General features: G+C 49.8%; 5 protein-coding genes across 13 annotated transcripts; 2 read left to right on the top strand and 3 right to left on the bottom strand.

Annotated features, from left to right (window-relative positions):
* The first annotated feature begins 13,716 nt into the window (after positions 1-13,716).
* Positions 13,717-18,310, top strand: Hrh3 (histamine receptor H3). Of its 3 annotated transcripts, none has more exons than XM_036186253.1 (4): positions 13,717-14,312; positions 15,322-15,488; positions 16,791-17,194; positions 17,300-18,310. In XM_036186253.1, exons 1-4 carry the CDS (start codon positions 14,063-14,065, stop codon positions 17,709-17,711), a joined length of 1,233 nt encoding a protein of 410 aa, XP_036042146.1. In that variant the 5' UTR covers positions 13,717-14,062; the 3' UTR covers positions 17,712-18,310. The 3 variants fall into 3 exon arrangements, with proteins under 3 accessions (XP_036042146.1, XP_036042145.1, XP_036042144.1); XM_036186252.1 differs by having other exon boundaries at positions 17,291-18,310; XM_036186251.1 differs by having other exon boundaries at positions 16,791-18,310.
* A 9,299-nt stretch (positions 18,311-27,609) lies between these two features.
* Mtg2 (mitochondrial ribosome associated GTPase 2) lies at positions 27,610-43,103 on the bottom strand. Of its 3 annotated transcripts, none has more exons than XM_036185645.1 (7): positions 43,073-43,103; positions 35,548-35,752; positions 32,825-32,972; positions 31,917-32,032; positions 31,084-31,302; positions 30,725-30,863; positions 27,610-29,914 (listed from the first exon to the last, which is right to left on the bottom strand). In XM_036185645.1, exons 2-7 carry the CDS (start codon positions 35,746-35,748, stop codon positions 29,520-29,522), a joined length of 1,218 nt encoding a protein of 405 aa, XP_036041538.1. In that variant the 5' UTR covers positions 35,749-35,752; positions 43,073-43,103; the 3' UTR covers positions 27,610-29,519. The 3 variants fall into 3 exon arrangements, with proteins under 3 accessions (XP_036041538.1, XP_036041539.1, XP_036041540.1); XM_036185646.1 differs by having other exon boundaries at positions 32,873-32,972; XM_036185647.1 differs by lacking the exon at positions 31,084-31,302.
* Positions 43,104-46,378: 3,275 nt separating this feature from the next.
* On the bottom strand, positions 46,379-70,374 carry Ss18l1 (SS18L1 subunit of BAF chromatin remodeling complex). 3 transcript variants are annotated; one of them, XM_036184195.1, is made up of 12 exons: positions 67,448-69,983; positions 67,206-67,334; positions 59,810-59,886; positions 58,928-59,012; positions 57,187-57,331; positions 56,409-56,606; positions 54,519-54,683; positions 54,111-54,212; positions 53,056-53,148; positions 50,284-50,403; positions 49,173-49,300; positions 46,379-47,776 (listed from the first exon to the last, which is right to left on the bottom strand). In XM_036184195.1, the coding sequence occupies exons 3-12, from the start codon at positions 59,884-59,886 to the stop codon at positions 47,750-47,752; spliced, it is 1,140 nt and encodes a 379-aa protein (XP_036040088.1). In that variant the 5' UTR covers positions 67,206-67,334; positions 67,448-69,983; the 3' UTR covers positions 46,379-47,749. The 3 variants fall into 3 exon arrangements, with proteins under 3 accessions (XP_036040088.1, XP_036040087.1, XP_036040089.1); XM_036184194.1 differs by lacking the exons at positions 67,206-67,334; positions 67,448-69,983 and adding an exon at positions 70,025-70,374; XM_036184196.1 differs by lacking the exons at positions 58,928-59,012; positions 59,810-59,886; positions 67,206-67,334; positions 67,448-69,983 and adding an exon at positions 58,872-58,925.
* Positions 70,375-70,420: 46 nt separating this feature from the next.
* Positions 70,421-77,301, top strand: Psma7 (proteasome 20S subunit alpha 7). The gene is made up of 7 exons (XM_036184197.1): positions 70,421-70,617; positions 74,116-74,242; positions 74,804-74,928; positions 75,698-75,820; positions 76,127-76,246; positions 76,667-76,729; positions 77,115-77,301. The coding sequence occupies exons 1-7, from the start codon at positions 70,522-70,524 to the stop codon at positions 77,205-77,207; spliced, it is 747 nt and encodes a 248-aa protein (XP_036040090.1). The 5' UTR covers positions 70,421-70,521; the 3' UTR covers positions 77,208-77,301.
* A 1,233-nt stretch (positions 77,302-78,534) lies between these two features.
* Lsm14b (LSM family member 14B) lies at positions 78,535-88,701 on the bottom strand. 3 transcript variants are annotated; one of them, XM_036185283.1, is made up of 10 exons: positions 88,339-88,698; positions 86,850-87,013; positions 85,653-85,788; positions 84,654-84,770; positions 82,436-82,603; positions 82,137-82,214; positions 81,784-81,945; positions 81,311-81,461; positions 79,917-80,101; positions 78,535-79,659 (listed from the first exon to the last, which is right to left on the bottom strand). In XM_036185283.1, the coding sequence occupies exons 1-9, from the start codon at positions 88,691-88,693 to the stop codon at positions 79,930-79,932; spliced, it is 1,503 nt and encodes a 500-aa protein (XP_036041176.1). In that variant the 5' UTR covers positions 88,694-88,698; the 3' UTR covers positions 78,535-79,659; positions 79,917-79,929. The 3 variants fall into 3 exon arrangements, with proteins under 3 accessions (XP_036041176.1, XP_036041177.1, XP_036041178.1); XM_036185284.1 differs by lacking the exon at positions 82,137-82,214 and having other exon boundaries at positions 88,339-88,701; XM_036185285.1 differs by lacking the exon at positions 84,654-84,770 and having other exon boundaries at positions 88,339-88,699.
* Positions 88,702-107,414: the final 18,713 nt, after the last annotated feature.

The raw sequence follows: 107,414 nt of genomic DNA, 5'->3' as shown, positions 1-107,414 counted from the left end.
GGGCCTCTGTAGCAGAGCAGACCCCGTCTGTCTCTCTGGCTCCCACCCCAGGGACAGCCTGGCTTTCTGGTGGCCCTTGTCAAGGGCGCTGGGGAGACGTGCTAGGACTGGAAAAGAGCCCCCTGCATACTCTGCTCCTAAAGAGAGAGACAGAGGAAGGCGGGCCAGGCCTCCGAAACAAAGGCGTTGCCATGGTTACCTCGGAAGAAAGCAACTCCAGCCCGCTGAGGGCTGATGGAAGGGTGCGGCAGCTGGCCCCCTAGCCAGGACAAGGACGGCTAGCTGGTTGCCACGGAGATAGTCAGGCTGACCAGGTTCTGCAGTTTTACTGGGGGGCTGGCCAAGACCAGCTCAGAGTCCCTCAAGCCCATCATCAGCCACACCCTCACCTAAACCTCCAAGACCAGTCCCCATTCAAAGGACAAAGCCTTGGGGCGCAGCTTACCACCTGCTTTTTGACTTTGAGCTTCAGGGCCCTGCCATTTGGGCTGGGCTAACTCTACTCAAGTGATGGTAGGCTGAATCAGGTGGTCCCTGGGACTTGAGCAGCATTCTAACCTCCTATCTTCAAGCTCATGTGGCCAGGATAGTCTTGAATTCCTCGCCTTCTTGCTGTTACCTCTCAAGTGCTGAGATGACAGGTGATTGGGTACCACCAGTCTGTCTCTCTGCCCCTTTTAACAGCTGTGAGACAAGGGGCTGCTCCTGCCTTTTGGCAGTCTCAGGTGCAGGGCTGGGTGAGTCAGCACCCGTAAGTCAGTGAGGGGGCTCTTTGGGACAAACTTGGAGGTGCCCTCACCATCTTCACAAAGCATCCAGTTCCTTAGCAATGTTCTCTAGAAATGTATTAATAGGGTGTAGGACGGGACAGGGGTGACTCTGGGTCCTGCCATGACTGTGAAGATGATAATGATGGCTGAAATGACCCCCAAGTGTCCCATGATGGACATGTCCCATCTGGTTCCCCCGTTTCAGCAGCCAACCAAGGAGATGTGTGTCATCACTCCCACTGGACAGATGTCAGACTGAGTCTAAACCTAGTTACATGTCTCCTGTTGCCGAGGCCCAGAGAGGTCTCATGGGCCAGCAGTCTGGTCAGGCCAAGACTCCAGACCAGGATCTACCCTGGACACAATGCCCAGAGTTTCCTGAGGGGCTATGGCTGAGGGCCACATGTTCTATGGTACTCAGGTTCCATGGTTCTCAGGTTCCATGTCACGAGGCCCTGAGTAGCTGCAACTTTGAGTGCTCTCTGAGAAGCATCTGAGAAGTGCGGTCCAAGGGACTGTCTGGGCAATGTGTTCCTTCCTGAACTGTTCCTGGGACCTAGGTGAGAGCATACCACACAATGGATGCTCTAAGGAGCGCTACCCTGCCCCCAACATGGTATGAATAAAGGATACCTTCCCGTCCCAAGTGCTGAATGGAGGTGGGGCACGACAGGATAGATCCTGGAGTCCAGGAAGACTCCGGGGTCTTAGAATGGAGGGCAGAGGCTCCCTGACTGAATTCCCAGATCACCCCTATGTCTTCTTGACCAGGGAGGGGACTGGGACCCATGGGCAGGCCATCTGTCTGTGGATCTCATGACCCCCACACAGGCCTCCCGTGACCAGAGCTGGTGCTGTGGGTGGTCACAGCCGGAAAGGAACATACACTGCATCATGCTGTTTCTTGCCTTCACTCCTGAAGGAAGTAGGACAGAGGGAGATTCGTGTTCCCCATTCTAGAAGGAACACTAGACGCGGGAGCAGCAGCTTGCCCAGAGCCAGGCTGCCCACCACCCCTGTCCTTTACCCACTTCACTCTTACCTCTCTGCCAGAGTGCAAGCTCCTCACCTCAGCCTGTTCGTAGGCCAGCTGGGCCAGGGTGTGGCAACCAGGAACTGGGTGCCTTGGTATTGCGGCCCCACCTGGCCCCTGCTGCTGATGCCAGCTTGAGGCCATCTCCACCCCACATTCCCAGGCCTCTGGCAGAGCACACTTCCAGCTCTCTTCTCAGGCATGCCATGGACTCTTCTGTGGGACACGAAGCAGGCTGCCAGTGGGCAGCCTGGCCACAGAGGCCTGGCCCAGCTCACGTGGCTTGGCTGATTCTTCCCAGCCAACTTTCAAGTCTCCTCTGCAACGTGACGACGCTGGCTTCCCTGTCGGGGAGGGAGGGTATTTTTAGGTTGAACCCGCCTCGTGAAGAGACAAGTTATCAATAGCAGCAGCAAAGGGCTTTTTCTTATTCCTTTTTCCCCCTATAGCTTTGGGACGTGAACAAGCTGCAACCATTAAACTCTGCCAAAAGAAAGCAGGAAAAATAGTGTTCCCCTGATAACTTTCACCTCACAGCTCCCTCCACGCTGCAGCAAGTCCAAGTTACCCCAAGTTGACCCCATTGGTCCCACTTCTTCTGGGAAGCTATCCTACCAACCTACCCAGTGACAGGTGACAGGATTTGCAGAGGTCAAGGAGTAGGGAACCAGAGGAGATGGGGAGGGAGGCCCCACAGACCCACTTCTGAGGAAGCTACTTGACCATTTCTGAGTGCTGTGTAAGCAGCAGTAGGCTGAGTGCCCTAGAGTGCACTGTATCAGCTAAATGCCCAACAACTCAAGACAAATGATCAAAGAGGCCCCTGGAGTCTGCCTACCTGAGGTCCAGAGGCCTCACTTGCCAGTGTCTAGTATTTCTTGAGGTCACAGGTGTGGGGAAAACAAAAAAAAAATTCAAAGCCAACCCATGTCTTCCTTCCCTACAAGGCTGACCACAGCCTTCCCCACCAGAGTGTGAAGAAGGGCCTACAAGCAAAGAGCCCAGTACAGACTCAGCATTCATGACGACTGAGGTTTTCTTACAGGACACTTGCTGAAGGGAAAATTTGAGCCAACTTGGCTGACTGCCCTTCAGGATTGGTTAGCAAGCACTCCATTTCTGAGGAAGCCCAGAATAACAAAGCCTTTAACAAAGTAAGAGTGTGCTTGTCTCCCATGTGACAGGAGCCCAAGCTGCCCTGTCTGGCTCCTGGCTTGCTGTAGCACTCAACTAGGGCTAGCTTCCCGTCCCGTGTCCCTCCATGGCCCCAAACTGTGGCTGGTGCTCTGGCCACCACATACATCTCTACACAGAAAGGAGGGTGAAAAGAGGAAGGACCGCAGTGAGCCCCACCAGAAGAACCACCCTGCTTGAATATCTGCGCTTAGAGATGAGGAATGCTGGGCCAGTGAGCCCATGGTTCCCTCTTCCCCACTACACTTTTGGTGGAAAGTGAGTTTCTATCTTTCTTCTCAGCACCTAGTTTTCTGCTCACGTCTCACTGGCCAGAACACCATCCTTTGCTACTTCAACAAGTCAGCAGCATTTTAGCTGAGGGTGTCACCAGCCTAAATAAAACAGGTTCAAAAGAGAAGGTTATAGTAGTCGCCATCAGATAGGCCTACCTGCTGGCCTCACCTAGAGAAGTGTCTGAGACTGGCCCCCATAGGGCCCAGTGGCTGGGACTGCACCCTACACACACTCCAGCCCATAACAATGGAACTTTCTGGAAGCAACCTTGAGTGTCCTGCACCAATCAAGCAAAGGCTCATGATACTGCCAAGGGGTTAAGGGCAGTGTGGGCAGGATGCCAGGGTGGCTCCATCTTGTAGTTTTTAGTGCCACTCCATGGCCAGCATGGTGCTGGCCCAGTGTGGTTCCTCCTTCCTAGCTGTACCGAGGCCAATGAAAGACGGTCCCCTGTCTCTTCTCCCAGTATCTCCTGAGCAACATGAGTGGAGCGCAGGTGCAGAGAACGTCTGAGTAAAGAGACCCTGGCCCCTCTCCACCAGCCCCAGGGGCCCATGCTGGGTGGCAAGAATATATGCACATCCTCGTGCAGCGGACATGCAGGGCTGGAGGGAGCTGGAGGAGCGACAGCTGGGCTGGGTTAGATTTAGCTTGCTGAGAGCCAAATGCGTTGGCCGGAGCCGCTGGCTGGGCCTCAGTGCCAGCAAAGCTGCACACCGCATGGGAGGGGCAGGTTAAACATGCCTGGGAGCCTAGATGGAGAGCAGAGATGGGGTCCAGGGCAAAATATGGAGGTTTCTTCTTTCTGGCAGTAGCCCAAGCCAGTGAGGAAGGGTAGTCAAAGCCACCCTCCCTTCCTGGCACAGCATGCTTGCTCCATCAGGTGGAACTAGGGACATGGGTAAGAGGCAGCCAGATAACTGGGGTCCCTCTAGGGAGGGTATGCACCCCTGCCCCATCCTGGTAGGGAAGACACAGCCAAAGACTGCCTGTGTGCTGGACTGGGTTACCACAGAGGGCAAGTGCCCTACCCTGGATCCTGACTTGTGATGGAGAAGTGAGATGGCCCCTTACAGTGTTGTATTCTAGCCAGGAGTCTCACTGGGAACAAACCTGTACCAGTATGCAGGACCCAAGCTGGATTTACTGCACTGATACTGCTGTCTTGAAATTCTTAGACCACATTTTCATTTCATAGCAGCCACGCTATAAAATGAGTGTGGGCTGGGCACATGGCTAATGCCTCAACAAGCTCAGTGACTTATCCCCTCCAGGTATGGGGACAGACTTGGCTATCTGGTTGGGGTTGTTTTGGGAAGATGCCGGAGCTGATAAAGGGCCTCATGCTTGGCACTTTGCCTGGGCTGGGAAAAGTCAGGAAACACAAGACCTCCTTAGCCCTGGCTCCAAAGGGCCTCAAGGCTAGGCCTCCCCAGGACACTCCTGGGAGACAGAGCTAACTCAGGGCTTCCCCAGCACCCTGGCCTCAAAAGCAGCCTGGCCTTCTGAGCCCTTGGCCCAGCTGCACACAGTAAAAGATCAAGAAATAGTCCCACTGACAGGAGGAGATGGTAGAAGATCAACACGGACAACCCAGGTAGGAAGAGCCCATGGGGTCTTCCCTCTGCTGTTGCTCAGTGTGCTTGGGAAGGTGTGTGAAAACCCTTCAGAGAGCACCTACCTGGCTATCTACAGGCATCTAGGAACTACCTTGACTCCTCAGGTGCACGGGACAGTCATATGCAGGGCTGAGGAAAGGCCTTTTACCTACCCCTGGACTGTGAGTTGGGATCTGAGCCTGAAGGTACCACACTGAGGGGAGAGGCTCTCCAGGAGAGCAGGACCAAGGGGACATAGGAAGCGCTGAGGCTCCCAAAGCTGACCATGCCTGCAGGGTGGATGAAATGACCAACTGTCTCCACTGGGCACCCTAGGTTGGGATCCCCCTTCAAAATGCCACACAAGTCAGTAGTGGTCACGCACACCTTTAGTTCCAGCACTTGGGGAGGCATAGGCGGGTGGTTCTCTGTGAATTAAAGGCCAGCCTGGTCTACATATAGAGACTGAGATCTTGTCTCTATACAAAACAAAAACCAGAGTCCCACACAGGTGATCCACTCAAGATTGACTTGACTCTAAGGGCTCTGGGTATATAGAGTGTATTTGTGTCAGGTGTGTGAGTGTGTGTGTGTGTGTGTGTGTGTGTGTGAGTGTGTGAGTGTGTGTGTGTGTGTGTGTGAGTGTGTGTGAGAGAGAGCTCATAAATTAGGGCCAATAAAGCCAAGAGAGCCTCCTGGTTCTGAAAATGAGCCAGGCACATCCAAAAGGAAAGCTGGTTGCGTTGTGATAAAGGAAGTGTACCCAGGCCAAGATCTGGATGGGGGAGTGGGGGGGGATTCAGGAACCAGAGGGAATGGCAGTCTGGAATCTAGGTGGGGACAGTAGGTCGATAGGCACCCAGGGCACAGACACAATCCCCGGAGACTCAGGGACCTACGTGGTCTGTACTAGACAGGCTTTGGTCTGAGAGCTGAGGCTAGTCTTGTGTCGGCTCTCAGTCCTAGCCCTGCCACTTTCTACATGACTGCTGTTGTCCCAGCTGGAACAGGTAAGCACTAGCGCCACCAGGCGGATTTCTGTAGAACTACAGCCTCATCAGTAAGTACTCTGTGTAAGCACCATATAGGTGTCAGTCCCCACTACAAAGCCCAGACTGCCACCAGCGCCTCAGCCCTGCTGTCCTTGATAAGTCTGGGGGCCCTTTGAGGACAGCCTATTCTCTGATTTCCTGTTACGTTCAGACTCTGTGTGTTGTGAGCACATCAGGTAAATGAATATGAGGGATGCCGGTGTCAATAAGGGTCTCAGATACCCACCCAGCCATCCTAGGCCTTTATGAATATAGGACGTTTCTGGTACTGATTTGTCTCTATGGGGTGGATCAGCTTCTTCCTGGTGGCCCAATCTCATTCTGTTGTCATCTTTCACACCCAAACACACACTCACAGGCACACATACAAATACACACATTCACAGGTTCATAAACACACACACACACACACACACACACACACACACACACACACACACACACAAAACTTCACTCCTTATTCTGCTCCTTGGGAGCCTCCCCAGGCCCCATCCTTCCTCCCTCAAGGATCCAGGGACTTACCTTCATTAATTTCACTCACAGCCCTGCCCTGAACACAGTTTGGCTCATCCTTATTTTCCTGACAGGTGCCTGTTCCCTAAGGAGCAGCCTGGACTCCCAGGGGACATCGGGAGTAAAGAGAGCCCCTTCACGAAGGGGGGGGGGAGTGAGGGGGGGTGGGCAGGGTCTTCCAAGCAGCTCTAAGCCAGCCAACATGCACTCACCTTCCTTTTCCGTCTGTGTTTCTGAGAACTGCAGGGAGGTCAGTACTCTAAGAGGGGTCAAGGAGTCCACATAATTCTGTAGGGACCGGGCATATTCACAAATGTGCAGGCACCACCTTGATCATAGGTCTCAGGCTTAAGAGAACACCACAGCATAGTGGGGAACCCTACCCTGAGGGCACCCTCTCGGGTGCAGGTGGGCTGAGCCTGAAGGTATCTGACTGAGAGGGGGTTTCTGATGGGGCATGGAAAGATATAGGCACCTAGGACCCATGCTCCCTTTGGGTGGAGTGCCCTTCTACCCAGCAGTGAGACGCCACAACAACCCCAGTGAACCAGTTCAGCAGCTATCTCCACCCAGAACAAGGGGAGACTAGACAGAGGAATGCCTAGTCCTCCCCATGCCCTGAGGTGCTGAGCATGAGGCAGTGGTTGGCCGCATGTTGTAGCCTAGTATGATTGGTCCCCTACTTGACCATCGAGCGACTGGGGTCTACATCAGAGGCAGGTCACCAGGGCTCGTCATGGTGTTGTCACCTGTAGTGACTGTAGTAGAGGTCCGGCAGGAACCCAGAGACACCAGGAGGAGCACCCAGGCTGGACAAGACCACAACGGCAATCAAATGTACAGAATATGGAGCCAGGATCTTTACAGAAAAGGTGGCATTTTTCCAGGGCAGACAGCAGGTGGCCAGCCACAGTCAGGCACAGGTCAAGAGTCCAGACAGAAGCTAGGCATGATGATGCACACCTTTAATCCCAGCACCGGGGAGGCAGAGGCAGATGGATCTCTGAGTTTGAGGCCAGCCTGGTCTACATAGTGAGTTCCAGGTAGTTATGGATACACAGAGAAACCCTACACCAACCCCTCCCCCTAAAAAAGAATCCAGATAGAGGACTACTCAGGCTTCCCTGGCAGGAATCGGGCATGGAGGGGCCCAATGTGGGTGCCAGTGAGGCTGCTGGGAGAGGACACTGTGAGGACAGGCTGGGCTGAACAGAGCATAAACGGCTGTGCCTCCTCTCTCTCCAGAGCAAGGCCCTCCATGATAGCACCTGGCCCCATCTCTGGGGACAGAGTAGTCAGGGAGTTGGCCCAGCAATACTCCATTGTGTGACATTCACCATTCACAGCTGCTTGGAACAGCTCTGGTCCAACGGTCCCAGAAGAGCACTGGCATAAGAAGGGGAGGGAACTAGGCTGAGTGGGCAGGCAGGCCCTCTGTTGTTATGTCACAGCCATGAGAGGCTCCACCAAGCACTCCAAGGGAAAGGGTAGAGGCTTCTGGCTGTGGGCTTGGCTCCATCATCAGAGAGCCTCACACCAACCCCCACCCGGCCTGGGGGCCTTGAATGGACTTTAGGAGAGAGCAGCTTCCTCTCTTCTCTCTGGCATACCTGTGCAGTCGTCTTGGACTTAGCACCTAGAGAACAAGACGCCTTCAGATGCCAGGGCTGAGTTAAACCAGCTGTAGGTGCTCATCACTCATCCAGATTCCACGGGTACCAGTGTGGACTGTGGCGGCACCTCAGGGAACAAGTGGCCTTCCAAGACACTGTCCTCTGTTATGCTACAACAGCCTCTCCAGCAGCCTCACTGACAGATATGACATCAGCAGACTGATGTCTCACTCTCTCTCACCCCATTGCTCACTCAGCCCTATGGGCAGAGTAGACACAGGTTCTCAGAGAGTTGGCCCAGCAGCCTTCACGCACCCTACTACAGTCCCTCTTCTGTCCAGGTCATGTCTCCACAGGACAGCGTGTGGGCTCCTTGGACACTACCAGCACAGGCTACTTGGTTGACTGGGGACCCCAGGGGCAGCTGCAAAGATGGTTGCAGCAATGCCTGGTAACACTCCCCTCCTCTGTTCTCTGTGGTCATTATGGAGTTCAAGTCATGTGGACCCACACTATTGCCAGAGCAGCAGCTGCCATGGTTGTCAGAGACAGACCACGTGGCAGACTCTAAGGTGGTTGCTGCAAGGGGAGATCTCAGGGACAAACTGGAAGGAAGCTGTTCTCTGAGCACCCTGATGCTACTGTTCCTGAATCTCACCTTCCTTGTACTTTTGAGCCCTAAGGAACAACAACCAGGTATTTCTTTAGAGATTCCTTGAGTTGGGTTTTGTCATATTTGGCTAAATAGCAACTCTAACTCCCATACCCTTTCTCCTTCCTGAAACCTGGTCCCAAAGTCAAAGAGACAAGGGGAGTCAGACCCTGCATTTGTTCTAAATCATGGCCTCAGACACCATTTTTATCACATTTGGGCCCTGAGCTCATCAGGATGCACCCAGAGCTGGCTCAGAATGTCACGGGATGGGGGGGTTGTGGGGGACATGGAACAAAAAAAGAAAAATCTGCATTCCCATATTCAAATGAGCTCCTGCAAGAGAGAGCAGACAGCGTTTCCACTGAGGAAGTAATGCAGTGAGGGACCAGACCCTGACAAGCTCCTTGGCCACTACAAGCTAGATGGCTGCCCTGCAACTAGCCCTTGGTGGCCCCTGTTCCCTCATTATTTCTCATTAGTGAGCCTTGTCCACGCACAGCAGGGACAGAGCTCTGCAGGCAGTGGCACCAGGCTTACCCTTAGTTCAAGGGAGAAAGGTCTTTTCTGGCAGTGAGAAAAAAGCTGGAGGCAGAAGGCCTCCTGGGACAGCACCAGAGGTTGGCACTAGCTAAGCTGAGGCTGTGACCTGCAATGGGCTTCTTCAGCCCAAAGATACTCTTCTCTTAGTCCCCAGTTAATGCATTGTGTCTATCCTCTTGAGTGTGACTGCAATTCAATCTTGGAACATTCAAAACCAACACCCAGCATCCTCACCCTGCCCTATGTCATGGCTGCAAACACTGCCCTGTGCAGTACTTGAGCCCTAAACTCTGGAGATAAGCTGGACTTCTCTTTCCCTTCACTCCCACAGCTTGTGCCAGCCTTGAAAGACATCCAGAGTCTTCAGGTCCCCCACTTGGACTTCATTACACAACTGCCTCCAGCTGGCTCTCGGCTTCCACCCTCCTCCTGCCCAGTTAACCCCACTGTGGCTGGGGACCTTTTAAGATGCCTCTCAAATCCTCTTCCCGACCCACCCTGAGGAAACATCAGCATCCTATCCACAGCATAAGAAGCCTCTCCACTCTCCTTCAAAAGTCCTACTAGCTGCCTTCTGTGTTGCAGCCTCACTGGCTTCCTGGCTGTGTTAGACCAGGCCACCCTTTTCTGCCACTATCCACCTTCCCAAACCTGTTTCCCCCTCTCTTTTCTTTGTCCCTGACCAAATGAACCCTTTAAAAATCAGAATCTGGCCCTAGTCAACATGGGGCTCACCAACTATGGTAGGGCTGATGGTGAAGAGAGGGACCTATGAAAGTGACTTGGGCAGAAGCAGGAGAGCAGGTCCCTCTCTGGGTCCCTTCCTCTCTCTGTTCCATGCTCCAGTCCCCATCCTCTGCAACTATTACATGTACAGGTCTTTGGAGCTTACCTTCATGTCTAAGGGGTCTGAATCCTGGCTATGCCACATTTTGCTGCTGGTCCCTGGTCCCCAGGAGCTTCAAGAAGAACAATATACTCCCTGGTGGATTATTTGGAAGTGATACTAGGGGTGGCTTTTTTTTTTCCCCCACCAACTCTAGCTCCTAGACACTTGTGCCTGTTCTCTGCAGATGAAGCACCACAAAAATGCCTCTGATTCATAGTATATGCCTGGCAGGACAGCAGCTATCTTTATAGACCATTGTCCCCAGCTTGTGTGCCTGCAGGAGGCTGTCCCTACAGCATAGGCTGCAGATGCTCCTTCAGGATGTGGGTACCTGGATTTGGATCTCTCTTGGCCTTTTTTACTGAGAACTGGTATCTTAACCAGATGCTGCATATGTGGGTACATGTGCCCATGAATGGAGACTCTGAAAGCTGTTGCATGGTGCCATAGGCTGAGTGGGTAAGCAAGGGAGAAGGAGGTTATCAGGTTAGCTCATTACCAGGCATGATCCTTGAACTATATTTCTTTGGAGTTTGTTTCTGGGATGGGTCCATGGCCAGGCATTCAAAAGTAGCAGTAACAAGGGTTCAGCATATGGGATTAGAGCTTTTGGGTTCACATGAGCCACCAATGTGGACACTACATTTAACCTGCCAGTCATAAGGTACACTCAGGTGGGTGTTTGCACATGATACACAAACTGTCATGTTCATATCACATGGCATCCACATGGTCTTGGATCAAGGCTCTCTGTCTCCATCAACAGGTTCTTGACTTACCAGGACACTGGGCATTGCCTCTGGTCTTGTGTTCCTTTATCTACACAAGGCTCTCCCTGAGAGAATCCACCAGGGGACGGTGCCACATAGTGACATTGCCTTGGTCCAGTCAGGGCCAGCCATCTATGTGTTGAAAAAAAAACTATGGCCCTTGAGAGAGTGAACTCTAGGTCTGTGTGGCCCTACACAGGTGACTCTACATAGGGCAGTGGCTCTCAACCTTTCTAACACTGTGACCCTTTAACACAACTCCTCTTGTGGTGGTGACCCCAACCATAAAATTATTTTGTTGCTACTTTATAACTGTAATTTTGCTACTGTTATGAATCACAACGTAAATATCTGACATGCAACATAGAGGGGTCACAACCCACAGGTTGAGAAACAGTGGCATAGGGTGTCTGGGGACTTATGAGGTCATGCATGCAAGCAGTGAGTCTGTCCTATAGGGGGCACACATCACCATCAGCCAGTGTCATTATCAAACCTCTGGGCTAACTCAACCTACCTGCTGTTTCTGGCCTCCATTTTTGGAGAAAGATTTCCATCCAGGCTTCAAGAGATGGGGTAGCTTCCCCCAAGATCACACTGATGATCCTTCAATGCTAGAGTCTGAAGTGACCCTGGCTAGGTGTCCTTATGGAGGTTGGCATCCTCAGAGTTCCTATGAGGGTGCAGGGAGCTGGCCTGTAGGACATGGGCATTCTACCTGCTCTCTATTTGTGTTGAACGTTCCATAACACTGGCACACCAGCACCATAGACAGCTGTGGGGCAATGGGGTTGTATTGTCTCCACCAAGCTGCTAGCCACCAGGGAAATGCCCTTTGTCCCAGGTGGTTCCCTGGGGGTGGGCAGCAATAGAAACATCTATGGAGGCCTGGACAAGAGCATCTTGTGAAGAGGGGGCCTCCATCTTATCCAGTCCTGAGTTCTTCAAAGGGTCCCAACCTCCACTTGTGATTGGTGGCCAGGTAACGACCGACCAATACCTAGAGTAGTTCAGAGTGGGGCTGGGATTGGCTAAGACTTTACAAGAATTTTTACAAACTTTTATTGACTATCTCCCTCAATCCTGTGTCAAGATAGGGACAATGAAGCTCCAGCCAGTAATGTCATCTAGGGGTACCTCTAAACTCCCTCTAACTCTATCTCCTAAGGACTCTGGGAATTCTGAACATGTCCAGTTTGACTCACTTTGTCAGAGGTAGTTGAGAGAGCAGAGCTTTGGGGAAGTGCTGGGTAGGACTGAAACTGAGCTCTGCCCAGCACTTCAGGCCACAGGAGGGCTTGAAGGGCATGCTTGATGGTGCCTACGAGGTCAGCTGGAGCTTGTCACCCATTTCCAGGACACATTCTACTTTGGCCACTAGTTAGGTGCCTGAACCCAGCACAGCTTCTGGAGAAGTCAGTGTGGTGGGGAGGGAACCTAGAGGCTCCTAAGAGCAGATCAGGGAGGGATTTCTGGAGAGAAATGTTGGAATTCACCCCTCCCCCACAGAAGCTTCTTGGGTGAGACTATGGGCCTGGGGTAGGGGCTCCTGGGGTTGGTAGCAGCCCTGAGGCCAGAACAAAAGATTGCCTGTCCCTACTGCCCAAAGTTTTTAGAGGACCACTTTGGTTGGGGGGAGGGGCAGGTCCCCACACGACCAGCAGCTGACTGTCAATGTGGGGTGCTTGGAGCAGTGCCTGGGGTCCCCCTCCCCCACACTCAGACTGCATTTCTGCCTGCTTTGAGGCATCCACTGATGTGTGCCGCTGGTGACAGAGGACAGTCGCTGCTTCCCTCTCCCTCGGGCACTGTTCCCTGTCTGCTGTCTGATGTCTGAATATTCGTGGGTCCCAGCCCGATGCTGGGTAGTTGTTTTCCTGGCTATAGATGTCTGTGTGTAAGAGCGTGGGTGTGTCTGTCTGTCTGCAGGGAGCCTGCTAACTCTGTCCTTGACCTCCAGTATCTGTGTCAGAGGAGGGGGCCGGTTCTCCTCCTCCCCCCTCCCATGGGCACTAACGCAGCTGCCACCACCCGGGCTGCACCTAGAACTCAGTGACCTCGCTTGTCCACTGCAGCAATGACCACCCTACTGAGCTATCTCAGAGGCACTGGTGGCCCGAACCACGCTGCTTTATGGGTCGCCCCTCCACCCAGAGCTGGGTGAACGTGCTCAGCTCTGGGCTGGGTCCGCTCAGGCTCGTTTTTTCCCCTTATGTAACTCCACATCTGTGTGCGCCTTGCAGGTCACCCTGGACCCTGTTCTGAGCTCTGTCTAACCACGTGGAGACTGAGACCCACAGTTCTGTGCATAAGAAGCTGGAGAGAACCCCTGTCCCGGGCGACTCTTTCAGAGACCCCTCCCCAATACTTCTTTAGACATTTATTACCCCAGAATCTTACTTGCTCAAAGCAATATGCGAGAAGGAATCCTGGGGCGTAAGTTCCCCAGAGCTGGGGTGCAGTCCTTTCCCCACCCCACCCGGGCCCTGTCCCGGAACCTCACAAGCTCAGGGGCTACGGACAAGGGTTGAGCAGGGATCACCAGTGCCGAGGGCACAAGGGCGGACGGATAGCCAAGGGACCAGCTTCTAGGTGCGACCTCAGACAGGGCCCCCAACCCTGTGGTTTGTTAGTGACCCAGCCGGGCTCTCTGCCAGCCGCGGTGAGCACCTGGGCAGGGGCTCTAGTCGGCCGGCGGGCACGCGGCGCTGTCCGTGGTGCTGCCCGCGCCGGGAGGGGCGGAGGCGGGACGGAGGCGGGGCGAGGGCGCCAGCCAATGGCGGGGGCTCTGCGCGGGGCGCGGGGGGCGGCGGGCCGGGCACGGGGCGCACTCCGCTGCGCGCTGAGCTCGGGGTGCACCGACGCGCCGCGGGCGGCTGGAGCTCGGCTTTGCTCTTGCTGCAGCAGCCGCGCCGCCCTCCCCACTCCGCTCAGATTCCGACCCCAGCCCCTTCTGCACCGACCTCCCCCCCCCCCCCCGGACTCCAACCCAGGCTCTCATACCCGGCCCCTCGGACCATGCTCCGGGCACCCTCCGGAAAACCGGGCTGGGTGAAGAGCAGGCAAAGACTAGGCTCCCGAGCAGGGGCCCCACCCGGCTGCCCTTCTTTCGGCCCGCATCCTGCCCTGTGTCCCTGAGCGGTGTGAGCCTGCTGGGCCATGGAGCGCGCGCCGCCCGACGGGCTGCTGAACGCGTCGGGCGCTCTGGCCGGTGAGGCGGCGGCCACAGGCGGGTCGCGCAGCTTCTCCGCTGCCTGGACCGCTGTCCTGGCTGCGCTCATGGCGCTGCTCATCGTGGCCACAGTGCTGGGCAACGCTCTGGTCATGCTCGCCTTCGTGGCGGATTCGAGCCTCCGCACCCAGAACAACTTCTTTCTGCTCAACCTCGCCATCTCCGACTTCCTCGTGGGTAAAGCCCCCAGACCCTGTCCGCTGCCAGAGTCCAGGGGCGCGGAGCCCGGGCTGGGCAATGGGGCTTGCCGCTCTGACCTGGGGTGGCTTCTTAGGGTCCGGGCCTGGGGAGGGAACCTCTAGAAACCTTAGGATGGTAGGCGCGGGCGAAGTTCCTCGCTTTCCGGGCCACAGGACAGGGCCTAGGTAGGAAGGTCCCCGGGGAGGCTGCTCCAGTCGGCGGGAGCTCAACAAGGCGCAAGGCGCAGCAACCGTGGGTGCAGCGCTGGCTCCTGCGCCGAACCAAACAAAGGCAGCGGCGCCGGACTCAGGATGCTGTGAGGACGCTGGGGGGAGGGGACATGGAAGGGGGATTTGGGGAGCTGTGCTAGGGAAGGGGACCGTGGGGAAGGCGGGGGTAAAATGAAGGAAATGCTCTGAGGAGCTCGTTCTCACGTGTCCAAGCTCTGCTCCCCGACTAGGAGGGGGGGCGGGGCACGCGGTGGGGGCCCGGAGCGCCAGACACCTGTTGGGGCTGCGAGCTGCTGCGTCTCCCAGACGCTGGAAGCCGGTTTGGGCGGCGAGAGCGGCTGGCGCGGCTGCAGCCAAGAACCTTTTAAGCCAAGAGAAAAGCTTTCTCGGTTTTTAAGCTGAGAAGGGAGGCGGTCCAACAGCCAGGATAGGGATGGATGATTGGCTCCAGTACCAGACAGCCAGGGAGGACATATACCCTCTTTTCCTCCTTTGGCGGTTGGTAGGGTTGGCAGAAGCCCAGCTTCTGGGTCCAGAAGTCCTTATGTGGAGGTCCTTCCTCCTGCCTCCAGGCCCAGGAGACATCGGTGGTCTGGAGATTTTGTAGAGGCTGGAGGCTGGTTGTTGCTCAGTTGTGGGGGAACAGGGTAAACAGGATTGTTGGTCCTAGAAAGGTGGCTACCCTATGAGGGCCAGGTTATGCCCTCTCTCCATGTGGTAGGTCGGTCTGATCCCAAGTCCTGAGCCATGGTCCCACCACAGCTGCTCTCTTCTAGGTGCCTTCTGCATCCCATTGTATGTACCCTATGTGCTGACGGGCCGCTGGACCTTTGGCCGGGGCCTCTGCAAGCTGTGGCTGGTGGTAGACTATCTGCTGTGTGCCTCCTCAGTCTTCAACATCGTGCTGATCAGCTATGACCGATTCCTGTCAGTCACTCGAGCTGTGAGTTCTGGGATGTGGGTATTAGAGTTTACTTGGTGTGTTGGGGGGCACTGGATAGGGAATGGCTGCAGGCAGATGCCTGGTGGGCTTGCTCCCTTTTGACACGTAAACCACTTTTCAGTGACCATTAACTGCCAATAGTTTGAGCACGGGACAGGAGGTTAGCTTGGAACCCCATACCTCTGTCCTGGGCAGGTCTAGAATCCCTGGAACTGAAAGAGGGTCTCCATCTTTCCCACTTTTCTGTACACGGAGGTGTACGCACATAGTCCCAGGAAGGCCGGCTACAGCTCCTAGCTGCACAGGCTCCGGTGGTGTGGAACGGGGCTGCAGCTCTTGCTTCACGTTCTCTCCTTGATGGCTCCCTCCCCTCAGGTTTTATCAGGGGCCATCCCGAGGATCGGCTTGCCAAGAGTACCAGCATGGAGCCCTTTTGAACCTCCCTAGATCCCTTCCATCCCTTGAACCACTGAGAGAGTGGTGCAATCACAGGGCTATTGTGATGGGTGCCCAGTATAGAGCTGGCATGTGGCAGGTGTGCCCTAGACCTGTGGTTAGCACAAGCTCTGATTGTTGCCCTTGTGCTTCCCAAGGTGGCTATCAAGGACACTTCTTCCAGCTTTCCCACTGAGGCTCTGTAGCAGGATTCTTGCCCCTCTTGCACCCTACCCCTTGTTTACTGGTTACACTTGGAGATTAGACATGCTGTGTCTTGGAAAAGACCAAATGGCCCCACGTTCTTACCTTTCCTAGGCATTCTCCTTCTAGAAGAGGAGACTTAATTCGTATGTGTGTGTGTGTGTGTGTGTGTGTGTGTGTGTGTGTGTGTCCGTCCGTCCGTGTCCAGCAGTGGGCCAGCAGTGGTTTACCTCTGTACTCCCAGCTCCAGTACTGGGAGAAAGGAAGTACTGGAGCAGAGACAGGGCAAAGCTCTCTCCCCTTCAGCACAGCTAGCCGCTGAAGATGGCTCTGGCCCTCGCAAGAAGCAAGAATCAGAAACTGTTGTGTGTGGCTCCTGGGTGTGGTAAATGCTATCTGAGTGCTAGTGATGCAGTAACCAAAGGCAGGACCCCATGGAGCTTGTAGCTGGTGGGGTGGTAAAGAGGCAAGATTCTGGTTGGTTGTGGGAGGCTCCGAGGCTCTGGAAGAGTGTCGGAGCATCAGCCAGGGGACACAGGCACAGGAGGGTTTATGGAGAGAAGGAACATGGCACCTTGACCATGGCAGACACAGAGGCCCAGAGTGTATTCTGAGCTTCCAGTCCAATGTTCCTGACCTCTTGATCTGTACATCCTCCCGCAGGTCTCCTACCGGGCCCAGCAGGGGGACACACGGCGGGCAGTGCAGAAGATGGCACTAGTGTGGGTGCTGGCCTTCCTGCTGTATGGACCTGCCATCCTGAGTTGGGAGTACCTGTCTGGTGGCAGCTCCATCCCCGAGGGCCACTGCTATGCTGAGTTCTTCTACAACTGGTACTTTCTCATCACGGCCTCCACTCTTGAGTTTTTCACACCTTTCCTCAGTGTTACCTTCTTCAATCTCAGCATCTACCTGAACATCCAGAGGCGCACCCGCCTCCGGCTTGACGGGGCCCGTGAGGCCGGTCCAGAACCCCCACCTGACACCCAGCCCTCACCACCTCCAGCTCCCCCCAGCTGCTGGGGCTGCTGGCCAAAAGGGCATGGGGAGGCCATGCCACTGCACAGGTATGGGGTGGGCGAGGCAGGCCCTGGTGTTGAGGCTGGGGAGGCTGCTCTTGGGGGTGGCAGTGGTGGGGGTGCTGCTGCCTCACCCACCTCTAGCTCTGGCAGCTCCTCGAGGGGTACCGAGAGGCCACGCTCACTCAAAAGGGGTTCCAAGCCATCAGCATCTTCAGCATCCCTGGAGAAGCGCATGAAGATGGTGTCCCAGAGCATCACCCAGCGCTTTCGGCTGTCACGGGACAAGAAGGTGGCCAAGTCTCTTGCCATCATTGTGAGCATCTTTGGGCTCTGCTGGGCCCCGTATACACTCCTAATGATCATCCGAGCTGCTTGCCATGGCCACTGCATCCCCGACTACTGGTATGAGACGTCCTTCTGGCTTCTGTGGGCCAACTCAGCTGTCAACCCTGTCCTCTACCCGCTGTGCCACTACAGCTTCCGCAGAGCCTTCACCAAGCTCCTCTGTCCCCAGAAGCTCAAGGTCCAGCCCCATGGCTCCCTGGAGCAGTGCTGGAAGTGAGCAGCTGCTTCACTCTTCTGTGGCTGTGCCCTGGTATTTGTTCCATGGGCAGCCCCAGGTGTGGGCCCTGCCTTGTCTGTGGCCACTCTAAACACCATGATAGCCTCTTAGATCATCAGCCCTGCAGTGGGGCAGCCTGGTAGGCTGGCTGGGGGGCTCTCACTGGTGGAACTGGAGCATGCTGGCTGGCTCTGCTGCCACATTCTCCTTCACCCCAGAAGAGACAATCCAGGAGTCCCAGGCATGCATTCCACCTCCACAGACAATACAGTGCCAGTGGGGTCCCCTTTTGCACACTTAGTGGTTGGTGTCCTCTCTAATGCAAACCTTGGTGTGTGCTCCAGGCTCCTACCCAGCAGTGTGCCCTGCATGTGCACACAACTGCCACACACCCACCACACACTGCAACTCTTCCCTCTCCCAGACAATCTGGGGATGATGCCCTTTGCTGCCTTTGTCTCTTGCTTAAGCACAGAGCCTAGTTCCTTTAACCTTATCCCTTCAACTCTTTGCCCCACAAAGTGTCAAGTGCCCCAGGAACCTTGAAGCCTTTCTCTGCTTTTCCATTCTGGATGTTTTCAAGGAAGATGGAAGAGAAGAAAACACGTCTGTGAACTTGATGTTCCTTGGATGTTTAATCAAGAGAGACAAAATTGCCGAGGAGCTTGGGGCTGGATTGGCAGGTGTGGGCTCCCACGCCCTCCTCCCTCAGTGTGGCAGCTTCCGGCTGAGCCGAGCCAGCTGCTTCTGCCCGCCCCGCCCCCAGGCTTGGGAAGATGGCCCTACTGGCAGCGATGCCTGTTCAGCTGGCCAAAGCCTGCCCTGCTTGCCCCATCTGTGCAATCAGAACTTGGGGGTGGGTGCATGGGTTGTTGGGCAGAGGGGTTCTTGACTGCCCTGGGGGTCCTGAAGCATATAGGGGAGTCAGCAGAAGAGCAAGCTGGGGATACCTGGGAGGACCGCTTTGCCTTGTCCTGTGTGCTCACCTCAGGCCTCTGCATGCTCTGCTGTCTTTGTACCCTGGTGTTGCTGCCTCTGCCAATGTGAAGACACAATAAAGTGTATTTTTTTATTGGTGCTGACTTTTGAGGACTTTGTGGGAGTAGCTATTGTTCAGGGTTCCAATCGGAGGCCCCATGGAGACATGAATGTGACCTTGGTATTCCAACTGGGGAACCAGGTGGGAGAAAAGCCAGGCTGTTGTCCCAGGGTTTGGTTCCCACAAAGGACTGTTCCCAGCAGTGCCCACCACAAAACTCAAGGGCCCATAGGGGCAGAGACCCAGCTTCTGCCCCTTTACCAGCAGGGTAGTATGATACTGGAATGGCTCACATGTGCCTTCAGAATCCATTAATGTAGCCAGTCTGTTCCAAGATAGTTGCTCAGCTTTCTTGCCAGAAATCATTCATTGTCATGGCTTTGACTGTACAGGCTGGTAGTCTGGCTGTGTGCTGGTAAGACACAGGCCCCAGGAAAAGCCTTGACCATGCCTCATGCTTCGAGAGAAGCTCAGGAAAGTGGTAGCGAAAGGGTTGGTGGGACCAGAGAGCACTTCTGGGGTTATGGGGACTGCAACTGGCCTTGTGGGCACTGAGAGATGCAGAGGCCCCACCCCAGGCAAAGATCTGGCAGTGGGCTGTGGTTGAAGGTTGGGGACAGTAGGATGGAAGGTGGGTGGGTGGGTGATACTACCTTCAGTGGACAGCCTTCTGACTAGCCTCTCCTGTTACCTCACCACTACCTTGATCTTCAGAGACTTCACCTTTCCTCCTCTGAGCAAAGAGGGAACTGGCCACCATAGCCTCACAGGCAGGCACCATGGGTCATCACTGTAGTGAGGGATGCCACACCCAAGCAAAGCTCCATGGTAGCTCAGTGCCGCACAGAGGAAGCAGCCATGAAGCTTTCTTCCTATATTCAGATGTGCCCTCCCTGCAGCTGCACCTGTACTTGCCTTTCCCAACTACTTGACAACTCCCAAAGGGCAGACCCTCCTCCTCGTCTGTCTTTCTCTCCAGATTTGAGAACGATCCTCTGGGCTCAAGCAGGACCTTATTCCTCAGTCAGATCGCTCAGGCTCCTCCTTTGTCCCTAGAGTACATAGTGAGCCTGGGGGTTCTAGACTTTCCTTTAGTCACGGTTTTCTGTGCCTTACTGGCCTACCTGGGCCCTATCCTGAGCGGTTGGGAGTGGTAAGAGCAGATGCCGCCTTCTTTGCTCAGCACTCCCCCATCTTGTCCCTGAGAGCCCAGAGGTTTTGTGGCTCCCCCAGCAGGCTGGCACTAGCTCCCTCACCCTTCGCTGGGCCTGGCCTCCCCAGCGGGTGTCTGTCCCCAAAGATGGGAGTGATCTGGGGAAGGACAAAGGACTGCTCTCTCCAGCGACAGGCACTTTCAGCACAGCCAGCGCCCAAGCTGCCCCTCCACCCGGCCCTACTAAATGGCTACAAATTGGAGGATAAAAGCACAGGCTTTCAAGCAATTTTGCCTTCAATCTCTGGGAACTGCCGCTCCCGGAGTTGCTGTGTGAGGACGGAGGAGGAGAGAAGAAAGACACGGAGTCTATTGGACCCAAGTCTGCAGCAAACAAACAGGCGGAGGGGGCCTTCTGCAATTCCAGTCGCTCTCACAGTCCTAGCCTGGAGGACACAGAGCTGTGCTGGAGCCCAACAGTGCAGCTGCTGTTTACTGAGCACCTACTGTGTCCTGGTGCCAGCAGAGCAGCACAGATGTGGGCCCTGAGCCAGAGGTAGAGGACCCTTGGGATAAGCAGTACAAGATCATAGTTGCCCTGGGTCTGGGAGGAAGACCAGCTATCCAACAGGGGGACAGACATCTACTTGGATTATAAATCAGGACCATGACCAGGCTGAGGGCCACCTGGAGGAGTGGGGCTCAGAGCCAGCAGGGTCCCCCTGGGTGCTGACACTGGCTGCACATGTCAGTCATCTTTTCACCCTTGACACTGACTCTGAAGATGCCCCATGAGGAAAGGTCTTGACACATACTACCTGGGGACCTTCCCAGACTAAACGAAGAGCCTAAGCTACTGGGCGCCCCATCAGGTAAACCTAGTCCCCTCCTTTACAAAAGGAGAAATGACCCAGAGCCAGGGCTGTGAGTGGGGATGGCTGAGGTCTCCTTGGCAATGCTTCCAGAGTCCTGTTATACAAAAGTCACCTTTCTGTCTTACCTCTCTGTTCTCAATCCTATCTCAGTGCTTTTGGATAGGTTTTAGGGTGTGTGGAACCTTTCACCAACAGTTAATGGTGCTCGTGCTGTGTGCTAGCCAAGGTAAGCACCTGTGTTCTCATAGAGACCCCTCAGTACTGTGCACATTCTCCATTCTGAAGACGCTCCCCATGTCACACATCAGCAGTTGGCAAGAAGCCAGCCTCCGAAGCCAAGCCTGATGTGGAACCCACACTCCTTCCACTCCATCACTTCCTCACTGAGCAGTTACTGTGCTTTAGATACCATGGGATGGCAGTGTCTGAGCTGGACCCTTCTGCAGGATTCTACCCTTCTGGAAGACAGCATCCAAGCTCCTATCATCTGAGTGCATGGTGGCTGGCAGGGGTTGTCCCAGGATGGGAAAGAAAGCAGGATGTTTGAGAAAGATTTTGTTGATCTTAACACAATTTGTTATTGAGATTTTGAGATGGGGTTTCATGTAGCTCAGGCTGGCTTCCAATTCATTGTATAGTCAAGGATGACCTTGAACTTCTGATCCTCCTGCCTCCACCTTCTGGTGATAGGATTCTAAGCATGAGCCACCACACCTGGCTTTATGTGGCACTGGGAATGGAGTCCAGAGCCTCAAGCATACCAAGCAAACACTCACTAGCTGAGTGATCACCCCCAGCCCACAAAACAACTTGATGAGTTGGGTGGTGTTGGTACACACCTTTAATTCCAACACTCAGGAGGCAGAGGCAGACGGATTTCTGAGTTTGAGGCCAGCCTGGTCTACAGAGGGAGTTCCAAGATGGCCAGGACTACACAGAGAAACCCTGTCTCAAACTCCACCCCCCCGAAACAAACAAAAACAAAAAAACAGCACTTGCTGGGCAACCACTGTATGCCCTCCATTGTGATGAGACAAGGAATCAGGAAAGCGGCCCCTGCCTTCCCTAAGCAGCAGATGAGTCGGTAGTGTTGGGAAGAAGAGAGAACAGTGGAGTCAAGGCTCAGTTGCCCAGGTGGCAGAGGAGTGTGTTTCAAAGGGACACCGGGACTTTGAGGCCAAGAGTTGCCCGTCTCCTTAGCAGGTCTGTGTTGAGTCTAAAAGTAAAACCTAGTCATCTTAGGGAATATCCAGTCCTCTGCCTGACCATGCCAGCATGGATGAACATCCAGGGCCGGTGGGTGTTGGGGGTCCTAGGCTCTACTCCTCTGCAGTTTGGGTGCAGCAGCTTGGTTTGGGGTAGCTAGGCACCAGCATCACTCAAATATGCATCCTGGCAGGGCTCTCCTACTGCCTCTTGCCCTTCCACCACCCGCCAGCAGGAAGTGGCTCTTGGGTTTCTGAAGGCCTCCTGTCATCACCACAATTGCTCGACTGTTGGCAGTACCTGTACCTGCTGCCAGTGGGTAGTGCCACCCTAACCTGGCATTGAGTGCTTGGGTCCCACCTCCTTGCAGGAAGGCAAACTTCAGGGGGTGAGGACTGGCTGGGGGGGGGCACTGTCTGTACCTGTACCTGAGGGGCCACCTTCCCACTGCTTCTCTGTCTCAACTCCACAGTGGGGAAAACACGGGGTCAGGAATGGTAGGATGGGGAGTCTAGTCCAGACTGGCTGTTTCCTAGCTGTGTGGCCCCAGTAGGTCCCTCAGCCCCAGGACCAAAGAGTCCTTTCTTTCCCTGGGGTACAATAAGGAAAGAGGGACATCTCAATTCTGATGTCCAAGCCTTACGGCACATTAACGACCACAACTGGGGTGGAGACACAAGGGACCCTAGAGGAGGCTTTGGCTGTGTAGAGGACAGGGAAACCTCCCTGTACCTGGAAGGGTCACCATGGTACCAACCCAAGGACTGTGACCAGACCATAATGGCGTCAAGGACACCTTTGGGTAGTTACACCATGCTCCAGACCCTACTCTGAGTTCTTTTCTTAGACTCTAATTCTAAGATATAGTGGCTTCTATTATTCTCATTTTACAGATGTGGAAGCTGAGGCACAGAGGGGTCAAGTGGCTTAATATCTCACAGCTGGTAAAAGACTGAGACACAGCTGGCCCCTTCTGTGATTACTTCTCCAGTTATTTAGCACCAAGGGCTACCTTCTTTATTTTAAAATTCACCCTCACATAAAGTCTCAGGGTATAGCAAAATGTAGGCAAATTCTTGGCCAGAATATATGTGAATGATGTCTTGTGCAGACCCTGTAGTCTCCATCTCTCCCTGAAATATCATCAGTATAATCTTTTCTACCCACTTCCTATCATCATTCTGCCCCTGGGAGCTCACACTAGAATGGTGTAGAAGATGAACTCACAGAGCTTGGCAGTGCTATAATCCACAGTCATGAGACAGAGGTGGGACGATCTAAGTTTGAAGCCAGCCTCATCTAAATAGTGAATTCCAAGTCATCTAAGGCTATATGGTGAGACTCTGCCTCCAATAAACAAACTGAGATTTACTGACCCAGTGGTTTACTCTTTTAATCCCAGCACTTGGGAGGAGGAGGCAGGAAGATTGTTGCAATATAAAGTCAGCCTGGGCCAGAGAGAGAGAGAGAGAGAGAGAGAGAGAGAGAGAGAGAGAGAGAGAGAGAGAGACCGACCCTGTTTCAACAAAAGGAAATAAGACAAGCCCACCTTATACCATTCTAGGGCTTCTCTAGCCCACATCTTCAAACTTCCAAATTCTTCCAATAGACCAGTTGCTCTGAGGGCTTACGGGCTGGGTGTGGTCACAGTAATGACCTCACTTCTCTGGGACCAGTTTCTTGTAGAGTTACATTGGTGTCACTCTGAGAAAACAGCTGATAAAAGCGACCAGAGGGAAAAACGACTGAACTGTTCCAAAGGTTTAGTGTGTGCTCGCTCCACCTTACAGCTGGGCAGACAGCATTAAGGAGTGTCATTTTCAGTAGTCAGGAAGCAGGCAGAAAGGATGGCTGCAACCATGTATAACTTCAAATGTTCCCCAGTGCTTTAAAGAGACATTTCACATCCAAATCATAAAAGGGAGACAAAATAATGAGGAGGATCCACAGACTTTCTCCAGTTCCATAACCTAGGCTCAACACCCTTTAACTGACCATGAGCTCCAACCACTCCGCTATGGCCCACGGCTTGCACAAACGAGGCCCTCACCCGGGAGTGCCATCACGAGGGCAGGTGTCTTAGTAGAGGATAGCAGCTGCTGGACCATCCCATCAGACACTGGGAAGGCAGTGGCTGCAAGCAGCTTTTATCCCTGTACTGCCTCCCAGGCTCACCCTCTTGGCAGTTTTGAGCACAGCTGGCTGAAGACCAGGTGACCACTGCAGCTGGGCCCTCTTCCAGAGCTGCTCACTAAACTCTTTTCCTCTTGAGGTTTCTGCAGATCCACATTCTGTGGTATGTATAAAGCTCCATATGCCTTGCTCCTGGTTCTCAGTAGAGCCTCAGGCAGGATGCCCAGTAGCTGCTGCAGGGACAACTAGGAGACTGACATCTGCCACAGCATTTACCCATCCCATTCCATGCAAGTGCAAGTGTGTGTTCAGTTGTGCTTGGCTAACTTTGCACTGTGGTGCAGTATCCCATTTGTTCATCCTCAAGAGCCTCAAGTGTACTCACATGATGCAGCCATAACTGTCCACCTCAGGAACATATTGTGTTTCTAGACAGGGCTGATGTGTAGTCTAGGATTAATCTTCTTCCCTCAACTTCTAATTGCTGGACTATAGGTATGTTTTTCTATTCCTGGATCTCAACAATGCTTTCATTTCCTCACTAGTGCCCCATACAGGCCAAACGTGAAGTTCTAAGTTGCTTTTCACACGTGTAGACTCTGAGGACCACTCTTGCTGCCTGCCCCTGACCATCTGGGCTGCTGCTCTAGTTCCAGTGGTCAGTTAGATCTTGAGGATATCTGCATTTAGAGCAGTATCCTTAAAAAGAGAACAAGTTGGGTGTGGTCTCCCACACCTGGAATACCAATGCTTGGGAGGCCGAGGCAAAAGGATTATCCATTTGTGGTTATCCTGAGCTACACAGTAAAACCCGGTCCACAAAGGGGGACAGGGAGGGAAGCAGGGTAGAGGGGAAGGGAGGCAGTGGCCCATCAAGATGGAAGTAGATATTAGAGTAATATAGGCACAAGTCAAGGTCATTGGGGCCAACTCTGGAAAGACCTTTCCCAGAGTCTTAAGAGGGAGCAAGGCTCTATGCCACCTGCCAACCCCGATTTCTGGTCTCATTTTATGTGTAGACAGCTCATCTTTGCCCCATACTACCTTTTGGGTCTCTGCTGGGCTTCTCCACCAGAGGAAGTGCAGGTTGGGCTACGTGATGGGCACTGTGGGGCCCAGATAGCAGAGTGAGCTACAAGGCCCTTGAAGGCCCAGTCAGTCTCTCTCTCCCTCTTTTTTTTTTTTCCTGAGACAAGGTTTCTCTGTGTAGCTTTTTGCCTTTTTCCTGGAACTCACTTGATAACCCAGGCTGGCCTCGAACTCACAGTGATCTGCCTGCCTCTGCCTCCCGAGTGCTGGGATTAAAGGCATGCGCCACCACTGCCCGGCTCAGTGTCTCCTTGTTAATCAGGGCAGATACAAGGTACCCAGACAGGAAGGGTGGGAACCAAGCAGTACTTATGAGCAGCAGCCAAGGTCCCATGCCATCTGCTATCCAGACAGTTGCTGCTCATGACTCAAATCACCATGGAGGGACACCTGATGAGGTTCTGATTGGCTGCGAAGCCTGTAGCACCCTTTAGTTTGCCTAGGCATTTTCTGTCCCTAGACACAGGATAACCGACTTTTTGTTTCTATTTCAACAAAAGCTGGGAATCTCTGTGTGTAGAGAAGGGAAAGTGGAAGAGGGATGTCTACTATGCTTTGACAGACCTGTAGTGGCTTTGAGGATAAGCTAACAAGCAAGGGCCCCTTCCTTGTGTGTTCTTGAAGCTCTGCAGGAGCTGGAGGCTAGGCTCCTGGAGCAAAGGTGTCAGGTCTGAGTGGGGAGCAGAGCCAAAAGCTGGGAAGGGGGACACTGTACCCCAAATCTTGGGCTCCATTCTCAGCCCTGCTTCCAGAAAGTCCTGGGAATAGCCAGGCTGCAGAAGATGCCCATAGGCAATCAGTGACAGATGACCATCAACAGGAGACAGAGTCCCAATAAGGGCAGGCTACACCCACAGGCAAATGTGCCAGAAGAGACACCCAGGAAGAGGGAAGCTGGCTTGCTGTGCTGTCTGGGAAATGTCACCAGTCAATAGGGACAGATGCTGGAAGACGGGAAGAATCCAGAAACAAGACTGAAAGACACCACAGGGCAGATGTGTGTTCCAGACAGCCTGCCATAGCACTGCAGCTCCTCCAGGCTCCCTATGTCCAGACTCTGGGCTGCTGAGGGGAGAGGCCAGCAATATCCCAAATGGTTATCAGAAGCCCAAACAACTCTTTGGAAATGGCCAGGAGAGAAGCATGGAGTTCAACTTAAGGCAGGATACTGTCTTTAAGGGGAACCCATTTAAGCCTGGGACTTGTCACTTCATTCATCCCACACCCATATGCACTCATTAGGTATCTGTTGGGGCCAGACCCCTGAAGTTTCTGGGGAACAGCCTGTAACCATTGGCCCTGGAGGCAATCACAGCCTTATGCTGCCTGTGACCCTTCCGTGATGCAAGGCAGCAGTAACCACCTCAGAAATGGCACAGTAGATGCTGCTGCACGGTCATACAGTGGTGGTGCACGCCTTTAATCCCAGCACTTGGAAGGCAGAAGCAGGCGGATCTCTGTGAGTTCCAGGCCAGCCTGGTCTACAGAGTGAGTTCCAGGAAAGGCGCAAAGCTACACAGAGAAACCTTGTCTCGAAAAACAAAACAAAAAGCTGCTGCACAACTGGGCGTGGTGGTCCATGCCCCTAGTCCTAGCACTCGGGAGTAGAGGCAGGTGATCTCTGAGTTTGAGGCCAGCAGGATCCACACAGCAAGTTCCAGGCCAGCCAGGGATACACAGAGAAACCCTGTCTCAAAAAACCTTACCCACCTTAAAAAAAAAAAAAGCATTAAAAAAATGCTTCTGCTGCTAGGTAACTGGCCATCTCTGGCTCCTACTTGTGGGGAATCCAGTGGAGGTAAGCAAGCCTGTGGAGACAGAAGGTGGACTGGAGTGTGAGCAACTAGAGAGCGGGGATTACCATCACAGATAGTTTCTTCTGGGAGTGGAATTGTGAAGAAAATAGGTAGTGGGGATGGCTGCACAACCCTGGAAGTCTTACACAATGTAGTGGCACAATTAACTATTTTATTTTTTGAAACAGGGTCTCATGTAGCTCAGGGAGGCTAGAACTGGAACTGAGGATGTGACCTTGAACTTCTGGCCCTCCTGCCTCCACCTTCCAAATATGACTACAGGCATGTGCCACCCTGGATCACTACTTCATGCACTACTGTGGATGGAGCCGAGAGCCTTGCATGTGCCAAGCAAGTGCTTTGCCATCATGCCACACCACAGCCTGAGATAGTACGACCTGTTTTTCTTTTAAGTATATGGATGTTTTGCCTGCATGTGTGGCTGTGTACCATATGCATGCAGTGTCCTTGGAAGCCAGAAGAGGGCACAGGATTCCCCCGAAACTCAATTGCAAACTGCTGTTAGTTACCAGGTGGGTGCTGGGAATTGAATTCAGGTCCCCTTGAAGGACATCCAGTATTCTTACCAGGTGACCTGCCAGCTGCCCCCCCCCCCCCCCAGTTATTTTGTGTGTGGGTGTTTCCCCTACACGTACATGTGCATGCAACAATAGCGTGACTTTAAATGAGCTTCTTTATGACCTGCAAACACTCATCCCTGAACCAATGACAGACCAGGTGCCTTTGTGCAGAGACTAAGTCAGTCTTCTCTCCAAGAACACCAGCTGGGGAGGAAACCAGCTTCAGAAACAACCCTCCTCTGGTGGTCCCAGGATGATGAGCAAACATGCTCTGGGGTATGGTCCTGGAGCTGGCTCTCTGGTGTCAGCAAGACTACCTCAGTAGCCTGTATGACTGAGTCTGGGCCAAGGACTGCTGGTGGTTCCAGGACACATGACAGCTCTGAGGGGTCAGCCCACCTCCAGGCCCTAGAGAGGCATTCTGAGGTCTCTAGAGCACAGCGGCCACAAAGATGAAAGCCAGTGGTGGATAATTAATGCTCTCAGCCCTGGCCTGACTACAAAACCCTTTTCGGTGGCCTGAAAGAGAAAGCCACAGACACGAGACCCGCCCTGGCCTCCAGAACGCCAGGGCCTTTGAAATTATAAGATATTAGAATAAAGCTTCACAGAAAAGGACCCTGTGTTCCAGCTGCAGATCAAAACAGAATTGCTCCTGAAAGCTGAGGGCGAGCTTGCTGTTGAAGCAGCCCCACCCCAACACACAGAGGGACACTAGTCCATGTGCCAGAAGCATGACTAACCTCACTCTAGGGCAGGTCTCCTCAAAAGATGGGGCTTCTTGTTTCCATCTGTCTCCTCATTGCACTTCTAAGGCCCTCAAGGCCACACTAAGGTACGAGCTTCCCTGGGGGAACATTCTGGGACATATGGTCCCTACCCTGTACCACCTGGGGTCACCCTCCAAAGTGCAGTGCTGGGAGGAGTAAAGTGGTCCTTCCTTGCTGGGGAAAAAGGTTGGTATTGACTCACAGGTCAGGTGAGTCTCGGTGAGCCTTTGGTTAGGGCAGGGCAGAGTGGTGGCAGTGCCTGTCACCAGGGATAGGTACCCTGCCATTCTTTCATATACCCTGCTGAGCTGAGGCCACCTATCAGAAATAATGCCAGAAATCAAGGTTCACATCCTCTTTGGTTGACAACTTGCTGGTGCATCCCTGATGCACAGCCAGAGGCTGCGTGCCTGGGTCGGATATTGGGTGCATTCAGTCGTGAAGCTCAAGGCTGCCTTGATGTTCAGCCCCCACAGAGCTCAGCACAGCGTTGTTCTGGGAACAACAGGGAAGGAGCTGGCCCTCGCTGTTTTCCTCAGTCAGCTGGCACTGGAGAACAAAGTATGGCCACTGCACCCTGCCGCCCTGACATGCTAGCACAGTAGATGGCACCAACAAGGCTCTGCGGGACTGTGGGCAGACCCAACCCCCACAAGAAACCAAGGGCTGCTCTGTCGCAAATATCACCATGCATGAGAAGCCCAGCCGAAGCTCTGCTGCTCTGTTGCGTTTGCCCAGGCCGCCTGGCAGCAGTGTTTGCTACCTTCAGCCAGCAGCACTGTCCTCCTACTAATGAGGTGTTAATTAGCACAAATGAGTCAACCTCAGCAAACCAGTCAGCAAGGGTGACAGGCGTACCAAGCACTGGGGAGCAGTTCAGGTACCAGGTGGTACAGAGTACCCCATCACCCTAGGCCAGGGGGTGGGGGCAGTTAGGTGGCACGGAGTACCCCATCTCCCTAGGCCGGGGTGGGGGTGGGGGGCAATTCAGAAGTGTGCTCCAAATTGGTGGGAAAACAAAAACACTCACATGCTCAAATGTTTCCAAGTACTTTCCCTCAGGTGTTCAAAGCTGCCCACACTTGATAATAAGTTTGTGTTTGCTTCCAGTGACTGCTGGCCACCCTTGCCCCATACAGGCCCGTGGACATGCAGCCCTGTGCCTACTACCACCTGAAGGGCTGGCGGCCCTGCTCCAGCTCAGCCTCCACGTGAGCATCGTGCAGCACCTTCAGGTGCAGAAGCAGCTGCTCCAGGTTCTCTCCAGTCAGAGCTGACAAGGCGACGACTTCCTGTCCTAAGCAGGCCTGGAGCTGGGGCAGGTGGGCTCTGGCCTGTGGGAGATCAATCTTATTTGCGATGATCACATGGGGCCTCTCAGACAGGCCTTCTTCATACTTCTCTAGTTCATATTTTAAATCATTAACCTGAGTCCACGGCTCAGGCAAGGAAAGATCTACCACAAACAGGAAGAAGCGACAGCGTTCAATATGCCTGAGGAAGCTGAGCCCCAGGCCCTTGTTCTGGTGTGCGCCTCGGATGATGCCTGGGATGTCTGCCACTGCAAGAGGTAAGAGCTTACAGTTAGGTCCAGGACCATGTTCGGCTTCCCAGCGCCACTCTCAACCTTGGGGCTAGGAGGCTCCCCTCAGGGAGAGCCCTTCTGGCATGGATCTCATGTTCTACAACCTCCCTTTCAAGGAACACTTGAAATTGAAGCCGTTTACCCTCCCCGGGTGACTGAGCAGGTCAAGTGATATGAAGGCACTTGAGCTCCCACTCAGGTCTGCACCATGCTCTCAAATATTTGGGTGATAGGCACGGTGGATCAATCTAATGAGGAAGATTTAACACATTCCTGTCTCCAGGCTTCAAACATGGTTCAGAAAAGGGAGATGGCTCCCCGCATTCTATGGCTAATTTGATTATGGATACAAATCACTATCGTGCACTTTGCAGATATAAAGTGCTGTACAAATAACCTTACCAGCAGGCTTGCTATTTTTAATGGGTACATTATCTTCTGGAAAAAAGTTTTCCTCTTAAAATGGTACAGGAAAGGCTTTTTAAACCACATGCTGTCTGCATGACTGATGCCGCCCAGTTCCACAGGAGAATAAGGAAGGCAAGAGGCAGGTCCTCTTCTCAGGCTCCCAACTCAAGATTACAGTTCCCAACTCAAGAGATCAGATTTCTTGGCTGAGAGGGGAGGGGCTGATTTTGACTAAGAACAGACTCATTAAAATTGTTTCAATCAGGGAAAACAATGTCTCATTTTAAGTGGGAAGCTAAACTCAGGGGTTACATAATTGCTCTCCTGAATCACTGGGGCATTTAAATCCATCCTCTGGCAGAGTTTTAGAGGCTCTACCTGCTACCTGTTGGTGGCCTTCATAGTGAACGATCCCCACGTGAGGGTTCAAGGTGGTGAATGGGTAGGAAGCTACAGCAGGTTTTGCATTTGAAATGGCTCGAAGGAGAGAAGATTTCCCAGCATTGGGGAAGCCAACCTAGGGGAAAAAAAAGTAAAAGTGCTATGTGACTTCATGGAGGGACAATATCAATGCCACCAGCAGTTGGCACAGATAGAGGACTGGGCTTGGGTAGGTGAGTATGCAGGCTTCTGCTTTGCAGCAGCATACACAGGGAAATCAATGAAAGCCCCACCATTAGAGCATACCCCACCAGCAGGGACCCACCACCACAGGATGTGGACAGTCAGGGACCTACCATCCCAGCATGGGCCACTGTCTTGAGCTCCAGGTAGAGGACCCGCTCCTGACCTGGTTGTCCAGGGGTGCAAGTTACAGGGGCACGGTTGTCATTGGCCAGGAAAAAGCGATTGCCTTTTCCTCCTGCACCCCCCAGTGCAGCAATGTACTGGTCTCCTGGGTGAGATAGGTCAGCCACAACTTCACCTCCCTCTTTCACCAAGGTACCCACAGGAACCTGAAAAGCACCACCACCACCACCACCACCATCATCATCATCACCACCATCATCATCATCAAGTTGTGTTCTATGACCAGCAGCAGGAAGAGGGGTAAGGCACTGCTAACCACTCTCCTCAGCTACCACCACAAAGAAAATGTCCCAGCCCTGGAGAGATTTTATGGGCCTAGTCCTATGTCCCATACTGCATAAGTAAGCAGTCATAGGGGCTGAGGCAGGAGGATTACAAGTTCAAGGACAGTCTGGGTCACACAGTGAGGCCTTGTCAAAACAGCAAACACCCACCTGCACAGGGCTCTTTTGAAGTGTTGCTATAGCATCAGAATCAGCCAAGCAGCAGGGAAACAGCCTGTGTGAGCATGCTGCCCTCACCTAGGCATGGGAAGGGTATGTTCTTGGATCCCTTTTTAGGGTCACTCCTTTAGACTCTCTTGGGTCAGAAGCAACATGGTGCCACACCAGTGCAAAGGAGTGTGTGCGGGGATTGGCTCCTAAGACAGCACATTGTCCACTTGCTGGTCACCTTCTGTTCCTAGCCAGGTGCCTTCAGTCATCCATGGACTCAGTGACTAGGACCCAGGGAGCAGGGCCGCTCCAGCCCCTCAGCTTACCTGGATGTAGAGGGCAGCAGCACTCCGCCCAAAGCAGTTTTTACTGCCGCCATCTTCTCCGTGGAGACCCTGATACCGGGACGAGACCGAGGACAAGGACTTCACCTGCTGGTCAACTACGGTGAGAACAGTCTCGTGTTCTTTGGTGTTGACATAACTGCTAAGCAGGGAGCAGGGCCTCACACTTGTCACCCTTGCACCCCCTGGCCTGGGTCATGGCTGCCCACACTCTCCATGATCCTAACCGAAATAAAATATGGCATTTTTTCTCTTTGAGACAGGATCCCTATGTACCCCTGTAGCCCTGGCCATATGAAGCAAATATGACTATCATCAATTAAGAAAACAAAAACAAAAAGTCACCTAAGGGGCTAAAGAGAAGGGCCAGTGATTAGAGCATTGGCTATTCTTCCAGAGGACTCAAGTTTGATTCCCAGCACCACAACTGTCATAATTTCAGTTCCAGAAGATCTGATGGCCTCTGCAGGGTACACACACAGACATACACTTAGGCATAGTACCCATACACATAAGAATAATAAAAGAAACCAGCTAATTTCATTATGCTCTGAAGATGCCTGCACCCAGCTCCCTGAGTATTCATGCCAAGCATGTGCTCAGTAGAACCTAGGCCCTCTGCTGCACTTTCTGACCCTGTTATATGTGCTGTCATGAGGTTCTTGATGGGAAACTGTGTTTCTGAGATTAAAAAACAAAAATGACATCCAAAGTCATTTGCCTTAGTACACTGGTGATAAGCAGCCATATAATTCATAAAAATGCTGTCTATTCATCAAGTATTTGAATGCAAATGCATGACAAGGTAAGACAGTGGACCCTCCACCCACTATATATAGGTGTGTCTGTCGTGTCATGCCCCCGCCCTCCGCTGCTCCCAGGGCACATGCCTCTCAGAATGATGTGACCACCATTTCCTCCATCCCCACCATCAGGACCTCCAAACTCCTTGCGGGGTTCACTGTGGAAACAGCTCATGCCGGAGCCTCCATTTCCTCCCCGGACTAGTACTCTCCGGTGATCCACAAAACGTCTTTTCTATAGAGAATATAAGGAACCCAAGGATGTTAGCAACCCTGAAACCCTTCCAGGAGACACATACATGCAGGCAAAACTCTCACACACTTAGTACTCACTTGATACATGCCTCTCTACCAACATCAGAAGTTAACTATGCTAACACGATCGCAGAGCTCTCCAAAAGCCACAGATGAGGCCCAGCTCCCACAGGTCACTAGCACCCGAGGGCTGAGGTAAATCACTGCAGACACAACGGGTGGCTGGTATGGCATGCACACTTCAAAAGGGAACTCAGAAATTCTAAACTGGAGAGCACAGCTTGTTTAGGAAATGTTTCCTGAACAAAGTGTCCTTCCAGCTTCTTTCAGATAGAATTGCATTGCTAAAACACCAGGTCTGTCTTTATCAGTGGAAAATTGCTGCTGCTTAGGATGGAATGAGGTGGAGTTCTTAGACAATGCCCAGGCTTTAGCTATGAGGAAAGACTACTCCCCAGTGTTACCACCTGAGGGCTTATGTGTGAAATGCAGAAAAGGAGATAGGATCCTTCTCAGGAAAGTTCTCATTAGGTCCTTAATACAGTGAAAGAATAAGAATTAATCAACTGGGCTGGAGAGATGGTTCAGCAGTTAAGAGCACTTGCTGTTGTCGCAGAGGACCTGGGTTTGATTCCCAGTTCACAGACATCTGTAACTCCAATCCCAGGGCATCCAAAGCCCTCTTCTGACTTTCATAGGCACCAGGCATGCATGTGGCGCACATACACACATGCTGGCAAAACACTCATACACATTGGTGCATATAAGCTCACCCTTCAGGTGCAGCTCCCTCCTCCATTCCCAGCATTGGGCTTTTGAAATATTTATTTATTTTATGTGTACACATGTGTGTGCCTGACTATATGCATATGTAGCATGTATGTGCAACATCTGTGCCAGATCCCTTGACTGGAATTACAGGTAGTTGTAAGCTACTCTGTGGGTGCTGGGAAACGAACCCAAATCCTCTGCAAGAATAATAAATGCTCTGAACTACAGAGCAATTGCTCCAGTCCCCAGGACTGGGTTGTTTTTTTTAAGGAAAAAAGATGCCCAGCTTGGTGCAGAGCCCAGCAGTACAGCATTCACTCATGTTTAAGGTCCCAGATTTGATGCTTTGCACCACAAAAATAAATAAAAAGTCCCCAAAACAAACATCCTAGGATTCCTTGGCAGCAGGAGGAAAACCATGAGCTGCTACTTCGAAACAATGCAGGTTTGTGCTGTGCCAACAAAACCAGAATTCACCTGTGCCGACAAAACCAGACTCTCCCTCATAGGAAAAAGCACAGGCTGGGCACCATCAGGAAAGACCCAGCACAAGCATGAGCAGCCAGGAGGGAAGAGCCCTGAGGAAGCCTAGGTGCTATGTCCCTCAGCCTGGCTGCCAAAGTTCTTTTCCTTAAGAAACATGGCTTTTTCTCAGCTGCTCCCCTAGAGCCCTTCCAATAGGAGGAAATGAGGTGAGTCCTAATGTGTAACTTCTTTAGTCAAAGACCATCAAAGATTCTGGCAAACAGCATAAAGACTTCCTTAAAAGGCTGGGAGAGATAGTCAGTAAAGAATCTGCCTGCAAGCATAAACGACCTGGGTTGACCCCCAGAACCCACATAAAAGTGCTGGTGTGGTAGCATACATTTGTAATCACCACGCTTTACAGCAGAGATGGGGGATCTCTGCAGCTCACTCCAGGCCCATGAGAGACTCTTTCTCAGAGGAAATAGACACAGAGATGTCCTCTGGCCTTCACATACACAGTACCTGCATATAAACATGCACCTACATGCATTATATAAACAAACAAACTAACAAACAATATTTTATTCATTATAAGCCTTAAAGAACTTAAAACTAAAGATATACTCAGTCCCCAGGTTCAAAACAGAACATGGATATTCAAAGACACCTAACTGCAAATACAGTAAATGTATGTAAAAATACTTTCAGGAGAGCTAGGAATGGTGGCACATGCCTTTAATCCTTCCACTAGGGAGGTGGAGACAGGAGGATCAGGATGCACAGGGAGTTAAAGGGCACCTGGACGGCATGAGTCCTAGTCTCATAAACTAAAATAAGGTTTTAAGGCTGGATTTACTTCAGTGGTAGGGCACTCACTTGCCTAGCATGCAAAGGCCCTGGCTTCTATCCCTGATGACCTAAACCCATCAATCACATCAGTGCCTCACTCCACCTGCCCCTGACTCCTCCTGGGCTACTGTGTTGCTGGCAAGCTTTTGGCACATAGGGCCCTTTTCAAGAGCTCCATGCAGCCCTCAGTAGCACAATCAGGGAAAGCTACAGTGGGATAAAGAATGCAAAGATTGGCACTGGAGAAACATCTGAGCAGTTAAGAGTACTTGCTGCTCTTCTAGATTTGGATCACAGCACCTACATCTGGTAGCATACAACTGCCTGTAATTCCAAGGGATCATACCCTTGACTTTTATGAGTATGCACGTGTGCGTGTACACACACACACACACACACACACACACACACACACACACTCACACACACAGAGAACTCAAATGTGTCCTCCATAGGCTGAGACTCACCAGTTTTTTCTCTGATAGCAGCTTCTTTCCGGAGGCCTCTTGGTGCTTAGCGTGGTCTACAATGCCCAGAGAGAACAATCTAGATGATGCCTGCAGTGAATGCAGCTGGCTGGGCTTCAGGGCAGCCCATGTGGATGGAGCCCACTTTGAAATACCCAACACAGTCGAGAACCTTGCCAAGAGAAGTCTGGTAGGTATCATGGTCCTAATAAAAATCAGAAGGATCCAGTAAGACACTTGGGTTAAACTTGAACTTCTGACAGGAGCTAGAGCAGAGCACATGGCAGAATCCAGAATGGACTGATCTGCTGGACCCCAGAGTGCAAGGGGGCTTCTGGTGTCCATCAGCCTATCTGCATTCAGTCCAGGATCTGTGCACACAGGATTCAGATAATTAAATCTCTTGCAACAGTGAGTGAATCTCCCTGGAGAATATAACCTCCCTACTTAGTGAGATTATTAAAAGGGAATCTAAACCTCAAATCAGAATTTCTCTAAAAAAAAAACCAAAACAGCCATTTGTTGAATTGTTATTGAAGAGTGTACTCTTGGGCAGCTTAAAACTGTTAAACAGGAGCTGGGTGACAGTGGCACACATCTTTAATCCAAGCACTCGGGAGGCAGAGCCGGGCGAATCTCTGTGAGTTCAAGGTCAGCCTGGTCTACAGAGCGAGATCCAGGACAGGCACCAAAACTACACAGAGAAACCCTGTCTCGAAAAACCAAAAACCAACCAACCAACCAACCAAAAAACCCTGTTAAACAGGAACACAAATCATTGAACAACGGCAAACACAAATCCAGACAAATGTCACCTTTACCACTCTCCTGGGATGGCCCAGGGAGGTCACACAGCTGCTTATCCGAAAGTGGAAAGGCAAGAACAGGCCAACTCACAGGGGTGCACTGTGGCTTGTGTCCCACTGTGAATACAATGGACAGTTTCTGCACGGTCCCAGTCCTCTGTTCCGCACACAGCTCTCGTCCTTTCAGTTTCCTGAGAGATGAGAGTGCTGGGGGCATCTGACCCAAAGCCACTGAGCCCGAGGGACTTCTGTTCTAATGAGATGATGTGGGCTCCTGAACAGCTTCAGGATGAGGGCTATCTTCACAAAGACCAGCCATCATTGAAGCCTGAATTCCTACCACACACCCTGCAGCAGGAAAAGCAGCTAGGGACATAAAGGTATGCCTCCATGATAGCACACCCACAAATCACTAGGCCACAGGAAAGCTGGGCTGCTGAACACACACCATGCTGGGCCATACACCCCAGTTCAAAGGTCTCTCTGCCTAACTACTTCATAGGGACCTAGGGAGGCACCCTGAATCCTGCTCCTTTATCTCCCCTCAGTTTATTTATTTATACATGCACATTTTCCTAGGTCAGTCCACAAGCTAGTGGCAGTAGTCTGAGACTCCAGCAGTAGTTCATCCTGGAGTTCCAGGTCCTCCTGGTTCGTGCTGTGGGTCTCAACACCTTTCCTTGTCCAGAGTGGCCCCAGCTATGTCTTCCTCCAACACAGCCCTGCAGACAGCCTCACCTCCAGGAACCCTGGGACCCACATTTAGATGCCCTGTGACACTGCTGTCCCCTTTGATGGACACAGCTAGGAGTGTTACTTGTTACTCCTTCACACTCCACACTTACACTTCTAGTCAAGTCTACACTGTCTGCCTGTGAGCGCACACCCCCCTACCCCCCAAGAAAAACCCTAAAAGTTCATACAGTGTGGTGGTTTGAATGAAAATGGTCCCCTAGGTTTAGAGGGAGAGGACTATTGGGAGGTGTGGCCTTGTTGGAGGAAGTGTCACTAGAGGCGGGCTTTGAATTTTGAGAAGTTCAAGCCAGGCTCAGTGGCTCACTCTCTCTTCTTGCTGCCTGCTGATCCGTATATAGACCTCTTACCTCCCTCTCCAGCACCAAGTCAGCCTGCATGCCATCATGTTTCCCACCATGATGAGGATGGACGAAACCTCTGAACCGCAAGCCAGCCCCAATTAAATGCTTTCCTTTATTTTTTTATTTTTATATTTATTGTTTTTTTTTTTTTTTTTTTTTTCCCGAGACAGGGTTTCTGTGTGTAGCTTTGCGCCTTTCCTGGAACTCGCTTTGGAGACCAGGCTGGCCTCGAACTCACAGAGATCCACCTAGCTCTGCCTCCCAAGTGCTGGGATTAAAGGATTGAGCCACCACTGCCCGGCAAGCTTTCCTTTATGAGAGCTGCCGTGGTAATAGTGTCTCTTCACAGCAATAGAAACCCTGACTAGGGCACACATCCATTCCTGCAGTCCAGTATTGCTCAAATGAGTTCTGTCTTGTGACTTCCTTTCTCCCTACGGTTTTTCTTATGTGTCTAGTAACCAGTCTAGCCTCATGGCCCATTCCCTCTTCTCCCCATGCTGGGCAACCACTTATGGGAGATATACTCCTCCTCCTCCTCCTCCCCTTCTATGAAAGTGTCCCTCCGCCCCAAAGACAGGGTTTCTCTGTGTAGTCCTGGATGTCCTAGAATTTGCTTTGTAGACCAGGCTGGCCTCCAACTCAAAGTTTTTTGTTTTGTTTTTTTAAATTTATTACTGTATTTTATAAGTATGGGTGTTTTGCTTACAATTGCACCTAGTGCCTGTGGTTGTAGAAGTAGATATTGGATCCCTCAGAACTGAAGTTACAGTTGTGGCTGCCAGATGGGTCCTGAAAGTGGAAGCTTAGTTTTCTGGAAGAGTGCAGATGTACTTTTAACCGCTAAGCCCTCTGAAAAGCTTTTTGTTTTTGTTTTAATTTCTACCAGTGCCAGGGACTGAACCTGGGGCCCACATACTCAAGGAAAATGCTTTATCACTGAGCTATAACCCCAGCCCTGTCTACGAAAGTATTTTTTAAAATTGTTTTGTTTTTCGAGACAGGGTCTCTGTGTAGTTTTGGTGCCTGTTCTGGATGTTGCTCTGTAGACCAGGCTGGTCTCGAACTCACAGAGATCCACTTGCCTCTGCCTCCTGAGTGCTGGGATTAAAGGCGTGCCCCACCACCGTCTGGCTCAAATGGATTTTTTTTTTTTCTTCCAGAGCTGAGGACAGAACCCAGGGCCTTGTGCTTGCTAGGCAAGCGCTCTACCACTGAGCTAAATCCCCAACCCCTGACTTTTTTTAAATTATTGTTTTTTGAGACATGGTTTCTCTGTGTAGTCCTGGCTGTCCTGGAACTTGCTCTGTAGACCCAGCTGGCCTCAAACTCAAGAGATTTGCCTGCTTCTGCCTTCCAAGTATAGAGACTAAAAGTGTATGCCATCATTGCCTGGCAACCAAAATGACATATCTTTAAAGATTCAAATAAACAAGAACAAATCGCCCTACATTTCCTCAAGAAATTGCATTTTCCAGGAAACAATATTCCTAAATTTCAGACTTGGTGGTAAATTCATGGTAAATGCTGTCAAGAAATAACTCCAAATTTACACATACTAGATCACTATCCAATCCACTTTACGAGGTCAGTGTAGCTCAGAACCAAAACCTAGCTTTCACAGAAAGCAGAATTAGAGGCCAGTAACCAGAAGGGTCTGGTGTGAGAGAATGAGGCCACCTCTACAGCTGGGTCCCAGCTGGTATGTGTGGGCACATGGTCGGGACCTTCTTGACCCAGTAGGGAAACCAATGCCTTGGCAAACAGGAAGGGAAAGGCAAGTGGCCAGGCCTAATCATGCCACGCTTCATATGAAAGCATGAATGGTACCCCGAGATTTAAGGGAAGGCAGCAATGCCCAAGTTCACTCCTGCAAACTGGCACTTTAAATGCTACAGTGGTCAAAAAATGAGGAAGCTCTGGGACTAGAGATGGCTCAATGACCAAGAATGTACTGCTCTTGCAGAGGACCCAAATTGAGTTCCCAGTACCCATATCAGGCAGCTTAACCATTTGTAACTCCAACACCTTGTACTGGGCTCCATGGAAATCTGCTCTTGGTGTACATACCTACAGACAGACAGACAGACAGACAGACAGACATATAATTTTAAAAATCTTAAAAAAAAAAAAAAAAAAAGAAGAGGTAAAACTGTTGATACTTGCAGGAGAGAAGCCTGCCTGCACAGAAAACCCCAGGAAAGTTTATAAAACAGTCTACAAGGCTGATTTAGAACATCAAGTATTCTTATCTGCCAGCAGCAAACAATTAGAAATGAAAATTAAGAAAGCAAAACTGGCTGGGACATGGTGGAACACACCTTTAATCCCAGCACTTGGGAGGCAGAGGCAAGTAGATTTCTGTGAGTTCAAGGCCAGCCTGGTCCACAGAGTGAGTTTCAGGTAAGTCAGGGCTACATAGAGAAAACCTGTCTCAAAAAAGCCAATCAATCAATCAATTAACAAATAAATAAAGAAAGAAAACAATTCCTTTTATCCAGTGCCACATATGAAAAGCACTTGAAGGTAAATTAAAAGTACGTTTAAGGGGTTGGGGATTTAGCTCAGTGGTAGAGTGCTTGCCTAGCAAGCGCAAGGCCCTGGGTTCGGTCCTCAGCTCCAAAAAAAAAAAAAAAAAAAAAAAGTACATTTAAAAAAAAATTTTTTTAGCTGGGCGGTGGTGGCACATGCCTTTAATCCCAGCACTTGGAAGACAGAGGCAGGTGGATTTCTGTGAGTTCAAGGCCAGTCCTGGCTACATAGCAACATCCAGGACAGGCACCAAAACTACACTATGGTATTGTGTTCCCCACAATATTGTGCATCCTAATAAACTTATCTGGGGTCAGAGAACAGACAGCCACTAGAACAGAGCCACAAATGGTGGCTAGAAAATGGGTCAGAGAAAGCCATAGCAGAAGTAGGGCGGTGGTGGTGTACGACTTTAATCCCAGCACTTGGGAGGCAGAGGCAGGCGGATCTCTGAGTTCAAGGCCACTTTAGAAACAGCTAGGCATGGTGACACACGCCTTTAATCCCAGGGAGTGATGGCAGAAAGCAGAAAGGTATATAAGGCCTGAGGACCAGGAACTAAGTTAGTTAAGCATTTGGCTGGTTAAGCTTTTAGGCTTTGGAGCAGCACAGTTCAGCTGAGATTCATGTGGAGGAGGAATCAGAAGCTCCCAATCTGAGGAAACAAGACCAGCTGAGGAACTGGTGAGGTGAGGAAGCTGTGGCTTGTTCTGCTTCTCTGATCTTCCAGCATTCACCCCATTAACTGGCCTCAGGTTTGTTTTTATTAATAAGAACTTTTAAGATTCCAACTACACTACAAAGAAAAACCCTGTCATGAAAAGAAAAAAAAAATATTTTGAGTGTTTTGTCCACATGTATGTATGTGTAACACATGACCACTAAGTGCCCATGGAGGTCAGAAAAGGGCATCAGATCCCCTGGAACTGGAATTCTGGATTGCTGTGAGCCACTGTATTTTGGGAACTGAATCTGGGTCCTCTGTAAGAGTAACAAATGTTCCTAACTGCCGAATCACCTCTCTAGCCCACTTGGAGACAAATTTAATAATAAACAAGCCAGATGCAGTAGCTCATGCCTGTAATCCCTAGCACTTAGGAGATGATGGGAACAGGATTTCCTTGAGGCCAGTCTAAGCTATATAATGAGTTCCAGACTCTAAGCTACAGAGCAAGACTCTATCTAAATAAACAAAACAGCCAAGCCTGGTGGTGCCCATGTCTAATCTTTAGCAATTGACAAGTGGAAGCAGTTCAAGACCAGCCTCAGCTACACAGTGTGAGGCCAGCCTGAGATACATGAGATTCTGCTTTAAAAACCAAGCAGCCAATCAAACCAAACCAAGCAACCAGTAATCAAATACTCCAGACCCCTTGTGTACCACTTGCAGAATTCTGTTCTTTTAAAAGTGGTTTCCAGGGGCTGGAGAGATGGCTCAGAGGTTAAGAGCACTGACTGCTCTTCCAGGGATCCTGAGTTCAATTCCCAGCAACCACATGGTGGCTCACAACCATCTGTAATGAGACCTGGTGCCCTCTTCTGTGTACATAATAAACAAATCTTAAAAAAAAAAAAAAGTGGTTACCAGGGATTAACTCGTTCTGTCTACATAAAAAGTCTATAAAACAATCTATTATCCTCATTTTATAGTGGAAGGCCCTAAAGCAGAGAATAGGAACATAATTTACCAAGGTCCTGAGGTAGTTAGTGGATAAGAGGGATAGGAACAGAATAGGAACATGCAGGTTAAAAGCCAAATTCCTGAATCTGCTATGGGCACTTGCTGGCACAGGCTGTCCACCATCCTAGCACTGGTGGAACAGACCCAAAGGTCAGGACCAGCTGCAAAGCCACCTGGAACCTTGACTCGAAATTGGGCCTGCTTGGGCATATTTCCTTCTTTCTGGCTTTTTCCTTTCTTTCTTTTTTGGTTTGGTTTTGGAATGAGGTCTCATCATATAGTCTTGGCTGGCCTAGAACTCATAGAGAACTGTTTGCCTCTCCCTCCAAGTGCTGAGACCAAAAGTGTGTGCTACCACAGCCCACTCCTTTCCCAAATTTTCAATTTGTGTGTAGACTCTGAGTGATGTGGTCCCCTGACAGGGAACAAATTCAATCTCTTCCCATTGCTGTTCAGCCTCTAATTAGCCTTCCTAATGCTATTTCTGCACTGTCTCATCCAATGTCTACTAGCCACCCAAGACTGGGAAAGTTAAAATGAAATAAAATGGGAGCTGGGGAGATAACTCAATGGACAAGAATCTTTGCTGTGTAAGCACAAGGACTTGAGTTGGGACTCATTCATTTAAAAAGTCAGGGTGGCCATGCACCTGCAATCGACATGTACTGCAGGTAGCCTGGGATAGGAAGATTCAAGAGGCTTTGTTGGCTGCCTAGCTAGCTCCAGACTTAGTGAGAAGCCTGGCTTCAAGAGAACAAGGAGGAACATGAAAGAGCAGAACACCCAATGTCTTCTTACTCACACAAGTACACACTCACATGCATGAGCATGCACACTCACAAGAGTAAATAAAATGTAAATACCTAGTTCTTCAGTGCCACAGGCCACACAGGGCTATATCAGGCAACACAGATCAGGACATTGCCATCACAGAAAGTCCTAAAGGGCAGGGTCTACCTGCAGCACATTGCAGAAGGAGCCTAGAAGTATGCTCACTTCCCTTTGCTGGACCAGTGAAGAAAGTCAGGGCCTGCAGCCTGACAGCCAGATACTTTAAGGCTAAACACAGGGCTTTCATAAACACGGAGAATGGTGCTGATGGTGTGAAGGGTTTCACACTAGACACGATCAGTTCACTGCTGCTATCCAGGTTGCCGAGTTCCTGGCTACTGTCCACAAAAGGTATTGACAAGAATCTTTTGTACTGATTTTACAGTGTGTTGATTGAACTTATTGTGTAGTTGGGATTAGAAACATGTGCCACAATGTCTCCATTAAGAAAAAAAAAAAACAAAACAAAGCATCCTAGAAGAGGGGATATAGTTCAGTTGGTTAAATGCTTGCTGGTCTAGCATGCACAAAGCCCTGGGATTAACCCCTAGAACCATATAAACCATGCCAGCACTTACCCTTATTCTCAGCACCCAGGAAACAGAAGGAAGATTGGAAATTCAAGGTCATCCTCTGTTGCATAGCAAGGTCAAGGCCAGCCAGGTGGCCAGAGATACATGAAAACCTGTCTTTGAGAGAGAGAGAGAGAGAGAGAGAGAGAGTCTTGAGAAGTGTTTCTATTTCTTCAGAGTGTTCTTTTACAGGATAGTCACTTGAAGCATGGCATATGCTTACCCAACACTTCTCTTTCAACTTGGTTCATAGTACTTACAGTTAACTAACTTAATTCTAAACATTCTGTTTCATTTTGCTACAGGGTATTAAATCCCACGGGGGCATTACTGTTTCTGCTGCATACTGTTACGCTTCATTACATATATTTGTGATCTACTTCGTTTTTCATGTGGAAAATATTTAGAAACTGGAGTATTGTTTTGTCACTTGACAATTCACGTTACATTTTTTAAAACTTAGTTACATGTCATTCATAGAAGAAAACGTGTCCCTGCTGTGTGTGGTGGCATATGCTTTTAATCTCAGCACACGGAAGCCAGACAGACATCTCTTAAGTTCCAGGCCAGTCAGGGTTACATAGGGAGAGCTTGTCTCAAAAGAAAATAAAGCATGTGTCTCTTCCAACAACGCTGCTGGCTGGCGCCTGCCTGCCTATGGGGTTTTGTGGGATTTTTCATTCGAGCAGACAGGAGGACAGCTGCCCCCATTCCCAGCACTCAAGGTCCCCAGCACGGGTTCCCAGTGCCCGCAGGGAAGCCTCGGACCGCTCCGACTGTTCCCTAGTCTAGTCCTTTAGGCTCCTGTGTAGGAGCACCAGCCTGGACGCATCTCCATCGGTCCTCAGTGTGCAGAACGCTTCTTTACCAGATCTTTAAAAAAAAAGTCCCTACAAAGCAGTAGAGGCTGGCATTCAGGGTAAGTCAACTGCCGAAGTTAGGCAGCACACGGCAGCGCCCGAATCTTACAAGCGAGTCTCTACCCGAGGAGTGCTCCATAAAGGCTTCCCAAAAGACCTGGGCAAGGGCAAGTTCCTGCCACTGTTTTCTGTTCAGGGTCACTCTATGTAGCCTAGTCTGGCTTCGAACTCCTGGAAATCTTCCGGTCTCAGCTTCCTTCCCGGCGTGCACCACCACGCTCTATCTAAGGGAAGAACAAATCTTCAGAAACCAACTTTCTGGCGCTCGGGTTCCTCACTAGAGCGAAGGCCAAGAACACAGACCTTGCCACCCAGCCAGCCCGCTGCCCGCCGCCGCAGAACGTTCACCTGGGAAGCTCCTCGCCCGCGCCTACCAGGTCTTGGCAACTACGACATCCGGTCGCACGATTGCTTCCGGGTCGAGCTCAGGTCGCAGCTGCGCAATGCACCAGCGCGCAAGCACGGAACGCGCGGCGCCGCCCCCAAGCCCGCCGTCCTGCCAGCGCGCACAGGTGGCTCGGATCCCGTCACCCGGGAAGCTGAGGCAGAAGGATCACCGTGAATTCCAGCCCTGCCTGGGATACACAATGAGCCTGTCTCAAAAAACCAGGAAAAAGGCCAGGTGTGGGGGAGCACGTCTTTAATTCTAGTCTTGGGTAACAGAAGCAGGGCAATCTCTGTGAGTTCGAGGCCAGCTTGGTCCACACGATGAGTTCCAGGAAAGCTAGTCAGTGCTAAACGGTGAGTATTGTCTAAAAACCAAAACCAAAACTAACCAACCAAACAAAAAGGGGCTAAAATGAGATGGAGTGTTTTAATACTGTACTGTGTTCACAAATAGCAAGGCGGATTTAACCTGTTCAATAAACAGAAATCAAGTAATGGCTAAAAAAAAAAATGTTTTAATGAAAATGGAAAGCCTTCCTCTTTTTACAATTTTGAATGGACGCTCGTTACTGAAGTACAGGAAAGGAAGACCCTTCCTTCCTGATCAAGGCCCTCTTTTGTCCAGTGCCTCTGCAGACATCTCCAGTCTCCCACTGCGCTATGCTAAGTTTGGAGAGGCGATGTTCATCCAATCACAGCCCCAGACTCAGGGGCTTCTGCCAAGCAGCAGGTAATTGTCAGCACATCTGAAAACCTCAATCATCACTGGCCAGGTTCACCAAGTGTTGGATGTTGGGAAACAGGTAGAAGAATGAGCAGCGATTTCCAAATCTCCCTTTTCATCTTTTCTGGCCTTCCATAGGAGGAGTCATAAAGAAACAAAGCACAGTCAACCACACCTGCAGAAAGGGGTTCATTTCAGCCTAGGGCTTTCCAAACATTCATGTTACAGAAGCTTTAATACAGTCAATGAAAAAGAACTGCTGGCATCACTTTTCCCCACAAAAATTACAAAAAAATGAACAAAACATTAAATAAACATTATTATTAATCATTAAATATATTAACACCAAAATCATGTATAAATTAGGAAACAAATGTACAAACTATTTCACAAAGTGCTTTTAAAAATATATACACAACATTCAAGAAATTCTTAATGTAAGACATTTCAGATTGAAGTTTTGGGGTGATACATTTTTTAAGTGTCCTTTTCTTTCAAAAAGTATTAATATAGCACTTATACGCACACACACTAATACAGCGCTTAACATACACATACACACTAATACAGCACTTAGCGCGCGCACACACACGCACACACATACATACATACACACACACACACACACACACACACACACACACACACACGCAAACACACATAAAAGGCATATTCCCAAATTGGCAAGGAATAAAAACCATTTTCACAGTTATTTAAAATGTTTCAACATTTTCAATGGGAAATTTTAGGCCCCAATTGAGCTTGTACACTAGTTTTATAAAAATTTCCAGAAAAGAAAGGAACAAAAGAGATGACCCCCCTAAAATGAAGTTGCTAATTCTTGTCACTTAGTGATCAGAAACTCATTTCTGTAAAGGTAATACCGTCACATGGTCAGCCCTTGCCAGTGTTAAGGGTTTCCTAAACCCTATGCCTACAAGACATACATGCCTGCATTTGTTGGTATCAGTTCTATAGGAGAGGGGAGAACAGGACTGTAGCCAACACAGACAAGTCCTTCAGTCTAGCCCTGTAAGTGAAATAGTCCTTGCTCTGTTTTTTCCAGCAAGACTGTCAAGATTAATTCAAGTAAAACCCACAAAAGTGCCTTATACATCCTCACCCACTGAACTACAGGTGAGTTTCATATTGGTAAGTTTCATATTTTAGAAACTATCAACAGTAGAGCCAGGTGTGGTGCATGTCTGCAGTCTCAGGACTTGGGAAGTGGAGGCAGGGGGATCATGAACTTAAGGTCAGCCTTAGCTATACAGTGAGTTTGAGGCCAGTCTGGGCTACTCAAGACCTCGTCTAAAAGCACAAAACAAAAGCTGGTTAGGCCTGATGCACCAGGCCCTGGATCCTTGGGGTTTTTGTTTTTGTTTTTTTTTGTATCTTCTTGGTTATTCTTAGAATTACACCAGCACTTATCCTGAAGGCCTCCCCCCCCCCCCACGCCGCTTTCATAGTAACATGATTATTATTGTCCAAATAAAGGCTGAGAAATGCCAGTGCTACATTATATGTGGTATTTTCATCATCTGACTGTACCTTTCCAAAAAAGCTGTCTCTCATGTTTTATATAGAATTAAAATGAGATTGAACATTCTAGGGATGTAATGAAAAAAAAAAAAAAAGAAAAAAAATATCACTAAATTCCACTATATAAAACTTGTACTTTTCATTTAAAATAACATAATAAAGTTATTTTGATTTGTTAAAAATACGGTGTGGATTTCAGATTTCCCTAAATGCAAAGGAACGCTTGCTTGACAATCTGAACTTGTAAAACTTAGCATTTGGTACTTCCAATTCTCTTTAAGTTTAGGACTGGGCATACTCAAATCCTTGACATGACATTACATAAACAAGGGCCAAAGCCACACTGCTCACAACGCAGCTGGCAGACAGTGAGCCTTGCTCTGCGCAACACTGCCTTCCCTAGGTTAGGTTACTCTCACACCGCCCTTATGGACACATTTCCACAGAATATAGTCACTGTCCCTTCTTCATTGTCTAATATAAAGACACATTTTTGGGATCACAGGGAGTGGAGAGACAGGCAGTGGGTGAGTTCTGGAGAGGACAGCCCATGGTCTCTTCACATGAAGCACATTTTCTTTGTTATAATGATACAAGAAACTAGCCCAAGACACAGAAGGTGTCCCCAGGCCTCATCTAGGCACAGGAAGATGGCCATCCAGGGTGGTACATGTGTGTCAAGCTATGGGCAGCCAGTTAAAGAAACATTTACAGTCCACTCTGCAACAGTGGTGAGAGAGGGCACACTGGGTCTGTTCACAGTGACACAGACCATGGTGTCTTTTAGATATTGTCTCATCACTGGCCACAGAACATGTGATGGCAGGATGACCCCCAAAGCTAGCTAAGAACGTTGAGGAGGGGGTGAGGGACACAAACAGGACAACCTCTCCATCATATCGATATACAATACTTTACACAGCACCAAATACGTCACGCCATCACAGCCAGTAGTGCACGCCTGGCATCATACCCAGCATGAAATGAGCCTGCTTCACATGCAGACATGGCATTGGGCGCAGGGTGACCAACATGTCATGACTCAGCAGAACTGCCACTGGCTTGTCCAGAACATACTACCATGAAGGGTCCAAAGACAACGCTTGTCCCTTATTGCTGGTAATTTCCATACTGGCCCTGAAAGAGAAGAAGACATAGATTACACCCCCCAGTCCTGGGTGGCAGGGTCTACACTCAAATGACAGGAAGCTTCTTCCCATAGCCAGAACCCTGGATCATGGGTGGAAAGTGACCACAGAAGCAAGTAGCTAACAGTCTGTCAAAATCCAGAGTGAGAGGCAGCACCTCTCTGATCCAGAATGTCCTATTTCAGCCCGACAGTCACTCCTCCTTACTCCCCCGCTCTGACAATCATTGATTTGACCTGACTTATTTTTATCAGCTCTACTCGCAGGCAGTGCCTGTGAAGACAGCAGTGTGCTCTCAGCGATGCACTGGGCTCTCTGGGAGGTAGGACCTAGCCATGTGCCTAAGCAGACATCACACCAACCCTCCAGGAAGGAAGTCCTGTGCCCTGAGCTCCTTCCGGTGACTGACAGGGCAGCAAGGCTGGTGCCAGCACCAGCCTTCACTTTTAGGAAATGGTCAGAGTGACCTGGTTAACAGAATCAGTCAATGCAAATCTGAAGAAGAGAGAATTGGAGCTTGAATCAGCATGACTGCAGGGTCAGAAGCTAACCAAATCCCGCACCCAGAGGAAGACTCTGCTGGAAGACTGTTGTCCTGAAGGACACAGGCACTCAACCCCACCCCAGCTTCCTTTCTGCTAAGAACGGCTCCTGGGAGCCTGCAGTGAAGAGTCAATGCAGAGCCAGTCTGATGGGTCTCCAGGGCCTGAACCCAGGCAGATGAAGCAGAGGGCACATGAGGCCCTGAGTACAATTGCATAGAGTAAGTCTACTCAGTGTTAGTTAATTGGTTACCCTCAGCCCAGCTAGTTCTTCCCGCAGGGAATTATAGTGGTGTCTGGAGCTATTTCTAATCCTCAAAACTGGGGAATAGAGTTGGGGAGAGACTGGCATCTATGGGTAGTGGCCAGGGACACTAGAAAACCTCAGTCAGTTGGGAGCTACCATGTGTACACAAGAAAAGCTTGCTGTGTACTTGCGTGGGTCCATCAGCCAACTGACTGGGTTGGGACCTTGAAACCCACAGCTGAAATTCTCACAGGCTGTATATTAAAGGTCTGAAGTGAGGACACTTTTCCCTGAGATGTCCCTACTGTGACCTCTCTGGAGGCAAGTGTAGTCATGACCATTCAGCCCACAACTGAGTCAGCCCGCCCCTTGTTGGTCCACAAACTCTTGAGATGTTTCTTTTTTGGCCTCTGGGAAAGAGGTATCTGTGTCGTCAAGACCATCCTAGCAACTGTAGCCCCAGTGGCTGCACACTGCTGCTGTCCTGGAAGCTAATTGGTCCCTCCTATTATTCCTCAGGAACGTAAGAGAGATCCTTGCCATGCCTCACATGACACTTGGCAGACAGTACTTTCAGAAACATCCAGAAAGCTTGCCTGCTCATAGCCATAAGGCCGCTGCTGCTGGGCAGAAGGTCCCGTCTGCGAGGCTCTGTAGCTTCCATACTGTTGACCTTGGCCTTGCTGGTAGCTCGAGTACTGTGAGGGGGCTCCCTGGGCAGGGCCTGTGAAGACAGCAGAGGCTGTCAGGCCAGCCACGACCAGCTTTCCAAGCTTGTGAACATCCAGACGCCAGGTACCTATCCTTTGGTGGGTAAAGCCTGTACTACAAGAGTGTTACAACTCAGCTTGCCATCTCTGACAGTCCTGTGAGGACTTGGGACTATGGCCATACATACAGGACACTGAGGGACTGTCCCAGGAAACTGAGGGTCTGTCCCAGCACACTGGGGCTGCCACCTTGCAGAACTGGGTAAAGGGCTACTCCAGAACCAGCTGGAGTCAGTTATGGTGGACAGAGTAAAGCACAACCTTAAACTCAGGCAGAAAAGAAATGTCACACTTCCTATGAAAACTAAGTTGAAGGCTCAGGAAAGGATTGATAAAGCACAACATCTTTGTGTGTGTGTGTGTGTGTGTGTGTGTGTGTGTGTGTGTGTGTGTGTGTGTGGTACTGGGGACTGAACACATATCATCACAGATGGCAGGACTCTACCATGGAACACTAGGCAGGCTTTCAATGCTACAAGGCTGTAGCCTGTAAGCTACTGCCCAATGCTGTTTTTCTTTCTTCCTGCATGCATGTCTACACACCACATGCATCAAGCAGAGGCCAGAAGAGAGGAGTCAGATCTCCCCTGGCACCGGAGTTTCAGTCAGTTGGAAGCTACCATATGGGTGCTGAGAACCAAATACAGATCCTTTGCAAGAAAATTAAGTGTTCTTAACAGCCGAGCCATCTCTCCAGCCCCACTGCTGGCTTCTGAATTGTAACCACTGTACTGGTGTAGCTGATGATCTTAGACACAGGAAGGCAGGGTACTGGGTACATGGGAACCCTGTGCACAATCCCCCAACCTCTCCAGAAACTAACATCTGTGCCAAAATATGCTTACTAAACCTCTGCCTGAACGACAACACTACAATGCATGCAGCAGGCAGCAGGCTCCAGAGGGTCCTCTGTGAGAAGACACGCTGTCCTTCTTACCGTAGCCTTGCTGCTGCCCCGGGTAGCTCTGCTGGTTGGGGTACTGCTGCTGGGAGTAGGTCTGCTGCTGCGCTGAGCCCTGCTGGTACCCAGTCTGCTGCTGACTGTACTGGGAGTTTCCTGAAGGAAGAGGGGCACAGTCTCACTTCTGGGCTCTGCACAAGGCTCCTGTCTCCAGAGGTGGTATGTCTCCACAATGTGGAAATATCATATTACATTTTTTTGTCTTTTTGTAAGATACAAATGAAAAGCCAGATAATACAATGGGTGATATAGCTGCTAAGATAAAGGCTAACAACAGTACCGTGCACTGGACTATCAGGTTCTACTCCACATGGTTGATCCTAATTGTCAATGTGACTGGATTCAGAACCACCCAGGAGACACACCTGAGCGCGTCTATGAAGGGGTTTCTTGAAAACTTTAAGTGAATGTGGTGGCACCATGTCAGGGACTAGGGCCCCAGACTGAATAGAGAGGACAAAGTGAGCTGAGCACCAGCGTTCATCCCTCTTGGCTTCCTGACTGCAGAAACCATGTGACCAGCTGCCTCAGGCTCCCTCCACCGTGGACTGTCCTTCAAACTATGAGCCAAAGCCAGCCATTCCTTAAGCCGCCTGGTTGGATGTTTTATCCCAGCAACAAGAGACGTAGGACACAGCCCCAAAGGATCCCTTCAGTGGAGGCTAGGGATGGGTCTGTGTGAAGTGAGGGAAACGTGAGCCGATGCACAGAGGCCACAGGACAATGCAGGTGGAGAGGCCTGCAGCAGACCCGCCCTGAGCTGGCAGAAAGTGGGTCTGAGCTCTCAGGCCTCCGGAGCTAGGAGGCGGTGAAGGCCTGATGCTTCAAGCTGCCCTGCTGCTATTCCATCTTTGCGGCCTTGGAGGTCGGACATCAACAAGCAGGCACGGTAGAGGACTGAGGGCATTGCCACACCTACTGTGTGTTTGGTTCTGAAGGAATAAAACAGGAAAATGAATGCAGACGGTGAAAACCAAGTGCTGTGGGATAATGCTCTTGTACACTGTAAAGACTGTCACTCGAATTGGTATAAAAATGCTGACTGGCCAGTAGCCAGGCAGGAAGCATAGGTGAGGCAACCAAACTAAGAATGCTGGGAAGGGGAAGGGCAGGAGTCAGGAGTCACCAGCCAGACACAGAGGAAGCAAGATGAGAATGTCGAACTGAGAAAAGGTACCAAGCCACATGGCTAAACATAGATAAGAATTATGGGTTAACAAGTGTAAGAGCTAGTCAGTAATAAGTCTGAGCTAATGGCCCAGCAGTTATAATTCACATAAGCATCTGTGTGGTAATTTGGGAAGTGGCTGCTGGGTATTTGGAAGTTGTTGGTGGAATAGATACTTCTGCTTACAATCAAGTCTGAAGTTGTGACCAGGCAGGTAGAAGTCTTAAAACTGTGGGCTCAATCAGTACAGACTGTATGTCAGTATATTATACACAGACACCTCTCTGTGTTTCTTTCTTACAGTTACTCTAAGATATTAAAAGTCAATTATTAAGAAGTATTTCAGGATCGATGACTCAGATGTTTAAGAGTGCATGGCTACTCTTCCAGAAGACCCAAGTTTGGTTCCCAGAATACCATTAGGTGTTTCACAACCACCTGTGACTCCAACTCCAGGAGCTACAGCACCCTCTTGTAGTCTCTAAGAATACCACCTGAGAGGGGGAATGAGTATGTACATACAACACATAAATAAAGGACAGAAATAAATCCTTTTTTTAATAATTAATTTGAATATATGTTTGCTAAGTCCTGTGATTCTGACTCTCAACCTGCTTAGGACCTGTGTATCTCCTCTTCCCATTCTGTGGTATCCCATGGGTGACGCCTGTCTGCCAGGATGGGCATATTTACACCACATAGATGGACACACAGCTGTCTGTGGTGGTATTGTGTTCCCCAAAATATTGTGCACCCTAATAAACTCATCTGGGGTCAGAGAACAGAACAGCTACTAGATATAGAGGCCAGAAAATGGTGGCACTCACACCTTTAATCCTAGCATTCCAGAGGCAGAGATCCGTCTGGATCTCTGTGAGTTCAAAGTCACACTGGAACAGCTAGGCGTGGTAACAAGAGCCTTTAATCACAGGAAGTGATGTCACGAAGCAAAAAGATATTTAAGGCGTGAGGATGAGGAACTAGAGGCTAGTTAAGCTTTTAGGCTTTTGAGCAACAGTTCAGCTGAGATTCATTCTGGATGAGAACTCAGAAGCATCCAGTCTGAGGAAACAGGATCAGCTGAGGAATTGGCAAGGTGAGGAAGCTGTGGCTTGTTCTGCTTCTCTGATCTTCCAGTGTTCCCCCAATACCCAGCTCCAGGTTTGTTTTTATTAATAAGACTCTTTAAGATTCGTGCTACAGCTGTCCCTCTCCCCCATTCCTACAGCACCACCAAGGGTCTCTCCATGCTGAGGACACAAGCCCCTTATAGAAGCACACCCACTGGCCCACAGGCCACTCGGCTGGAGGGATGGCAGCGTTTGTCTCCCAGCAGCAACACCTCCAGTACGGTCAGACAAACCCTGTCCTGTTTCCTAAACATACAAGCGAAGAGAAGTCCCAGTGCAGAGCCTGGCAAACACAACCTCACAAACCTACACCAGCTATCTATTGCCATCAGTGACTTGGGTGACTGTCTGGGGGCCAGCACCGCTGGCTCTAGGATTGTAGTATCAACTGCTGTGCCTGTGCCGTGTTACACACGGGGGCACAGCATGCATCCCCACCAATCTCCTTACCCCCCTCATAGTAGTGCTGTGTGGAATCCTCAAATGAGCGGTCGTAGCTCTGCTCTGTGTATGACGATTGCTGGTAGGCGTAGTCGCCGTGGCCTGCAAGAAACAGGGGACTTCCTGTCAACAGAGTTGTCTCCTTGCCTAGGTCCTGGGGGACAACTGGGCTCTGCAGCAGTGAGTTCAGGCCAGGGGATGAGGCAGAACTGGCTGAGCCCACCTCTCTAAGCCTCTCTGTTCTGTCTGTCTGCTTGCCCCCCTCCCCCTTCTCAAATGCAGACATCACCGTCACCGTGAGGCTGCTCCAAATTGTAGAGAGAATCAAGCCTTCTTGACAGCACTGGCTGCTCTCTCCCATATCTGTCCAACTTCTGGGGCTTCCTGGGTAGTGGTGCTGTGACCATGAAAAGGCCTCTGGAACATGCTACCATCTCACACCAGGCGTCACAGCTTGCTACAAGACTTGTCTCAGCCACCTAGCCTGCTCTTATTCCCCAATCCGACATGCACCTATCTCATGCTATGGCTTACACCAGGGCTCTGGCTAGGAGTTCTCCCAGAGAATTCCACTGTTCTCTCTCAAAATATTTATTTAAGATAGATATTTATTGAGACAGGGTCTCCTGTTGTAGCCCAGGCTGGCTTCAAATTCTTAATCTTCCTGCTTCAGCCACCTGAGAGCTGGGAATATAGGCATGGGCTGCCACGCCGAGCATTTAAGATCACTCTAAGTGCCACTTTCACAGATCTACTTAAAGGTGACAGTCTGCACCAGTGAGGGCAGGAGGCTGGACATTAGGACCCACCATGATAAACACACCTGTCAGTAATGGGTGGCTCTACCCAGTTCAGACTCCTGCTACCTTCTGGGAAAGGGAAGCAGAAAAAAAACCAAAGAGGTGGATGGTGTCCTAAGGCAGAAGATATTCTTGTCAGAGACCAGCTTCAGTCACACCCCAATGTGCTCAAGCTGAGGGGACTTGGGATGCTTTGCTGGCAGGACACAAGGGTGTTAGGTCTGAAGAGCAGATCAACACGGAGTTGCCGGCAGCATGTCTTACCGTCTGGGTAGTACTGTTGACTCATAGGCTCTGCAGCACCCTGGCTGTGGCTGTACTGTTCACTGTAGTACTCCTCCTGGCCTAGGTACTGCTGGGAGGAGCCTGTGGGGATGTGAGCAGACACTCAGGACCAGCAGGCAGTGGTGGGAGGAACACACCCAGGACCATTCAAACACCAATCCTCCCTCTCCTCTTAACCCAGCTACCCAAATACTCTGGAATCGGAGCCACAACCACCTGTCCTCCAGCCCCCAACCTCTGCTCCCTGGGCTAGCAGATACTCACTCGGTTCACATTGCACCTGTAGGCCAAGCATCCTTGCTCATGTCATGGAACAAACATTATGGCGCTTTTGGGGAGACAGACCATGGGCTCTTCACCATGGGCTGAAGTAGGCCTCAGCCTTACCTTGCTGGGAGGGTCGGTAGGGTGCCATGGGCCGCTGTCCCATCATGCTGCTCCCTTGGCCACCCTGGCCCATCATGGCAATGGGCGCCTGGCCCTGGTAATGCTGGCTCCCGCCCTGTGCTGAGTTGTAGTGGGACGTGGCTGCCTGCTGGTGCATCATGGAGACTGTGTGATGAGACAGAGACCCCAAAATAAGCCTGAGAAAGTGGGGGGGGGCTCTTTCTCCAGCAAGCCTCACGCCCTCCTAATGATACTCCATCATCATTTCCCATGTTCACATGAGACGAAGCTTTTGGATTCCAAGTTATACCTCTACAATGTGAGCTGCATCTATGCCCTGGCATGAGGGCAAGAGGCCAGACCTCAGCTGTTAGTACTCACGTTTGGCTAACACAGGAAAGAGGCAACGGGCAAGACAATGTGGGTTCTCAGGGCCCACAGCTCCCGACTAGAATCCTGTCCTTCCTTGTTCCTAGAACTTGTCTTGAAGGAGTCAGTGTCCTTTCCTCACTTCTTAAGCAGTGGCCCTACAGCTACTGTAGACTGCACCTGCCTGTCTGCTGGCCTGTCCTCACACTGCTCGGAACTCAGGGAAAGCACTACCCAACAGAAGTGAAACAGGACCCATTTGTTTTAGAGTCTGTAGAAAGCCAGGCCTGGTGGAGGACCAGGCTGTCACCCTGGCTACTCAGGAGATGGAGGAAAGAAGATTCCAAGTTCAAAGCCAGCCAAGGCAATTTAGTGAGGGAAGCCAGGCCTGGTGGAGGACCAGGCTGTCACCCTGGCTACTCAGGAGATGGAGGAAAGAAGATTCCAAGTTCAAAGCCAGCCAAGGCAATTTAGTGAGGGATGTAGCTCACTAGCATAGCACTTGCCTTATATGCATGAGGCCCCGTGTTCAGTCCCCAGCACTGGGGGAAAAAAGGGAGAAAGAAAAAAAAGAAAAGCTTCTAGTATCACGTTGAAAAAAGCAAAGCAAGCAGGGCGGCAGTGGTACACGCCTTTAATCCCGGCACTCTGTGAGTTCGAGACCAGCCTGGTCTACAGAGCGAGTTCTAGGACAGCCAGGACTACCCAGAAAAACCCTCTCTTGAAAAACCAAAACAGTGAAGCGATCTTCAATAAACACTCTAACAACATGTTTGCAAAAATAATGTGTCTGCAGTGTTATGATCATAGAAAACACTAGGAGAAGCCAGGCGATAGTGGTACACGCCTTTAATCCCAGCACTTTGGAGGCAGAGGAGGCAGATGGATCTCTGTGAGTTTGAAGCCAGCCTAATCTACAAAGTGAGTTCCAGGACAGCCAGAGCTACAGAGAGAGACACTGTCTTGAAAAACAAAAACAAAAACAAAACAAAACAAAAACAAAAAAACAAAAAAGGAAAAGAAGAGACTAGGAGACACTCCATCTTGTTTTGTAACATTCCTCTGAAGCCTCTGTCTCTGATGCTCAGAGAACATCTAGATTGGGACCTGCCATGTCCCAGGTACTTCATGATCAGCACCCACCATCACAGACAGCCTAGATCTGGGGCTGCTGCTCTGCTGAAAGGCCTGGACCTCCAGCTTAGCATTTGTGACCCTTCATCTTTTCTACTTCTGGATTTTACCAGGGATCCCCTGTGTGGGAAACTGCTATACCTCATCTGAGACCACTGTTCTTCCAAGTCCAACGGTACCCTTTCCTTGGAATTCCTGAGTCCTCTGAGAAACCACTCAGGGCTGAGTCACTGTGTAACCACATACCTGGGCTGGTAGAAACACCTAGGAAAGAGTCACAGCACCCACCAGGAGGGCTGCCCCTTAGGGGCCACACAGACAAGCTGCCTCATTCTGCTAGGGTTTAGGAGCTGGCCAGGGTTGTGGGGCCAGGTGGAGGGGCAGTACCTGGATTAGACTGCATGTTGATGTTGGTCCGAGATACGTAGTTGCTGATGGCTCCTTGGCCTTGCATGGGAACACTCTGTGAGGTGGGTCCCGAGTGGCTATAGCCAGGCCCAGTACCATGACCACTGCCTGACATGCTCATGGAGGTTGTGGGCAGTGTGCTCTGGGCCGTCTGCTGCATGGACACGTGGTTTGGACCTGCCAGGAGGGGTAGGAAAGGGAGCCTCAGGCACTGAAGGCCAGGTAGCCACCTCAAGGTAAAGACACCCAAGTTCCCTTTTTGAGGAAGAAGTTAATCCCTGGTCAGTCACACTAATGAAGTAAGTGATTAATGAATAGACACACACCATGTGTCATGGTTACTGAGAGCCCCCATAATTATTATTAATAATATAATTATTAATTCTATACTGTAGCAAAAGCAGCAGCAGCAGCAGCAGCAGCAGCAGCAGCAGCAGCAGCAGCATCACCAGCAGCACCACCACCACCACCATCACCACCACCACCACCACCCACACCTTCATTCTAGGGAATCCACGCAGAAGCACATGTCTGTACATTAAGTGGACAGAGTCAAGCAGAACTGGGCACTTGAAGTCAGCTTGATGCCCTCTGCATATTTATTCAACCACTACATACACTTAGGCTTAGCAGAGTCCCTGTGGCCAGGACAGTGGGACAGAGGTGGGCACAGGCCAGGCTCTGCTGGGTGTGGGCTGTCACTGTAGCCAGCCACCTATGGCTACCTTGATGACACTGCTGCAGCAAACCTGCTCACCGTTACCGATCTGGCCCTGCATGAGGGAGGCAGGGGGCAGGCCTGTGCTGATGGCATCGCTGAGGCTGCCCTGGGGATGCAGGCCCTGGCTGGAACCACTCTGACTCAGTGCTCCCGGGCCCAGGTTCATGTTCTGTGTTGGTGGCTGTAGACAACAGGAAGGTTGGGATAGGACCATTAACTCAGAGAACAGGCACCAAGAGCCACCCCAGGGACATAAGAATTGCACTGCTACCTGCCAGCAGGGGTACTAGGCTAAGACAGAGACCAAACAAGACATTCAGAACATAAATCAGTTGGTCAAGTGTCTCTGTCCACATCTCATCAACAACCCAGGCACTGCACAAGCTGGCTTCCTGCACTTTTATTTCCTGTGTCCCCTCCCCTCTCATCCTCCATTCCCTCAGTTAAACATAAGGTGTAGAAAGGAGGTGGCTCCTTCCCTAGACCAAACAGTGGTTCCAAAGGTTTGCGCACACATGCTATCTGTACCTAGCCAAGAAAGGGAGGCCCCCCAACCAGGCCTGGTGCTGCAGCCCTATAATCTCAGCCAAGAGGTGGAGGCAGGAGGATGGCCAAGTTCAAGGTTTGCCTACAGAGTGAGTCCAAGTTCAGTCTGGGCAAAATAGTTAGATCCTAAAACTAAAACTTATTTTTAAGAAGTAAAAGACAACTGAGGATATGGCTTCATATGCACAAAGCTCCAGGTTCAACCCCCAGTACTGAAAATGAGAAAATGAGCTGGTGTCTGCAGAAGCACCCGATCGACATCATAGCCAACCAAGGTATAATGCCACTTATAATGCCCCCACTTTCCCAGGGAACAATGGTATCAGGGGTGAGCCATTCCTGATAACAGGTCTTGCACCTAGTCAGCCGTGGTCATCCTGGGGTGGCTCCTTCTTTTGGTCATTTACCTCACTTGGCCACAGGCACACGATCCAACTTCACAGTAAAAGTTTAATTATGGGAAAATGAATTTACAGAGATCAAACAGACAGTAAAATACTTATGCTAACATCTGGAACATGGCTACACTGGAGATTTTTTCAACTTTCTTTTTGGTGTTTCGAGACAGGGTTTCTCTGTGTAACAGCCCTGGCTGTTCAGAAACTCACTCTGTAGACCAGGCTGGCCTCGAACTCACAAAGATCCGCCTGGCTCTGCCTCCCCAGTGCTGGGATTAAAGGCGTGTGCCGCCACTGCCCGGCTCTTTCTTTTATTTTTAAGCCAGGGTTCATACTCTGTAGCTTTAGCTAGCTTGGCACTCAATATAGGCCCAGTCCAGCTTTAAGCTGACAGCAGTCCTACTACCTCAACCTTCCAAGTGCTGGGATTAAAGGCGTGCACCAAGAAAGATTTTTTTTTTAAAGTCCTGGTAATGCACTCACATGCACTGGAACCACTCACACCATTTGGAGGGGCTTACAATGTATGAAGCCCGGCATTCAAGCCTCAGCACCACAAAAACAGAAAGCAAAAAGAAGTGTTATAATAAAGGTGAAAAGCCCCCTCCTGTCCATCATGACACTGATAACATTCCTAGGGCTGGTTCTGGGGTTGCTTCCCCACACTAAGCAGTCAAAGACCCAATTCTACCTGTCTAGTCATGTGATGGGGGTGTTTTCAGAACCCCTAATTTCTGATGCCTAACAGTACTGGGCTGCTATTGGTCGCCTGCCTACCTGAGATGACACACTCAGCCTGAGATGACACACCCAGAACCGGCCGCGGCACCTACCGCAGGAAGCAACGACTGCATGTTCTGGTTGGAGTCTGCTATCGTGGCCAGGTAGACCAGGTTCCGGTGCAGGATCTGCTGGTACCTGTGCGAGAAGCATGAAGGTGAAGCAGGACAAGCTGCCACGCCCAAGGTGGAAGCAAAGTCTACCCAAGTGAGCCTTGACCTCCGGCCAGGCTCCAGCAGGACACTGGCCCAAGGACACTCAGGCCAGGCTGGAAATAGGCAGCTGCAGCTCTCCACCGTCCAGGAAGGGGTAGGCAGGGAACAGGTCCAGCCAAGTCCCAAGCAGGCTCCTGTTCCATGACTGAGCCTTGGGAAGACCCTGAGATATGAGCCAAGAGGGAGGTGGTACTAGGTCAATAGAAAAGGAGGAGAGGCCTAAAGAAGACAGAGGAAGACAAGGAACAGAGCCCTGCTCCAAAGTCAGACATCAAGCTAACTCCACAGCAGTCGATAGCCTGAAGAGCCCTATAAGGAAACAGGAAGGGATCAGGGGACTGAGGACCCTGACCCACACCTCACCAAGCAAGGTGCACCAGGTGGGGACCCAGGCCATGCACACTTGATACCCAGGAGACTCAAGACCCCTCATGGAGGTGAGACAGAGGTCTGAGGTACTTTGCCCACACAGAGTCACAAGCTGTCTCCTGGTTGGGTCTACTACTGGCCCCATGGGTGGAGGCTGTGGAAACTCCTTCCCTCTTTACCCCAAACCCTAATAGTGAGGGTTCCCACCACACTTGTATCATCAGGATTACATGTGAGCTCCCTCTGCTCCGTCCGTCCGTCTGTACCCAAGGAAACCTTCCCAGAGCACTGAGAAGGCAGTGTTAAAGAGACCAAGCGAGGGCTGGGTCTTGGGCTAGCATGGTTACTTACTGAGTGCACTCGGCCGTCTTGCCCTTGCTCTGGTAGTCCAGGATGCACTGGATCAGATGGTGGTTCTCATCCAGCATCTGAAAGGGAGGGAAGCAGGGCACACGCCAGTCACACAGCAGCTGGTTCACACCTAGGATGCCAAGATCCTTGGGGAGTATGTTGGGGACACTCACTCCAGGTCCCAGACCCCCTACCTAGAGAGTGCCACAGACCCTCACATCACCACTGCACAAGAGGCAGCTTATATCTTGGTAGGCTATGTTCAGCCTGGGTCAGTGAGGGAAGCCAAGGGGACATCGTGGCCAGTAGGAGGCGCTACAGATTCACAGAGTAGGCAAGACACCAAGGCAACCTACAAGGGAACCATGGGCTACAACCGATCTACAACCTTATCCCTCTGGATCTCCTCCAGCCCTGAGCACAACAGAAGAAATGGCACAGAAAGCCCAGGCCACAGTCTGCAGAGGTCAGCAATGTTTCCAGACTGTCTTACACGTGACATAGGGTCTACATTTGAAAACAATCTCATTGAGTGATGGGTGAATGAATGGCCAGGCGTGAACATGTTGGAGATGGACCATGGGCTCCCAGGACTGTTGCACAGGCTAGAAGCTCGGTTTCAGAGAGTGGGAAGTTGGTCCTCAAACCACCAGCTATAGAAAGATACAGAACTGGTCAGACACTGTACAGGTGGCAAGATTGGAAGGCACTGGGCTGAGCTCCCAAGGTGTCTTGGAGGTGCTGATATGTCTGTAGGAGATTCTAATACTCTTCCCAAACCCAGTAATGCGAGGGCCTGACCTCCACAGACCCCAGGGCTGGTGCATATGCTCTAGCATGTGCTGGCTTCAGTGACTGGTAGCACTGAGTGGGACTTCAGGGACACTGGGCATGCCTGGGAGTGAAGGGGACACGCCAAGCTTATGGGCAGGTATGGTATACAAGAGCCTTCTACAATTTGACAGAGAAAGGCCGAGGGAGAGGTGGGAAGGGGACAGAGGAAGAAGTATGCCAAGCCAGTGGGCAGAGGACAACCTGCAGGTAGTGTTGAGTCATTCTCGACCTGAAGTGACCAGTCTTCCCCAGGGAGGAAGCCTGTGCCACGCAGGGCCTCTGATCAATTGCTCACAACAGGCAGGCCCTTACCTTCACCGAAACACACGCTTGGCCTGTTCCTTTAGGCTGCCTGCTGCCCCTCCCTCTACTTTGCAGCATGGGTCCCTGAACTGCTTCCTGCCTGAGTCTAGATCCTACACCACCCCTCAGCCTGCACAACTTCAGGGTGGTCTCTGCTGTCCTCGAGGTGACAACCTATCCTGAACTCAGTGCCCACCATACCCACCAGGGGGCACTGCCGCACAGAAGCTGCTGGTAAGAGTGATCTAACATTCAGGGAAGGACTTTCTCCAGGTTACATGAAGAACAAACCTCTGATGCACCCTCCCACCCCCCTCCACACACACAAGGCTCCTAGCATCCTCTTCTTCGACTCCCCAATCTCAAGGAATGGCTCGCTCCAAAGACACAAAATAAGCCCCCACACAGCATGCCTAGGATGTGATGTCAGCATCAGCCATAAGAAGACAGAGAGGTCAGTGACAGCACCACTACACTACAGTCTAGCCACAAGGTGGGACAGTGCCACATTCCACGATGCCTAGCATTTATACACATGAGGAAATACTGAACTGTTACCATGTTTTAAGATTTTGTTCTTAATTATGTGTTTATATGTTTGCTTGTGTGCTGGTGTGTACAGACACGTGTTCAGGTATCCACAGAAGCCAGAAAAGGAGTGTTAGATCTCCTAGAGGAGTTACAAGTGGTTGTGAGCTGCCCAATGAGGGTGCTAGGAACTGAAGTTAGAGCCACGCAAGAGCAGTGCACGCTCTTAAATGCTGAGCCAAATCTCTGGCCCATGCCTTCTCAAAACAGCAAACAAAGTGTTGTTTTGTGGGGTGCTGGCTTGCTTAGTTTAAAACCATTTACAGGAGCTGGGCAGTAGTGGTGCATGCCTTTAATTGCAAGCACTTAGGAAGCAGAAGCAGGTGGATCTCTGTGAGTCCAAGGCCAGCCTGGTCTACAAAGCGAGTTCCTGGACAGCCAGGGCTGTTACACAGAGAAACCCTGTTTTGGAGGAAGTTGGGCATGGTGGCACACATCTTTAATCCCAGCACTTAAGGAGGCACCTGAGGCAGACAGATATCTGCGAATTTGAAGCCAGCGTGGTCAACAGAGTGAGTTTTAGGACAGCCAGGGCTGTTACACAGAGAAACCCTATCTTGAAAAACCAAAACCAAAACCAAACATTCACAGGAAAGACAGGATGTGGTCGCAGATACAGGCTGAGACCCTCACAGATCTGCCTGCAGGGGACAAGGATGGTATACAATTCCAAGGAAAGTGAGAACAGAACATGAACTGGCAGTTGTGGACTTTAGAGAGATAAGTAAAAATAGGAAAGAACTGAACTGCGGTCACCAAGGCACTGGATCTCAACCAGCTATATGTAGAGCCATCCTGGGAAAGTCCCAAGAGGCTCAAGGTAGGACTGTTCCTTGACTGCATCCTGTCAGGGATGGGAGAAAGGAACTCCGGGAGTGTCTATGGGAAGGAGGAAGGCAGAGAATACCCCACAGTGAGGACTACAGAACCTCCGACCCTGTGCCCAGTCTCAACAGGGCAAACCCATGATGGCCAGCATCAGCCTATGGAGTGTGGTATTGTGTTCCCCCCAAAATATTGTGTGTTCCCCGAAATAAACTTATCTGGGGTCAGAGAACAGACAGCCACTAGATACAGAGCCACAAATGGTGGCTAGAAAATGGGAAGAGTAAGCCACAGCAGAAGTTGGGCGGTGGTGATGCACGCCTTTAATCCCAGCACTTGGGAGGCAGAGCCAGGTGGATCTCTGAGTTCAAGGCCACTTTAGAAACAGCTAGGCATGGTGACATACTCCTTTAATCCCAGAAATCCAGCCTTTAATCCCAGGGAGTGACAGCAGAAAGTAGAAATATATATAAGGCGTGAGGACCAGGAACTAAGTTAGTTAAGCATTTGGCTGGTTTAGCATTCAGGCTTTGGAGCAGCACAGTTCAGCTAAGAGCCATTGGGATGAGGATTCAGAAGCTTGCAGTCTGAGGGAACAGACCAGCTGAGGAACTGGCGAGGTGGGGAAACTGTGGCTTATTCTGCTTCTCTGATCTTCCAGCATTCACCTCAATAACTGGCCTCAGGTTTGATTTTATTAATAAGACCTGTTAAGATTCCTGCTACAATGGAGGAAGCCTGTTGTCTGAGGGGCAAACACTAATACCAAAGGCCGAGACTCAGGGGTAGACCATCTATCTGCGTAACCTGTAGAACTTCAGTCTGGTCCAGTCCAATCTCCTATACTGCTTCGAAATGGCCAATACTTGGAGCAACCAAGATTATAAAGAAAAAAAAAAAACACCTATATTCAAATCACAACTACAGAAACAAGTTACTATACAGATGAAAGATAAAAGACTATTTAAAATTAACACAAGAGTGGTATAGTTGGGTCTTGAGGAAGATTGAGTCCCAATTTTCTGATAAACCACCACACTGATTTCCACAGTGGCTGTACAAGTTTGCATTCCCACCAACAGTGGAGGAGTGTTCCCCGTGCTCTACATCCTCTCCAACATAAGCTGTCTGCAGTGCTTTTGATCTTAGCCATTCTGACAGGTGTAAGATGGTATCTCAGATTTGCATCTCCCTGATGACTAAGGATGCTGAGCAATTCCTTAAATGTCTTTCAGCCTGTTGTAGTGGCACACACCTTAATCCCAGCACTTGGGAGGCAGAGGCTGGCAAAACTCTGTGAGTTAGAGACTAGCCTGGTCTACAGAGTTCCAGGACAGCCAGGAATACACAGAGAAACCCTGTCTTGAAAAACAAAAAACAGGGCTAGAGAGATGGCTCAGTGGTTAACAGCACTGGCTGCTCTTCCAGAGGTCTTGAGTTCAATTCCTAGTAGCCAAAGGGCAACTCAAAATCTTCTATGATGGTATCTGATGCCCTTTTCTGGCATGCAGGCATAAATGCAGACAAATAAATAAATAAATAAATAAATATATTATACATGATAAATAAATCGTATATATAAATAAATAAATCTTTTTAAAAAAGCAGGGTGGTGGTATCTCACACTCATGAGGCAGAGACAGACAGATATTGCTCAAAAAACCAAAACATAACACAAACAAACAATATTAACACAGGGGCTGGGAAGATGATTCAACAGGTAAAGGTACATGCCACCAAACTCACGACATGAGTTCAATCCCTCGGACCCACACTGTGGAAGAAGAGAACTGTTATGATTGTTTGTGTTCTGACAAATAAAGCTTGCCTGGAGATCAGAGGGTGGAGCTAGCCACTAGTTAACCATAGAGGTCTGCACAGACAGGAGACAGGAAGTGATATGGCTGGGCAGAGAGAGAAAGTGACAAGGCAGGGCACAGACAGGATCCTGGCCTTTTTGGTCTGAGGATTTGGAGAGGTAAGAGGTGACTGTGGCTGCTCCTTTGCTTCTCTGACCTTTCAGCTTTTACCCTGATATTTGACTCTGGGTTTTTATTATCAAGACTAATTAGGATCACACTACAGAGAACTGACTCCCACAAATTGTTCTCAGAACTCCCTTCCTCTGCCATGGCACCCATGCACAGGTATACTAAATGTAGTAGAAACCACAGGGAGCCCCCCTCCCATACCCCAAAAATAGGCTCTTGGAAAATATTAGTGAAAACAAAACAAAAGCTGGGCATGGTAGTGTGCGCCTGTAATACCACCATTTGGGAGGCAGGAAGGGTGTCAAAAGTTGAAGGCTAGGGCTGGAGAGATGGCTCAGAGGTTAAGAGCACTGGCTGTTCTTCCAGAGGTCCTGAGTTCAATTCCCAGCAACCACATGGTGGCTCACAGCCATCTGTAATGAGATCTGGTGCCCTCTTCTGACTTGCAGGGATAAATATGCGTAATAAATAAATAAATCTTTAAAAAAATGTTGAAGGCTAACCTGGTCTACATAGTGGGTTCTAGGCCACACAGTGAGACCTGATCAAAAATCAAACTAAAACAATTGGGCTGGAGAGATGGCACGGAGGTTACGAAGGTATATTCATCTTGCAGAGGACCTAAGTTCAATTCCTAGCACCCACTCAGGGAGCTCACAAGTGTCTTGAACAGGCTATGGAGACAATATGACCAGCTGCCTCCAGCTCCTGCCACCATGGCTGAACCCTTAAACTGTAAGCAGAAATGGCCTCTTTTACTTCTTAAGTTGCTTCCTATCAGGCAAGGAGAAAAATAACCGAGACACTGCCCACTATAGAGGTCCGTGAACCTAACGACACTCCCAGGAGAGGGCTGCAGACCTACTGCTAGAAGCCAACGAGACACCTTGGAACGTCACCCCACTGCAGAAGACATGAATTAGCTGTGTGAGCTTCAAAGCAGTCCCCAAAGCACATGCAGGCAAGACACGTGGGAGGTACAGCCTTGTAGTCTCACAACCACGTTTACCACGTATATCCAGTTTGCACAGACTACACACACAGCAAAATACTTGACCACAGATACAATATATTGCCACATTCCTAAGACAACACACATGACAGTTCTGGTCCTGTACATCTTTGGATCCTTAGAAAATTGAGTTAGCACAGCTCAGCACAACCAAATCATCCTGCACCCATAAGAATTTTCATGCTGAAAAAGATACAGATGGCATTAAAACCCAGCATGTTTGGATGAATCTGAACTTCATGCCAGAAAACGCCCATTACAAGATTCTGGACTGGCCAGTTTTGTAGCAGGCTTTTTTTGGGCCACTAACCAGCTCCCAAATAAAGACATGGAGACTTTTTATTAAGTATGAATGCTCAGCCTTAGCTTAGGCTCGTTTCTTGCTAGCTCTTATAGATTATTTTAGCCTGTTTCTTTTCATCTATGTTTTGCCTCAGGACTTTTTACCTTTATTTCATTCTGTATGTCTTACTCTGCATCCAGCAGCTCCCTTGATGGCCTTGGGCATCTCCCTTATTCTCTTCTCCCTTCTCTCAAGCCCAGATTCCTCCTCCTCCTTCTTCTCTCTGCCCACCAGCCTGGCCCATCCCTCTACTGCCTAGCTATTGGCTGCCCAGCCTTTTTTACTAGACCAATCAGGTGCCTTAGGCAGGCAAGGTAAAACAGCAACACATCTTTACATAATTAAGCAAATGCAGCATAAACAAATAATACAACACATTTTTACATAGTTAAAGCAATATTCTTCTAAAACAGTTTTCTACCATTTTCCACAGAGTTCTTGTCACTGAAACAACCTGGCCCCTTCTCTAATGCTCAAGTGCCTTTAACTCAGCACCATCTTCACTCTAAAAGCAGGAGACTGAGGCCTAGAGAGCACACAGGAACTAGAACAGATGAAAGAGACTTTGAGCCTAAGAAGCCCAAGTAGCCCTGCCTTGCTCTCCTGCAGCATCAGCATAGAGGACCGATCCTACATACACATGCTTAAAAACAGCATGATTTGAATAGTAGCACAACTGGGTCCTGTCCACAGTCTGTTCTACACAGCATCCCATAGTCCCTCTCCCTCACCATCCATACTTCCAGGCCTTCAATTCCTCTTTTACATGCCACACACTAAGCTCTAAGGCCTCAAGACAGCAGTTCCATGACTTATCTGCTGGTGGTCATACCTAGCTGACCTAGTGTTTACTGTACCTGCTGGACACAACACATTCCTCACCTGTAGTTTGGGGACTTCCTGAAGTGGCCCTTGGGCCCCAAGCACAGAGACAGGTGCCATGCAAGCCCACTGGCTCAGAAATCTAGGAACATGCTAGGGCAGAGTGCCATGTACCAAACAGCAGAAGTGTTCTCTCCAAAGGTTCACAAAGGGGAGGGGTGTAAGCAGGTAGGGGACACGGAATCCTGTTCCAAGTGCCTCTCCCCTTTAGCCTTGGGAACAGATAAAGGCAAGCAGCCTTTGGCCACAGATCCCTTCTCTGGGATGTCTGGCTTCACTGAGCAGCAGGTTCCCAAAGAACCCTTTTCCTGCTTCTCTCCATCCTAGGAACACAGGGCTTAGGTTGAGAACCATGCAGGGTGGTTCCTTGCCTGACAGAAGGCAAAGAAACCAAAGGACTGTCCTCACACCAAGGTGGACTCCAGACAGTAACGAAGGGATATCATTCCTTCCCCATCCTGGGAATGGGAAGAGAGGCTCTGTGCTCTCCTTCGGGAGGACTCTTGGTCAAGAACAGCTACCCAAGAGTCATTATTCTGCCATTCAAATAGCAAACTAACTTCCACAAGCCATTCAACACTGTGGGGACAGCTCTAACTTTCCAAGTGGCCAAATTACCTTGTGACTGGATTGGCTGTACAAGCCTAGAGACCAGAATTCAACCCCTGGAACCCACGGACAAGAAGAAGGAACTGATTTCACAAAGTTGTCCTTCTGACTGCTACATGTACACTGTGGAATGTACACCTGTGCATGTGGAAAAAAAAAAACCAAAACAATAATAATAGCCAATACAATCATCAACAGATACTATTGTGTAATTGTTGTGTGAAACAGCAGGGGCGTCCAGTTGTCCTCACCAAAGCAGCTCGGAGTACATCTCTCTCAGGTGCTAGTGCTCTGTCACAAGGTCACCTGCTCCAGGTCAGGGCAGCTCTGCGGGCTTCCACTCCACTCCGGGTCTTCACTCCCTGCTCCATGCAGGCCACCTCTAGGACTACTCACGACTTGCTCAAATTTCCTGACCTCACAGAACACCTAAACTTGGAAAGTGGGCCATCTACAAATTAATGTTACTATTACCCTTTTAAGAGGGAGAGAAAGAGACAAGGAGATCCAGGAAAAGGAAAACAGAGACCTCTCTGCAGACGAGGACACCAGAGGTTGTGGCAGCCATCAGAAGCTGAGGAGGTATGAGGCAGCTTCCCTCAGGACTGCAGGAAGGAAGGAAGGCAGGCAGCCATTCCTTCACACCCTAACAAGGTGAATGAATATAGACTGCTATCTAGGAAAATTTTGGGACACTCATACATCCGCTTAGGCAGAGCACAGATTCAACAGTACATAGGGTGTACTAGCTGCACCCAGGTCCCATGCAAAACTAGGGACCAGCAATGAATACCTCAGTCCCATGATAACTCACATGCCACAAACAATACCTCAAAGTCCTATAGTGGCCTTGGGGCTGTGGAGAGAAGATCAGGAGGACATTTGTGTGGGACTTGGAAGGTTGACTTGGGAACAAGCTGTTACTTCCTTTGCCTTCACTATCTGCCCTTCCTCTCGGGAATCCCTGGCTTTCCCCAGTGATCCTAACACGGGCAGGTTAGCACACACTGCCTGTGCACGGAGTACATGCACTAGAGGTGGAGTTTAGGGCTTTGTGAACGCTAAACGAGTTCTATCACTAAGTTATATCCCTAGGTCTTGGCTTTGATACAGGGTCTTGCTATATAGCTTGGGCTACCCTTGAACTTGCCATGTAGCTCCTCAGGCTGTCCTTAAACCTGCCATCTTCTACTCTGCTTCAGAATGTGATTACAGTGGTTCATCATCAAGCTAGGTCAAAGTACACATGGGAAGTATATGACACATTCCCCTCAAGCCTTCCTAGGCTCCCCAGTAAAGGATATAGAGGCAGTAAATAGGTCACTGGCCTTACCAAGTCAAGTCCCTTGACAGCATGAATTGAAGACCCACTTCCAAAGATGCACAGGCTGTTTCTGCCCTGGACCAAAGTCAGCAAATTTCCCCTCTCTGTGATCTGATGTTTGGGGTGGTCCCTACTTTAGCTTGGAGAAACTGAGGAGTTTTGATGAGCAGGTGTGGCTACAAAATTCTGGATAAATGCTGAAGCCAAAGGTTGATCTGAAAACAGTGACTTTCAAGCTCCAACAGCCACAGTGCCAGGATACTGCTGAGTCTAGCCATGTGTGGTGCTTCCCTCCCAGCAACCAAGGCTCCCACCCTGCCGCCACAGCCACAGCAGCCCCTGGAGCCATCGCGGGAAGGTCACTACTAGCTCTACCACTTCGCCTCTGTAGCTTCAGTTTCCTTCATTAAATCACTTCGAAAAAAGCTGAGTATGATAAGATCTATAAAGCCTTGAACAGTGCCTGGAACACCATGGCATCCCACAGCTTTCATAAAGTCGATAAAAAACCCACACTTGAAAACCTGTATTTCTGCTCTGTTCCAATAATCTTCCCTGCTCAAAGCTGGCTAGGGCTTGCCAATTGCGACAACCATTATATTCCTAAGGAGCAGGACATGGGAAACAAGTGACAAGCTGAGGAAATCCCCACAAACCTCTCTGGTCACGAGGGACTAAGAGGCCAATGCCCTTGGGGGACCTAACTGGCTCAAGGGAATTCAGACACTCTTCTGTAGAAGAAACCCGAATTGAGAAAAGCCAGAGCATAGGAGACGTTCAGAACTGAAGGACAACCAGTAAAAAGCTGAAGTGTCCACGTCAAAACTTAAAGCTTCTGTGAGAGATGTCCCCAAACCCATGCAAATGCTTTCTCTGGAAAACAGTAGCCCGAAATAAAGGATGGGAATGTAGGACGAACCTCCCTCCGTTGTCTTAAGTCTGGGTGCAGATGGCGAGGCTCGCCGATGCCCAGTGACCCGAGCAGGGGCGGGGCTGCGCTAGCCTGAGGTCCACCGCGTGCAGCGAGCTCGGGACACCGCTGCGGGCCGTGGGGATGGCACGCACACTTTGAATGCGTTCCTTTGTGCCAGGCACCGCAGTACCTCACGAGAGCAGCCAGCTCGCCGCAGCGGCGCGCCTCCAGGCTGTCCGCGCCCCCTCTCCACTCGCCAAGCTGCGCGCAAAGGCGCGCGACCGTCGCCACCAAGGCTGTCAGCGGAGCGCGACGAGCCCCCGCCCCGGCTGGAGGGGCCGCGGGGCCCCGGCGTCCCGCACTGTTGCGTTTGCTGCCAGGGGCGCTCTCTGAGGACACCGCGGGACGCGTTCCGGGGTCGCCACCCCCTGCGGCCGCCCGGCCCCCGCTGCAAGCGCCTCCCGCAAAGTTGGCGCAGGCTCTCCTGGGGGCGCGCGGGGCCGCCATCAGGGCTCCGGCAGCTAGGCTATGCCCCGGCTTTGTTCGCGCCCCGCGCCCACCTTCACTCCGCACCCCCGCGGCCCTGCCCACCTTCTGGATGGTCTGCTGTGTGACCTCCCCTTTGCCTCTCGGCCGCGCCGACGCGAAGGCCACGGACATGGTGGCGGCGCGGACTCAGCCCGTGATCATTGGGGTTTATTCTCCGGCTGCGCCCCGCGGCCCGAGGTGCCCATTCTCCGCAGCGCGGGGGCGGGGGCGCGGGGGGTGTGCCGTGCCGTGGGCTCGCCCGCCCGCTTGCCACCAATGCGCGCCCGAGCCTCCCGCGTCCCCGCGCCTTAAACCACTGTCTTCCTGGGCTGGGCCCCGCGCGGAGGCCCCCGGTGCCCGGCCTGCGCTCTGCGTCCTGCCCGCCGCCGCCGTGCCGCCCCCTGTGCTGGGCGTCGGTGGTACCGCCCGCCCAGCCCCGCCCCGCCGCGCCGCACGTCCCCCTGACGCCGGACGCCAGCAGCGTGGTCCGGGCGGGCGGGGCGCAGGCGGTGAGTGTGCGCTTTTGAGCGGCGGCCGCCCGTGCTCGCGCGTCCGCAGTGATGAGCTACGACCGCGCCATCACCGTCTTCTCGCCCGACGGCCACCTCTTCCAAGTGGAGTACGCGCAGGAGGCGGTCAAGAAGGGCTCCACCGCGGTGAGCCATCCCGAGGCCTGCGCGGCGGGGCGCACGGGGAAGCAGGGCACGCAGACCTGGGCGCGGGGGCTGGCGTTCTGCTTACGGCGGGTGGCCCGGGAGGTGACGGGAGCTGAATGGTGTCGACCTAGGAAGGGAGGCCGTGCGCCCTGGAGAGCCGGGTGGCTGTGCCAGGCTCCCCCGCTGCAGAGCGTCTAGGCGAGCGCTTCCCCGCGACTGGGCCGGGGCCATCTTGCGCTGCACGGACGACGGAGGCCGCAGGTGCGCGCGGGCGGTGGGAGGCTGCCTGTGAGTCGGCGCCGGCAGGGACCTGGGGATCTTCCAGCTAGGCCCAGATCGGCGTTGTGAACAAAGGGCGGTTCGTCCGCCCTGCGAGGGTGACAGGCTGCTTCCGGGTTCGCCTGCGCGATAGACTCTGGGTTCTGGTTCCGGTGGGCCTCCTTCGCCGCGCCCCAATTTTTGTTCAGGGACCTTAGCACCATTTGGAAATGGGACCGTCCGACACCTACAAAGCATCAACAGTGAGATAGTTTTGTTTTTGGTTTTCCCGAGTCATCAGGTCTTCGGGAAACACACGTGGTTCTGAGTCTTGAAGCGTTTGCATTTCCCAAATATTTAATCACTTTGAAACTAAAGCCCCAAATCTTTTTTGGGTGACCTAACCCACCCAAAACCCTCTAGAATGAGCAGGCTTGGAGTTGCAGGCCTGTAAGTAACCCCGGCATTTAGAAGGTACAGGCTCTAAAATCTCACAAGTTCAAAGCCAGCCTGGGCCTCTAAAGTGAGAGAGTCTTTCTCTGTCCCTTTCGTGTGTGTGTGTGTGTGTGTGTGTGTGTGTGTGTGAGTGTGTGTGTGAGAGAGAGAGAGAGAGAGAGAGAGAGAGAGAGAGAGAGATTGGGTGTCAGATTCCCCCGTTCTGGAGTTGCAGACAGCTGTGAGCTGCTGTGTGGGTGCTGGGAATTGAACTGGGGTCCTCTGGAAGAGCAGCCTGTACTCTTAATTACTGAGCCATGTCTCCAGCCCCAAGAGATAGGACTAGTGAAAGACCCTGTCTCAAAAAACCTGTGAGGCCGGGGAGAGGCCTAAGTTGGTAAAGTGCTTGCTCTGCAAGCCTGATGACCTGTTTTTTGGATATTTTCATCGCGCAGTAACACCGCAGACTGTCAATAAAGTTTACCTTGAATCGGGGCGGAGCCAGCAACCAGCTGACTGGAATTAGCCAGAAAAGCCAGCAATTTTTATACAGAAGACATACAGGAAGGAAAGGGTGGAGACTAGAGTTTGAGCTTCTTTTTGATTCTGGGAGGAAGGAAGAGATGTGTCTGTTGCAGTATCTCCAGCCAAAATTCAAGGTCAGCTAGTTGCTACTCAGCCTCTCTGAGCTAGCAGGTTTTCCCCAGCTTTTTTTTTTTTTTTTTTAAATGTATACAGAAGAGGGAGCCAGATCTCACTACAGATGGTTGTGAGCCACCATGTGGGTGCTGGGAAATGAACTCAGGACCTCTTAACCTCTGAGCCAGCTCTCCAGCCCTTCCCCAGCTTTTGACTCTTGGGTCTTATTGATAAATAGAACAATAGAGACTTAAACCTACATATGGTGGCCGAAGCAGAGCTGAGGCCAAAGGATCAGAAGCCCCACCAGGAGTGGCCAGTGGGGCATATAATGCAGGGAGAGGGGCCTCAGACAATAATTAAAATATCAGAAGATTCATGTGCAGCTGTTAAACTGACAGAAAAACATCATTGGCACCTCATAAATGTAGCAGTATTTTCTTTTAGGGACTGCTGGCCCACAAATAATGACATGGAGACTTATTATGAAAGCTTGGCCTTAGCTTAGGCTTGTTCCCAGCTAGCTCTTATAACTCAATTAACCCATTTTTTAAAATCTACATTCTGCCATACCTCTTCTTAGTTATGCACAAAATCACACATGCATAGATTTCTTCTGTCTGTCTCTCTCCTGCCAAGCTATTGGCCATTTAGCTCCTTATTAAACCAATCAGAAGGCACCTTAGGCAGAGATACATCTTCACAGTGTAAACAAATATTCTGCAACACCCACCCAAGTTTTAAAAAAAAGGCAGTTTCACACAGTGACATCCCTGGCATCCTTACTCCTAGGAGGCAGAGACTGCAGGATACCCTAGGCTTGCTGGTCAGCAAGTGTAGCAGAATTTGTGAGCTCCAGGTCCAGTGAGAGACCCTGTGTCTCAAAAAAATGTAAGCTGGAGGGGCAAGCGGAGTAGGGAGTTTAATTTTCAGCACCCAGAGGAGTCAGCACCTCTGGCCTCCATGGGCAATTGCTCTCAGGTGCACAGACACAACATGTTTAAAAATAAAATGACTCTCAAAGTTTGAGAAGAGATTGAGGAGACACCAGTGTGGAGTGGCCTTCATATACACTCGGGGACACATGAAACCATAGGAAAGCTCTGGAATCTGGAGGTGCCTGTCCCCAGTGCTCCCGCCTGCAGCTGCACCCAATTATTTTCTCTGGACCCTGCCCGTCACACAAGTCAGCACAGGAGGAACTTGTAAAATTACTTCAGACTAGGGGCAGTGTGGACAGAGTATCTCCCTTGGTAGAACCTTGTAGAAGGTTCCTGTGGCCGGAACATTGGGAACGGGGATGCTGCCCCACTTCAGAGTGAGCTGCCACCTAGTTGTGCCCTCTGCCCAACTGCCTTGTTCAGGAATTCCTGCGTTTGTTTTTGTTCCTCTCTTGAAGGGTTAGATATCACTGAGGTACCCTGGGTTTATTGTGGGGTTTTTGGTTTTGGTGATGCTAGGCAAGCACCATTCCACAACTATAGTCCAGTTTCACTTATTTAAACAGTGGCCACTTCCCCCCTTCTACAATGCCAGGCATAATCAGAGTATGTTGTGTTAAACTAACAATGGATAGTGGTTCTCTGTAACACACTAGGTCCTACCAGCAGTGTGTGCTGTGTGAACAGGTGACTGTGGCCTGGGGCTTAGTGTAACTCAGCCTTCCAGTGTCTGGTGCAGCATCACTCAGGCCTTGGGCACTTGTGCAGGACTATTTAGCTTCAGAACAACTGTAATCACTTTAGTGGGTTTTTGGTTTTGGTTTTTTTTGGGGGGGCGGAGCGGTTCAAGACAGGGTTTCTCTGTGTAGTTTTGTGCCTTTCCTGGATCTCACTCTGTAGACCAGGCTAGCCCTAAACTCAGAGATCTGCCTGCCTCTGCCTCCTGAGTGCTGGGATTGAAGGCACACCACCGCCCAGCCCACTCTAGTGTTTTAAAGGCATGAGATTGGACACTTAGGTCCTGATAACTTGTCCTAGTCCACAGGAGTGGGTCTAGGTCTTTGGTGTGGTAGTGTGTCAAGTGATAGGCCAGATATGGGTGGGCATGCCTGCCTGTGAGACTGTTGCCCCCCCTGGCTAATCCCACCCCACTCTGCTGTGCTAGAGAATAACAACTGTCCTTCTTATGTAATTCTTAAAATTGAATTTTGCATTCTCATTTAAGGTTGGTGTTCGAGGAAGGGATATTGTTGTTCTTGGTGTGGAAAAAAAATCAGTGGCCAAGCTACAAGATGAAAGAACAGTACGGAAGATCTGTGCTTTGGACGATAATGTCTGCATGGCCTTTGCAGGTACACTTTGGACCAGGGTGGTGAGTGGAGCTTTCTTTGGTGGGGAGGGGTGGCTATGACACATGTAAACTGGCTAATGGAGATGCTTTAAAGAAATGGATTTAGACATTAAGAGAACTGCAGTTGCTGGGTGACGGTGGGCTCTCCTTGCCATCACTAGTACCACAGGATGGCAGTTATCACTTGCAGCAGATCCAGCCTAGGAAATCTGAGTTCCCTGAAACAAAACTAGGTGCAATCTAACTTGATTCCCAGTTGTTCACATACTTGCTTCTTAGAAAGGCTTGCAGAGGCTGGTGTGCCATCCTTGTACTCAGTTGTAGTGATGAGTTGCCCTGACTAAAGCCTCTGCCCACTGGGCAGTGGTGGCACACGCCTTTGATCCCAGCATTCAGGAGGCAGGCAGGCGGATCTCTGTGAGTTCAGGGCCAGCCTCATCTACAGAGCAAGCTCCAGGACAGGCTCCAAAACTACAGAGAAACTGTCTCAAAAAACAACAACAACAAAAAAAAACCTGCAACCCCCCCCCCCCCAAAAAAAAGCCTTCTGCTCTTGTTTCAGGTCTCACTGCTGATGCAAGGATAGTTATCAACAGAGCCCGGGTAGAGGGCCAGAGCCACCGGCTGACTGTAGAGGACCCAGTCACTGTGGAGTACATCACCCGTTACATTGCCAGTCTGAAGCAGGTAGGTGCTTACTCAGGAACTGCTGTCAGTGGTGTCATGTGACTTCATCTTGCTCCTACAGTACTGTTCTGATGGTTCTGGCTTGGAGCCATTTTGACTCTGGTGTCTGAAGGGGAATATAAGCATTTGTCTTGCTACTGAGCTACCATTTGCCAGACAGTTGAGAGAGGGCTGAAAGGTACTCCTTCCTACTCTGTGGTAAGAGGCTAGTAAACTTCAGAGCCAGCTTGTAATTGGAACATACCTGTCTGCTGAGGTGACTTCTCAGTTAAGCTGTGTGATGGAGAGGCTAGACAGATGGCTCAGTAGTTAAAGGCATTGGCTGCTCTGAGGGCTTGGGCTCAATTCCCAGCACCCACAAAGTAGCTTAAAAACAGTCTGTAGCCAGGCGGCGGTGGTGGTGGAGGCAGAGGCAGAGGCAGAGGCAGAGGCAGAGGCAGGCTGATCTTTCAAAGTCCAAGGCCAGCCTGCTCTACAGAGTGAGTTGCAGGACAGCCAGGGAGGGCTACAGAGAAACCCTGTCTTGAAAAACAAGTCTGTAACTCCATTTGCAGGAGATCCAACCCCTCCTGACACCAGATACCCGTGTGGTGCACATACACGCAGGCAAATACATACAAATCAATTCCAGTTCTGAGTATATCTAAGAGGAAGAAATGCTGACAGCGGTCCTCAGTTCCCTTAACATCTGATTGCAGGTCACTTGGGATGGGCTTGGTTCCATTTTTTCACTAAGCAGTTGTGGTAGAGTGTTGACTTTTCCTTTCAGCGCTATACACAGAGCAATGGACGCAGGCCATTTGGCATCTCTGCCCTCATTGTGGGTTTTGACTTTGATGGCACCCCCAGACTGTATCAGACTGACCCCTCAGGCACATACCATGCCTGGAAGGTAAGTCTGTGTCAAAACAGTGGGACTTTGGGCTATAGGGAGGTACTAAGCTGGCATTAGCAAACAAATGACAACCCTTAGCTTAGTTCTGTGTGCATTGCCTGTTTGTTCCATGCTTGTATGAAAGCAAAACATTCTACATTGCTGTTTAGCATTTTATCAAAGACAGGGCAGGGCCTAAACTGAAATTTCCCTAAGTGTCTGTGCCACTGCCTCCCACTGCCGGAGAGCCAACTGTAGGCCACTGAAGAAGGCAGCCACTGGCCAGCCACATAGACTGGCTCTACTAAAATGTCTCTGTTTTAGGCCAATGCTATAGGCCGGGGTGCCAAGTCAGTGCGTGAATTCCTGGAGAAGAACTACACTGATGATGCCATCGAGACAGATGATCTAACCATCAAACTAGTGATCAAGGCCCTTCTGGAAGTGAGTGCCCATGGAAACCCCATGCAGGGTGGGCCTGCTGTCTGATGGTGGTGTGACTGGTGACTTCCTTATACAGCCGGGACAGTTAAGGCTTGCCTAAGGTCAGAAGATGAGAGACAGGGCTGAGGTATGGAGTCCCCCATTCAGGTGACTGGGCCTTCCAGAGGCTTGTGAGCCAAGTCTGGGAAGTAGGAGGCAAGCAGGGGAAGCTGCAGTAGCTAGAAATACAGGCACTGGGTCCCCATGTGAAGAGTTGCTGTATAGACTGAGGTTACATAGGAATCCTCAGCAGGCCTGACACACTACAACATTTGGGACAAAAGCCAAAGATGTTCACCCTTCCATCTGGTTGGTTTGGTCATAAACCAAAATTTAAGTCCATATGAAGGCAGACACACCTAATGCTTTGCCTCCTTCTAGGTGGTTCAGTCAGGTGGCAAAAACATTGAACTTGCTGTCATGAGGCGGGATCAGCCCCTCAAGGTAAGTCTATTGGGTGGAAGGGTCTGGACAGAGGAGAGCTCCGACCTTATGTACCTAGTCCTTGGTTCCTTTACTTCCTTCATAGCATTTTCTTAGCCCGTGGGACTAAATACTGTGGGGAAAAAACTCTCCCCTGGCCCTGTGATGTTGCTCCTGAAGACATGACTTTCTCATAGGGCCATTGGTTGTACTGGGCATTAGCTCCCTGTCTGTCATGGAGGTGTGCTCCTATATTCTGGCATAGAGGCTGCTGACACCTGCTGCCTGGGTTGCTCGCCTTATCCCCGGCAGCTACACACAGGGCTGTAGTAGTAATTGCACTACCAGGTGGTGCTATGTTTACACCTTGTACAGAGTAATACTGAATGTGCTTCTTGTGGGGTAGATTCTAAATCCTGAAGAAATTGAAAAGTATGTCGCTGAAATCGAAAAAGAAAAAGAAGAAAATGAAAAGAAGAAACAAAAGAAAGCATCTTGATGAAGTGAGCATTGGTTGGAGCAGCTTTCAACCTCGGTGTCGCGGGCCTTCTGTCTACTTGTCCGAGAGCCCAATAAACGTCTACATTTTCTAACTCTTTGTGATGAGAACACATCATTTGGGTACAGTTGTAGTTAAGATGCATAAATGCTTGCCTCCTTCCACTCTAGACGTCTGCCAAAGCAAACAGCAGACCCAGGGTTCTCAATACATTTCCTTTCAGATAACAAGTCTGCAGAGTTATGACACTGTGGCTAGTTGGGTGGTACAGTTCCCTTTCTTGGTATTGGAGTTTAAAAAAAAAAAAAAAGATGGCTCAGTGCTTAAGAAGGTTTGGTTCCCAACACTCCTATTAGGTGACTCACAGTTTTAACTCCAGTTCACGAATGTGGTGTACATATACTCAGGCAAGAAGCGGGCAGGTGGTGGTAGAGTGCACTGTTAATCCCAGCACTTAGAAGGTAGAGGCAGGGGCAAGTGGATCTCCCCAAGTTCAAGACCAGGCCAGCCAGAGTTACATAGAAACCTTGTCTCAAAAAAAAAAAAAAAAGCTACATAGTAAAACCTTCATCTCCCATGCTTTCTCCACCCCCAACAACTTAGTAGTCAGATTTCTTTTTGCTGTTTGTCAAATTTTCTACATTAAAATCAAGGTGGGCTGTCATTGTGTTTTGTTATTTTGGTTTTGTGGTGGTCAGAGATGCACTTCCCCATGGCTTCCTAACCAGTTTATCATTCTACCATCTTCTTCAGCTTACAGCTACCGCCCCCCCCCCCCCCCTTAATACCAGTTCTGTAAAAAGACACTGTAGGGTCAAATTTTTGCCTAGCACAACATCCATAGGCTGTGACTTAACGTGTCTTGGCAGAGAAAAACCAATTTTAACTGGTTTAGGATACATAGCTGCTTATACCTAGTACATACATTTTTATTAGTCAAGGGCAGGAATATGCCATTAGTAGTCCCAAGCTGCCTGCGTCCTGCTGGGTTCCTCTTCCAGCCTAATACATACATACCCTGGGCAATCCACTGACCATGTATCTGCTCTTGAGGACTGCCTTCAATATTTGGGAACAGTTATAACAAAGCAAGGTGTTCTGCACCTACACCAATTTTCATTCATACTAGACTGGGGTGTTCATCCCAGCAAGATAGCCCAGTGAGAACCAGCCTTCTACTTCATCTGTGGTCATTGGCTCACTTTTCTGGCACATCAGATGGTACCCTATAAGTACCTCCAAGCCCTGACTAGCCTAGGTGTACTCTAGGACTGACTAGTACTTGCTTCTGGGTGGGCCCTGGACATGACAGGTGATGGAGGCAGCGTTTGAAGGTTTGAATGTTTATTTAGAGTTTGCATTACCCCAACAGTAGCCCCAATGCTATGTTCTAGTCTCAGCTATGAAGTCCTACAAAAATAAACCCAAGCTTTTGCAATGTGACTTCATCAATACAGAACTAAAGCTTTGTAGCTATTTTGAAGGGGTTTTGGTTGTCAAGGTGCTTATTTTAACAAAACGCCCTGTCAGTCAAGAGGATGCATGCTTATACAGAAAGTCTGACCCATTTACTCATGCAGCGAATTTATGTACCCCCCTCCCTCCACCACCTTCAAAATAACACACAAGAACCATTTACAATCGAGGAAGTAAGGCCAGTGACCTTAAAAAAAAAAAAGACTGGCTCATTTCAAAGTGGATGAGAACACTTAAGTGCAGCCAGAGGCCGACAAGGACAGGAAGGTAGGGCATACCACACTGGCTTATCTTAGACTTCAACACTAAGCCTCAAGTACCTGTGGAAGCTGGGCTCTACATGCCACTCAAGGGGCCCTTCCTACTTCTTTACTCATCCTCTGTCAGCCTCCAACACTGAACATTACTGGTTCATTACACAACATGATCCATGAAACACGCCACCCCCCCTTCCCTGCCCTTGGCCCTCCCACCCCAATATGACTGGTTCACCCTGTGCTGGCCCTGCCTGGCTCCTGAGACTTCCCACTTTTAGCAGTTGGGGCACCAGGCCAGCAGCACCAGGGGCCAGATGGGTTGCAAAGACACATTTGGACACCACATGTGCCAAATAAAATTTGGTTCTGTTTTAAGAGTCAAAGCTGTCATTTAAAAAAAAAAAAAAAAAAGGTTAGAAAGTGGAGGATTGAGCCTTTGCCTATAAGAAACCTTTTGCAAAATACCAAAACCTTACAATTAGGCTGTGTGCAACCAAGAAGAAAATGTAGGTCAAGATACCTTCACGAGGTCACCTACAAACACTTCCCCACAAAACCAGTGGTTCTAATCAGACCACGTCCAAGTTTAGGTTGAGTCCAAAGCTAAGTAGCAGTATAAGGGCATCCAGACTTGGTAAACAAGATCACTTCTCCAGGTGAGTGTAGCGTTTCTTTCTGTCCTTATCTTCAGAGCAGCATCTCTGTGCCTCTTCAAGACCCTGTGAGGAAGTGAGTGTGTCCCACAGATACCTGTCACACAGCTGTCTATTCCCTTACCACCCTGGGGACCAGAAGGCAGTAGAGGTAGGAAGCCCCGGCCCTCCACATCCCACATGTGACTATACAAGACACTAGCCAGACTTGTTTCTGTGAGCAGACAGGCTTGCTCCTCAGCTTTAAGCACAGTCTTAAGCACAGTCTAGGGTCATTCACCCCTCCACCCCCTATCCCAGGACCCAGAAGGTTCCCCACTCACTTTTACTGCACCCTTACACCCGGCCAGTCCCAGCTCGGTGGGAAGTGGGGTTGCGCCGTGTTGTCCCATTGCCTCTGCCTCCTCGGAATCCACCACGTGAACTGCGGCCACGAAGGAACCTCCCAGACACCCCAAAGGTCTCAGTGTTCAGCTTCCTCTCTTCAGCCCATGTTGTCCGCCTAGAACTAAATAATAAGATCTGACTAAGCTGAGCAGTGGTGATGCACACGTTTAATCCCAGCACTTGGGAGGCAGACGCAGGTAGATCTCTGAGTTCAAGGCCAGCTTGGTCTACAGAGCAAGGGCTACACAGAGAAACCCTTTCTTGAAAAACAAAAACAAAACACCTGACTATAGTGGGCAACAACTAAAGTTTCTGAAATCTGCTTCATCCTTCCAACAGCACAGAGAAGGAAGGAAGAAGGAGCTACTGCCATGTTGCTAAAGAAGCAGGGGAATACTACCCTGAAGCACACACCCTAATACTGCAGAGGTAGGCCTACTTTGGCTCAAGACACGTATCATAAACAAGTGATACAAGCAGGTGACAAAGAAGCCCTCAAAAGCCCACACAAAAACATTTAGATCCCAGCCCTTCCACATAGTCACCATCTTCCAGCCCAGTCTCCAGCTGGGCCATCTAGCTTCCACCCCATCTTCAGCCACTGTCACCAATGAGGCAGTACAGGTCAGCAAACTGCTCCTGACTGGCTCTTCATCCACTTACAATACAGCCAATACATCATCACCCTGCCCATTCGGATGCACAGCAGGTTCAGATTTTGGGCTTCTGGAAAGTCCCTTTTCTCACTCCCACAGCTGTTGCTAAGACCTGGCCACAACTCTCCTCACAATACAGCTGGGCCTAAAGTCCTCTTAGCTTCCATCTCTTTCTTGCTTCAATTGCTCCCCTGATAGTGTGTGTGCATGGCTCAGGCTACCCAGCTCATTTTCTGTTCTTCAGTGGTTGGCAGTGTGCCTAACACTCAACCCAAAGGACTCTTGGGTCTGTTTCCACACCATGCCTGCTCCGAAGACTACAGTCTGTGGGTGCTCATCTACAGTGCTGACATACATCACAATCACTGACTTCCAGAACTTAAGTGTTTCCATGCCAGTAGGCAGATAAAGCAAGAAAGAACAGTACAAATGGGACTCCTGGGGGCAAACTGGAGTGCAAGACCTCATCAAGCTAGGGACAGCCAGAGGCTTCTAGCTGGTAGATAGAGGCAGACCCAGCTGGGACTCTTACCATGTAGAAATGTAAGATCCCAGAACACCCACCCAGAATATAAGCTCAAAGCTTGGACTTAATGTTAGTACATTTTAGTCATGTGCTTCTAGGACTTATAAAACAGCTATCCTTTCTTTCCACAGTGCACTTAGGCCCTTACCTTGTTTTGAGTTCAGAAGAAATGTTATCAAAGAAGGACTTGGATTTGTCATAGTAACAGTTGGGCCCCAGAAGATCTTCCTCAGCAGGAGTCTCTTCACTCTGGGTCATCACAGCTGGGTCCTTCTCTTCCCCCTTCTCAGCTTTGTCATCTACAAAGAAGCAGAACACAAAGGTCCAGAGACAAACACTACCCAATTGGTCTCCTGTTGGGGTCCACTCTGTAGCTGTCCTAAAGCCCAGAGGATGGCCCAAACATCTTTCATGCCAAAGAGATCCCTTCTTCTCACTGCAAGTCACAAGTTTCACAAACCCACCCCAACCCATCCTCATCTCATTTATTCCTCAGAGTTTACTCCAATTTTTACATTCATCAGGACCCCAACTCAATCCAGAGTGACGTCAGTCATCCTGTCTTATTAATTAACATGCTCTAGAGACCCTCTTGAGGGATAACTTTCAAATGAATCAGACCTTTAAAATTCAGTTTCTTCTTAAATTCTTTATCAAGCTCTTCTCGGTTGAACTGGGCATTTGCACTCTCAAAATCAAAGTCACCTTCAAACTTGATTGTGTTTTCCTTAACATTAGTTGGACGGTTTTGCCCTCTGGAACGATTTCTTGTTCGCCGATTGCCTGTGCAGAGGAAAAAACAGCATGGCTGAAGTCACCAACTTTATTTCCAGCTTGAATTCAAGAGCTCAGACACACTGAAGAAAAGGGGCATAGCTCACTGAAGCACCACCTTAGCCCCAAGTACCCAGCACAGGCAAGCAAAGCACAGCCTGCTACTCATGGCTATAGAACTCAAGTGGCTATGGTGTTACCTGACCGCCTCCGTGGAGGTCTTCTGTTCTCATCATTCACCTGCCCTTGAGTGTGCACAGGTGCCGGCTGGACTACATCTAAGGTGCAAAGGGAAAAGTGAGGCAAAGCTCCGCAGAAGCCAGAACCCAGCCACCAAAGCAGAGTACCACCACCAGCAGGACTACGGAACTGAGGTTGCCTGCCCAGAGGCCTGATTACAAAAGCATGTGGTCTGGGATTGGGGTAATGCTTTATAGCCCAGTACATACTACACTGGGAACACAGAGCAAACTGCAGGGAGAAATCAGTGTTCAAGTACCACTGGCAATCTTGCTGCTTGGCTGAGCCTGGCGACCATTGAGCTGTGTCCCCGAGGTGACCTTGCTGGGTACCAGTTTCTTAGCATTCAAGTTATCAGCAGAACTAGTCTGGACAGCCTGCTCCACCATGGGGCTCTTGCCGACTGGGGTAGATGGAAAACCAGCTCCTGAGTTTAAGAGGGAAGGAAGGTTTAGAAACAGCTAAAAGGAGAAAGTTTACTACCTCCAGTCATTTCTCCTGGCTGCACCTTGGGGATAGGGCAGGGGTAACACACTGTCTAGAAAAGTCTAAACTCTGGATTTACTCTCCCAGACTGGCCCATTCCCTTTGAGGCTGGTCCAAGTGACAAAAGAAATCCAAGTCACACAGAGGCGGCAGAGCCAAGGAGCACCAGTTCTTGAGCTCCAAGTTAAGGAACTACAGTGAGAGGAAAGTCACTGTGCTACCAATGCCAACGGGTACTTCAAGTTTACCAATGAATTTTCTAGACAAATTCTGACCAAACCTGAAATGAATTCAGAATTCAAGAATTGTTACTCTGGGGAGGAGGGAAGCGGGGAGGGATCTATGGTTGGTATGTAAAATGAATAAAAAATTTCTTAAAAAGAAAAAAAAGTTACTCTAGTCTATGCTCAAGAACCACCACCCTAGCCCAGGATCTTCTAGGAAGTATAGTAGTCAGACTCTAAAATTAAATTCTAGAACAGCTTTATGAGAAACAGAATGAGATGGTCAGGACAGACTGCAAGCAAAGTTTACAACCCACAGCTTTTCAAAGAGTAAAAAGCTCTTCATAAGCAAGTATGGGCTACCAGGTGCCCAGTGTGAGGGACTATACCTACAGTACTACACAGAATGCGCCCCCAAAACAGGGTATCCGTGGTATTCCCAACACGAATCCTCTGAAACTGGCAAAACATGAAAGGCTAGCAGTCCAGTCTGATGCCACCTTGACCTGTCCCAGGACCAGTAACCCAGGGGGAACATTAAGTCCTTAGGGACTATGTGGAACTGGAATGAGATGTAAACAATGAGTCCTGACATTGGCAAAATAGAAGGAAAACACTGTGGAGAAACTCCCATCATGCAGTCAGAGACGCACTCCCAAGGCAGGTATCCATAAAGTCCTCGGACAGAAACTAAGCTGGACTACATTCCCAAGCCTATCATCTCACTCAGCAAGAATGACCCCAAAGACAAACAAGAAACAGTCACACTGAAGTGGCTTGTGTGTACATTTTAAAAAAGTATTTACTTATCTGTATGTGTATGGGTATTTTATCTGCATGTGTGTCTGTGTACTACATGCATGCCTAGTATCCTCATAGGCCAGAAAATGGGATCAGATTCCCTAGGACTAGGGTTCTAGACAGTTGTGAACTACCATGTGGGTGCTAGGAATCAAATCCAGGTCACCTTAACCAGCCAGTGCTCTTAACCATTGAGCCATCTATCCAGCCTCTTGTGTGCTTTTTAAAAAGCAATTTTACCCTATGGGTAGTTTTATGTGAGCAATCCTAAGGACAATGAAAGTATCCTCAGTCATACTCTTAATTAGAAAGGGTAATGTATGCTCTAACTCAGATGCAAAGAGGCCCTACAAGACATAACAACCCACACAAATAGACTTGTCTTCTATGCCTTGACCCAGGGGAGGCCTCCTGGATTGAGACAGGTAATGATGAAGGCTAGAGCTGGCTACAAGCATGATGCCACATGTAAAACAGACATGCAGAAACATCAGCACAAGAACACCAGAAAGGTGAAGAAACCCTGTAAGTGCTGCTGCATCAGCAGATAGGTGGGTGGACATCAATACTAACCAGCTAGGGGGCTGCCATGCACGCTCCCCACGTCAAATGCCCTTAAGAGAGAACTGTATGTTTCACCTGAGTTGTTTGGGGAAGTTCCACAGCAGAAATCCAGAACATGTTTAAGACCCAGAAAACCCCAGAGAAACAGCTTTTTGTCTTCCCATGCAATGGCCATGGACAGGTCAAACTGTAAACCCAGGCAGAATGAACTAAGTGCTCTGCTGACTCTAACCCTTTAAAAATGACATTAATAAATCAGGCCAGAAGCTAAACCAAACAGAAGCAGTATCCTGATCCCTGGGCCTAGCAGAACTGTTCCAGCTCCTGCCATCCTGGCTGTTTACCCCCTGGCTCTAATAGTCTACAAGACAGCATGCAGTTAGTTCTCCAAACTGCTGTTACCCTTGGAAGTGAGCTGAGGTGGCTCTGAGGACATGTCAAGCTCTGAAACAGGCTGTGGAGATGGAGAGGAACTAGGGCTGGAAGCAGCGGCTGAGGCTGGAGGGCTTATCAACTTCTCTAAAGAAGAGAAAGAGAGAAGAGCAAAGAGAAAGCACACAAATAAGTCAGGACATACTTGTCTTATGCCTAGTAAGCTTGGAAAGAGCCAAGCGACCTCTCAGATGATGTATTTTAGAGCCAGGCTGAGAAGTCACCTGCCACATCAGAACAGCAACACAAATGGCCCATAGCATTGGTCTGGAGCTTAATTAATTAACATCCCCTGCTTCAGCTGCCTTATGCTGGAGTCTCAGCAAGGATGGATGGACAAGATGCAAACTATGGGGGAAGCACGCATGTGTACATATGCACATTCATGTAGAGGCCAAAGGTCAACCTGGGGTGTAGCTTCCTTGGGTGTCATCCACTTTGTTTTTAAGACAGGGTCTCTCAGTTGCCTTGAACTCACTGATTAGGCTTAACTCTTAGGCTAGTTAACCTCAAGGGTCTGCCTATCTCTGTCTCCCCAGCACTGAGATAAGTGCCCATTTCTTTAAGGTCCATTTCACTCCCAACACAGAGATACTCTATTCTAGGAGTAGTAGTAAACCTCAGTAGAAACCAACCTGAGATGGGCTCCTGCAATAGGTTAATACAGGGTATTAACAGGCTCACAGATAAACCTCATCTGTGAGAAACTACAGCTGTACCAGAACTTTTGATTTCAAGTACATTTTGATTTATGTCACCTGGTGCAAAATCAACACTGCTGCCTCTTTAGTTTCAGAAAACAGTAAACACTAACAAGCTGAAGCTACAATGGGTAATTTTATTAGGAGAGTAAGATACAACAGTCCAGGAGCTGTATAGCATGAAGAATTGTCCCACTCTCAGGGTGTATGACTTCACTATATGGTGATCACAGGCAAAGGTAGTTGAGCACACAGAATGGTCACTCACCTAGACCTAAGGAAGCGGCATACTGCTGGCTGAGCAGGGAGCTGGCTGCCAGCTGGCCATACGGTGGCATCCCTCTGAAGGGGCTGTAAGGCACATGTGGCTGGAAGGGCGAGGCGGAGGCAGAGCCCAGGGAGGACTGAACAATGAGACACACAGGTAAGAGCACTGCAATATCCTATTACCCTTCAAGTAAGTCTCCACATACAGCCCTTTCTTAGACGTGAAGAGGGTGCCAGGTCTGTCCCCCTGCACTCCCGATATGGTAGGTAGTTCTGGGCAGTTTCCAGTGTTGTCAAAGATGCATGAACTTCTTCACAAACTTAAAACCCTCTCTCTTACAGCTCGCCTCTGCCAACAGCAGTCTGGCCTTTTTACAAGAGGTAATCCCACCTTTAGTTGGAGAAAGGCTCCCATGAAGAAATGTGGGGCCAGGAACTATTTATTCATCTCCAAACATGTCCATCCCCTCCCCTACTCCCTCTCACCACCCTAGAATCCAGGACCATGCCTGCTTATTTGAGGACTCACCTATCCCCCCCCCCCCCTTTGACTTCCTTTCAGACCCTAAATACCTATTCACCAAGCTTTTCAGAAATCTGACTTGGGTTCTTCCAAGTGCCACAGAAGTCATCCCTGCCTGCTCCCACCTTTCTAAGTACAGCTTTATCTCAGAACCTGGAACAGTCTGAACTGGAAAAGCCAACTTAGGTCTAAATTTACAGAATAATCTAGATGTCCCTTCCCCTAATAATCCTGCAGAATAACCTACTAGGCAGTCAGGCTTAGCTTAAGACTTTCAAATTTAGTGTCCTACAACAATGGAATATAACAGCAGAAGACTATTAAGACAGTGAACCAACCCTGTCATCCAAGAAGCACCTGATGCCACTCACACTATTGCCACTCTGGACTTGACTGTTATGTTCCAGGCACTCCAGGATCAGGCAAGACCACCAGCAGCAGTAGCAGCAGCACCTAACACACAGCAAGCTACTACTGGCCTTGCCATACAGAACATACTACTCAGTACAGTACCTGCTGCATGAGTTAACACCTTTCTCTAGGAACAGAAACCTTCTAGATCAAAACCAGGCCAGTGTTCATTAGAGGGCAATTCCTCAAGTTGAACACTCTGGAAAAACATGACACCAAATTCCATGTGGAAACCCAGTTTATTAACCATACCCACACACATACCTGAACAATAGCAGGATCTTGAGGGAGTGTGTGTTGAGCTTTTGGAGGTTCACACACAGTAATATCTTTGATATCACTTCCCCGGAAAATGATGTACTCATAAATTTCCTCTCTTGGGGGAGCAGGCCTATCTGTGGGACGGTCTTCAGTACCAAAGGACCTCACTTAGGGGTTGAAAAAAAGAAGGGTTAAGTTGTAGTCCTGTGCCAAGACCATCTGATCAAGCTTCGGACACTACAGCACCCTCTCTGACACAGCACTCTATTTACAATTAGCAGCTACTTAATTTCCCAATTTTCAGCTGACAATACCTATAAGGCACCGTATCACAAAGAATGCAAGGGACAGCAGCTCAGAAGATAGAAAAATGTCACAAAATCCAAAGCCTCGCAAAGCTCCCTGAACAAACCCACTGATGTGCAGAGCTCTCTGCAGATAAGGCTGGCTTTGCAGAACCTCCCTCCTCACATCTGACTGCAGATGGAACCCAGCAGTTTCATTCCTCAACCCTCATCACAGGCTGCAGCTGAGGCGATTTTCCCAGGCAAGCACGAGAAAGCTCCCTAGCCCTGGCTGTTGCAGAAACAAAGGGAAGGAGTCCTGGAACTCAGACGCCCTTCCACCCCAACTCTCTGTCCATAAGGAAATTCTGGACCTAAGGGACCCTCCACAGGATCTAGGAAGGCTAGCACACCTCTCTTTGACAGGACTCCGGGGCTGATCTGGAGTCTGGTGGCAGGATTTAAGCAGCAAACTCCTAATTGTGGACTACTCTGGGTCTGTTTCTCCAACTGGGGATCTCAAGTCAAAAGCGGTGCAGCACGGAGAGTTCAAGTGGATAAAAAACCCAGAACACTGAGCTCTCCCCTGCAGCGCCGAAGTCTGGGTCCGGGAGCCAGCCTTCAAATGGAAGGTACTGCTAGGGTTTGGGAGAATGCAGCACGCTCATTTCAGACTGGCCTGAACTCTCCAATCTGCACCCTCGGGGGTCTAACACACAAGCCGGGCGGGCTGCTGCGCTCGCGCTTCTGAGGAGCAGTGAGAAAACGAGCGCCCCATTTTACGCGGAGAACGGAGACAAAGAAGCTCTGGGGCCGGATGCTGCCGGGTCCAGCGCACACCGGCTCTGGACTTCTCCCATCACAAACCAACAACCAACCCCTCAAGTAGACAGGGTCGGAAGAGTTCAGGGCAGGGCAGTCGCAGTTCAATCGACGCCCTAGCTCGGCTAGAGGCTGCAACCGGACGCGGAGGGCCGTAGCTGCCGAGGGGTTCCAGGGCAGCGCGCAGGACCCGTGCCCCTCGCCTGGGCGCGCGCCTGGCCCCGCAGGGGCGTCTCCACAGCCGCCCCGCCCCCCGACACCTGCAGGACCACGGCCCGCTCCTCCCCTAGCCCCCGCGGGAGCGGGGAACACCATTGTGCCGGCAGGCGCGGGGCGGCGGAGCTGTTGGGGCGGCGGTTGGGCGCGCGGCGGCGACAGGCCGCTACCTTTGGCGAGCGCCACGGTGGAATTGTCGGTGTCGATGGTGTAGAGAATGCCCTCGTAGCGGATCTGCGCCTTGGAGATGAGGCTGATCTTGCTGCCCAGATACGGGGTGCCGGACGAGCCGCTCATGGCGGCGGCCGGGGCGCGCCAGGCGCGGGGAACCAGCGCCGAGCCCCGCCCGCTCCGCCGCCGCGCGGTCGCCTGGCCGCCCACTCCTGCGCAGCCCTGCGCCGCCGCCGAGGCGCCTCCAGCCGCGCCTAGGGGCCTGCGGGCCGCGAGCGAGCCGGAGAGGGAGCGGAGCGAGGCGCGTAGCCCGAGTCTGAGGCGAGCGGGGGAGGAGTGCCGCCGCAGCCACATCCGGGGCCTCCCGCCACCACGCGCCGCCCCCGCACGCTCGTAGCCTATTGGTTCGTCGCTCCCGGCTCCCTTTAAATATGGCCGCGCCGCCGGCAGTGGGCGGGTCTGCGCCTGCGCAGCTCGGAACCGACGGCTGGGGACCAGCCTCTCGGATTCTACACAGCCGGTTCCCAGAGGGCCCCGCGCACGGCTTAGGGGCGTGAGACGGAGCGGGCGGGGCGGAGCGCGCGTGCGCGGGGCGGGCGGGCAGCCGCTGTTTGCAAACTCGGGGCGGATCTGGGGCTGGTCCTGGAGGGGCGCCAGGCTCCTCCCGCTGCGCGTGCCTGCGTCGCCCTTAGGGCGCCGGTGTTAATACGCTGAAGAAGCTTGTGGCTTCGTTTCCAGTTAGTAGGAGACGGACCCCGACTGCCAACGCTGGGCAAGGAGCGTCCTGAGTTAAACTCGGGCCCGCGGCCCAGGAAACGGCAGGCAGGCGCAGCTCAGCACTGCAGCGCTTCTGGCGGGGCGGCCCCTAAATAGAACGTGCAGGGCATGCCCGGGGGGCCCTGCCCCCCCCTCCCAAGCCTGCGGCCCAGATGTCCTTCAAAGAAGCCCTGACTGGCTTGGGCTGTCCCTGCCAACCTAGGCCACCATCAGGAGGCCTGCCCGAGTCCTCTGACTGCACCCAAAGCCCTGTACTCAGCCATGAAGTTGGGGGAATCCTCCTAAATCCTTCCCTGTGCTTGCCATGCTGTGGCCTAATTTCATATATGTGAGCGCATGTTTATTTATAGTTAGTCTCTACTGTCAGATTAGGGTCCAATATTGGGTACTGTGGAAAATTTGGTAGGTGGCGGCCAGCATTTTGTAAAAGTGAATAGAATGAAAGAGGGAATAACGGAACATCTCACAGTGAAACGATTTCTCTTAAATGTGAGACATAAAATGTACTCTTTATTGTGCTGGCACCAACTTACCACCATGCCAAGTGGATGCCAGGAACAGTTTTGAACATTTTAAATTTTATTTTATTTGGTGTGTATGTACATATGTCACAACATATGTGGAGTTCAGAGGACAACTGGAATTAGTTCTCTGCTTCTACCATATGGGTCCTGGAAATGGGAACTCAGGTGGTCACACTTAACATCAAGTACCTTTACCAACTGAGCCGTCTTGCTGGTCCTATTTTTTTCCCTTTAGATTTAGTTTTGACAGGAGCTCTGCTCTTAGCTCAGGTTGGCCTGGAACTCACTGTGCAGCCCAGACTGGCCTCTAACCTTTGGTAATCCTCTTGCCTCAGCCTCCCGTGTGCCAAAATTTTGAGCATGACCCATCCATCACACCAGAAACCATAGCAGGCCGACATCCCCCAGTTTACAGGGGCAGAAACCAGTGTAGTATGTGGGCAAATCTTTTGAGATATTCATCTGGGCCTCAGACACCCTACATCCAATTCTATACCGCTTTTGTGAAACGCACTGAGCAACACCAGCATCACCAAGCAGCACAGGCCACAGAAGGGAAGGCAGAAAAGTCTGATCAGCTATAATTCAGCTATACTTTCCACAGCCACTTCTTGACCCCTGGAAAATTGTGCTCAGGAAAACTGAGACAGCCCTGTTGGGGAAGAGAGGTCTCCTGGCCTGGGCCATCCAGGCTCTCACCACAGCATGGCCTTGCTCACTCAGAGATCTGGGTGGGTGGACAGACCTGTGAGCACCTCAGTGACCTTCTGGCTGGTGATCCCTGTGTACAGCTGAGGCTTTCTTTACCCCTACTTTTCAGCTGAGGAATCCAAGGTCACAGAGTCACAAGCCTCTGTGTGTTGGAGGTGTGTGCATTCCTCACTTAAAAATGGTTAATCCTGTCTTCCAGAGGGAATTGGATCCTGAGCCCAAGAACCTGAGATGGGTGGGGTTCCAGCTCCCAGTGGCTGCTGCATTTTCAACTGGGTGGTTCCCTGAGGACACTAGATGCAGTGTACATACCCACACAGAGTAGAGGCTAAAAATATACACAGTGCCCAGGTCCAGGAATACACAGGCTCTGCCATCCATTCCTGGTGCCCTGCCCAGTACAAGGAATGGAGGGTACTTGGACAGGCCCAAGAAGGGGAACAGCTGTGCTAGACTGAAATTTGACTGAGGTATCCACTGTTGAAGTGTTTGTTTCCTGGCTAGTACCCCTACAATGCTAGCTCTTTACAAGCGTGCAGGTCCGGAGAGCCTACTCAGCCTATCCGTTTGATGGTCATGCCTGTATGAGATTTTGAGACTGCTAGGTTGATTGTGTGAAGAACCTGAGAGGTAGCATGTAGGCAGCAGGGTGCAACAGTCCCCAAGAAGGGCAGGTAGATGGTAGGAAGGGGAAACCCCTACCTCACACTTCAGTGCCGGTCAGAGTTAGGCTGGCCAGTATTCCATAGCAGGTGAGCATGTGATGCCACAGAGAACCATTTTGTAACTCAGAAGCACACCTGAGAAAGAGTGGCCAGCACACCAGATTTCACAGGTGTCATTGCTTAGTACAAAGAACACAAGTAAGATAATTTGAGAAAACCATGGCCAGGTTGGTGGTTCATAGGTAAAGAGGAAAAAGTGAGTGGTGTAACATGTAGGGATATGCCAGTAAGGAAGCCTCATCTGGCTCCTGCCCACATTTGGGATCTCATCACAGCACTGGGAAAGAGTCCTGATCACAACTGGCTGGGACGAGACAAGGAGGTACAGATGGACTGTGTGGGAGATAGAGGAAAAGAGGGTGGGCAGCCCTGGGTGACTGTGTTCAGAGCACAGTGCTGTGTGTGACTGGACTGTAAGGAGAAGGGATTTGCAGAACTAGCAACCCTCCTGAGGTTTTACCTGTTAGCTGTGGCTCCAGATGAACTTCACTTCCCACCGTGTGTTCCCACTGTTCCAGAGACCTGTTGTCCCAGCATGAGCACACATGGGTTAAAGTTCATGTGTTCTGACACCTCCCATTTCTTTCTATTTAGCCTCCTTTTCCTCTTTCCCCCTCCTAGTCCCGTACTGTTTTGTGAGACAGGGTCTCTCATGAAGCCAAGGCTGGTTGTAAACTATGTAGCTCAGTTGACTTTGAACTCCTGATCTTCCTGTGTCTGCCAGCTAAGTAACACCCCAGCCTGCCTGGTCCTCTTTCTGTCCCTAACCTTTTAAAAATTGCATGTATTTATCTATTATATGTATGTGTATCTGTGTTGGAGGGCCACCGTACACGTACGATAGTCAAAGGACAACTGGTGGGCAATGGTTCCTTTCTTCCACCGTGTTGGCTCTGAGGATTGAACTCAGGTCACCAGGCCTGGCAGGAATTGCCTTTACCTACTAAGCTCATCTTTCTGTCCCTACTCTTGCCTACGTCATTCTCTCCATCCCAGATAGCTTCTTGTCCTCTTTGATGTCTTCCTCTTTACACCCCCTTCCCTGATACCCAAGCTTCCCAGGTATGCAGCACTGCCAGAGATGATGCTGTGCTACAGGGAGGCAAAGAGAAGCACGTGAAACTCTGTATACAATCACCAAGACCCGGCCCCTCTCACAGGTGGAGCTGTTTGGGGCTGGGCTGCTGGTCAGACTTGATGGTGTTACAGACAACCCTAAACATTGGGTCCCTAAATCTCAGAGAGGCAGAAACACAGATATAAAATGTTTAGAGAACACTGTGAGGACAGAAATGGACCATCTATTTAGAGGCAAAGCTCTTCAAGACTTCAAGAATAGCTTAGGGTAGAGGGTAAAAAGTCCTTGTGCCTCTGTTCTTCTTGGATAGAAATGAACAAAAGCTCCTTTAGTGCCAGTCTACTAAGTGCCTCCTAAATGCCTACCACCACACAACAGCCAAATCCATGAGATTCCACCTATGCCACCCCAACACACCCAGCCATGCAAGACTCCTCTTCGGTTCTCTAAGATGTAATGCAGTTTTATCCTGAGCTGGGTGACTTTGCCAGGGTCATACAGCCAGTGAACGGTAGGGCCTGTTATGGTTAGGCTCTGTCCCTCAGCTGACTACAGAGACCCGTAAGGCAGGATGCCCAGATGGGGTTTTGTCCCTGAACACAGGCTCTCCAGATGTCCAAAGGGAGGCTTCCCTGAGTCTGGGAAAGAGCAGAGCAGTGGGGAAAGAAGCAGCAGATTCTTCAAGTGTTTTCTCTGGCATGGCATGGCATCCTAGCTTGGCTCCACTGGAGATGCAGATGCCTCCCTCCTAGGAAATTGCTATGACAACCCAGAAGCCTACCTGAACACTTTTGGCACCTGCTTGATGGTGAAGGGCACCTGCTGGGCAAAGTCAGTAACCGAAGAACAAGGTTGTGTAAATGAGAGGTGTTCAGATTCCCCCAAGCTGGTCCTCAACTGAGCAGTAGCACTTCATTAGCTAACCCAGGACTTGTCCCTGTCTTGAGGCATTCCTCACTCAGCCCAAGGCTGGCATGCCGGGGGCAGAAGCTTCTATTTTTGCTCATAAGTAGGCCTGACTTAATAACTACAGTCCTTTCCTTCTGTCCCCACCCTAACCACTCCAAGAGCAAAGGGTGAATTACAGAACTGTCATGTACCAGCAACCGAGGCCTACAGAGTCAGGCACTGTCTGTGATGCCCAATCAGGAGCAGGCAGAGCATTGCAGTGGGAGGGGTGGAGTTGGAGAGAGGACTGTCCCTAGAGGAAGCTAGTTTCCCAGCCTAGAGCTGGCTTCCTGCTGTTTCAACAGGTGCCAGGCACTGGATAGGGAACACATTCCCAGTGGCTATCTTTCCTAAGTACCCAAACTCTTGCCTTGGAAGTCCTGTGAGCTCAGAACACTCAAGTGACAGTCATCAGCAGTGGTGACCCTAGAAAAAGTGCAGTCTCTTTCCATACTAGGCTGGACCTGAATCCTTCCCTATTTACTTACTATGATAGTCACTCAAAATACACAGTTCAGTGATGTTTAAATGTGTTCAGAGTTGTGTAACCACCATCCCAAATAGAAACCCCATACACATTAGCAGTTTTTCTCTGTTCCCTCTTTTAGTACTAAACAGCTTAAGACTTTTTGTTTCCATAGATTTGCCTAGTCTGGACATTAAATAAAATTTCGTATGAATGGATTCATGCACTGGCTCCCTTCACTTGGCATGTTTATGTGCTTTCAAGGATCATCTGTGTTACAGCATGGATCAGTGTTTTTTTTTATCCCTTTGACGACTGGATAATGTTCTGTTTTATGATGTGTCTTAACTTCACCACCTGATAGACATTTAGGTTTTTGCCACTGTTTAGGTGTCACTATTCTGCCCTGAACACCTGTGCAAAGGTATCTACCTGGTTGTTTAATTGTCCTCAGGAATATGCTATCTGGGTCATGTGGTCATCACATTGTGTGAAACTGCTGGCTATTTACCAAAGTGGCTGTACCACCTCACAATCCCATCTGCCATGTGTGAGGTGGATCCTGCTTTTATGGTGTTGTATGTGGCTAAGGACAGGGTGTTAACATTTCAGAGGCTTGTTCTTCCATTCAGGCTGCTTAGCTGAGCATCTCAGAGCTGAGTGCCCATTCTCCCTGACCACAATTACACCCAGGGTCTCGGATGAGCAAGGCAGATGGAGTCTTTTCTCCTGGTGGAGATAGGACTAGAAGCCTCTTTCTGGAAAAGCTGCTAGAGTTGCAGCCCACAGAGCTGACTCTTCACTAGCAAGTCACAATCCTCTGGGTTTTGTTTTTTGTATGTGTTTGTGTATGTGATATGTGAGAGAGTGTATATACATGTCTCTTGGTGTACAGAGGCACATTCACATGTGCTTGCACATGTGTGGAGGTCCAAAGCTAATGTTTGGTGCCTCCCTATGGATCTCTCTACCCATTTTCTAGAGTCAGGCTTCTTGCTGAACTTGCTAAATGAACCAATTCATGCTAGTCTAGCTAGCCAGCTTGCCCCAGGGATCTAGTCTCTGCCTCCTAAATACTGGGTGGGAAACCAGCCTTTGTATGGAATTCAAACTCCAGGCTTCATGCTTACAGGAAAAGTGCTTATCCACTGAGACGTATCTCCAGCCCCATAACTTTCTGTTCTTACTTGTGGTAGTTTGAATGTAATTGGCCCCCATAATTTTATAATCTCATAGGGAGTGGCACTATTAGAAGGTGTGGCTTTGTGAGTGTGGCCTTGTTGGAGGAAGTGTGTCACTATAGGGGCAGGCTCTGAGGTTTCCTATGCTCAGGATACCACCAGTGTGTCAGTCGACTTCTTATTGCCTGCAAGATGCAGGACACTCAGCTATTTCTCCAGCACCATGCCTGCCTGCATGCCACCATGCTCCCCACCATGATGGACTGGACATCTGAACTGTAAGCGAGCCCCCTCAGTTAATTTTTTTTTTTTTAAATAAGAGTTGCTGTGGTCATGGTGTCTCCTCACAGCAATAGAAACCCTAACTAAGACATTACTGCTCCCCTCCTTCAGTCCTCTTGTTACCATCTCTGCCTGGTATGGCCACACTATGCATCTTCTGTGTGACAAAACTTTTTCCTGGAGAGATGCAACACACATCTACAAACCCCAGATAGGGGATCCACTACAGACCAAAGCACAGATACCACCCAAGTCCACTTTGGTGAACCAATGAATTTTATTGGGGTTGTTTACAGGAATATGGGTGGGGGGGGTTACTCACAGGAGCAGAAATGACTCAAAGACAACTGGGTGACAGCTCACAAAGCTAGGAACCTGGAGTACACTGAACAGCCTGCAGGCTGTTCAACAGGTTGGAGAATATACTTTCCAAGTGACTTTGTTGGTCTAAGCCTCTTCAGGCAGCTGGTCTGGTCTGAGAGTCTTTGCAGCTTGGCTTTGCTCATCTGAGAAGCACTCTCAGCTTTTACTGCTTGCTTTGACAGGGAAGTGGGGGGCTACTGAATATGATCAGTTTCAGGGACTTCCTGCCACTGTTTTGAGTTCTTTACCTTCCTGCAGGATGAAATGTTTTAATCTTGGAGGAAACTGTTACACAGCAGCATAGTAATTCTGTACAGAAAAATAAGCTCATGCAGCAAAAGCCTTGAGATTAGTGCTCAAAGAAGAAGTAGATGAAACTGCTTGTCTGATTGTGTGCTGGGCATTATACCAAGGCTTAGCCACAGAGCAACTTACACCTATGACAGGAAGCAAAGAGACAGGACAGTTAAGTACCATGACCTGCATCCTAGCATAGTTAGATGCAGATCTAGATGGGGGAATTCCTGGTCTTGAGAATGATGTAACACATCTTTCCCAAATATTTGCTGAGTGAATAAACAAACTCTCTGGTCTTTCCCACCTATCATACAAGACTCTGTTCTCAAGAGGGTGCTGTGGACCACTCTCCTCCAGGTGTAATATGGCTATTACCTTCTTAATTAGAGTGTCTGAGATGACTCACTGGTGACCTTCACAAGACTGAGAGTGTGGGAGGGTCGTTTGGGCCTCACTTGAGATTCTGGCCATTCCCTTTTGCAGCTGTCTGTAATTCTATCCCAGACACACATGGTCTTGGAAGGCACTAGACTATGCATGAAAAGGAAGGTGTCCTGTGCAGCTTTGAGCAGGGGTAGGACTTTTCAGTGATGCAGCTGTTTTGGGGTCACCCATGCACCTCTAAGTAAGCCTGATAAACAACCCAGTGGTTTACCAAGCTAGACTTGGATGGACTCATTCTGTCTGTGGTCAGTGCACTCTTTGGAGTAAATATATGTTTGCTCACATCTCCCAGGATAAGCCATAGGCCAACTTCTCTGGGAAGCTGAGCTGGAGTTCAGTGGCAGGTGAGTCATGGGAGGGTAATACCGGTGGGTGGGAAGTAGAGATGCTGATTTGATTAAGCCTTCCAGGCCAACAGGGAACTCTGAAGCAGTGGACAGTGCAGAGCCCACACCAGGCAGGCATGTCTGGGTTATAGTATGTTAGTAGTGGCAGGCCGTACAGCTCAATGGTTGTCAGAAACCTGAAGAGTTCCCTTCTCCATAGGGTCCTCCAAGGAAAGCCAGACACTTGACTACACCACAGAAAAGAATTTCAGGACAAGTCAGAATGAAGCCAAGTTTGTGAGAGTGCACACCTGTGACGTGAGTGGGCTCCTGGGGAGACCTGAAACCAAAATCATGACAGTACACACCCATGACATGAGTGGGCTCCTGGGGAGACTTGCACTTCACTGTCTTTACAATGACTGCTTATGTGATTTGGCAGCTTTCCATATTCAACAGATATAATTTACAACAAGGTTTGAAGATTAAGCAAAGCTTAGAATGTAAGGTTTAAAAGTTAAGTGAGAACACATGAGGTGGTTTAATTGTTTTTCTTAAAGGATTTTCTTTTGTAAGTTGTAAAGACTCAGTGCTAATACAGTTAAACTCAAGGTCACAAACATTCTAGCCCTGAGTTAGTACAGTTTATTTTGTTGTTGTTCTGTTTTTGTTTTTGTTTTTTTCTAGCTGTCCTGGAACTCTCTCTGTAGAGCAAGTTGGCCTCAAACTCAAATGCCTGCCTCTGCCTCTGCTGGGATTGAAGGATTGAAGGCGTGTGCCACCACCACCTGTTTTAGTTCATTTGGTTTAAACATCTTTTAAAGATATCTTTTGGGAAACATACATTATCTTTGTGGGTAATTTGGGGCTGTGTCAATTGTGTTGATGTTTCTTAACTCTTAGTCTGTGGGAAAGGCAAATTAGACCCCCCACCCCCCACATCCCCACCCCCCCACACACCCCCACACACCCCCACACCCCCACACCCCGCAGCGTGCAGGATTTTTCCTCTTCTTGTTCCTCGTTGATTGTGCCTGTCTTTCTGTCCTGCCTTAGTATCACAGTTCAGGAGGCACCGCCACAGGAGTCTGAAGGAAGCCTGAGTATCAGCTGAGTAGACAGTCTCTTGCTGAGGGTGACCAAGGATTCTGGAACCCAAAGACTCACAGACACTTAAGAGAATACTCTGCCACTAAGAGTTATTTGTCTCTTTTTGAGGAGGGATCTGGTGGCTGACCCTTATACCCCAGACCTCTCTCTTCTCTGGGTAGCTCAGTGACTGTAGAAACAGCTTAGCTCTCACTTGGTGGATTTCCCTAACTCCATCCTCCATGCCTCACTATACCCCAGCTGTCACCATCAGAGGGCTGGGGGTTGAGGCCACTGTACCTCCTCAGGCTAGGGAAGCTGTACTTCTCCATTCATAGAAAGAACATGTGAGGAAGATCCATGGCACCTGAGGACCCCAAGAACCCTCAGAGTCCAATCCCAATCAGCCCAGCATTTCACCAGCTGAGTTGTGTCGGGCTCCAGAGAGAGGATATATATAGCACCTTCCACCAAGGAAAAAAGGTTATCCATTGTCATCTCTACCTGGAGTGCGGCCAGATGGGGCCAGGGGCCAGCTTCTGTGTCTCATGTGAGGTCAAACTATAAACTCCTTGGTATATCTGTCCACTTATTTGGGCCCCAATAGGGGGCCCTGACTTTGGCCTAATAGCTGTGCTGAGTTGAATGCTCAATTGTTTTTGAAGTCCATCACTCTGGCCATAAAATCTGGATTTGAACTTGAACTTTGTTCTTTCTGAAAAAGAGGCTTTGAAGTTGGTGAGTATAACTGGCCTCTCTTGCACTCAGCTTTCAGTTGTTAGTTGCCCTCAGCTCATCATTACCCATCTGCAAGAGAGTTAACAGCCCTCCAATGCTGTTATCCTTCCTTCCGCATGGCTCAATCACCTGAGTCAGTTGACCATCAGTGCGGCACTGACCCTTAGCTTGAATAGCCTTGCACCAATCCCTTGCCTGTACTAGCTCATTCTCTCAGGCCATTTTCAGGAGAATTGTCAACTTGAGGCCTTGGCCACAATGTATGGCCACCACCTGGAAACCACCACCTCACTGATGCAGTGGGTGAGTGATCTGGTATGCAGCCCATCTTACTGTTCTTGTGTGAACCACTCCATCCCTAGTTCCCACCTGGACTCTCCAAGAAACAGATGGTGAAGTGGCCAGAGGTTTTTTGGGAAATCACACCTTTGAGAGGAGCAAGGAGGAAACTAGGGACAGTGATTGAAACCTGGTGAAGTATGAAACATCTGTCTCTGTGTTAAGAAGCACCGACTGCCAGTAAGAAATGCTATGTGAACAAAAAAGTGCCCACTGCTCCAGCTTTGCCCAGCTGGCCTCTGGAGACTCTTCACAGCTGTGCAAGCATTGGTCTCTGTGTCTGCCACCAAGGGGATGGCAGGGGTCAGGCAAACCTCCTGGGAGAACTATGAGGAGTTACTGTGTGTCATTTATGGGAATCCAGCTGAATATGGCTCCCAGGGATTGTCTCCTTGGATTCTCCTGGATGGGATGGTAATCTGACCTGGAGCCTCTCCTTAGGTCACACCTGCCAGATCTCCAGCTGAGGGGAGGGGCTGGTTAGCTGAGGTCAATGCAGTAGGCCCTCACACTGAGGACACCTGGTGAACTGTCAAGGCCACATGAGTACATGTACTATGGAGCTGCAGAGAAGCCCTTGATCAGAGCAGGGAACACATCCTACTGGGTGTCACTCTAGAGGCGAGAGAGGGCATACTGATGCCAGTCCACGCAGCCCAGTTAGCAGCAATGTTCAGTGGCACTTTGAGTCCTCATGACAAATTCTCCTGGATCCTAGACCTCAGGATATGTAAACAGAAGGGCAGAGTTTCTTATGGGTTTGCTGGTTTGCTGCCCTTCAGCATCCCGGCCTCTGGAGTCAGATCTCAGACTGCCCTAATAGTCCATGTTTCATGTAACAGTTCCACGTAACACTTCAGCATCCAGGAGCTGTGGAAGATGGGAATGATGGGGGGATGCACCAGGCCTACTCTGACTACTCCAAGGATGGCCAGATCATACACATTGGCTCACGTCTATGGGCATGTGGCGGAGAAGGGTCTGAATTGTTTGCCACCCAGAGGAAGTACAGCTTCTGTCTCCAACCCCAGGGCCTGCACAGCTGGCAGGTGAGGCTGGAGCTGCCCTGGGAATGAGGCCTGCCTCAGGCGCAGCCTCCAAGTGGACATGGGCAGACATCTGGAAGTCAAGTGGCTGCCACAATTCAGCAGGCCCTGGTCACTTTTACTTTGAGATAGATAGCTGGGTTGGAATCTGCCACTTGTTCCCAGGTGTGAATAGTTAGAGTTCAAACTTGACAGAATCTAGAATCACTTGAAAAATAGGCTCTAGGCTGCATGTGGGGGATTTTCTTGATGATGACACTATAATTTCTGTGTGGAGACCCATCTTAATTATGGGCAGGATTGTGTCCTGGGGAGGGGATTCTGGAATGTGTAAGAAGGCAAGCTGAGCACAAGTGTGTGTGCTTTTATTGTTCTTGGCTACGACAGAGGTCACATGACCAGCTATTTCAAGCATCTGATGCCTTGACTTCCAGGCCATAATAGACTGTACTTTGAACTGTGAACTAAAATAAACCTTTTCTTAAGTTGATTTTTAAAAAAATTATATTTTATTTGTGTAGGTGTGGGGTGCACATGCTCCTGTGTGTGTGTGGGGGGGTGCTGGAGAACAACTTACGGGGTTAGTTGTTCCCTTCCACCGCATAGGTCTCATGAGGAATGAAGATCCTTATTTCATAAGGGTTTGAGGAAAGAGTTAAGCAGTGTATTTATGAGAAACCTCAAAAGGCAGATGTGTGGTTGATATATGGTGCACCCCAATAAATTTACCTGGGGTCAGAGAACAGAACAGCCATTGGGTAGACATAGAAGCCAGGCATGCTCCTTTAATCCCAGGACTTGAGATCTCATGTCTTGCTTAGGAAACACACTCCTTTAATCCCAGGAAGTGATGGCAGGTATATAAGGTGTGAGGACCAGGAACTAGAGGTCTTTTTAAGCTTTTAGGCTTTTAGCAACAGTTCAGCTGATATCCATTTGGATGAGGACTCAGACTTCCAGTTTGAGGAAACAAGATCAGCTGAGAAGTTGGCGAGGTGAGGAAGCTGTGGCTTGTTTTGTTTCTCTGATATTCCAGCGTTCACCCCAATACCTGGTTCCGTGTTTGTTTTTATTAATAAGACCTTTTAAGATTCGTGCTACACACATGCTCTGAGTACCAAGAGCAGTCTGTAAACTGGAACACAGTACCTTCTGTCCCGCTTTGAATCACCAGGAAAAACTGTAGTGGGTTCATCTCTACACTTCACATCCTGTTTATTTTTAAGCTGGTCAGGCACGTGACCTTTCAGGCAAGCATGGCTGTAATTTTCTACTCTAACTTCTAGGGGTTTTGGGGTGGGGGAGGGTAGCTAAGCTAGCATGTACCAAGCAAGGAAGGGGTCTAGTGTTATCTGTTCATTTGTAGCTTAAGACACATTTGAAAATGAACCGTCAGATTTTATTTCTAGCAGTCCTAGGGCTCAAACTCAGGCCATCAGGTCTGATAACAATCACCTTTACCCTTTGAACCATCTTACTGGCCCTTATAATTGCTTTTTTTCAGAGTGTTTTGTCAAAATGACAAGAAGAAAAACTAAGACACCAGCTGAAGAGACTCATAGGACCGGTCTTCCTGCCACAGCCAACCATGAGCTCAGGGGTTGTTCCAGGACTCTGCCTAACCTTCAGGGCTTAAAATAATGGCAACTTTATTGGCATTTAATTAAAATACCCAATAACATACCCATTTAAAAATACAGTTCACCAGGTGGTGATGTCACACATCTTTAATCCCAGCACTCGGGAGGCAGAGACAGGTGGATCTCTGAGTTTGAGGCCAGCCTGGTCTAAAGAGTGACTTCCAAGACAGTCTGGGCTACCCAGGGAAACCCTGTTTCAAAAAATAAATAAACAAGCAAACAAAGTATGCAATTTAAACCTCATTATGGTTTCAAAACTTTGCATACCCAGCGAAGAACCCATCCCCCTTCACTGCTTCCTCTCAAGCTCCTTCTACTCGACTCTCAGGTATTTAGGGATTGCCTCCTCTGGACATTTTTGAAAAGTTTTTGCACCCTGATAAGCCTCTCCACGATGCAGCAATCCAAATCAGACCGAATTAGAAAAAGTCCCGGTTTAATGGGTAAAGCGTTCCTGGGTGATTCTCTGCACCGCCCCCCAAAAGGAGATGGTGTAGCATGAATCTTAAAGGTACTTGTTAATAAAACTCAAACCCGAGGCCAGTTATTGGGGTGATTGCTGGAAGATCAGAGACACAGAACAAGCCACAGTTTCCTCACCTCGCCAGTCCCTCAGCTGGTCTTGTTTCCTCAGACTGGAAGCTTCTGTGTCCTCATCCCAAAGGCTCTCAGCTGAACTGTGTTGCTCCAAAGCCTGAACACTTAACCAACCAGATGCTTAACTAACTAAATGTTTAACTCCTCACTTCCTGGTCCTCACGCCTTATAAACCTTTCTCTTTCTGCCCCCACTCCCTGGGATTAAAGGTTGGGTTTCTGGGATTAAAGGCGTGGGTCACCATGCTTAGCTGTTTCTAAAGTGGCCTTGAACACACAGAGATCCACCTTGCTCTGCCTCCCAAGTGCTAGGATTAAAGGCGTGCACCACCACCACCGCCCAACTTCTGTTATGGCTTACTCTTCCTATTTTCTAGCCACCATTTTTGGCTTTGTTCTAGTGGCTGTCTGTTCTCTGACCCCAGATATGTTTATTTCAGGGAACACACAATATTTCAGGGAACAAAACCCCACCACATTTCCCCTGTTTTTGTCTAAAATTTAAAAAAGCTTATAACTAATACAAGAAAAATCATATCCAATAAGTATATACAATATATACAGTCAAGATTACATTAATGATGTCTAGTCCATTAACATTTGATAGATTCAGGTGAAAACTCCATTATATATAACAATGTCCAGTCCAGTAACATTTGATAAACTCAGACAAAAATTTTCATTATTTATCCTGTTTAAAACAAGTAGTTCCTTTTTAAAAGTATTTTTCTTTTCATAACAGAGTCAGTAATCTACCTTTTGTCATTTTTATATCTTTTTTTTCTTTTTAGAGTAGGTTCAGTGATCTACCCATTTATCCTATTATTTCTTCATCTCTTTTCTCAGAGTAGATTCAGTGATCTACCTCATATCTATATTCTCCTTTTTCCTTTTCTTTTTTTAACAAAACCTTTGAATCTAATCTTCATGTTCAGCTTTTTTCCTCACCATTAACAATTAACAATTTGTAACCAATCATCATAAACCATGACGATATCCAAAACTCATTAAACGACCAAAGACTTCCCATCCCACCTTTTGGGGATGTGGGCGTCATTTTCTTAAAATTACTTCCATCTTTAGAGGATCCTGAAAAGAAAATTTTTGGGTTGTCAAGTCCTGTATCATTTGTCCCACCGCTGCATAGTGAGAAAGTGCAGGGCTTGTTTTAAGTCCTTGTTTAAGTAGTCTGTCAGGCTGCATCATCTCAGCTAGCCATCTCAAAATTGTCCTAAACAGTTTGTAATCCAAAGTTGATCTTTCCATGGCACTAATGGCTTTACCTTAGTCCATGTGGCATCATCATTGTGGAGTCCCATCATCCTTTTGAAGATTTCAAAGTCACTGTTAGGCATGATCATGGTTCCCTTTAGATTTTTTTTTTTTTTTTTTTTTTTTTTTTTGGTGCTTCCTCTGTGGTTTGGAGCAATCACACTCTCATGTCTGTGTGTCTTTCGGAACCATGAACATTCGTCCCTAGAAGAGAAAATCTTCACAGCAATTTTCCCCCAGCATTTCTCTTGCCAATCTTTTTTAAACTGACCTTTGCCGATGCTTTTTTGTAACACGCTGGTCCTGGCAATTCTTCTCTGAACAAGCAGCAGTAAATTCTTTGTTCTAGGTAGCAGCATCACCAAAGTCACCAACACGACGATGAGAAGCAGCCGGCAACTCGAAGCAGCAGTCACTGCCTCCATGGTCCCACCGACACTGTTTGTGTCTCTGCCCCCGGCTGGCCGTAGCTTCTCTGTAGCTTCTCCTAGGCTGGCCTCAACTCGGGATCCTCCTGCCTCCGCCTTCTTCAGTAAATCCTACCGGCATGTGCCACCACAGCCGGCCGAGTGTACCTCGGGCCTGAGCTGGGCCTGCAAGGCCACAGGCAAGAGGCTATTTCATGAATTCGTACCACGAACGTTGGGCGCCAGATGTAGCATGAATCTTAAAGGTACTTGTTAATAAAACTCAAACCCGAGGCCAGTTATTGGGGTGATTGCTGGAAGATCAGAGACACAGAACAAGCCACAGTTTCCTCACCTCGCCAGTCCCTCAGCTGGTCTTGTTTCCTCAGACTGGAAGCTTCTGTGTCCTCATCCCAAAGGCTCTCAGCTGAACTGTGTTGCTCCAAAGCCTGAACACTTAACCAACCAGATGCTTAACTAACTAAATGTTTAACTCCTCACTTTCTGGTCCTCACGCCTTATATACTTTTCTCCTTCTGCCCCCACTCCCTGGGATTAAAGTTTGTGTTTCTGGGATTAAAGGCATGGGTCACCATGCTTAGCAGTTTCTAAAGTGGCCTTGAACTCAGAGATCCAGCTAGCTCTGCCTCCCAAGTGCTGGGATTAAAGGTGTGTACCACCACGACCCAACTTCTGTTATGGCTTACTCTTCCCATTTTCTAGCCACCATTTCTGGCTCTGTTCTAGTGGCTGTCTGTTCTCTGACCCCAGATATGTTTATTTTGGGGAACACACAATATTTCAGGGAACACAATACCCACCACAGACGGGAATAAGAGATTGGAAAACCATGTGTCTGTTTTCTGGGATGCAGCTTAGGGGAAGGGGAGTTGAGGTGGATCTTCCACCAGAACATTCCAGACTCTTTGGGTATATGAATGCCAGGGTGCCAGGGACTGAGGTGGAGCTCCCACGAGAACAATTTTGTATGAAGGGAACAGTAGCACGGATCTTAAATGGTCTTATTAATAAAATCAAACCTGAGGCCAGTTATTGGGGTGAATGCCACAGCTTCCTCACCTCACCAATTCCTCAGCTGATCCTGTTTCCTCAGACTGGAAGCCTTTCAATCCTCATGCAGAATGAATCTCAGCTGAACTGCTGCTAAAAGTCTAAAAGCTTAACCAGTACTAGTTCCTGGTCCTCATGCCTTAAAATACCTTTCTGCTTTCTGCCATCACTTCCTGGGATTAAAGGCTCCCCATGCCTGGTGGTTTCCAGTGTGGCCTTGAACTCACAGAGATCCAGGTGGATCTCTGCCTCTGGAATGCTAGGATTAAAGGCGTGTGCTACCACTGCCTGACCTCTATGTTTAATATTGTGGCTGTTCTGTTCTCTGACCCTAGATAAGTTTATTAGGGAACACAATATTTTGGGTAACACAATATCACCACAGGGAACCACATAAGATGTGGACTTTGTCTCGGGCTTCCTTTCTACAATATAAAGGTTTCCAGGTGACTCCTTGTTGAGACATGTGTCAGTAATCCCTTCCTTTGTAGCTGGACAATAATCTATCCTATAGATACACTATGTTTTATTTTTTGTTTAAAGATTTCCTTTAGTCCAGGCATGGTGGCACACACCCAGCACTTGAGAGGCAGAGGCAGGTGGATCTCTGAGTTCAAAGCCAGCCTGGGTCACAGCGAGATCCTGTCTTACCCCCTTCCTCCCATGCAAAAAAAGATTTAGTTTTAGTTTTTACTTACATATGTGTACCACATGGATGTGGGTACCCACAAAGACCAGAAGAGGGCATCAAATCCCCCAGAACTGGAGTTACAGGTGGTTGTGAGCTATCTCATATGGGTGTTAGGAACCAAATTCACATTCTACAGAAGAGCAGAAAATGCTCTTAACTATTAGACTGTCTCTCGAGCCCCTTGATTTTTGTTGTTGGCATTGTGTGTGTTTGTTTGTTTTGTTTTGAGATAGGGTCTTGCTATGTATCCTAGAATGTCCTGGAATTGACTATAGAGCCCAGGGTGGCTTCAAACTCATGGCAATCCACCTGCCTCAGTCCTCCCAAGAGCTAGAGTAACAAGAGTGTCCTAGCTCTCATATTTTACTTACCCATTCCTCCGTTGGTGGTCATTGGATCTCCTTCACATTTCGGCTAGGCAGAACAGTGCTTCTATGAATTTGGTACTTCAGCTTCCATGTGGACAGGTTACATTTCTCTTGGGGACATACTGGGCACGGATTGCTGGGTCATTTGCTAACTGCTCAACCTTTTGAAGAACCACTAGCCTGTTTCCCAAGTGGTAGTTTCATGCCATGCTTTCACCAGCAGTGTGTATGGGTTTTTCATATATTCTCATCAACATTGTGTTACTTATTTTTTAATAAAAGACTACAAACAAAAATATTTAAAATTTTGATTTATGCTTGTGCCTGTGTGGCCTGCCTGAGTTTGTGTGACCAGAAGAGGGTGTCAAATCTCATGGAACTGGACTTACAGATGGTTGTTGGCTGTAGTGTGAATGCTGGGAATTGAACCCAGGTCCTCTGGAAGAACATCCAGTCATTCTTAACTCCTGAGCCGTCTCTATAGTGCATTATACTACATTATCTTAGTTTCATTTTTAATTTGTTCATCAAGACTATATAGAAGTAAACTGATTTTTGTGTATTGGTTTTATATCTTGCAATCTCATCAAACTCATTTATTAATTCTAAGAGATTTTGTTAGTTTGAGACAGGGTCTCACACTTCTAGAACTTACTATGTAGACCAGGCTAACCTTGAACTCAAAGAGATCTGTCTGCCTCTGCCTCCCTAGAGCTGGGATTAAAGGCGGGCACCACTATACCTGGCTTAATAGGGGTGTGTGTGTGTGTGTGTGTGTGTGTGTGTGTGTGTGTGTGTGTTAGGATTCTCATCTCTTATCATGTTTTCATTCTCTCTCCCTCCCCCTTCTCTCTCCCTTTTCTCTCCCCCTTCCTTACCCCCACCTTCATAGTGCTAGCAGAGCCTCATGCATGCTAAGGAAGTGCTATATTATAGAGCTACTGGCTCTTAAAAATGTTTTGTTTTTTTGAGAACAAGTTGCTAAGTTGCCTAGGCTGGACTTGAACTTGAAACTCTCCTGCCTTAGTCTCCTGAGTAGCTGGGATGACAGGCCTACAGCACCAGGCCAGCTTCCTTAGGATTTTCAGTATACAAGATCCTATCATCTGCAGTTAGCGCTCTCTCTCTCTCTCTCTCTCTCTCTCTCTCTCTCTCTCTGAGACAGGGTTTCTCTGTGTTGTTTTGGTGCCTGTCCTGGATCTCTCTCTGTAGCCCAGGTTGGCCTTGCAGAGATCCCAGAGATCTGCCTGCCTCTGCCTCCCGAGTGCTGAGATTAAGGATGTGCGCCACCACCGCCCGGCACTTTACTTCTTTCTTGTCTCATTTTTTATTGTCGCCTCTCTATAAGTCGGGGACTCAGAGAAGAAGAGTAACTGGATAAGCTACACAATTAGGACTAGCAGCTGTGCCTGAAGCCCTACAGAGCGGAGCCAACTGGTCTCCCTGGCTGGGTCTCCTACCCAAACTGGGGCCATCACTTCTCACTCTTAAGTTGTTCTCTGGCATCCTGGGGCTCATGCCAGCAAGTCTGAGGTCTGGTTTGGCCATAGGACTTAGGATGCTCTGGCATTTTCAGTAAAGTCAGTGAGGACCTCCTCTACCCCCATGGCAGTACTCTTTTGAGCTTCCCTGACCTTAATGGCCCACGGTGGGAAGAGTTGACCCTTACTTGTCTGCACAGAACTAGCTGGATCCT

Source organism: Onychomys torridus, chromosome 4, assembly GCF_903995425.1.
Source record: "Onychomys torridus chromosome 4, mOncTor1.1, whole genome shotgun sequence".
In the NCBI taxonomy this organism is placed as follows: Eukaryota; Metazoa; Chordata; class Mammalia; order Rodentia; family Cricetidae; genus Onychomys; species Onychomys torridus.
The sequence above is the reverse complement of the archived record's forward strand: the minus strand, read 5'-3'. Positions and strand labels throughout refer to the sequence as shown.

What these genes read in the sequence shown, in the direction of transcription:
- Hrh3 (XM_036186251.1), top strand. Translation starts at nt 14,063, where the DNA reads ATGGAGCGCGCGCCGCCCGACGGGCTGCTGAACGCGTCGGGCGCTCTG. An exon ending in CATCTCCGACTTCCTCGTGG is followed by an intron (nt 14,313 to 15,321) that starts GTAAAGCCCCCA and finishes GCTCTCTTCTAG; the next exon opens with GTGCCTTCTGCATCCCATTG. An exon ending in TCCTGTCAGTCACTCGAGCT is followed by an intron (nt 15,489 to 16,790) that starts GTGAGTTCTGGG and finishes ATCCTCCCGCAG; the next exon opens with GTCTCCTACCGGGCCCAGCA.
- Mtg2 (XM_036185645.1), bottom strand. Translation starts at nt 35,748, where the DNA reads ATGATACCTACCAGACTTCTCTTGGCAAGGTTCTCGACTGTGTTGGGT. An exon ending in TGGTCACATCATTCTGAGAG is followed by an intron (nt 32,033 to 32,824) that starts GCATGTGCCCTG and finishes TTCTCACCGTAG; the next exon opens with TTGACCAGCAGGTGAAGTCC. An exon ending in AGGCCACCAACAGGTAGCAG is followed by an intron (nt 29,915 to 30,724) that starts GTAGAGCCTCTA and finishes TACCTCTTGCAG; the next exon opens with TGGCAGACATCCCAGGCATC.
- Ss18l1 (XM_036184194.1), bottom strand. Translation starts at nt 70,093, where the DNA reads ATGTCCGTGGCCTTCGCGTCGGCGCGGCCGAGAGGCAAAGGGGAGGTC. An exon ending in AAGACGGCCGAGTGCACTCA is followed by an intron (nt 59,013 to 59,809) that starts GTAAGTAACCAT and finishes CTTCTCGCACAG; the next exon opens with GTACCAGCAGATCCTGCACC. An exon ending in TGCAGTCGTTGCTTCCTGCG is followed by an intron (nt 57,332 to 58,927) that starts GTAGGTGCCGCG and finishes TGTTGTCTACAG; the next exon opens with CCACCAACACAGAACATGAA.
- Psma7 (XM_036184197.1), top strand. Translation starts at nt 70,522, where the DNA reads ATGAGCTACGACCGCGCCATCACCGTCTTCTCGCCCGACGGCCACCTC. An exon ending in ACATTGCCAGTCTGAAGCAG is followed by an intron (nt 74,929 to 75,697) that starts GTAGGTGCTTAC and finishes TTTTCCTTTCAG; the next exon opens with CGCTATACACAGAGCAATGG. An exon ending in TGATCAAGGCCCTTCTGGAA is followed by an intron (nt 76,247 to 76,666) that starts GTGAGTGCCCAT and finishes GCCTCCTTCTAG; the next exon opens with GTGGTTCAGTCAGGTGGCAA.
- Lsm14b (XM_036185283.1), bottom strand. Translation starts at nt 88,693, where the DNA reads ATGTGGCTGCGGCGGCACTCCTCCCCCGCTCGCCTCAGACTCGGGCTA. An exon ending in CACCGTGGCGCTCGCCAAAG is followed by an intron (nt 87,014 to 88,338) that starts GTAGCGGCCTGT and finishes TCAACCCCTAAG; the next exon opens with TGAGGTCCTTTGGTACTGAA. An exon ending in GAAGAAACTGAATTTTAAAG is followed by an intron (nt 81,462 to 81,783) that starts GTCTGATTCATT and finishes GCTTCTTTGTAG; the next exon opens with ATGACAAAGCTGAGAAGGGG.